The 129,474-nt window shown below is 50.1% G+C and overlaps 5 protein-coding genes and 1 non-coding gene across 9 annotated transcripts; 2 read left to right on the top strand and 4 right to left on the bottom strand.

Annotated features, from left to right (window-relative positions):
- The first annotated feature begins 42,379 nt into the window (after positions 1–42,379).
- On the top strand, positions 42,380–44,836 carry Ccdc188 (coiled-coil domain containing 188). Its single transcript, XM_051150659.1, has 8 exons — positions 42,380–42,913; positions 43,053–43,163; positions 43,428–43,484; positions 43,568–43,627; positions 43,732–43,796; positions 43,920–43,977; positions 44,257–44,306; positions 44,390–44,836. Exons 1-8 carry the CDS (start codon positions 42,380–42,382, stop codon positions 44,574–44,576), a joined length of 1,122 nt encoding a protein of 373 aa, XP_051006616.1. The 3' UTR covers positions 44,577–44,836.
- A 455-nt stretch (positions 44,837–45,291) lies between these two features.
- On the bottom strand, positions 45,292–59,260 carry Zdhhc8 (zinc finger DHHC-type palmitoyltransferase 8). Of its 2 annotated transcripts, none has more exons than XM_051150657.1 (11): positions 59,119–59,260; positions 53,213–53,334; positions 52,893–53,050; positions 52,637–52,809; positions 52,352–52,454; positions 51,932–52,023; positions 51,629–51,764; positions 51,198–51,318; positions 50,999–51,108; positions 48,794–49,791; positions 45,292–46,122 (listed from the first exon to the last, which is right to left on the bottom strand). In XM_051150657.1, exons 1-11 carry the CDS (start codon positions 59,220–59,222, stop codon positions 45,909–45,911), a joined length of 2,331 nt encoding a protein of 776 aa, XP_051006614.1. In that variant the 5' UTR covers positions 59,223–59,260; the 3' UTR covers positions 45,292–45,908. The 2 variants fall into 2 exon arrangements, with proteins under 2 accessions (XP_051006614.1, XP_051006615.1); XM_051150658.1 differs by lacking the exon at positions 45,292–46,122 and adding an exon at positions 46,516–47,869.
- A 4,448-nt stretch (positions 59,261–63,708) lies between these two features.
- Positions 63,709–72,932, bottom strand: Ranbp1 (RAN binding protein 1). Its single transcript, XM_051150663.1, has 6 exons — positions 72,768–72,932; positions 71,503–71,639; positions 68,258–68,415; positions 65,456–65,584; positions 64,626–64,691; positions 63,709–64,106 (listed from the first exon to the last, which is right to left on the bottom strand). Exons 1-6 carry the CDS (start codon positions 72,780–72,782, stop codon positions 64,000–64,002), a joined length of 612 nt encoding a protein of 203 aa, XP_051006620.1. The 5' UTR covers positions 72,783–72,932; the 3' UTR covers positions 63,709–63,999.
- On the bottom strand, positions 64,447–64,572 carry LOC127193497 (small nucleolar RNA SNORA77). The gene has a single exon (XR_007831139.1). It is a non-coding gene; the product is annotated as a small nucleolar RNA SNORA77 (small nucleolar RNA).
- A 288-nt stretch (positions 72,933–73,220) lies between the features above and the next one.
- On the top strand, positions 73,221–77,901 carry Trmt2a (tRNA methyltransferase 2 homolog A). Of its 3 annotated transcripts, none has more exons than XM_051150661.1 (12): positions 73,221–73,510; positions 73,708–74,252; positions 74,678–74,786; positions 75,118–75,299; positions 75,466–75,580; positions 75,667–75,782; positions 75,856–75,967; positions 76,433–76,555; positions 76,718–76,793; positions 76,986–77,102; positions 77,201–77,297; positions 77,402–77,901. In XM_051150661.1, the coding sequence occupies exons 1-12, from the start codon at positions 73,481–73,483 to the stop codon at positions 77,625–77,627; spliced, it is 1,848 nt and encodes a 615-aa protein (XP_051006618.1). In that variant the 5' UTR covers positions 73,221–73,480; the 3' UTR covers positions 77,628–77,901. The 3 variants fall into 3 exon arrangements, with proteins under 3 accessions (XP_051006618.1, XP_051006619.1, XP_051006617.1); XM_051150662.1 differs by having other exon boundaries at positions 73,221–73,468; XM_051150660.1 differs by having other exon boundaries at positions 73,221–73,463; positions 77,402–77,900.
- Positions 77,902–79,276: 1,375 nt separating this feature from the next.
- Dgcr8 (DGCR8 microprocessor complex subunit) lies at positions 79,277–120,291 on the bottom strand. The gene is made up of 15 exons (XM_051150664.1): positions 120,170–120,291; positions 114,404–115,403; positions 113,807–113,966; positions 102,160–102,302; positions 101,757–102,039; positions 100,313–100,510; positions 100,009–100,110; positions 99,094–99,192; positions 95,816–95,898; positions 84,578–84,678; positions 84,150–84,256; positions 82,955–83,082; positions 81,106–81,219; positions 79,950–80,034; positions 79,277–79,849 (listed from the first exon to the last, which is right to left on the bottom strand). Exons 2-14 carry the CDS (start codon positions 115,121–115,123, stop codon positions 79,951–79,953), a joined length of 2,322 nt encoding a protein of 773 aa, XP_051006621.1. The 5' UTR covers positions 115,124–115,403; positions 120,170–120,291; the 3' UTR covers positions 79,277–79,849; position 79,950.
- Positions 120,292–129,474: the final 9,183 nt, after the last annotated feature.

Consider the following 129,474-nt stretch of genomic DNA (forward strand, 5'->3'; position numbering starts at 1 on the left):
CCTGACTGGGAGCAGGATACCCCTAGGGCAATGACAAGTCCTGCCCCGGACCCCCTCCCAAACCCTGCTGGCACCCTGCCACTCCTCAGCTATTAAACCAATAATTCAGCGGAGACGTTTTGGAGCAAACTGCACGGGTCCCCGCTCCCTCCCCCCACCCCCGCCCCATGACAGCAATAGGCCTAGCAACAATTACAACTGCAGGAAAGGCTGCCCCAGAAGACAGTTCCTATTGCACAAGCTGACTTCCAAAGGGACAGGGGGATAAACAGGGACATACAGGGCAGGGGGGCTGTCTACTTGCCTTCAGCCATATCGGATAACTGTGGTGTAAGACCTGGTCACCCTGTTGAAAGAGGTAGCTCCAAGCACATCTTTCAAAACCACTGATGCTATATATAGGAGCCTGCATGAAGCCAAGAGAGGCCACCTGCATGCTAGGCCACCATGGTGGGACACTTACAAGGCCCCAGCAAGACATTTGCCTGCATGAAAACTAAAGACTTGAACAATCTGATGTCTTGACGTCAAGATTAGCTCCCCACTCCCACCCCCAGACCCACATAGCCAGGGAAGGGTTGATTGAGTGACTGAGTGACCTCACAGCCTTCTTCCAAACTCTACAGACTCTGGCCAGAAATGGAATAGATGATAAAGGTGGGGGTGGGGGGCGGGCAAAGTTACTAGACAGCAAGATCAGGGAGACTGGAGAAAGGCAGAGGGGAGCTAAGGCCTAGTCCTCTGAGGAGCTACGCCTATCCCTGCTTCAACTTTGGTAGGTTCAAGGCAAGGTCCGGACTCTGCTGTCGGCAGCAGCACAGCTGGGCTGACTCTCGGCCCCAGCCCCTTCCTGCCTCCCACTCTGCGAGCCTCCATAGGGCAAGGCCAGTGTCCCAGCAATCACTATTAACAAACTGATGAGCACGACTGGGGTGCAAGTATCATGTTAGTTGAGGCTGACCCCTTCCCCATTTGTAATCCAGGTACAGCTAGCTGCCCCTCCAGGACTTGCTCTTGCTGCCTTCCTGATTCAGGCACCCATGGCTGTCCCTGCTCTGCCTGGCTGCAGGGCATCCAGCTCTCCCAGACCCTGCTAGGAGCCTATGCCTTCCAACACCCACTCTGGGACTTTGGCTGCCCTACTGATGCACAAGCTCACCCTCTGTGAGCCTCTGCCACAACCTTGGGCCTCTACCTGTCCAGACTCCGTGGTGCAGAGAGCCGTGGTTTTCCTACTTCTAGGCCTCCGCCTCTGTTGGTGCACACCGTTACACAGTCGAGTCGGTACTGGTACCGAGCCAGTGTCCAAGCACATGGGAGATGCATAGGGCTGTGTCTTGGCCCTGCATTTCAGCTTTCGTCATGACAGACCAACTTAGAAGCACTGGGTTTGTGGCCAAGGACAAGGCTAGTCTGTCACTATGAGGGTCTGTGTTGTGGCACTTCTATGGAAGTTTCACTTGGTCCCCATCTGGGCCTGACTTGGAAAGGGCTCTGCAGTCTCCCTGAGAATGCTGGTTCGTCTGCCCCAGAACTTGAAGTCACCTGACTCTCACGGGATACTGCTTCCTGCATGCTGAAGGCCACTCCATCCCATCTCTACAAGCCCCTTCTCTGTTCCCTGCAAGGTTGGATGTGACAGGAAACACTGCCAGTAAGTCTGAGCTGCTGTAGGTGACGAGCTGTAGCCTGGAGTTTGTCTGAGGCTGTTAAGTTTCATGTCCTGATGCTGAAAACAAGAAACATCACTACCTTCTCACCTTTGGGGAACAAGAGGACAGGAAAGGCCTGTGCCGGCCTCGCAGAGCTGGCTCTGGGGAGAGCAGGTACCCCGTCCATTGACTTCACTCTTTCAACCCCAAAGACTTCAAAGCTGGGGAGGGGAAGGACAGCCTCAGCACAGTGCTGTGGGAGGTCTTAAACACGAGACCCCCTTGGAGAGCCCCCATGCACCCCCCAGAGGGTTTATGAAACTTGTTGAGGTGCCGCAGATGGGATCCAGAGCCTATGTCAAAAAGGACAGGAAGAAGACATTTCTGGAACATTCTAGGAAGATGGCTTGTACACCAAGTACTGCTCTAGACATGTCACACATATTTCGATGATGGATCATCCCCCTTTACCAATCACCCCAGATGGGTACACTCAGCCTCTCCCAAATGTGTAGACCTGGTGTCCTGTGAGGACTCTCCAGGCTGTAATCCAGAGATGGCAGTGGTTGCACAAAAAGGTAGTGCCTTGGACTGGGAACACAGACCAGTGTCAGAACACTTGCCTAGCATGTATAAGGCCCTGGCTCTAATCACTAGCAACACACACACACACACACACACACACACACACACACACACACACACACACACGAGACACAATGAGAGAAAGACAGAGAGACAGACACATACACACACACATGAACAGCCAAGGCCGTCTCTCAACAAGTCAGCAGATAGGAGGAGAGACTATTCAGGGGCATCGAGCCACAAGCAAAACTCTGGGGGTGGGACATCCAAAAGATACTACCAGATACTGTCTCTTTGTGTCCTGACACACTCTGTCACCGAAGCCTGGGCTAGTAAGTCTGGCTCTAGGCCTAAAACTCATCCAAATTAAGAGAAAACAGTGTAACATAACAAGAGAAATGCAAAGATGAATTTGCTTAAAGTTTTGGCCAAAATGGGGGTGACAGGAACTTTAACTCTGTTCCCACTTTACTCCTAGCTGCATCACAACACACAGGAAAGTAACACAGAAGCCAGGAGACAAAAGTGCCATCTCTGTCTTTATTCCAGAGTCAGATCTAGCCCTGGCCTTTCCTCCCTTCTCACACAGAGTTTCCTGGGGGGACCCTGACTCATTCTATCTGCCTCCCTCACCCCCACCCACTTTCTCCACCACCTGAAATTAAACTACTGAGAGATGGGAGACCTGTTGCAATTTTGCTGATAGATGCCTACACTACAGGCACAGAGAGTGGGCAATCACACTCCCCCTCTCTCCCTCTCCCTCCTCCTTCCCTCCCTCCCTCTCTCCCTCTTTCCTTCCCTCCCTCCCTCCTTCCAGGATCTCATGTATTCCAGGCTGTCCTTGAACTTGCTATATCATCAAGAATGGCCTTGAACTTCTGACCCTCCAGCTTGCAGCTCACAAATGCTGGGATTGCAAATGTGGGCCACCGTGCCTGGTTTATGGGCTATTGAAGAGTGAACCCAGAGCTCTGGGTGTGTGCTAGGCAAGCACTTTGCCAACTGAGCTAGCATCCTCTGGACATACATTTTTTGATGATGACATAGAGCTGACGACAGGGAAAATGGGGGTGGGGGGGCGTGGGGGTGAGAAAAGGGAGTGGTGAGGTAAGCTAGTAGTTCCAGAACATTCTCAGAATGATAGCTGATGTCGTGACTAGCGGTACTGTGACTGGTGTGCTGGAGGAAGTATATGTTGGCACCTTGTCCAGTGTTGAAGACCTGGGTGGGGAGTCCACAAGGGCTTGATCATGGGTCTCCCTCATCCACAGAGTAGCCACAGGTCTTGCTCATGGCCCTGTGGAAACAAAGGTAAAACCTCTGTAGTCACTGAGGAGGGCTGGGGCTGCCCATATGAATGTGCTTAAGCCCCAGGGGCTTGGACACACTTGGTAAGGGGAGAGGGATGGGGGGCAGGGAGGTGAGAACCCAGGGCGTCCTTCAGAGCAGAGTCTGGGGGGTCACTGTGTGGGCTGCAGGTAAAACAGAGATGACAGAAAAATAATTTTACCATTGAAAAGACCAACAAGTAAAAAAGGAAAATAGATACAGGATCCCAGTGGGATTATTTTTTGCAGAAAAAAGGCAAGATGAGTGCACTTTGTGTAAAAGCTAAATTCTCAGGTGGTGCCAAAGAAAACATCAAGGTAAAAGATGTGCAATGTGTCAGGTAAATGTTTTACACACACACACACACACACACACACACACACACACACACACACACACGCATGCACGGGTAACCAGCACACACAGTGAACACACAGCAACAGTCTGGCCTCTTTCATGCACTGCAGCCTCTCCTGTTCTGAGATTCCAGTCACCATGTAAACTGGTAGAGGTTACCATTCCCCCTCCAGCCTGGAACAGCCTTTACTGGACTCTGTGCTGACTGGGCATGCAAGCATGCGTACAGAGAGCCAGATCAGGGCGGGTGAGCTGCTGGGGCTTGCCTCAATGCTGGGGAAGCCAAAGCACGAAACAGCAGCTAAGAAACATCCTCGATAAAAGCTCTCATGAGATAAACGCAAAGGGTGGCCATTCTGGGAGAGGCATGAACTTGGAAGGGTATGCACAGGACAAGGCTGGGAGGATCAATAAACCACCATTAGCAATGAGGATTTCCATCCTCTGAAATATACACATGGCAGAACAGGAGAGAGATGGCTCAGCGGTTAAGAGCACTGGCTGCTCTTCCAGAACACCCAAGTTCAATTCCCAGCAACCACATGGCAGCTCACAACTGTTTGTAACTCCACTTCCAGGGAATCTGACACCCTCAGGCAGACACACATGCAGGCAAAACAGTGCACATAAAATAAAAATAAATCATTTAAAAAAATACATACATGGCATGTAGTCACAACAACTAGACTCTGGGGAGTTCCCTGGTGCTAGAATCTTCTACAGGGTAGAATATGCCACGTTGGCTCTGGCCATCTGGGACTAGAAGGACAACCCTGTTCTTGGGTGGGGGTGAGAAGCTCTACCTGGGAGGGTGGATGACCAGGTGGGTATGGACAGGAGGTGAGTGAGTGAGTGGGTGGGCAGACACACAAGCCCACAGGTAGGTGAACGGATGGAAGGGTGGGTGGATAACTGATAGGTGGATGACAGGTGAGAAGGTAGACAGATGGAAGGAGCAACAAACGGGAGACAAAGTGACAGCCAAGTAAATGGACAACTTGGTGACAGTGTGAATGCATGCACGCATGGACGGATGGATAGGTGGGCAGGTGAACGGACAAGTGGAGACGGATGGACAATGGGATGGCTTGAGAGATAGGTGAAAGCCTTGGGTGAGTGATGGTTAGCCACTGGTTCCTCCCCTTGCCTGTATCTTTCCCCTTCTATCTTCGGGGAGCTATGCTGGGCCCATTTCTCTCCACTTGCTTTCTTTGCTGCAGGCTCTGTTCAACATCCCTTGACCAGTGTCTCACCCCGCTGGGTCCCAGACAGCTCCCTTCCCCCGTTGTCCCTGTCCTTGGGCTGCTCAGTATGCTGGAGTACAAGCCCCACACAGCCGCCATAAATCCTCCACTTGTCCCACAGCCAATCAATCTCCAATCGGCTCCAAAGCCCCCTGAATGTCCGTAGTTCAGTCTGGCCATGGGAGCCGAAGCCACAGCTGGCTCTGAATGCTGCTGGCTACGTACATTGAACTTGAAGCATCGGATTACATGTTTGTTCAATAGCAATAAACTCCCAAAGTTTTATAGGGTCATAAAACTGCTGCCTGGGCTCCCACTTAGGTGGTGTGTAATGCACACAGACCGGTTTCCCTGCTAATGGGGCAGCGCAAGTGATTTGGGGGCTATTAGCTGGAAACAGTACATCTGCATTTGCCAAATTCTCATAAATAAAGTGGCCCCACCAGAGCAGAACACACCAGACCCAGTCTTGACATTCAAGGGCAGGAAGCAGGGCAGAGTGTGCCAGGGCCAGGAGAAATGATTGATTAGAGAAGAAAGAACCGGCGAGGGTGATGGGGGAGGGGAGACGGATGATGGTGGTGGGGGCAGGGCGCAGTGTACCACCATCCAGATAACACGCCTGCAGCTCATCACACTCCCTGAGGAAGTGTTGGGCGGCATCCTTGCCCTCTGGGGAGGATGGTTACAGATGGGAGGGGAGCTCAAAGGAAGGGGGAGAGCACGGAGAGGGGACAGGCAGACGGGGGCTGCTGGGTGAAGGCAAAAGCTCTAGGCAAACACAGGAGTGTATACAAAAAGCCCCAAGGGGCTGGAGAGATGTCCCAGAGGTTAAGAGCACTGACTGCTCTTCCAGAGATCCTGAGTCCAAGTCCCAGCAACCACAGGGTGGCTCACAACCATCTATAATGAGATCTGGTGCCCTCCTGTGGCCTGCAGGTGTACATGCAGGTAGAGCACTGGATACATAATAAATAAATCAATCTTTTTTTTTTTTAAGCCCCAAGGTAGAGGGATGGTAAGGGTAGTGTGGTCCTTACAGACTCCCAGCTGGGCTAGATCATGTGACAGTCAGAGGCTCTTGAGCAAGGAGATGCAACTGCCTCTTGGTATGTGCTTGGGGTACCAGTCTTCTGGGGACTTGGGGGGCCAGAGTGGAGAGCTGTCGGAGAAGGGGTGGGAGAGGTGTGGTCTCAAAGGACCAGGGGCCAACACATGGCCCCAAAGGCAGTTCTCTTATTAGGCTAATCTGACCTGGACCCAAAGCCACCAGATGAAAACCTATGGACGTCCTCATGCCTAGAAAGTAGCAAGAGGCAGAAGGGTAGCTGGGAGCCAAGTCCAGGCAGGCAGAAGAACATGTGCCCAGATAATGCCCATAAGCCCTGGAGTAGCATGTGCCAGCCCCTTTCTCTGCTGACCCCTGGCATCCTAGAGAGTGGCAGATCTCACTTTAGCCTATGCCTGGATCTTCCCTGACACTAGGGTTGGGCACGTGTATGACTTTGCCTTGATCCTTGTAACTTTGCTATCGACCCAGATCCTTGGAAACACATCGATTTGCCTGAATACATCAATATTTATTGTGGCTTCAAGGCCTGGGGCCTGAGGAGGGCCTGCAGGCTGATGAATGGAGACAGCACTCTATAGAATTTGTCCAGCAACTTTCTGTCTACACTCCAGGGCCTCCAAACTGCAGCCCCACCCAGGGCAAACTCTCCAGCCACAGCGTGCCAAATACAGACACAGAGCCAAGGTGGCACAGGGAAGGAGATAACCCCTGGCCTGCTTGGGTGATCTTACTCTTTGGCTTTGGACATGCTGTGGTCCTGCTTGAGACTTGTGCTTGAACTCACAGCGATCCACCTGCCTCTGCCTCCCCAGTGCTGGGATTAAAGGTGTGTGTCACAGCACCTGGCTGTGAAAGGTTTTTTTTTTGGGGGGGGGGGTTCAATTTGAGAGTCTAATCTATGGTGTTGAAAAGGTGTGGTGGCCGAGCGTGGTGGCACATGCCTTTAATCCCAGCACTCGGGAGGCAGAGGCAGGCAGATCTCTGTGAGTTCGAGGCCAGCCTGGTCTACAAAGAAAGTCCAGGACAGTCAAGGTTACACAGAGAGACCATGTCTCGAAAAACCAAAACAAAAATAAAAAAACATGTGGCAGCTGGAAGGTCAGGTGACTGGTCTGTGGCAGTCAGGAAGTAAAAGAACTGAGCACTGAGAGAACTGAGCACTAAGAGAACTGAGCACTGGTATTTGGTTTGTCTCCTCTCTCCCTCGCTCCAGTCCCCGCCACTCAGACTCACAGTGAATCTTTCCTGTTTGTCAGGCATCTCTCATAGACATGCCCAGAAGTGTTTCCTAGATGTTGACAGTGAAGACTGGCCACCACAGGTCTTCCCAACTCACTGTCCACTCAGGCACCTAGACAGACACTTGTCTGTTCAAGTTCTCTTCAGGGACTAGCTGTGAATGTTATCAGCAAGCATGTAGAGTGCACCCCACGAGCTCCCATGCCCTTCACCCCCGAGGCCCTGAGAGGGTGACATGGCGAGTGGCCAGTCTGGAAAGGTGCCTCCCCCAGCCATGAGGTGTTACAGGCCAACTTGGGTGTGGGCCAAAGTGCAAAAGCCATCGTGCTAAGGTGTCTATCCCAGCAAATTCTAGGGTTCTAACGAGAGTCACTGCTGGTCAGTTCTTACTCACTGGAGCTGGCTGCAGCGCATGGTGTCCTCCAGAAAAAAGGCTCTGTCACTGGTGCCGCCATCTAAAATGCCAGAGCCTGGGTCTTGGGCAAAAGACAAGAGAAGAGATCCTCAATAGGCCCGGAGGTAGTAGCACTTGGCAGCTAGCCCTGCCCAGGAAACTCATTTCAGAACCTTAGAGGAGGCTGAAGGTACAGGACACAGGAGTCCTTAGAAGAATTTTCAAGGCCAAGAACCCACTATGACCCTTGGCCCCACCCCAGCCTGCCTGCAGCACCTTTAGGGCCTCCCCCAGAGGACTCAAGAATTACAACTCCTTGTCAGACAGAGCTTCCAGGTGGAAGCAAGGAGTCAGATTTATTGTCTGGTGGCATCCATGACCTTCTGGAAAGGTCCCTGTATGTTGGGGTGGGAGGCAGATGGGCCGGCATCACAGCCAACTCCCAAGGTTCTGCCGCTGGGATCCAATTCCGTCATCCGTGCATCCTGAGCTTGGGGTTTCAGACCTGTAGCTGTCATTCATGACAGGTCCAGTCCCTAGGTTCACACAGCACAGAGCGGAACACCCAAGGCCTTGGGTGCCACAGTAACAGCAGTGGATCCAGTGCCATCATGGTCTCCTCAGCACCTATGAACAGAGAAGCAGCGATGACCACTCATAAGTCTTTGCCTGGGCATCAGTCCCTCTGTCCGAGGGAATGGACCGTACTGGGTCTGCCTCAGGGTGGAGAAGGCAGGCAAGCACGTGCCTCAACTCAAGTCCTCATATGGCCAAGCGACCAGAAAGGACTTAAAACCCAGGCTAAGCTGAGCGGTGGTAGCACACGCCTTTAATCCCAGCACTTGGGAGGCAGAGGCAGGAGGATCTCTGTGAGTTCGAGGCCAGCCTGGTCTACAAAGTGAGTCCAGGACAGCCAAGGCTACACAGAGAAACCCTGTCTTGAAAAACCAAAAGCCAAAAACCAAAAAACCAAAAAAACAAAACAAAACAAAAACAACAACAACAAAACCCCCAGGCTAGACTGGCGTTGCCATGGTGGTCCTGCTTGGCCAGTGTCAGCCTTGGCTGCACTGGAGGATCTTCATATACTCCCTCAACTTCTCCCTTCCTCCCTTCCTTCACACCATGCCCTACCACCGCCCCGCCCCCAGAGGCCCATGCTCTGCCCCACCCCGCCCCCAGAGGCCCATGCTCTGTCCCCCGCCCCCCGCCCCAGGCCCATGCTCTGCCCCACCCCGCCCCCGGAGGCCCATGCTCCGCCCCACCCAGCCCCCCGAGGCCCATGCTCCGCCCCGCCCCGCTCCCCGAGGCCCATGCTCCGCCCCACCCCGCCCCCCAGAGGCCTATGCACTGCCCCACCCCGCCTCCACCCGCCCACCTCACTGTTGTTTACTTGAGGGTTTTCCAATGGAGTTTTTTTTTTTTTTTTCACTTAAGTGATTGTATTTTGAAAAGAAATTCTACAGTAACACTGGAAATGGAAAATAAGCATCGGGGGTGGCAAATAGAAGGTGCCCACACAAACAGAATGAAAACAAAACGTGCGGTCAAATCCCGAGAGGCCCTGGCTACCCCAGGATGAAGCCCATGGCCAGCATGCCAGACCCACTCAGGCCAGTCACACCTCAGGCTCAGACCTCAGCCATGCTCTGTAGTGTTGGGCACGTGGATTCTGGGTCCTGATCACACTTTGATTCTAGGTGTGACCTGAGTCCCAGGCATACCTTGATTCTGGCTCCTAGCTATACCTTGATACTGGGGTCAGTCACACCTTTAATCCTGGGAGTTAGGGGTCCTGCTTGACTTTGGTTACTGGGTCTGTTTCTTACCTTGATCCTGGGTCCAGTCACAGTGATAATCCAAAATGATACTCAGGTCTGGGGCCTGAGTGCCGGTTAGACTTCATTTCTGGACTGACACCTGGATTTTGAGATGGCAGTTACACCTGGTTTCTGCGTCATGTGGTCATAACTGGTGTCTGGGTCTAGTCACACCTGGACTCTGGGTGCTTTTCACAAGTTGGTTCTGGGGGCCACTGGGTCATACCTGGATTTTTACTGTGACCACATGGCAGCGGAGGAGGATCTGCCTTAAAGGCTCGCTCACAAGGTCAGTGTCCCACACCGGGGCGAGAGCATCCTTCCTGTGCTTAGCACAGCACTGCTCTGTGTGGACATGAAATGACTGGGTCTTCATCACAGCTCCCATGTGTTGTGAAACCCCTTGAGGCCCTGGCTGCTGCAGGCTGAAGTTCATGGCCAGCAGCCTCAGATACACTGACACCAGGAGGAAACTGTAGGGCCCTAGCACGTCTGTCTTAGGCCCTAGCCACACTCCTGAGTGCTGGGCACACTGAATTCTGGGTTCAGTTCTGGGGACAGGGCTTTCCACTTCTGCTGTCTGCCCAGGCTCCAGAGTCCCAGGCAGCCCCTGCCTGTGGCACAACACAGAGGAAGGAGACAGTTTGGCATCTCTCCTACCCATGCTACCTGCCTGTCTTTTAGGCTTCCCTATATCTACATGCTCCAAGCACTGAAAAGCTGCTTCTCCCATAGACCAGGCTTGCCTGGAACTCACAGTGATCTGCCTGTCTCTGCCTCCCGAGTTCTGGGATTAAAGGTTTGAGTCTTTTTTTTACTCAGGCTTCCCTGGTGATCTCTTCTTCCAGATGAATCTGTAGGGATCTTCTGACCAGATGTCATCCGTCCACACGAGGGAGCATGCCTCCAAGTCTAGCTTTGGGTAAGCAGCAAGATGGCTCCCACTCAAATGGTAGCTGGTAGTCTTCCCAGTAATTCTCAGGAAAGCCATACCCAGCCTACCCACTGGCCTGAATAGGAGTGATGGCCCCCACAGCGTTCAGCCCTTAAACAGTGGGCTCCTTGCAGGCCCTATCCCCGCCTTGATTGGTGTCCCTCTGTCTCAAGCTCAGCAACCAGGTTGCTTAGTTCAAAGACAGACTTGTCTCTCCCAAACTGATTCTTAGACTTGGAAAAGGCTTTTCCTTAGTTCAAAGACAGACTTGTCTCTCCCAAACTAATTCTTAGGCCTGGTACATGTTGCTTAGAGATACACACATCTCCCAGGGGTCCGTGGGCATGGAACAACACTGAACGCAGCCAGCACGTGGTCATTCAGACCTTCAGACAGCTCTGACAAGCTATTGTTCCCTGGTTCTGCAGCTGGACCTGCCCAGGGGGTCCTGGGACCCACATATGGCTGTCCAGCAAGGCCCAGCCCATGTACTGCAGGCAGCAAAGGCCACACCCAGAAGCCAGATGTAAGGACAGCATGTGGGGGGGGGGGCCCCTCAGGGGGTGGCAGCTGTCTGCAGCTGAGAATGAGGGTCTAAGTGGAAAGAGGACAGGGGCATCTCAAAACCTGGCCAGCCTGTGGCAGCAACCCAGCGGGCCAAGAGGCAGAAGCTCCCAGAAGGCTGGAGGGAGACGCAGCCAGAGCGGAGGGCAAACAGGCTAAGGTTGTTGGAGCTGTGACAGAGACTGGTCGCCATACACGATGCTGCCTTGCCAGTGGTAGGTGGGGTGACCCTCGGCACCTCCCCCCAGCCTTTGCCCATGTGTGACAAGAATCAGTCTAGACTGCTGGCTGCTCTCCAGCTCAGCTGCTGGAAAGAGGCAGAGGCACGCTAGAAGGGTGCGGCCTATGTCCTCAGCCAGAGCCATGGCTACGTTGGATGCCCAGGATCCCTGGCTGGGGAATGTGCTCTGGAAAAAAAAGTCAGGGTTGACTTTCCCTCCCTACTCCTCCCACCCCAAGATCTGGAGGCCCCATGGGTGTGTCATTACTAAATGGTGCCAGTGCCCTCTCACTACCAGATGCCACTCAGTTGTCACCACCGTCACTTGATTGGCATCCTGTCACCATTTTCTCTCTCTCTCTCTCTCTCTCTCTCTCTCTCTCTCTCTCTCTCTCTCTCTCCTTTCTTTTCAAGAAGTATCAAGTCTCTATATAATCCTGTCCTGTCTGTCTTAAAAACTCACTATGCAGACCAGGTTTCCCTGAACTCTCCAAGATCCACCTGCCTCTGATGGCCGAGTGCTGTGATTAAAGGTGTGAGCCAGTACCTCCACCTTATGTGGCTGTCTGATACATTCTCAGGACCCAGAGTATGAGGGTGGTAGCTGGCTGTGTGGCCAAGGGGTGGTAGGTGCTGGAGAGACTGTGGGACTTATGAGGGGCCATAGAGGACTGTAAGGTTCCTGGTCCTGACATGGGGAAAGTCGGCTGGGGTGGGGGTGAACATTGCACAGAGACTTACCTGAAAGATCTGTAAACCCACTGACACCACCGAGAGTGAAAAGGGACCAGAGCCAACAACACAGGTACCCAGAATCCTCACACAAATACACACATGTCCCTAGCCTTCACATATGCACATAGCTTCCACATGTGTGGAACATACACACACACACACACACACACACACACACACACACACACACACCTGGCTCCTTCAAAGTTTCTGGCTCCTTTGAAGTTGCACAGGCCTTTTGTTTCACAGCCTGATGCTTATGAGCCCTGCTCCCATCCCGTTCCCCTTCAGCCAGCTTCAGCTGGTCCCTATGACAAAGGTCCTCAGATCATACATGCAATGGGCAAGCCCAGCCTTTCATCCCGCCTGTCCCACCAAGCAGCTGGAGAATGGCTTCCTCTTTGTCACTCTAGGCCTTCTGGGGAACCTTAGATCCCTTCCCCCGACTATGTCCCCAGGATAAGCCTGGGGACCCAACTCACAGTCACTAGGAGAGGCCCATACGCCAGCAGCCTGCACTGTCGACCTCCAGCAGACAAAGACACAGAGGCCCAGGAGTGGCAGAAGATGGTATTTGAACTCAGGGCTCAAGATCAGTTACCCCCGGACCTGTGAAAGCATCTGACACAAAGGCAGGAAGCTTTTGTGTGTCCCATATGGACACAGAGGACACTCCAGGCAAAGGCCAACTCGATAGGATGCCCTGGGGAGGCACGGAGTCAGAGCCCAACGTGATGATAGAGGATGTAGATGCAACAGAGTTTTGTGCCTCCTGGCTGCCACCACCAACGCTGTGGCACTGGAAAGACCCCACCAAGCCACAGGACCCAGAGAGGAAGACAGGGCACAAGTCTAGGGACAATGTCCCAGAGCCACAAGTTATGGTTCATCCTTGTGCCAGGATCTTGGGTGGTCCCTGAAACCATTTTAGGGTGGCTGTGGTGCTGCAAGAAACACATGGTTCAGTGACTACAGGGGCTGGTAGAGTGGCATGGAGTGTCCATGTGGGCTTAGTCTCCAGGGTTGTTAATTTTGTTTTGTTTTGTTTTTTTGTTTTCTGTGACAAAGTTTCTCTGTATAGCCTTGGCTGTTCTGGACTCACTCTGTAGACCAGGCTGGCCTTGAACTCACAGCGATCCACCTGCCTCTGCCTCCCAAGTGCTGGGATTAAAGGCATATGTCACCACACCTAACTTGGGTTGTTGTTTTTTGATGGATTGTTCTGAAGCCAGGCCTGGTGATTCCAATTTTCTGTGAGAATGTAGTTTGGTTCTTTTTGTTTGGTTTGGTTTGGTTTGGTTTTTGTTTGGTTTGGTTTTTCAAGATGGGGTTTCTCTGTGTAGCCTTGGCTGTCCTGGACTCACTTTGTAGACCAGGCTGGCCTCGAACTCACAGTGATCCGCCTGCCTCTGCTTCCCGAGTGCTGGGATTAAAGGCGTGCGCCACCACTGCCTGGAGTTTGTTTGTTTCTTTTTTTTATAACAATGAGAAAAGTACGGCTGGGTTGGATAAGGGGGTCCCCAGCATCCTGGGTCCTTCAGCAGACACAGGGGAAGGAGGACCAGACAGGGGCAGCCTATCTCTGCTCTCCAGGGCCTTGGCTCTCACCAAGCCAGAATACCATTTGCAGAAGCCTCATTCCCACGCAACTCAGGGTTGGCCCCACAGAGCTGAGACATATGTTGTACCAAGAGCCATCCATTCTCTCTGTAAACCTAGCACTGTGGCAGGCTTTGCCACTGGGGGGGTTCAAAATAACCTCCTGTGCCCCCTCACAATCCTGGAAGCCTCTGGAGTCCCCTGCGCAGAAAACCAGGCCCTGGCTGTAAATGCTGGACCATCTCTGGTCCTCTGAGGCACCCAGTGACCATACTTACCCCAACTTTGGGCCAGAGTCACTATCTAAGGGACTCTCAGGTCAGAGTCTGAACGGTCACGACCATCCTGATGAGAAGACACTGTGAGGCTTTGGACTGGAGGCCAGAGAAGGTGGACTTTTACAGACCATGTTTAGGGGCACATGTCCAGGACCAACAAGTCTGGCCCAGGTAGCTCGCACACATGCAAGGCACATGTTGCAGATAGGTAAACTGAGGTAAAGATGGGGCCAAGGTTCACAGGACAGAGCCCAGGTCAGTATGGGCGCAGCATCTGTGGAAAGAGGAGCAGGCTGAGGTGAAGGAGTGGCCAGGATGGGGTCAGTCACCTTTCTATCATGGAGGCACACCACCTGTGAGGAGGCCTGACCGCCCACACTGTCCCTCAATTTTCTCTTCATTGTCAACCTGACAGGATTTAGGATAACCTAAGAGGGGGCTGGAGAGATGGTTCTGTGGTTAAGACTACCTCTTGCAGAGGAGGACCCAGGTTCAATTATCAGCCTCCACATGGCAGCTCGCAATCACCTATAACTCTAGTTCCAGGGGATCTGATTACCTCTGAGGGAACAAGTACCCATATCTATGCGGGCACACACACATACACACACACACACACACACACACACACACACACACACACACACACACTAAATCTTTTTTTAAAAAGAGGACAGGAAATTGGGAGGCAAATATGGGGCAGGCTTTAGGAAAAGTTGGAGCGGGGAACAGATAGGAATATAATCAAATATAGTGTATGCGTGTATAAAATTCTCAAAGAATAAATTAAAAATGTATTTTAAAAAATAAAATAATGCAGGAGACAGCACTGTGGGAGTATCTGTACGTGCAGTTCCAGAGAGTTTAACTGGGGAGGGAAGACCAATCCTGAGGGTGGGCAGCCCCATCCTGCAGGCTTAGGCCCCCAGCTGGATACAACACGGGCAGGGAGAAGCCAAGGGTGGCAGCATTCGTTTTTCTCTGCTTCCTGACTGTAACCAGCTGCCTCCTCCAGTGTCTGCTGCCTCCACTTCCCTGCCGTGAAGGTTCTCACCCTCAAACAATGAGCCAAAATAAAAACCTTTCTCCTTTAATTTGCTTTTGTCAAGTGTTTCGGCATAGCGACTGGGAAAGCAATTCAGAAGCTACCATGTCTCCGGGAATCCAAGTTACCCCCGCCCCCACGCACAGGGAACACACAGACTTGCCTGTCTCCAGGTCCACTGTGTCCCATGAAGCCATCACTGCCCTGACAGAGAGAAGCAGCCTCCAGGGTCGCAGTGGGGCTCTTGCCACACATGTTTGTTCAGTCCCATGTGATGACCTGGGCAGAGTCAGGAAAGACTGTGTGTGGATGGCAGTTGGAAACTCTTTGTTCCTGGACTGATGCTATGAGGTGATCCAACTGTAACTCCCCAGTTGGGAGGTGCCTTCCCCACACTCAGAGCCACAGTCCAGGTACCACAGTGTGACAGTCCTCACGGGAAGCAGGGCCCAAAGTGTCCAGATTGCTAGAGCCAGGGAAGACAACTGTCAGGGAGGGTCACAGAGCCCCGTTTCCAGTTGAGTAGACAGGACGAGAGAGACAAATCTTGGCTGCCAAGGCCAGCCCTTGGACCACAAGTCCTAAGCCAGGAAGTCTGTCCTAGTACCCCAGATCTAAGTGTGTGACCCTGCCTGGGTTCCTCTAGGATCCTGCCTTATGCTACTTGGTACCCTCCAAGCCATGTCCCCTACCCTGAGAGGTTGTCTCCCATCCCTCTGGCACTGATGCACCCACCAGCTTTCCTAGTTTTACCATGTGCCTGTCACACGGCTCTACTCAGGCCCAGGAAGGCCCCAGACAGTCCACACTCCACACCTTCCTCTCAGACATAGATTCTTGCAAATATGGTGGCCACTGCCAGCAAGGAGCCCCGGGTAAGTCAGCTGATGCCAACAAACCTCCCTCTGGTACCTTAGGATCCCCAGTGTAGCATCACTTTTCCACATCAACTGGCCCACTAAGGCTGTGTTGCAGGGGGACAGAGCCCTCACCCATCGGATGCAGGTTCAGCCCACAGCTGGTAGCCCAGCCAGAGCTCAGCCCTCAGCAGCGCCTCTCAGCCCTTGCCTGGCTCCATTGCTGGAGCTGCAGTTCATTCAGCGTCATGGTCAGGGGTGGGATACTGGCAGGGCTTGCCACCCGCCAGGCTGACATTTCCAAATAGGCCTAGCAATGCTTTGTCAGCAGGCAGAACACGCACTGTCAGCAGCTCCCCAGATACCAAATGCCAGTGTGGCTACCCAGGCATGGCAGGATGAGGCCTGGGCTGAGCGTGGGTGCAAGGGCTGCAGACGGGAGTCCTGGGGCTACCCTGGGGAGAATAAACCTATCTTTGCCAGCCAGCCAGCTCCAGTCTTTTCTGGCCAAAAACCAAAGGCTCCCGCAGGTCTACTCTTCTCTGCCCCATGACAGGTGTCCACTGTAGTCCTGGATGAGCGGCACCACCCAGCACCTCTCATTGGAGTGTGCAGCCTGCCTCTCCAGGGGCCTGCGTGGCCTAGGAATCAAAGCCACAGCTACCCCAAGGGTCCTAATGTGGGCTTCAGAGAGTGTTTCCTACCACTCTGCTGGACAGCCAGCCAGGCAGGACTGGGACAGCAGACAACACTCTACAGGCCCAGGCAAGTCTGTTGAAAGATAAAGCTGTGGGTGGGGGGCCAAGCCCCGCCCATAGTTCCACAGTTCCCAGAGGGTCTCGCCCACCAGCAGCATTTGGCATTCAGGGTGGGGAAGCAAAGAAAGTGTGAATGACTCATGGGTGTCACAGCCACTCGGGCTCCTTGACTTTCAAGGAAGTTAGAATACACTGAAGTCAGTCCTAGACTGTGGTAATTGCTCATAGCAGTGTGGGCCAATTAGCATGTGACTGAGGAAATGAAAACAAGGCCTTTTTTTTTTTTTTTTTTTTTTTTTTTTTTTTTTTTGCTTTTTTTTCCCCCTCCCATTTGAAATGCTTCAATACAAAATGTAGGAGGCTCTGCTGCTAAATGGAGTCTGCCTGTGAGGACACCGTGCAGGAGACTCACTCGGGTCCCAGTACACGTGATCCCAGGAACGTGACCCCGGCAGTACATGACCCCAGGAGGATGTAGGCCTGGGAGGAAGTTGGCATTTACTCCAGCCCAGAGGTTAGCACCCATATTGTGCCCAGCAATATCATCCATGACCGAATTGTCATCGGCCACCCTCAGCCACAGCCAGTCTAGAAAAGCGAAGGGCTCAGAGGGACAGGCCCCAGCTCAGCAGCTCCAGGTCATCAAGGGACAGGGCCTCTGGGGCAGAGCTGGTCTACAGCGGCACTCAGAGTGACCAGGTTGGTGCAGGCCACAGAGTGGGCACCAGGACCTATCTGGAAGCAAGACCCTGCAGGAGAGGGTGGAGGGGAGGGCCCCTGCCGAGACCTTGAGCAACACACAGTGAGAGTTGTCTACGCTGTGTGAGATGCCCCTTAGCAGCAGTGGACATGGTAGGGGCTCGGGGCTCGGGGGATCTAGGTCAGCAGTAAGGGACAGTGGGGGAGGCCAGTCCTAACACACTCTCTCAGGATACCTGCCAGTCGGCAGCACAGGTGCCTTCCTCAGTGCCAGCTAAAAGCTGTGCGCAGAACAGTGGCTGACTGTGGCTGGCAGGAAGGAAAGCAGGCCCAGCCTACAGGTTTGGGTGGGAGAGCTTACATGCCAGCATTTTTCTGCCACTGTTTGTCCCTATGAGTGGCAGCTGGGGAGGTAAGATGGGCAGGTGGGTGGGGCAGGTGGGGTGGGGAGGGGAAGTGAGCAGGGGCAGGTGGGGCATATGCAGTGAGGTGGGGAAGTGAGATAGGCAGGGGCAGGTGGGGTAGAGGAGTGAGATGGGCAGGGGCAGCTGGGGCAGGTGGGGCGGGGCAGGTGGGGCAGGTAGGGTGGGGCAGGTGGGGTGGGGAGAAGAGAGGAGCAGGGGCAGCTGAGACAGGTATAGATGGTGGAGCTGCCAGTGACAAGCTAACACTTATGGACACAAACTTGTGGAGAGGAAACCTGGATCTGCAGTGCAGGTCCTGGGCCCTGTTCCTAGTGTGACTGGAGTGCAGCAAGGAAGAGGAAGGCATCTTTTTTCTTTTTTTTTTAATTTAAAGATTTATTTATTTGTTATTATGTATACAATGCTCTTCGTGCATGTGCACCTGCAGGCCAGAAGAGGGCACCAGATCTCGTTATAGATGGTTGTGAGCCACCATGTGGTTGCTGGGAATTGAACTCAGGACCTCTGGAAGAGCAGTCAGTGCTCTTAACCTCTGAGCCATCTCTCCAGCCCCGAGGAAGACATCTTGGTCCTTTGCTCAGAGAGAGTCCCCCCTTCCCCTGCACCTCCCAAGGACTCAGTAAGGCCTGGCTAAGCAAGAATTCTGTCAAAGGCTGTTCATGGCAGAGCCCCACACGTGGATTACCTCTCTGCTTAGCAGGGCCTCATCTCCCTCTGTGCCCACAGAGAGTCCCTGGGGCTCTGGTGGTATAATCCGCATGGCTGGTGGCCCCAGCGTTCCCTTTGACACTGGGGAGCGTTCCTTCTGCACCTGTCTCTCCCGTGACAACCCTGACCTGGCAGCAGACTGACAGAGGCTAGCCAGGGCCCTTCAGCATCCGGCACACACCCTCTATTCTGCAGCACCTTTGAGCTGGCTACCATCTGCATCCCTGGGGTCACACCTTCTGGAGTCAGCATACATATGGGAGGCCAAGCTACTGGTCCAGCAATTAGAAGACTGGACGGCCACCTCGCTACACAGCGGAACCCTGCCATAGGCACGTTTACTAGGGCAGGACCCTGCCCAGCCTACCTTATTTCCAAAGTCAGTTCTTCCTCTTGAAGGTCTTCTCGGGGCCTTGGACACCCCCACCTGCTAACAGGGCTGCCAGCCCTAACTCGGATGGGTTGGTGGCTGATTGATGGGTAATTGTTTTACCTCTGAACAGCCCAAGCCCCATAATTTGGAGGCATAAATCCCAGCCTGTCGGGCTTGGCTGACATGCAGTGACACCCAGAATTAAATGGAAGCATAACAATTAACAGCCCATAAAAGCGTTTCTAAGGGAGCACCACCAACAGGCCACTGCCTCCATCCCCGCGTGGGGCTCACACAGAGGCCAAGTCCAGGAGGGAAGCACTGTCCTCACCCCTACCTCCCTCTCCTAGGATAAAATGACCCCCTGGACCCAGCGCTGCCCAGACCCACATCCTGCTTAGGTGAGGCCCTGAATAGAGGTCCCTAACCCTTCCATCCCCTCAGTTCCTGGTATGGCAGGGACTGGGAGGTCACTAGTGAGCACTTGCAGCCATAGGCAGAGCTCTAGCCCACAGTGTCATACTGAGTCATCTCCACAGCACTCTGCTCCCCACCCTGACCTTTTCCCAGTGTCACCGTGCCCAAAAGAGCTTCCACACTCGGCCTCGTGCCAGTGTCATTTTGAAGCCACACGGAAAGGCTAGCAGCAGGCTCTTCTCACATCTTCACTATTAGGATCTCATGGGAGCCTATAGGGTCCAAGCCTCCTCCTACTCCTACCCTGTCCTCTCTGCCTCTCTGGCACCAACTCCTACCCTCATGGTTGCTAAACTCAGGGTCTCAGGCCTGGCCACCAGTGAGAACAAAGACTCTCCCCAGATCCCCACAAGGCCTCCAGCGTAGGAGCCACGCCTCTGAGAAGTGAGGTGAATACCTGACCCCAACAGCTCCTGTCTGTAGTCCCTGCCGTGTCCTTGGGTTCAGCCATTCCTATGCGCTGTGGACAGGGCGGAGCTGAGACTTTCATAGGTCCTACAGGTTAGTTGAGAGCTGTCTTTCCTCACAGCACTCTTGTCCCTGCAGCGGAGGGACCAAGGCTGACCAGGGCCCCTCATCACAGCCTTGCCCTCTCAGCAACCCTGCAGTATCTTTCAACAGATCACCCTCAGCTGCCTCAGCAAAGCCTGTGAGGGCAAAGGCACAGGAACTAGAGGAGCCTGGCTGGCCAGTGCCAAGGACATGTCGGTGGCACATAGGTGCCTACTGTCCCCTCCACACACAAACAGCAGAGCATCCTGGGTCCCATCTCCAGCCTGGAGGGTTCTGACAGTGTGGGAATGCAGACTCAGATCCACGGGTGCCACACTGCAGAAGCTCGCTGCCTTGGCATGGCACCCATGCTGAGGCTCAGCTCAGCAAACACCTCGTCCCAGTGTTGAGAGCAGCATGCGGCAGCTGCCTAGCTTTATCGGCACCAGGCTCTGTTGTGAAACTCTGGAATTGTGATCTTGCTTTTCTCCTAACAGTGTGGTGAGAAGCCTGTTCCAGAATATTCTCCGAGTCTTCTCAGGAGAAGTACAGGCACGGGATGCAAGGCAGACATAGGTCTCTCCAACACCTCTCTCCTAGGGAAGCTCAGGGAGTCCCTGAGGGCAGGCCACTGGAAAGAAGCAGATGGAAGGTGCTCTGGGTGAGGGACCATGTATGCAGGCACAGATGTTGAGGAAGAGTCACAGCACTGCCACTCAACAGGGGGACACATTGCAGATGAGTGGCAGGGATGTCCAGTGGCCCAGACAGACAGTGTCAAGGAAAGCCTCTGGGGAGAACCTACATGCTCAGAGAGATGCCCAGCATGGGGGTCTGGGTTGACTTTCAGGAGAATACACCTAGGGATGCCATGGGCCCTGTTCCAGCCTCTGGGCTCAGCTATCTCCCTAGGCACCCTGACAGGAGCAGAACCACATTGGGAATTCAGGGCAGGTCCGGCCTGTGCACTGTGTTGGAGAAATGCAACACAATTAATTAGCCCCTAAAAAAAGGGGGGGGCTTGAAGTGTTTATTGCAGGACGGCGCTCCTGGTTTTATAAGCAGATGGGGAAATAAAGCGGTGGGGATGACAAGCCAGGAACAGCTGCACAGGGACCCGGAACCTAATTCATAATTCAGCACGCTAATCAGAGAACATCTTCTGCAAGCACCGTAATGAAGGGACGTGCGGCTGCAACCGACGAGGCCTTCCCACAGTGCCTGCCACACCCTCTAGCCCTCCCCCTGCACAGCCAGACCCCAGGCAGCACCTGCCTCCTGCCCTGGGCCTGACCCAACCAACGGGATTCTCCGGGCCACAGAAACCTGGAGGATACCGAAGTATCCTCTTGTAACATTGCAAACATAAGCCTGTTTTTCAGGAGAAAGGTGAAGAACAGCAGGGCCGAGCCCCTGACAGCTCCTGGTGGGCACACAGACCCACAGGAAACTTTCTCTGGGGTCCCCCAGGTTAGACAGCAGCATCTCCCCTGTAACACCTTGTGGACGCAGAAGCCTCCTTCCCTAGAGGGAGGTCAGGAGGGAAGGAGAAAAGATCTCTTGGTTCAGGGCCTGTAAGGAGGGTGCGGTGGGGGGCTCTCCACTGAGCTCAGAGGGGGTCTAAACGGGCAGCGGCTGGGGACTAGGACGCCGGCAGGGCAGCTTTTGCGCCCTGAGCGGGAGACCTAGAATAATTGGACATAAAAATTCACATGCGTTTTATGAATCTTCCAGCTCCGACAGGAGCGCAGCATTCGCAGCAGTTGTGGACTGTAAAATGTGTGGGATGAAATATTTGCGACAGCCATAAAGTCCTTGTTTTCTCCTCAGCTGCTGTTGAAACAATGGGAGGGCAGAGGGTGGGCACTGAGGCTCCCCTAGCCTGCCAAGCCCCTGTCCTGCCTCCACGCGCTTGTCTGTGTCACCTGTGTGTACACAGCAAGACAGGGAGACTCTCTTGTAGCCTATTTCTCTCCAGGCCTGACAGACAGGTGACACCTTGTGCAATGTGCAAGCGACCACTCGCGCTGTGTGGTGAGGAGGACTTCAGGGGCTTTTATGGAAGCTGGGCTTAGAAACCCTTTGTGACTCACTAACGCTGGTTGGAGTCAGACTCAAGATAGAAATAGAGCCTTGAGTCAGTCCCTGCCCCAGCCTCTAACGTACTTCAGAACTGTCCAACAAGGGGCCTTTTTGCAGCCTCGGAGCCTCAGCACAGAGTTGGCTCCTCATGAGCTGAGAGGATGCAGGCAGGAAGAGGGAAGCAAGAGCTAATGAGGCAGCCCAGTGTGTCCTGGAGGCTGGAGCCCAGGAATGGCTAGAGAGGCAGTTCAGCTAGCCATGCTATCTGCAGGGCGCAAAGGACCCGGTGAGGGCATGTGGACTGTCTGTGCACAACCTTGGCCCTTCTGGCTACAGGGCCTCAGCAGCTCTTCTCCACATAGCCTCCCTCCTTCTGCCATGTGAGGCCGAGGACAAGTAGAAGGGGCAGGTGTTATGTTTGGGACACTGAAGATCAGTGCCATCTGAGGCCTTGGGTCCATGGAAGGCAAAGCTTTGCACCACAGACTCAGAAAATGTTTGTCTGCCTTCAGTGGCCCTGTGTCATCTACGTCAGGCTCAGCACAGTAAAGTGAAGGGATAAAAGGCAAAGCCATCCCACTACCAGCAAGGATCCCATAGGTGATAGCATCCCCCCCCGAGAAAGAAGACAATCAGCCACGTATCCCACAAGAACAATCCCTAGATCTTAGTTGAGGTCTGGCCTACCTGAGTGTTGGCAGGAGATGAATAAAAAACAAAACAAAAAACTGGGCGCTCACCACCTCCTCCCAAGAGGACAGGGTGTGAGGAGGGGCAAAAGACTCTCAGGGACATGTGGAGGGCCCCAGCTGAGGCAAGCAGAAGTGATTTGGAGCAAGTTGGCTGGGACAGCACTTTGTCACCATTCCTAGACACCTTCCCAGCCACCACTCAGCCTGCCAGCCCCTGCTCACCTTCAGACTGCAGGCCAACACACCCTTCGCTCCCCACCCCCACCCTCTGCTACAGAGGGAGCTCTGCCAGCCCAGGGTCCCCAAACTTGTGAATGGTGGTGGCATAATGACAGGAAGCTGATGTCTCCGCTCCGGGGTCATGTTCCTAGACACGCTCCCAGGGAAGGCCCAGGGTGTGTACACACTGCCGTCTACACTGTTGTCTGGACTGGCTGACCATGAGCCGGAGCACAGGCCCAGGAGGCAAGGAGGATGCCCGCCCCACCCCCATGCCCCAATAAGGCCCTGCCAAGACTGCTCGGCACTGGACACTCAGGAAGCACAGTGTGCCACCCGCCTGTGAAAGACAACTGCAGCAAGAGAACACATGAGACCTAAAGGACACAGCCCCAGGAAGGCAGAGCCCTGGGATAGCTGGAACCTGCCACCTTGGCCCTTGCCAAGTCACATCCATCCTGCCTGCGGCGGATGGGACTGTGGGCAGAGCTAACCGGAGGACCCTCCCTTACGCTCAGCCCTCCGTGCCATCTGGCGCTGGGGCTTCTGGCTCTGGCCCAGGAAGAGTCTCGTGCCCAGACCGAGTCTTTGTAACTGCAACTCCCGCACCATACCAGCTCCAAGGCAGTGGGCCCAGGCAGGGCTTTGGGGACGTAGTCTCCCCAGGGCAGGTGCAGTGGGCCCAGGCAGAGCTTTGGGGGTGTGATCTCCCCAGGGCAGGTGCAGTGGGCCCAGGTAGGGCTTTGGGGGTGTGGTCTCCCCAGGGCAGGTGCAGTGGGCCCAGGTAGGGCTTTCAGGGCATGGTCTCCCCAGGGCAGGTGCAGTGGGCCCAGGTAGGGCTTTCGGGGTGTGGTCTCCCCAGGGTAAGGGAGCAGCACATGTGAAGCCAAGCTGCACTCTGAAGCTTTTGGAGGTTCTGGAAGGGCCCATCACTTTCTCCTGAGACAGGTCTTAGCTTCCTGTGATTGGACAGGACACTGGGGTACAAGGGGCCAAGGTGGACATGCCCCAGTCCCAAAGATAGGGACATAAGCAAGCAGGAGTTACTAATGAAGCTTACCCACCCCGGGCCTGTGTCCATCCCAGCTTTGAGGTTCCAGGACACACAGGCTGAGCCTGGGCCCACAGCAAACACCATCCTGAAATGGCCTCTGGCTAGGGCTCTCCTGCTGGAGAGTGGGGAAGCCCCGTGTGGGAAGCCAAGGCAGGCAGGGGTCAAACACCCGCCTGAACCAAGAAAAGGCCCTCTCAGGTGGTCAGCCCTTGCCACCCCAAGGGACTGACTCAGGACTCTGGGTGACCAACACCTAGGACTACTTGGCAGAGATCCTAAGGGCCAGGAGGGGCAACCTAATCCCTGGGCACTCCCACGCCTAGTGGGACACAATGCCCTCTACCCCAGGCAACTCCCTGCATGTATTCCAACCCCGAGCTGCTGGCCGATGAGGGGTGAGGGGCTCTTCACTTTGGCCGCCCAAGGCCTTCCTCCCAGCCTCTATAGCAAGTGGAGGGCTACTTCCAGCCTCATGTACCCCAGCACGAGGCAGCTCCCTTCTGGACTGGAGCGCCTCACTTGCTTCTCTCTAAACTCTGCAATGTCCTGAAAGTGCCGTGGTTCCGCCCCTGCCCCCTTCCCCTCACCGGATCAGAATGAACAGCACTGGCAGGAGCTACCAGCTGGAGACCCAGGAGCCAAAGGGGCCTTGCAGTCTCAGTCCACAGCTCCTAGTCGGCTGAAGGGCCCCAGGTGGGCTCAGTGCCTTATGTAGCCACACTTGGCTGTGTCATCCCCTGGGTCCCTCCTTGGGGATGTGACAAACTGATTCTGCTGCTACTGCTGCTGCTGCTGTGATGGTTGCATTAACTTGTATCTAATGGGACATTCGGCTATTGGACACGGAGCAACTGCGGTTTAATTAGGCACTGGAAAGCAGTACATTAATTAAAATAGCAAGGCTCAGCCCGGCACAGACCTATCTGGAAGGAAAGCTGAGCTCAGGAGCAGAGGGGAGGCCCCTCCGGCATCACCAGTGTCGTCCTGGGTGTCCATGTGTCTGTCAGCGGTCACCGCAGAGGCCACCAACAGCTTCTGCAATGTCCAGGTGGGACAGAGCCCCCCTCGGTCCCTTTGCCTCTCCCTTCTTCCCAAAGAAAGCTGCTCTCAGGAAGCGCCAGGGTTCAGGGGCAGCTGGAGACTGCAGTGAAGGGCAAAGGCCACAGAAGACAAGACAGGGGCAAAGGTCACAGGAGATAAGACAAGGCCTCAAAGCCAGGGAGGTGCTAGCTCCTTCCCTGCTCTCACCTGTCCTCTGTTCCCAATTCTTCTTACCCCCACTGAGCCTTCTCTTTGTCACGATCAGGAGCAAAGCTCACGCAAGGTTTTAGTATTTGCTGCATTCAGGAGAGAGGCCTTATGTGATTTTTTTGTTTTTTTGTTTTTTGTTTTTCGAGACAGGGTTTCTCTGTGTAGCCTTGGCTGTCCTGGACTCACTTTGTAGACCAGGCTGGCCTCGAACTCACAGCGATCCGCCTGCCTCTGCCTCCCGAGTGCTGGGATTAAAGGCGTGCACCACTATGCCCGGCGCCTTATGTGATTTTTAAAAGCAGGTGCGTTGGCCCAGGACAGGCTCTGAGCTCTACCATTCCAGAACACACACTTCCTCCCAGAGGTGCCACCTCCCTCCCCCTGCTGAGCTGTAACTGAGGGAACTGAGGGAACTGACCCAGAGGCTACTTCATACACAGTGGTTACTGTTAAGTGGCCACTTACTGGGTCCACGAAATCCACATGGACGAAGAAGGCGACTACCACCCTCAGCCGTTTCCTCCTTCAGGAACTTACTGGAGGTTGATGGTATCCTAGAACTCTGGTAAGACTTGGGCTGGCAGGCATGGTCACCACTGCAGCCTCTAAAAGGGCCCAGGCACACAGCAACAGGGAGTCTCCATGGAGCCGACCTGACATTAGCCATCCTCAGACTCACATATGCCAACAGCTGGCCCTGGTGGGACATTCCTGCCATGCCTGCATGAGGATGCTGAGGCAGGAAGATCAGAAGTTCAAGGCCGTCTTCAGCTGCATGGTGAGTTCAAAACCAGCCAGGGCTATGAAGACCTGTCAAAAATAAGAAAGACCACCACCAAGCTTCCGGCACTTCCGGGCAGGGGTCCAGCCTTTTCTGCAAAGCCCCAGGTCTCGACTAGGAAGTAGAATTGCTCAAGGATGCTGGCCAGCCTTGAGATTTGTTGTATCTCCCACACTCCGTATGCTGGGGTGAACACTGGCTGCTGTGGTATGGGGATTTCCCACGAAGATGATATTTTCTCCATCAGTGGAGGCACCAATCGATGGTGTGTAATTTGAGATTGATTTTAATTAAGTCTTAGGAGTTTTGCAGCCCTGCCCTGTGGAGGACTCCTCTTGGCCAGCTACAAAGAGACAGTGAGAACTGAATTCTTCCCACCAAGGGTTCTCGGGACCGAATCCAGAACTCCCCTGTGGTCCCCAGGAGTGCCCATGCCCTCAGGTCCAATGAGACAGGAACCTACAGGCAGCAGTGGCTGAGTTGAGACAAGGCTTCCCCCACCATCCGTTTCTTGGAAGCATCTGGAACATTTCCACATTTGTTCCCTCCTGTCACTCTTGAGGCCACCAGGGACTTGCTGAAATCCCTCCTGCTGAACCTTGCATGCTAGCCTTTTCTGAACCTCCGCTCACCAGCACCATGGCCCCCAGCACAGTCCTGACCTCAGTTCTCACAGCTTACCAGCAACAGGTTAAGGAGACCCGTGGACTCCTTCCCAGACCTCAGTTGTCCTTATGGTCTCTTTTGCAGGCAGTTGCTCTGACCACCTACTCCTGCCTTCTCATGTTGCTCCCAGGAGCGTTGCTGGTCCCTGGTCTCATATGGGGGCCGGGGAATCCTGCCTCTTGCACAAGCGTCCATCTCCCACAGCTCGAGGGCCCGGTTAATGACAGGAGGAGAGAAGGTTGTTAGCGGAAATGTGTTCCTAATGAGGAGGTGTAACTGGGCAGGCCACTAGAGCAGTTAGCCTCACCCAGATCCCTGGGGACAAGTGTGGAGGAGGCATCAGGGCTTTGGAGGGACTGCCGGGATGCAGGCTGGGTCTGGGCACAGAGGCTCCACAAGCCTCAAACAGCAGTGGTGTGGTGGGGGGGGGGGTGGGGGGGGGGGAGGGCAGCCATCTGACTGGCTGGGTTCCAAGGACCCTAACTTCAGTACCCAGGACAGTGGCTCCTCTCAGCTTCAAACCACTTCACAGAGAAAGCAAAGCAGGTGTTATCAGTGCATGGCCCCAAGGGAGAGCAAGAACAAGGACCAGGTCTCTCCCCAAGCTTCTGGGCACAGGTCCCCTGCACGTGGCAGAGGCTCGCCTGGCCTGTGGGTTAAGGAAGGTGGAGAGTGGAGCCACTGTGCCACCCATGAGGTCAGGTACTCTATGAGGAGGACACTATGCATGTGGGAAAGCAGCTGGGGTGGGACCATCAAAGAAGCTTAATGAGCAATCAGGCTGCAAGGAGCCAGCATCCCTCTCCTCACCTCCTCCGAGCCCCATCCTGGAACTGAGCCACCGCTGAGGACGAGATCCTGGCTGAGGTGATCACTGCCAAGGATGCCAGCGCCTGGATTTGAGGCAGGAGGATCAGGAACCAAGCGGTAGACAGACCTAGGATTGGCCTTCTAAACCTTGGGTAGCTCTGACCCCTCCAGCCTGACTTACCCATCCACGTGTGACCTTATGTGTGGTGGAGGAGATGAGGGAACCTGTGGTGGATCCGGGCCAGGCTGGCCCATACTTTCTTGTCTGTGGGAACTGTCTTTCTTGAGTGATAGGACTGCCCCTTCCCACAGCATCAGCACCCCAGGCTCTGTGTCTTTTCTGTTTTGAAAAAATTGAACCCTCAAAAAGTAGCCCTGGAGGGTAGCCTGGCAACACCTTCTTCTGCATTGGTGTGCCCACCCCGTAGCTTCCATTGCTACAGCGACCGAGCTAGACAGGAGGTAGTTGTGGACAGGTCGCCTCTGCCACCAGAGGCTGTTTCCCAATTAACCTTACAGTAGGAGTGATGGCTGGAACAGAGACCTTAAGTGTCCTTCCTGATGCATGGAGACTCGGAGGGCTCCTTTCCCAGGGGACAGTCTCTTCCTCTTTGTAGTTGGAATCTTGTGGAACACTGAGCTTCTGGGTCTACCTCTTGATTTCTGTCCAAATTGTCATTTGTACTGTATTGGGACAGTGCCATGGTCTCTGGGACACCCACTCACACTTTAGTATTGACGGAGCCATCTTGGGCTAGATCCCAGGAGGACTGAGGAGCTGAGGCCACGGTGGTCCAGAAGCATTCCACTCACTCACCTTCTCTCCAAGGCATCATGGGTAAGCATCCAGTGTCACTAGAGTATAAAGTCTGGTTCCTTAATCCCCGTGTCCAGAGTTAGCTGCTCTATTCTGAACTCAGTGACAGCAGCTGCAGACAGTGGCTCTCAGCCCTCTTGGAAGTGTGGTGACTCCAAGGAAGGGGAGAGGATGCAAATGGGTGGACAGCACCGAGATATCTGAGCAGGCAGGCAGGAGAGACTGTCCTGCATGAGAGGCCCCAGGTCCCCAGATTGTGTCTTTGTGTGGGCTCCTGGGAGATGCTGAGCCATTATCCAGGCCTGGCAGATTCTGTAGACACAAAGCGCAGGGTGCAAGCCATCCCACTGGAATTCTCTCTCTCCCTCCCCTAGCAGGTGAAGACTTCCTGTGGATCAACACAGGCTACAAGCTCACAGGCCTTGGGCAACTGAGCAACTATCTGCATTGTGGCTCTTCTTCATTCCTGGGGTCGCTGGCCGCCAGTTCTCAGGAAAAGGGAGTAGAAGTGACAAACTGGAGATTCTGATGGCCTGCAAGGACAATGGATTGACTTCCAGGAACCACTTAAGCGAGCGAGCTAGCTCCACTTTATTCAAGGTGAACACAGGCTACATAGTCCTTGGGAAGTGGGTGGGGGCTCCCAGGATAGGTGTTTATAATTGGTTGATGCTAGGAATTCCAGGGATGCTTTTATTTGCATTTGGCTGCACGGTCCCATCATGTGAGCGGGAACACAGCACAGTACCTGATTATCCTATAGGCGCAGAAGGCGGAGCTCTAGCAGGGAACTGTGCCAAAGGCTATATAGGCTTGTAGCTAAAGACACTCTCCGGATGAGGTCAGGAAGAGGCTCTGCTGGGGCCATCTAGCGCTGAGCTTAGAAAGGCTATCTGCACCTGGAGGATGAGCAACCTCAAACCACAGGGTCCTCCAACACACATGTGAGTGAGACAAGGTGGGGCGGAATAGCCCTAGGCCGATCTCAGAGCTCGGCATGAACAAGAAGGGCTGATAGTAATGGGAGGGCCTTGAGATTCAAGATGCCCATAGGAGTGGGAAACCATTGGTCCTTCCTTCCCCATGGCCACAAACAGCCAAGAAAGACAAGGAGACAGGCGTCCCCATGTATCTATCTCAAAACTAACTTTCTGGGCGCAAGTGTGCTACCTCACCCTCCAGGTGTGAATCACAGCTACCCTGGCTTATGGCCTAGAAGCCAATGTGGCCAGAAAGCCTTCACCTGCTAGGGGAGGGAGAGGGCACCACTCTGCAGCACTGAGGCGCCCGCAATCCTCAGGGCATCAGCAACTTTGATAGGCATTCATTTAACTTTCTCTTTACTATAATTACTGGGAAAACTATTAAATGCCGTTGTTAATCATTGAGTAATTATTATCTGCTCTTGTATTAATTATCTGGCCACCGGGAATGTCACCAAGATTTAAGATTTTTAAAGGGAGCCCCTGCTCATGTCCACACGGCTGAGTTCCCACCACATCTTTGGCCCCAAGCAGGATTGTGGGGTAACTGAATCCTAGCGCCTGTCCCTTCCTCAAAGCCTGAAGTCCCCAACTCTCCAGAGCTTTGCTGTGCCCAGACACCACTGCCAATGCAGAGCAGACTGAGAGACAGCAAAATGCCTGCCACAGGAGAGGTGTCACCTAAGCCCTGCTGTCCCAGCTCAACCTGGGCTTCCTGGAGTTCCCAGTGTCCCCAACAGCACAGGCTTCCAAGGTGGCTCCTCTCTGTGTGCCCTGGCCATCACTGCAAAGATGGGGCATATTGTGGCAGTGGCTGATAGGCTGGCACCAAGAGGAGATGCTACATGGTAGCGTGGCCTGCTGCATGCTCACTTCCCGCTATCCTTCTTGAGATGACTCAGAAAGGACCTTATGATGACAGTTCACAGCATTCTTGGTGGCCACCCATGAGTGTCCTAGCCCTCTGGCCCCAGTGCCCTACTATCTGTGAGCACTGCTTTGCTCCATCTAACAGAAGAGCAAAGCTCAGAGGCAAAAAGAAAGCCAGCTCCGGGGCTCTGAATGACTTCCCATGTGAGCTCAACGCAGTGGAGCCACAAGGGATACCTGGGTCCCCCACCCCCAGGAGCCCATCCTTCTAGAGAGGCTGTGGAGGTGATAAACCCAGCTGAGGGGTGTAGGCAGACAGAGAGACCAGAGCACCTCTGCCAATTTCTCTACCCCACTGCTGCTTCTGGCCCAACCTGGTCAGTGACAGAAGCTAGGTGAGTGTTTTCCAGGCACATGTTTGTAATTCCAGCGCTCAGGAGTCTGAGGCAGGCCGGGTGTGGTGGCACATGCCTATAATCCCAGCACTCGGGAGGCAGGGGCAGGTGGATTCCTGCGGGTTCGAGGCCAGCCTGGTCTACAATGCAAGTCCAGGACAGCCAAGGCTACACAGAGAAACCCCTGCCTTGGGAAAGAACAACAACAACAAAAGAGTCTGAGGCAGGAGAATTGCTGCAAGTTTGAGGCCAACGTCGGCTACATAATAAATAGCTAAACTAGGCTACAGAGTGAGACTTGTTTCAAAAGAAGAGGGCCAGGCTTTGGTGGCGCACGCCTTTAATCCCAGCACTTGGGAGGCAGAGGCAGGTGGATCTCTGTGAGTTCGAGGCCAGCCTGGTCGACAAAGTGAGTCCAGGACAGCCAAGGGCTACACAGAGAAACCCTATCTCGAAAAACCAAAAAAGAAAGAAAGAAAGAAAGAAAGAAAGGAATAAGATGGTCACACAACTATGAGTCAGTTGTGGTAGAGGAGAGGAAATGGTGGCAGTGATGGTGGCAGTGAGATGGCAGTGGTGGCCATGATAGCTGTGATGAAAGTAGGGGGATGGTAGCGGTGGAGGAAATGGCAGTGACAGAGGTGGTGATATAATGGTGGCGATGACAGAGATGGTAGTTATAGTGGTGGCTTGTAGTGTACTGTATTATAGTGGTGATGAGAGTGGCGTGGTGGTGGTGGTGATGATAGCTTGTGGCATGGTGGTGAATGTGATGATGACGGTGGTAATTATGATGGTGATGTTGGTCATAGTGGTGGTGGTGAGAGCAATGATGGTGCTGATGGTAGGGGTGGTGACAGAGGTGGTGCTGATGGTAGGGGTGGTGACAGAGGTGGTTGCTGATGGTAGGGGTGGTGACAGAGGTGGTTGCTGATGGTAGGGGTGGTGACGACAGAGGAAGTGGTGGGGGTGGTGACAGAGGTGGTTGGTGATGGTAGGGGTGGTGACGACAGAGGAAGTGGTGATGGTGGCGATGACGCAGGCAGAGATCATGGTGGGAGTGATGATGATGGAGGTGATGACAGTGGGTGAAGTGATGGAGGTAGCATGGTAGTACAGGTAATTATATTCATGGCCACAGCAATGATGGTAAAGTTGTATTCACCAAAGACTCAACATCCCAGACGAGCATATCCCCTGCCTCTCAGAATGGCTCGGCTGCTCCCGGTGGTAGGAAAAGCAGAGCTCTGATGGATCAAGACAGGACAGTTAGTGGATCTTGAGCTTAGAAAGTACATTCAATCTTGGTTAAAAATAATTAAGTGCAATTATTAGAAGGGGGAGAAATAGGCTAGTTTTTACTGCAAGCAAACAGAAGGTAATTATTCTGGGGAGGTTCCCCTTCAGGACACTCAGAGCCATCCCTCTTCTCCTTCCTGTCAAGCTCCTGGAAACTGTTAGTCAAACTTTGCAGGGAGCCGGGCGGTGGTGGTGCACACCTTTAATCCCAGCACTTGGGAGGCAGAGGCACACTGATCTGCAGAGTGACTTTCAGGATAGCCAGGGCTACACAAAGACATCCTGTCTCAACAAACAAAAGAAAATCCATTTTCTTAGCACCCCTTACACCCTTCAGTGACGAGGCACATGCCAACAGTCTTGTCTGTAGTAACTCACTCTTGCTCATCTGCACTGTGACCCCCGATAAACTCTGGACCTCTCTGAGCCTGTGAACTGGTGTCCTGGGTTGGTAGGGTAGGGAGGGTCAGTGGTAGTGGCTGTATCCCTGTCTCTGTGTACAAGGACAGGCCTGTCTTCCTTCCCCAGACTGTGATCCAAGCCCAAGAGCCTCTCCCTGCTTACCTGGAGGTGGCTTCGTGTCCCCATGCCCCGTGACAGGATCTCAACCAAAGCCAAAAGCACCATCTAAAAGCAGGATGGAGAAGCAAGGCCAGCTCCTGTCAACCTGGCACAGGCTTGAGGGAGCTAGAGTCGGCAGCCTGGAGACCAAGTAGGAGGACCCAAAAGAGGCTGTGCCCAGCGCAGCATCAGCTGAAGACTCCAGGTCCCCCTGCAACATGTCCAGGGCTCTATGGTGGCTTCAACTGGATGAGGGGCCTTGGGTTCCCAGTGAGACCGAGCAGCCCCAAGCCTGGGGCCTCAAAAGTGTCTCCCCTGGTGTGTCCTGTTGAGCAATGTTTCATCTCTTCCCTGCGTACTCCTTGCTCTCGCCTCTCCCGACTGCACTGCCTCTGGAGCCGGCAGCAAGGTCATCAAGAGATTTGGGCTCCTGTAGATGACACAGCACTGACCCCCAGGTGGCAAAGGCCCAGCCTCAATGAGTGCCTGCCTACTGTGTGTGATGAGGGGCCTGGAGCGGCTGTTGTAATTAGCAGGAACGTGCCTCATTTGCCAGGGAGGAAAATCCCATCTTGGAAGCTCACGTCGGATGTAAGTTCAATTTCACCCAAGAGGCCATAAAGCCCCTTTTCCAATCACCTGGTACTATTGGCCGCCAGCATTGTTAATCCTAGAGATGTTATTTAGAGCCGAGACATCACTTAGAGGGGGAAAAAATCAGGTTCCAGCCCCTCCTTTTAGAGCCCCTGGTTGCTCCCGCAGAGGCCCCAGAAGACAGATGATTGAAGTTCTTCTGCAGAGGTGGGCTCACTGGCTGGTGGGGAGACTGAAAACCCAGATGGCTGCAGGGGCTGCCACACATGGGGTGGCTTGGCCTCACTTGCCTATAGACATTGTCCTATGTGGTCCCTAATCATTTGCCTGCTCCCTCCTCCCTCCAAGATCGGTACCATCTTCCAGCCTATCATTAAAAATCGTTTCCTTGATTACTGGGGTAACAATGAAAACACGTAATTGAATCTCCAAGAAATTACCATTTTTATAACTCATGCCTAGTTGCTGAGATAAATTAAACATCTCTCTCATATTGCAGGCAGCTTCTGGCACGTGAACATGGGACTGACACTGCCCTTTATCACTGGTGTGGGAGTTCAGTGAGAAGACGCCACTGCGTCCCAGGAGGCCTGGTGGCTTCTCCTGGCTAGCCTGAGTGGCGAGGCAGCCACTGGCTACAGAGTGGGTGGGTGATGGGATACCTGGCTGGTTGGGTGAAGTGGTAGGGGCAGGTAGCTGGAGGACCATTTTAGCCCATGCTCCCTCCAAAAACAAAAAACAAAAAAAAAAAAAAAGAAAAAACAAGGTTGAAGCCTCTGTCCCAGAAGCTTTCTGGGGAGTGTGGCCCAGGGAGCTGGAGAAAGCGAGGTTGGGGATCCAGGCAGAGGTGAGACCCACAGGTAGGAGGGCAGAGCATTGAGAAGGGCAGTGAACAGCATGTATATAAGCCATGCAGAATGGGACCAGAGAAGGGGAAACCAAGAAGGTGGGAGAGACACACAGCATAATGAAACCAGAATTTACCCTAATATTTTTCCTTTTGATTAAAGGCAGCCCAGGGCCCACCTGGTCCAAAGACATCTCAAAGTCAGGCAGCTGAGAGGTTGCTGCAGGCACTCCCACACCAAAGTGGCCAGGTGGACTAGGTGGGGGGGGGGGTGTGAGGCTACTGCAGGTGCTCCCACTCAGGAGTACCCAGGTGGACTAGGTGGAGGGGTGGTTAGGCTGCTGCAGGTGCTCCCACTCAGGAGTACCCAGGTGGACTAGGTGGAGGGGTGGTTAGGCTGCTGCAGGTGCTCCCACTCAGGAGTACCCAGGTGGACTAGGTGGAGGGGTGGTTAGGCTGCTGCAGGTGCTCCCACTCAGGAGTACCCAGGTGGACTAGGTGGGGGGGGGTGGTTAGGCTGCTGCAGGTGCTCCCACTCAGGAGTACCCAGGTGGACTAGGTGGGGGGGTGGTTAGGCTGCTGCAGATGCTCCCACTCAGGAGTACCCAGGTGGACTAGGTGGGGGGGTGGTTAGGCTGCTGCAGGTGCTCCCACTCAGGAGTACCCAGGTGGACTAGGTGGGGGGGGGGGGGTGGTTAGGCTGCTGCAGGTGCTCCCACTCAGGAGTACCCAGGTGGACTGGGTGGGGGGTGAGATTGCTGCAGGTGCTCCCACTCAGGAATGGCCAGGTGGACTAGGTTTGGGGGGGGGATGTGAGGCTGCTGCAGCTGCTCCCACTTAGTAGTGGCCAGGAGCACTGGATTGTGGGGGGGGGTGCGGAGTGGGTGCTTGGTGGATGGAAAAGTCTGTAGGATCGTGAGAGGGCTTGTAGCAGTGGTGGGCACTGTGCTGGCAGGTAAATTTGCATGGCTCTTGCTGGCTGAGGGAGGAGAGGCTATAGACTCCAGACTTGGGGACAGATTTTATGTACTTGCCAGCAGTGCGCAACAGAACCAACTTTAGTCAGGGGCCCATAGAGAGAAGTCCCGCCCTTCCACCCCCAGAGGCCAGAAAGGAGGAGAGGCCAGAGCACGGACAGATGATCTGCTCTCTAGATGGGAGAAAGGGTACTCAAAGAGCACCCATCTTGACCATCTAGACACACTGGCAAAGGCTGGAGTCACCAGACGCCTGGATCTCTGGCCAGGAAACCAGGACTTCCTCCTATATAGTGGCCAGGTGGCCTTTTCACAGCGCCCTCTGGTGGAACCGGTGGGGGAGTGCAACAGACCACACATTGAGGGGCTGGGTGTGCAACGCCAGCAAATATGTCGTTTCCCACCCCGCACCACTCCCCACCCCCCACCCACTACCTCCCTTCCCTACTCAGGTCTTCCTCATCCTGACAAAACTCTGTCACCCAAAGGCTCAACTGGAGGCTCTGAAGAAGTCTCATGGTCAGACAGCAGTGTGTAGCCTGTCTACTTCCTGCCACGTTCCGGAACCATGTGGAGCCACCACAGCACACAGCAAAGGGCACAAGCATGCTAGAGTCTACGGATGAAAGGGACATCCTACTTGGAGACAAAGCTGGCCTCCCCTCACAGCTCCACTCCACCCAGGAGGGCCGAACAGGGCAACTCCCAGACCTTTGGCTATGGATTGGGGCATCAGCCAAGGCTGAAAGCCCTGATAAAGGTCAACAAAATGACAGGGTAAGCTTTGGGCTCTACACCGAATCTCCTTCCCAGAGGCCTGTCCCAGCCCACAGACTCAGGCACTATGTGCTCACTGCAGGCCCAGACTCCAGGTTCTCCTTCCAAAACCCAGGGCACAGTTACAGCTCTGGTAGCCCATCACGCAGCAGGTGGTCCCCGCCCTCTTAAAGGGGAACAACCTAGAGCCCCTGGGCCACTCTCAGCCAAGGTGTCACAGCATTCACACATGCTGGCTGGATCATCCTGAGTTGCCCTGTTTCCATAGCTCCGGGACTACTCATCCTAAATGTGACTGCGCTGTGCAGTGATGGGTTTGGGGGAGGGGGGCGTGGAGGACCCCTGCACAGTGCTGGGAGAGCCTGGGGTAATTCACTTCAAAGTAAGCAACGGGGAACAGAACACTCTCACACCAGCGAGAGTTGTGACTACATGGCTACCCCTCAGAGAAACCACAGATCCAAGTCGGGTGTGGAAGCTTTGGCCCCGTTCTGCCCCTTCTACGGCAGAAGTGTCAGCCTGGTGACTTCCTCTACTTCCTAGTGGCAGTTGTCTGCCCTGGCCTCTGGGTCCCAAGCACCTGTGCCTGGTCTGCAGGGTTGAGGTGCCATCTGGTGGCAAGAATAAGAACTGCAGTCTACTCCTGCTCTGCCTGTCACTGGCATGGTGGGGGTGTTGGAGGTAGTCAGGCGCCAGCGTGGGGTGACCCCCTCATTTGTCAACAATCCCATGTTAACCTGAAGATCCTGATGTCAGGATGCAGAAACAGGCCTTGGGAGCTCATAGCCTATCCCTGTTGCCTGTATTGACAAGTAGACCCCAGAAGTAGGGTCAGGTAGGACAGAAAAGGAGAGACAAGAACCCAGATTGCGGTCTCAGTAAGGTGGACTCTGTGCCGACCACCAGGCAGTCCATTTACGCTGACCTTCTGGACACCACTGTCCAGCTGGAGGTAACAAGAGAAGGGGTGTGACCCCTAAGAAAGGAGAGAGGTCCTCAGCTTGGGCAGGGATGTCACGTTCCGCTCATGCCCAGCGACCTCCTGGAGCACAGGAGCATGGTGGCCAGCATGTTACCTCCTAACAAGAGGCCTCAGAGCCCTTAACATCCTGGAATGGCAGTAATCTATCGGAACAGTGTCATCCACAGGAGCGTTTTCTTTAGCATTCTTAAATTTTAAAATGTGAGCAGTGGTGTCCAGAGAGGGACCAAGAGGAGAGAGACAAATGGCCCGACGATGCACACATCCTGGGAGCACAAAGGCCATGGCAGGTGCCTGCCCACAGGTCTACCTCCACCCCTGCGCAGGCACCTCAGAGCTTTAACCTTTCAAAATTGGGACTTCTCAGCTGGGTGGTGGTGCTACACACCTTTAATCCCAGCACTCAGGAGGCAGAGGCAGGTGGATCGCTGTGAGTTCGAGGCCAGCCTGGTCTACAAAGGGAGTCCAAGGCAGTCAAGGCTACACAGAGAAACCCCGTCTCAAAAAACAAACAAACAGAGAATTGGGAATTCCCAGGACCTCAAGGATCCAGCCTACCTAGTGATTGCCCCTTTGAGACAGGATCTCACTGTGTATCTTAGGTCAGTCACAAACTCACGGTAACCTCCCTGCATTAGCCTTAAACAATCCAGGTACACATCAGCATGGATCAACCTGTCTAGTTCTAAGGCCTCCTTCTGCCCACACCATGGTCCCGTGACCCTACACCGTGGTCCCGTGACCCTACACCATGGTCCCGTGACCCTACGCCGTGGTCCCGTGACCCAGATCCCAGCTTGTTCTGCACATATACAAACACCCAAGACTGTAGAGGACAAAGAAGGCCACACAGCTCTCAGAAGCTCGTGCCTACCTTGCCAGGAGCAGCCCCTACCTCCTGGCTCTGAGGTGACTCGGTCACACAGATCACTTCTTCCCCTTATCTGTGCCTCTGGCTGAGTCTACGAGCACCTGGAAGGTCCAAGACCACGCACGACTCAGAGCCACGTGTCACCTTGCATCTCTAAAGGAGCAAAGGCAAGTTGATGCTTGGGCCACACCCTAGGTCCCAGGAAGAAGCTGAAAGGAGTGGCTGGAGTCCCAGTGAGAGAGGGCGATTCCCAGGCAAGACCACAGACACCTTTACTCAGGGTCTTCGAGGATTCTCTGGGCCTACCCAGGGTGCTTTGGGGCTGCAAGTCAAGATAACAGACCGGGTGGGTCTGGGACAGATGCTTGGGTTAAAACGCACAGAGGAACCTTTCAGTGGTGTGGCTGGCTCTATGACTCTGAGTTCTACCCAGGCCCTGAAAAGGGCTTGGGACATTTGTCAAGGCCACAGTGAGGAGAGTAAAATCAGCCCATGTGGCCCCTGTCTTCATCCCAGGCCAGCTGTAGGCAAGAAGCTCTAAACAGAACAGGCTTTTCTCCCCTCTTCTCTCCTCAGGAGCCCCTAGGCACCGGCCAAGGAGGGGTGAGTGTGTCTGGGTAGCTAGCCCCTTACTACCACTCCAGGCTCCTCAAGGCCATCTGGGTGTCATGGCAACATAGGCAGGAAGCGGCTGCCATGGCAACTGGTGTCCAGGGAAGTGTGCTGCCTAGCAACTGGGGCTAGGGCCACTCCAGCTCCTCACAACACATTCTAGTTTCCCACACTTTCTGTGTGGCTGAGTCTCTGCACCCATCCACAGCCTCCACCCAGTGCAGACTCAGTCCTTCTCCTGCATGGAGCCAGGGCTCCACACAGACCCTCAGCCCAACCCAACACAGTGATGAGCAGGGCAGGGCGCTGAACACGTGTTAGCACAGGTGATGCCCTGAGCAGGAGGCAGCTATGCTGCAGACCCAGGGTTCTGCTCTCCTTCTAGACTCGTCTCCCCCCCACCCCCACCTCGCAGCTCTGGAGCTCAAGACCGTACAAGGACCTTGGAGAGAAGGGAGACATCTTCAGGGCTGGCTCTGAGAGAAACCAACCTTCCAAATAGGGCACAACCCAAGCAAAGGTAAGGTGATCAGAGGATGTGGGGTTCCGGTTGAGGTAGGCACCTAGGGCCTCAGCGCCTACGAGCGTCTAGAGTGCCCTTGGTACTTCCACAGCTGCTCAACAACTGCAGCCCAATGTGAGCACCTGGATTGTGGCCTGAGGACCCTAGCCTACACCTGTTTGTGAGGTGCCCTGTAGTCACACAGGATGGGAGTCCCTGAGTATCTTGCTAGGCTTTTGTCAGGTTGGAGACACAGAGCACAGGATGGAGGACCCCACCACCAAACAGCTACTCAGGGTCTCTGCTGGGGGTCCTTTAGCCCTACCCACAGCCACCTCACAGCAAATAGCATCCAAGGGCCTTCCTGGGTCCACACCTTTGAGACCATCATATCCTAGTAACCACGAGACCCCAGACAGGAACGAACAGGCAGGGGGCCTGGAAGACCCTCCCGGGGCCTGAGCAGGAAGCTTCTGGGTAGTTTAGGACACACTGAGGCAACTCCCGGGCCCTTCTCATTGTGCGACTGCCAGCCTCCACCTGTGCTATGGGTATATAGATGTGTCCCATCCTGGAACAAAGCAGAACTCCTGCTACTGTGGCCAGGTGGGCCCAGACTGAGCTGTCACTGTGGCTCACACGGTTTCCTCTGCCACAGGTCTCAGTGGCCCCTGATGGGTATACATTTCAGGTCTGCAAGACACCAGGGGGCAGGCCATCGATCTGTAAAGGGACTTCAGTAGACTGAAAACTTTCTTGACAAACTCCCTAGGTCTAGTCTTAATCCAGACATCAGAGCTGGGATAGGGAGGTGTGTGGCAAGAGGCCTTCCTTCTGAGACATGGACCATCCCTATAGTTTCACTGAAAGCATACCTAATAGCTTTCTCAACTCCTCCATAAACAGAGACAGAAAAGAAAAGCCAGATGGGTTTTTATTAGGATAATGTCTGCTGGGAAGTCTCAAAGCCAAATAAAAAGGAAAACAGAACCAAAGAACTGTAAGAGGGGAAGAGGAAACATAGGCAGCAAAAGATCTCTTCTCCTCCCCCCCACCCCCCAACCACTGCATCCTGAAAAGAGAACAGGATACTTTGAAAAAAAGAAGAGGCATCCAGGGACCAGTAGTAACACCTCAGCAACCAAAACTATGGCCACTGAAACGCAAAGTTAAAAAAGGAAAGACCATCATGTGCTACATAACACTTTGGTCAACTACAGGCCACAAGTGGTCCTATCGCTGTGGGTTCAAGGCCAGCCTGGTCTACAAAAGTGAGTCCAGGACAGCCAAGGCCCTGTCTCAGAAAACAACAACAACAACAAAAAAGTGTCTAATAGCAGCTGGGCACAGTGGTGCAAGCCTGTAACCCCGGCACTTGGGAGGCAGAGGCATGTAGATCTCTGTGAGCTGAAGGCCAGCCTGGTCTACAAAGAGAGTCCAGAATATCCAAGGTTACACAGAGAAACCCTGTCTTGAAAAATTAAAAATTAAAAAAGTGTGTAATAATAGCAAGGCCTGAAAATGTGACCCAATGGTAGGTGTTTGCTTATCATGTGCGAAGCCCTGGGTTCCATTCCCATCACGGCTAAAAAAAATTTTTTTTTCGTTTGTTTGTTTTGGTGTTAATGAAAAACTCACATCAACTATGGAACTGTGTCATAGCATATCCCTCTTGCTCGTAGTGGAAATGGCAGAAACAGAGCTGAATAAAGTGCAGTACATACAAGGCACAGAGCCCAACACTGCAAAATGACAATAAATGACTATGTTGATCCCTTACGCATTTACCATGTGAGACTTTTTGTTATCTTAGTGTGTTTTTTTAATTACTGTAAAATGCGGCTGAGTGACAGTTATCTCACATCTTGCCCTGGTTTCTCCCCCCACCCACCCACTCCCCGTCCCCCTCACCCACAAGGGCACCCTACTCTGCACTTCAGTCTCACACTGCTCCACACAGCAACCAAGGAGCAGTGGGTCCTTCACAGGCAGGTTCCACATGGCCCAGGTATGCAGAAAACTGCGCCATGTAGGCTTACATATGTACGCTTTAGAATGCCAAGATACCTACTGGCAATGTCTTCAGAATGCACCCCATCATGTGACACAAGGCTGTGTGTAGATGAGAGAGAAGGGCTAAGAGAGGCCCGTCAGTGACAAAGTGCTTGCCACTGAAGCCCAGGGACCCCAGGCCGATCCCCAGAAGCTCTGTAGGAAGGCACATGTGGTGGCTCATAGTTGTAATCCCAGGGCAGTGGGGCTGAAGGTCCAGCCAGCCTGGTTTAATCAGAGGGCTCCAGGGCCCAGGGAGAGCGCCAAACAAAACAACAAAAAAACACACCTGATACTCTCTCTGGCTCTGTGGACACAAGGCATGCAAGCAGACAAAACACACATACACATAAAATGCAAGTAAATAAATTACATACACACAAAACAATTTGTTTTAAGGTAAGAGAGAGTTGGGACTTAAAGGAATTGACATACAAATACCAAAGACACAGAGAAGAGACCCAGCATCTGCCTGGGAGTTCCAAACAAGTGGAAAAAGCAGAAATTTTATCAATGAAATGTTGCAACCAAGAGGGAACATCCATTGGGGTAGGGGTGGGGGCGGTGTGCAGAGATGGCTTAGCAGTTAAAACCAGTTGCTGCTCTTGAAGAGGAACAGAGTTCAGTTCCCAGTACCCTCGCAGGTGGCTCAAAATCACCTCTAACTCGTTTCGTGGGAACCAGCGCTATCTTCTGGACCCTGTATGCATTTGCACACATGTGCATGCACATGAGCGTGCACACACACACAAAGAGGAATACAGAGAGAGAGAGAGAAAGAGAGAGAGAGAGAGAGAGAGAGAGAGAGAGAGAGAGAGAGAGAGAGAGAAATACATTAACAATTGAAAATGAAAAATAAAAAATAAAAACAAAAGTCGGGCATGATGGTGCACGCCTGTAATCCCAGAGCTCTGGGAGGCAGAAGCAGGCAGATTGCTGTGAGTTCAAGGCCAGCCTGATCTACAAAGTGAGTCCAGAACAGCTAAGGCTACACTGAGAAACCCTGTCTAAAAAAAAAAAAGAAAAGAAAAAAAAAATGAACCCAGCTAGCCAGCTTAGGCTGGGAGGAGCCCAGGGATGAAATGTTTGCCTTGTGCGCAGAAGATCCCACGCGTCCCCAGCATGCTAACAACTTGGCCACTGCACTGAGTATGGGCAGAAAGACGTCTGTCGGCATAGAATGCCAGGGCCTCTGGGGTCACAGAGGGCCCTCGGGGGTCAGGGCTGTGTTGAAGCTTATGGAGCAGACATTCCCAGACCCTCTAGACCCATGTGGTGCCCTGTCAGCTATTCCCACTCTCAAACTAAGACACAGCACGGCTTGTGACTTCACCCTGGGCTGAGAAGCAGGTCATGGGCAATTTGACCAGCCCAGAGGGCATAATCAAAGGGGTGTGGCCTTGATGACCTTGCCCACCCACCTTTATTCAGCTGGACCCTGACCTGGACACATAGCAGAAGGGCTTGAACCTGGGGTGGGGGCAGCTGCCATTTCTGCCACACTTGATTTCTTCCAGGGCTCAGCTTTTTTTTTTTTTTTTTTTCCCCCAGAGCACCATGAACATTCTTCCTCACACAGAGAAAAGACACAGTCGCAGGGGTTCCAGGGGCACTGAGAGCAGGGCTGGGGCGCTCTAGCCTCCCTTCTGCCCCAGCCCTGGGCCCAGCCCATTGTGACCTCCCTGGCTGTACCCCAGGCCTTTGTGACTGTCACCCTGGATAGACTTGTGAACCGGAGTGACATCTAAAGTGCCCTCAAAGAGAGTGGCAGGTCAGCCAGGCCAGAGCCCGGACCTGGGGTCAGGAAGGGGTCACAGGGAGGAATGGAGGGGCCCAAACCCCTGGGACCCTGCGGACACTCTCACACCACCCAGTGTCCCCCAGCCCCAGTTTCGAGCAGCCATGGAGGATGCCTGGATCAGCCCTGTCAGGGATTTGTAAGGTGGCCCTGTCTGGCCCCCCTTCAGTCCACTCAGTCATTAGAGTCTTCCAGACCTTTCCCAGCTCCAGGGACAGGGGGTGGAGGATCCAGAGTGGGACGAGAGGCCCCTGGTATGTTTCTGTCAAGTGAAGAAGGAGAGATGCCGCGACAGAGAGCTCGAGAGCCAGCAGGGTCCAGACAAGAAGTGGAGGCTGAAGTAGAGTGGGGCTGGCCCCCGCACTCAAGGCATGAGCAGGGGCCACCCAGGCAGACAGGACCCCCCACCTCAGGACCCAGACCCTGCCCATGCCCAACCCTGCCTCCCAGGGGAGGGGCCATAGCCTCATCCAGGACAGCTTCCACACAGCTGCAGAGCGGGATGCTGAGGTCGGCGGAGCAATCCTGCCTGCAGCTGGAGCAGGAGAACCACAGCCTGGTGAGTGCATCCCACGGGCCAATGTACACGGTAGGGGCGGGGCAGGCAGCGCAATGGGGGGACTTTGGCTTTCTGCCTGAGAAGCAACCAGTACACGTGGCTCCCATCTTTTTGCACCCCCTCTGCCCTCCCCATGCAGAAAAGGCTGAACCAGGACCTCCGGGAGCAGCTGGGAGCCCTCCTGGGGACTGGGCAGCAGCAGTTCCTGCCTCTGTGTACGGAGCACTCAAGCTGCACAGCCCTGGCCTGGGTAAGCAGGAACACACAGTCCCGGACCATGCAGCAGCACCTCCAGCTATCCACAGCCTTGGGCATGCATAACCCCAGGGCTCTCCCACAGGCCCGAGGCAGCCAGTACCTGGCCCCTGGAAGTCACGGCACCTGTGCAGCTCTGCCGTGGGGGTGGGGGTGGGGGTAGGGAGTCTTTTGTGCAGCAATCCCAGGTGGACCCTGGGGAGAGGGGCTTGGGCCTGGGGAGCGGATTCCTGTGCCCACACTGCTGCTCCCCACCCAGAATGAGCTGCAACAGATCAGACTGTCCTTTGAGCGGAAGAAGATGGCCATTACTGAGGTGCCTGCTTGGCCTGTGGTGGGAGGGAGGCCCTGCTTTATCCTGCTCCTTGAGTGAGGCAGACCTCAATTCCCTGCTCCCAGGTGTGGGACGGTGTGGCTGAAGTGCACATGGCTCTGAACAACCAGGCCACCGGACTCCTGGTAGGTCATCATAGGGCCATGGTAGGGGTGACAGCCATGAGAGGCAGTGGGTAGAGCACAGTGGCGGGACAGAGAGGACTGGCTTCACTTCCTCTGCCTCCTAGAACCTCAAGAAGGACATCCGGGGTGTGTTAGATCAGATGGAAGACATTCAGCTGGAGATTCTGGGGTGATTCGGGGGACCCTGGGCTGAGCCAGGTCGGGATGGGGTGGCCTCTTCTCTGATCTCCAGTCCCACAGCAGGGGTGGTGTCAGGCTGGGGGAGAGGATCCTGACAGTGTGACTCCTTCAGGGAGAGGGCCCATTGCCGCACTCAGGCCAGGAAACAGCAGCAGGCGTCATGCTTGGAGGTACGTCCCCACCCCATCCCTCCCTGATTCCTGAGTCCCCCCCCCCCCCGGGGAACTGCTAGAGAGATTCTGAGAAATGGACCACAGGGACCAGGTCTCAGGGCTAGAGAGAGCACAGCGGCTGCAAGAGATTACCCCTGGGAAGGGAAGCGGGCACAGCTGGGTTGACCCACAGTGGAGTCCGAGTTTATTGTAAGCAACTCAGGGCTAGGGATCTGTCCTCCCCCAGGGTCCCCAAGGTACTGAGGACAGGTTCTGACTCAACCCCCTCCCTGACAGAAAGGCAGGCCACAGCTGGGATGTTCCGAGGGCCTAAAGGGCCAGCTCTGGTAGGTCACCCTCTGGGCAGAGCCCAGTCCCCCAGAATCACCCCTGTGGGCATTCCCTACCCCTTAACTGCCACCGCTTGCAGGCTGCTGGCCTTGAGGCTGCTGCTGGGTGCTCTGCTGGCTTGCACAGCTGCCTACGTGTATGTGGTGGACCCCGCGCCCTTCGAGGGGCTGGTGCCACCCCTGCTGAGCAGAGCTGCCGTCTGGAAACTCAGGGCCCTCCTGAGCCCCTTCTTGCGCCTTGAAGTGGACGACTTCCTGCCTTTCTAGACCGGAAATCCGGCAGCTCCAGCAAGAAGGCCAGGTGGCTGGTGCTGCCCCGGGTGTCCGGTGGCCTTATTGACCCCTGCCTACAGCTCCTCTGCACACAATCCCTATCAGGAGCTGCAGAGAAAGATGGAGGAGGGACTAGTCCTGAGGGCTGGGCCTGCAGCTGGATATACAGTCATGACACACTTTGCATGTAAGCTTGTTTCCATGGAAACTGGGGCTTTTGGGGCCAGAGGTTTAGAGACTTTCTGAGTTGGTCTAGTGGTAGTAGGGGTTTGGTGGTGGGGGCCCTGCTTCAGATGAGTGTTGGCTCCTACCTGCTCCAAAGGGTATTTCTCCACAAACGGCCCAGGAGCTTGAAGGTGTGGCAGGATGGTCTTTCCTAAAAGGCTACAGCTGGGGAGTTACTAGGGTCCTTCCTGCTCTCCTGGACCAGGCCCTCCTAAGGACCTTAGAAGTCAGAGCCCCAAATCTGCTGACCCACCCTCATCTTGTCAGCTCTGCAAGGGGCTATCGACCCCTCAATCCATGGCCTCTAATTCAGCCTCCTGGCACTGTCCTAGGCTAAAATAGGGGCATTCACATTGCTGGATAGTGCCATGGAGGTAAGCAAAGAAAAATTTATTAAGGAAGTTGAGGGAGGGTAATCCTGTAGAACACAAAATGCTTTGTGGCATTTGTACCCCCGGATGGGAGAAAGGACTGCTGCCTGGACATGACCCCAGGACAGGGCCTTTGTGTGAAAGTTGGCAAAGGTTCTGTTCTGCCCTCCTCCTACGGGCATCTAGGCCCCCCACAGGCTTGGGTATTCTCAGAGGTATCACCCCTGGATGCAGATGACCTGGGTGGGGTCAGAGCAGGCAAGAGGCAGAGATGGATGGACCAAATCCATGGTCCACCAGGCTGGCTGGCAGCTCCAGGACTTTAAGGCATCTGTTCATGTGCTTGGAGTGGAGTGGAGGGGTGCAGTAACCTGCGGTGACCTGAGACCCCCACCCCAGCTCAACCCACAGAGGCCTGGGCTCCCTGGAAGAAGTGGCTTAAAGTGCTTGGAAGGGCTAGGGAAGTTGGGGTGAAGGTCATGCTGGTTCCCAGTTCTGAGGCTACCCCCAGTAGGGCACGGAACTCCTGCAGCAAGTGGGGGTACTTCCTGAGGTCACCTGGACACAGGGCCATGGGCCTAGCAGCCTGCTCAGTCAAGATGTGGCTGGTTGACAGGGAACGGACAGGCATCCCAGGCTACATCCAGCCCCACTCCAAGCTTTGCAGCAGCCTGGTCTTCTGGGTCCCCAGCAGGTTGTCCATGCCCTAGAGCCACCTACTGGTGTCTTGCTAGGGACCTGAGAGGCTGGGGAAAAGGCTGGATGCAGCGGAATGTAGCCGACAAATGGTCCCACGGGGGGCCGCCCCAGCGGCCACGCTCCAGGGGGCCCGCAGCGGTGGCGGGTGATCCTCAGGATGGCCAAGGTGGCACAGGTGCAGGCCAGGAGTCCCCCTAGGCGGACCACGCCACCCCCATCCACGGCTACAGGTGCCAATTCGCCCCCTGTGGGCCGATGTCCGTGAGAGAGAAGCAGAAAGGTGGAGGTCAGCAGGGGTACAGCTATGCGCCCCCACCCCCGGCCACAGGCTCTGGACACCTCCCCGCTGGAAATCCCTCCCCGAAACACTAGACCTTGCCCAGCCCTCTTCCAGCTCTGCTCTGAGCCCCAGCTCAGGAAAACGTGGCTTTCTGGTACTCCCTTGCCCTTCCCTTGGCAGATGGCATGGAAGAGTGCATTCTAGAAAGTACTTTCTGTAGGGTTTCTCAACAGGTGTTGGCCCTGTGTGCACTCTCCATTACACCTGCTCCAAGCCCTTTGGTGCCTTGGATTCCCAGGAGGCAGCTATGGTCCTAGCCTTTCACCAAACACCCTGCTGTCTGACATGACACATGACAGAGACTGGGATAAGAGGCCTTTGCACTTACCAGCAGAAGGTCCGTTACCAACTAGGCCTGACCTGGCATGTCAGCAGAAATGATCAAGAGGAATGTGCCACCCTGTGCCAGCTGGCCAACCCCTTTCCTGACACCCACCCTGCACCCACAGCCATAGCCTTGCCCAAGGAAAGGATCAAAATGATTTTCCTTTTTTTAATAAAATTATAGATATATAGATGTAAATATAAAAACATAAGACAGACACAATGCAAGCGGACGCTGCCATGTGCTTACTCGGGTCCCTGATGCCAGGGGGAGAAATGACCCCTTCCTGATGTGCTTTCCAGCGGCGCTGGCCGAGCCAGTGCTGGGAACTCTGTATGCTTTGGGGTGAGGACTCTCCAGTTTGGAAGGGAAGGCCTGAGAGGGAGGGAAGGGGCTCTAGGCCCCACTAGTCCCTGGGGCAGCATCTGGTCCCCTCTCTTCTCTGGCCAACCCCCACCCCACACCCCCGTCACCTCCCACAAGAGCATAAAAGCAGAAGTTAAGGCTTTGATGAACAGTGGTAGCCGAGCACTAACACATGAGACGTGGTACGGCAGCACAGCATACAGACACAGGGACATAAACCCACCAGCCAGGCAAGACAGGAACAGAGGGAGCTGGGACCCCTGCTACAGCTGGATTATCCATCCATCCATCCATCCATCCATCCATCCATCCATCCATCCCAGCCCAGAGCAGGCCAAAGTTACACTCCCTGCAAAGCATAGGCCTTGCCAAGCAACAAGCTACCAGCTAGTCAGTGAAAGGCCATGTATCAGGAGCAGCTGGGAAAACAGGGCTGCAGCAACCCATCCACACAGGAGTGGGTAGGCCCATGGGATGACTGTTGGGGACTGGCCTCGGGGAATGAGGGCAACAGGGTGCAGGGCTGAGCTTGGCTGATGGAGGCGGCAGTCCAGGTCGCCATCACAGCCCACAGCCTTGGCTCCACCTGCCCTGTGAGTAGATAAGTGGATGAACAGACAGAGGCCGGAGCACAAGCTTGTGGCAGCAGGGCTTGCTTTCCTGTAGATGTGTCCACACCAGGCTTGGGTAGCCTCCTCTCCCTGGGGCAGAGAACTTGATGGGGTTGGGGAGCTACTGTGGGGGGTCCTGGTCCCCGTGGAATCACAGCAGATGAGTGGTGGTCAGTTCTCACACCGAGATTTCGTACGTAGTCCCACCCACGCCGGACACCTTCTTAACCAGCGTGTGCCGGGCAGGGCTGGCGTTGGGCCCCATGGGGCTGGCGGCAGGCCCCAGACGGGCCATGCCTGGGGACTGCCCGTTAAGCTTACTTGGGGGGGTCTTCAGCTGAGGGTGATCCCTGCATCAAAACAAGCACATACACACACGTGCACACACAGTGAACACAGGACAGTGGGCGCTAGGACACATGCAGATGTGGACTCGAGCGCTGTGTCCTGGACCCAGGGCAGTCCTTGCCCTTAGGATTATGCTGTCACAGGACAGACAGACACTGCCAGAACTGCTATCATCCTCACGGGTACCCTGATCTCTCCTAGTTGGATCAGGCAAAGAGCAGCTAAGGCTGAGTTTCTGGGCCCTACCCTGCCCACTGGGCTTGAAGTTGGGAAGCCCACTAGTGGACACACAGCTCTCTCCCAGCCTCTCTGGGAAATGAGAGGATCACGCCTATCCTCTGGTCTATTCAGAGCTACTACTGTTCCCCTGAGGGGACACTAGCTGGTCTCCCCATCTCATCATTCCTGAGAAAAGTTGGGGATGCCCCATGGACCCTCTGTAGCCCCATATCCTAAACAGGGGTCTCCTCTCAGGCCTCACCTGAGACCAAAACAATGAAAACGATACTCAGGTTCCTGGGGTCCTTCCTGTCCTTGCCTGTCTTTAAGCATGGAGGCCCTGCTGTCTGGGGCTGCATGCTCAGTCCATACCAGTTGTGGCGAGGCAATGTCCCTCAATCTCAGCATGCCGAGCATGCATTAAAACCTGGGAAGCTGGAAGTCCAGAGGCTCATGTAAAGCTCGCTCCAGGGCGGGCTCTCAGCCAAGTCTGTGCTGGCTCAGTACGCAAATGTGTGTTCCCACACTCATAGTGTACCCAGGGCCAGACCTTCCCAAACGAGTAACTAGAAGCCTTGAAGGCAAGCTAAGGCCCACCCACCTTGCCCTGTTCCTACAGACAACCATGGGTCTGTAGGATGCGCTGGGAGAACCAGGTCATGAGGGGTCCTGAATGAGGCAACCCATCTATACTTCTGGATACCCACCTCTGCATAGCCAGTGAGGGTGGTCGGTCCGGGAGGTCCGTGTGGATGAAGGCGACAGCCTTGGAGCCCGCGTAGGAGGGTGATCGGGGCGTGCCTGGTGGGGAAGGCAGGCCCTGACGGGCAGGTGACCTGTGTGAACCACTGCCAGGCCGGGGTCCCGGGGCATTGTTGTTGGCCTGGTCAGCCTGTAGGGAGGAGGAAGATGTCCGAGGTGCCCGACTCATGGAGCTGGACAGTGAGGACAACGACGTCTGCAGGGCAGGATTGCGGGCACCACCAAAGCCAGGCCCAGCCACGAGGTCATCCCTGGAGCCATACCGCAGCACAGAGCCACGGGGACCTTCCGTTAACACACTGGCCTGTTGCAGGCTGTAGGAGCTGGGTGTGTCATAGACACCAGAATCGCCAAAGAGTGAGTCAGTCTGAGAGCGCAGCAGCCGTTCGCGTTCTTCCCTGTCCTTGCGCTCCTGGATAGAGGCCATGATGGTCCGAGACAGGTTGTCATAGCGCACAGGAGAGGGCTCTCTAGGCCGGGGACCCAGCACAGGGCTGAAGCTGCGGGGTGGGGGCCGTGGTGGGTCTGATGGCCCAGGGTGCAGGTAAGGTGAATGGTAGCCGGCCATGCCGACGGAGGGGTGCGTGGGGCATGCGTGGCTTCCGGGAGAGCCAGGGTTAAGTAGGCTGTCATAGGACAGGCTGCCATTTCGGTTGGGCAGGGCATGGGGAGGGAAGAGACCACGGTGAGGGGTGGGGGGCCCACCTTCAGAGCGCAGTGGCTGTAGGGTCATGTGGTCCCCACCCCGCCGGCTGGCAGCCTTGAGACTCAGGGAGCGTAAGGCACCTGAGAAGGCATCCGTGGCATTGAGGGGCGGGGAAGGGGTATAGGTAGGATGCAGACCACCAGGCCCGTGGTCCGGGAGATCCAGGCTGGGCTCAGACACGAAGTCTAGACTGTGGGTGCTGTCATCTGCCAGAGTAAGGGAGTCAGGGCCTGGGACCTGTAGGAGGACAGGGTACTCTCATACTGCCCCCCACCCCCACTCACCTGACCTTATAGCACCAAGAACTCTTGAGGCTGCCTTTCAGTACACCAGCCACAGAAGTAAGGGCAGCTGACACAATCTAGAGCAAGAGGTTCCCATCCCTAGCCCACACCCCTCTCGTGCCTACTATGGATAAAATTTACAACAGCAGAGTCAGCTCCGAGTTCCCAGGAAAGGTAGTGTGGGGCCTGCCTCCACCCACAATCACTAAGAGAGGCTGCGTGGACCCTTCTTAAGCGACCAATGGTGGATCTCCGTGGTGGAAGGCCAGGCCGGGCTTTCCCAGACACTAGGTCTATGAGTCTTTCCAACCCAGAGTGGCCACAGCCATGGGTAACTAGAAGCCTTGAAGGGGTAGAGGGGCTTTTTTTTTTTTTTTTTTTTTTGTCTGACTAGAACCGAGCCACAGGCCTCTCAAATTCCAAAGCCTGTAAGAGTAACTGTTGTCCTGGTGTACTCAGGCGCCTTATGGAGTCCTTCATGGGGTGCAGTCAGTCACAGGGAGGCGATGGCCCAACCTCCCAGCCTGCACTGCTCTACTGCCCCCAGGATGGCCCCTTGCCCATAGGGGCTCAGGCTCACTCTCACCCAATGGCCCAGACAGGTAAGGAGGCCCCCAGGGGAGAGCTGGTCTAGATGTGTGGAGCTAGTCTCGGGATGGCAGCCTTGGGAACACTCAGAGTTCTGGATCATTCCACAAACTGCTGTCCCACAGCGACAGACAAAGAAGTACTTAACTCAGGAAAATAAATGTGCTTTTTCAAACAAACCTTCAATTCTTCTGAGGGCTTCCCGTGGGCCTTACAAAATGACTAATGGTGGAATTCCAGCCATCCTAACTGCTAGAGGGGGAAGCTTCCCGCCTGGTGTATGGGCAATGCCAGTAGAGAAAACAGAGATGCCAGGCCAGGATGCTCCCCTCCATGGGACCTCAGCTCAGTATGCCCACAGCATGGAGAGCTGCCAGCGCGCACATGACAACTCTCTGACAGTATGGCCTTGTTAGAAACACAGAATGGGAACAGGACACCGTGACCAAACAAGGCTCTCCCCAGGGGCAGACCTTTCCCAGCAGCAGGTCCCTCTCAGGGACGGGACTTTCCCAGAGGGGGAGCTGTCTTCAGGGTTGGGGGCCCTTCTCAGAAGCAGAGTCTGGCCTTACCTGCTCACTAGGTCCACAAAAGGGTGTCTTGGGACCAGTGGAGAAGGCTGGCCGGAACTTATACATGGCAGGTGTTGGAGGGCTGGTCCTCTGTACTGACAGGGCACTCTCTGGGAAGAGGGACAACAGTCATGGGGGAGGGGGGAGAATCACACAAAGCTCACTTCATGTCCCTTTCCTCATCTGCCCTCCACCTCACCAGCACTGCCAGGTCTTGGGGTCTTCAGATCTCTTCCAAAGGTGCCAGGCTCTATCTTGGGGGGCAGTGGAGGTCCAAGGTCCAGAGGTTTCTCATCCAGCTGGTCTAGACTGCCCTTGGACTAGAGAAAAGGCAGCAGCTGTGAGTGAAGCTTGGGGGGCGGGGTGTTGTTTTCGAGACGAGGTTTCTCTGTATTGCCCTGGCTGCCCTAGAACTTGCTCTGAAGACCAGACTGGCCTCAGAGATCCACCTGCCTCTGCCTCCCAAGTGCTGAGATTAAAGCCATGTGCCCCCATTGTGCCCAGCTCAAGTTTGGTGTCTTCCTGTGACTCTGGATACACGCACAAAACTTGCCTCTCCTTTCCTGTCCCCACCTCTACACCCCACAACCCCGTTCTCACCCCCGTTACCATTCCAGTCCAGACCCCCACCTTGCTGCGGCCAGCTTTCAGCCCATTGTCGCTAAGTTTGACCTTGAGGGGCACAGCTCTCTCCAGGAGCTCAGGCCTCAGGAAGGGTGGCTTTAGGTGCACTGAGAGCGGCATCCTGGGGGGCTCCACCACATACCTGTGCCAGGGCAGAAGGGTCAGTGGCCAGACAAGCAGGCCAGAACAGACCAGGGCAGGGCCAGCCCCACCTGGCCAGAGCAGAAAGGAACTAGGCTGAGGGTCCGAGGCTGCCCACCCCACACCCAGAACAGGCCTCCTTGTCCCCCTGCCCAGGCCGGGCCTCACCGGGGCGCCAGGGGACTGCATAACACGTGCTCCACGTTCCCATAGCAGCCTCGGGTGAAGGGATTCACACCCCCGCGGAACTTCCCAGTCACCTGTGGACATGGGACCCCTCAGCCAGCCTGGCCATCCAGGACAGCGGGGGATACAGGCAAAGGTAGGCGGGGGTCCTTAGAAGTGGTCTTGGGAGGCAGTATGGGCAAAGTGGGCCCAGCAACGCCCTATACCCAGGCTACCCTTGCCTGCCCTTGCAGGACACTATTAGCATTTCTAGGCCTGGAGTAGTTGGTGGTTACAATGTCCATGGGTGGCAAGTGTGCAGGGGATGGGCAGCCATGGCCCCACACCCTGAGCCCCTCCTCCCACAGCTGCCTAAGCAACCTCACATGAGGGTTCCTGAGGCCCAGCCCACAGGGTTTGCACCTGCTCATTGGTGGTGCGGCCCCGGGTGACCAGTACCACGTGGAAGCCAGTGAGGCCGACGACAGGAATGAAGAAAAGGCCAGCTACACACATGACAGCCATGCTGGCCTGTTAAGGCCAAGAGCTGAGGCAGGAACATGGGGACACCTCCCCACCACATACTGCATCGACAGTTTTGTGGCCGCCCTCTCATCTAAGCACAGCAATGCTTTCTGGAATACCCATGTACCCACTGACCCCCCAGAACATGCTGCCTTGGGCTGGACCCCATGAGGATAAGGATACGTGATGGTGGTGTGGGCGGCTCCTAGCCCTTCTGAGTGGTTGAGCACGTAGAGCAGACCGAAGGCCACCACCCCCACCATGTGTGCGCTGAGTGACAGCAGGAACAGGAAGAAGTAGCGGTAGTTGCGGCGTCCGATGCAGTTGTTGACCCAGGGGCAGTGGTGGTCAAAGTCCTGGCAGGGGCAGCATGTCAGAATGCATGAAGGGCAGGAACTGGGCGCAGGGCCTGGTGGGGGCAGGGGCGGGGGGCGGTCACCTCCACACAGTTGTCACAGACGCTGCAGTGCGAGCAGCGCGGTGGACGGTAGAAGTGGCATGTCGCACACCACTTCATGCGGACCTGGATGCCCCGCACGTCCACATTCTTGTACAGTGGGGCCCGGAAGTCATCCTCCTTGTCCTCGTCCTCGTCCGCTGAACGTCAGGAGCCCAGTAGGGTGGCAAGAGTACAGGAAGGTGAGCTTCCTAGCAGGAGAGGACCTCTCTAATCTCTGCCCAGCCCACCTACCGGGAAACCCAAGTCAGCCACTTACATTCTAGCGAAAAGGGGATGAGCTGCCCCATGCAGGGCCCTACCTCGGGGGAAGACTCCAGGGTCCATGAAGGTGGCCATACTGAAGTTGGCCAGGACAAAGAGGAAGAGGATGCCATTGTAGACAGGAATAGCTGGAGACACAGCTCTTGTCAACCATGGGCACCTGCAATGGACAACGATGGGCAGAGAGAGCTGGGGCTGTGAAGGAGGCAAGGTCACTGGTGTGCATCTGGGCCCACCAGGCCACCAGCAGGGGTGCTGGCAGGCACACAAGCAGTTCTTAGCTACCACTGCTCCTTGACTGTGTTCCTCATGCCCAGAGTAAGCTCCTTGGGCTAGCTCCAACCCTGGCAACCCCAGGGCCACTGTCTGGAACACAAGTCACAGCTGAGGACACCTCTCAGAGATGCCCATCAGCTTAGGGTCACAGTACTGGAGGTGGCCATAGAGCTAAGACAGCCCGGCTGCAATTTGTGCAGGGACCCAGACAGGAGTGAGAAAGAACTCAGAGGCCAGTGAACTATCCAGCAGCTTGAGTCAGGCCGTGCCAGACCTGTGCCCCCTCAGTACGGGCACTGCTTCAGCCACTAATGGGGGACACCCTCCCCCCCCTTTTCTTCAGGGTCACAGCCCTGGTCCTGGCAGACCCTTCTTTTGGGTCGGCACAGAAGACCTCAAACACTGAGAAAGCACACACCCTACCCTTCTGACCTCTCACCATCTCACAGGACTTGGGAGCCAAGGTTGCCCCCCACCCCACTTTCCCAAGAAGCCTTCCAGAAGGCATCTCTCTCTGTAGCTTCTCAGCAAGGACTTTGCACACCTGCCTCAGCCCTGACCAGAATCCCCCACAGAGACACGCTAAGCCTTGAAACCCCAATCCTGACCTTGCGGTGGCTACTGAGTCCACCCACTGGGTTCTAGAAGCTCCCCTGGCTCAGGAAGCCGGGTTTCCTGTGTTCCTGGCTGCGGAGGCAGGTGGTGGGGTACACACAGGAGTTTACTTTCCTGCCCGTGTTTGGTCCTTTGCGGAGCCAGGCATGTGGAGTTTCCCTCCCGGCTGCTCTGACCGCAAGATGGAGTAATGGTGGCAGCCTGCAGGGCCCGCAGCTACCCGCCACTCGAGTGCACAGTCCACACTGTGTGCCCACGCCTGCCTTGGCCAGGAGCCAGGTCCGCCGCCCCAGCAACCACCTCCATGGCAGCAGAACTATTTTTAGTGGGAAGCAAGAGGCTATTTAAAGCTCCTGCTTCCCACGGCAGCACCCTCTATGGGGCCACCAGCCATGATACCCCATCCTCTTCCCTGGGCCAGGATGGACACACAGCATAACAGCACAGGCCACAGCCACGAGGGTCCAGCAGATCACACCCACCCTGTCAGCCTGGAGTGTTCACATGCCACACACTATCTTCTCAATCTCTGACTGACACACAGATGGCACTGAAAACATGTCTGTGGCCTCCCCTCCCCCTTGCCGTCCATGCTGTCCAGCAAAGCAACAGTGGCACCCCACAGTATGGCCAGCCCAGCAGTAGGTAGTGGGGAGACACCTGAGAGAAGCAGCCAAGCCTTCCTAGGTCGGGGTCCCCTCCAGCCTGACTTTGGTAGAACACACTAGTTCCCTGTGGTGTCTGATGGGGGTGGGGGCGCTGATTCCACACTGGTACAAAGTGAAAAATCAGAGCCCATGTTAGAAAGTCAAAAGCATAGTGTCAAACCCTAGCGCCCCCTACAGAAATGGTGAGGGGTCCCAGGGCAGCTGTAAAGGGGAGACAGGTGTGGAGGAAGCAGGTCAGGGTATACATGGGGACCTTGTCCTACATGAAGCACCTTGCCCTTGGCTTTCCTGGCCACGAAGTGGAGACAACTGCTGTCCTCCCTCTGCATCAACAAGAAGCTGAAGACCTCAGGCCTCCTGGCTTTCACTTGGGCTAGCCTCGGCAGTGCAGAGGGTCTAGCTCCCAGGGCTGGAGTGCTCCTCCGGCCCCCAGCCTGGCAAGTCTGTACTTTGCATTGCCTCTCCAGCTCCTCAGCAGACCGCATGGGCCAGACGGTTGCCCTGAGTGAGCTGCCTGAGGAGCAAGGGCCATCTTTGGCAGTTGGCACTGGTGGGTGCCATTGAGGTGCAGGGTAGCCTCTGTCCAGCACAAGCACCACTCGCATAAACGCACAGTAGGGCCAGTGAGGCCCCAGCTAGGTGTCAAAGGGCCTCCTGACACACTTTGAGCTGGAACCTAAGACACTGTCCTTGCATCGTCTCTAGGCCCCTAAAGCTTGACCTAGGTTCAGGACCAGGCGCCTGTCCTCTCTAGATGTTTCTGGTGGCCTCCCGGCCAGGGTCTGGAAAGAGTCCAGACTCAGAAAGCCTATGCACTGAGCAGGGACAGGGTTATATGGGGAGCACAACACATACTGGCACACGCAGAAACATGGACACAAGCACATGTACACACAAGCATGCCCCAAAGCACACACAAAAGCACAAATTTACAGCTCACAGATAAGTGAAAGCACAGACAACCATTCCACATGTGTGAACAGCTGCAGACACAGGTATAGGCAGGATGACTTGCATGTGGACACACACACCATGTAGCCATAACTGCACATGTGCTCATGTCCAGGGACCCAGGGACACGTGGACACTGCCATGTGACATACCCTTCTTCTTCCACTGCCTCCCCTCAGGCTTGTCTCACCTAGGTCAGTGCCCACTACCCTGGGACTCAGGCAAACTCTCTGCCTCTCTGGGCTTCCCACTGGCCCCAAGTCAGGGCAAGAACGAGCACCCATAAGGACCACCGAAGACTGAAAGGAGGTGTGAGGACACAGAGGACACAGGAGAATACTTGAGGCCATGCCAGCGTTCCCAAAGGATATGGCATGTAGGAGCACTAGGTACTTGTTTGCTTAGCCCTCTGCTCGAGACAGTTACAGTGCTTGCCTGTGAAATGCACCCTACTCCAGCCTGGGCCTACCAGACACACTAGGCTGGCCCCACCCTGCCTGGCTCCAGGAGGGCCGAGCTGGAGCCAGTGCACACATCCCTGAAAGCACCACTTTGAGTCCTGAGCATGCAGGAGGGTTAGAAAAAGTCAGGCAGAAGAGAGGCTCCATCTGCAGGTGGAGCATCTGGTCTTCAGTGAGCAGGAAGGCACTACCTGCTACATTCCTAAAGACCCTCTCCTGGCTGGCCCAACCCCTGCTATGGACTAGGTATGTGTGTGGCATGTGTGTGTGTGTGTGTGTGTGTGTGTGTGTGTTGTGTTCCTAGCTCTGGGGGCTCCAAGCACCCTAGGTCTAAGATGCCTCCTGAGCAACAGTAACTCAGGCAAGAACACAAGCCATCACTATGTGCCCCACCCAGGTGGAGGTCCAGAGCCCCGCCTAGGCCAGCCGAGAGTCACCGCCCAGAAAGGGGGTGCCTTCTGCCAAAGCTAAATGTGGAATGGAAATTTTTTACTCAGACATTTTCTTTTAATCAAGTTCTTCATTAACACCGTCTGAAAGCATCACTGGCCTTGGGTGCCTGGGGCCCGCACAGAACAACGGACACTCACCCTGGACATGCATGAAGCAGCTACACCCACCTGCCCAATCCCTAGACATTCGGACAGACAGAAGCAGGCTCAGAAGAGCAGTAATTTCTGTCAAAAGCAGGACGCCCTGGCAGGGGAATCCATGAGGTTTTCAAACTATGCCACAGTTGTTGCCTTCTACCTACGTCCCTCATGGCTTCTAGGGAACAGGCCGGACTGTCCGCTGTCCCAGGGTAGGTTTCTAACAATGCAGAGAGCTCAGGACCCCCTGAACCAGCTCTACCAACCAAGGTGCCCAAATGGTTGTAACACAGCAGTCTCCACACCCTCTGGCATGCATTAGCCATGTCCTTTTGAAAAGCGGATCTGGGGGGCTGAGGAGGCCTTTGGACCCATCCCAACACCAGTCCTAGCTTGGCACTGTACCACAGAGACAGACACCCCAGCAAGAGCCCAGAAGGCTTCCGGGGAAAGGGGTTTAGAAGCCACCTTCCTCTCCCACCCCACCTCCAGGGAGACTATCCCATCCCCCACACCCTGCCAACTCCCCCCATCCCCACGCCTATTCTAGAAAGAAGTTGATTTGGGAGGGAGTCCCTGGTCCTTCAGTCCTCAGGCTCCCCTTCTTGGCATGTAAGTAAATTGTGCCCTGAGAGGAGCTGTTCACGCTCAGTAGTGCAAAGAGAAGACACGAGGGTCGGTCACCTCCAGATAAAGTTCCGGGCCCCAACGTGGGCCCCAAGGGTAGGCTGGGGACCCCACTCCCTTTTCTTGGTGTCTGAGGTGTCAGAGGGCTGTGCCAGAAACAGGGTGGGTGGGAGGGAGGCACTAAGAGGAGCATGAATCCTATCCTGAGAGAGACACCTACCCCAGGCTGGCCACCACACGTGCCCTGACCCTGGCACAGCCCAAATCAGCACAGCTGTCTGGTAGAGCCACCTGGAGTGCCCCAGCAGAGCCAGGTGGGGGCAGGTAAGGTCAGGGCCAGCCATAGCCACATCTCAGGGATTCACCCGAAGGGCAGATGAGGGTACACACAGACTGAGCAGGGCAGGGCCTAAGTCAAACCATAGTCTCCCAACTGCAAAGCCAGGCGAAGTTAGAGAGGGTTGCTCCTTAAAGAGAATCCCACCCCTCACGAGCACCCGAACTTCAGGTTCAAGAACAGCAGGGAAGGCACTGCCCAGGGGAACAGTAGTAACCTCAGGACCAGAGCTTGGGGCTCAGTCAAGTTCCCAGGAACCACCACATAAGGACCTTTCTGGAACGATGGAAGTCCTCCGAGGAAAGAAAAGTACGGGGTGGAGGATTTAAATTTCTCTTACAACTTTTATTTCCATATTTCATGTCTTAATTTTAAAAGTCATGTTAAAAGACATTGATCTGTCCCTGAGACAGATCAATCTGTACCTTCCTGCACTGAGGCAGAACCCGACTCCAACCTCTAGTGGACTGGATTTTCCAGGCTGTGTCCCCTTTGGTCTCAGTTCCCTAAGCCCACCAACCACCACCCCTCCCTTAACCCAACAGTCCACAATATCTGAGTGACAAGAACACACAGGCTCTTCAGAGCCAGAAATAAGCCCGTCCACACAGGCCTTTTTTAAACTTGCTCTTTGCAGCCGGTGGCACCCACCCAACCCCAGCCTCCAGGTAAGGACTCTCCTCCTCCAACAGGCACAGAATGCAGACTCCCACAAACGCGGCTACACCAATTCTACAAAGTGTAAAGGGTGGCTCAGGTCCACCCTAGGCTCACCTACATCTGGGATTGTCCCACCCGGAAACAAACGGCCATCCCTTTGGTCACCTGAGCTGTGTCAAGGCTTTGGTATTGTAGAAAGAAATGAGTGGTTAGGGGCCATCATGACTGACCCCATGATCTGTGAGCCAGTCTATCAAAAAAATTAAGGCTGCAGCTGCTGGGTGCCAGGCTGGCAAGACTGCTCCCTCCCCACGCCTGGCCTCTGAGGTCTGTTTATCCCCCAGAACTAGAAGTGTAGGTGCTGGGGCCTGGGCATAACTTGGTCTGCATCCTCTCACAGTGTTGTGCTCAGGGAGGGCAGAGGGCCCTAAGTCAATCGCGTCTGTGTGGCAGGCCACACCTACGCGGGAATCACAGGAATAACTTGATTTTACACTCTGGCTGCGACGTGAGGGCCTCACAGCTCCCACCCGCCTCTAGGAGGGTAGGTGACTCTGGGTGACACGCGTCCCATTCCAAAGCCCCGGGGGAAAGAAGGGCTGCAGCCACACCCAGGGCCTGCTAGAACGCTCACCTGTCCGCGCGCCCTGAACACAGACCCTAGCCCTCGCCTCCCCCTGCGGATTCGCTCAGCCCGCTGCCTTCTCCGTGGGGCTCATGAACCCACTCTGCCCCCCGCTGGACCCGGCGCCGACTCACGTGAATACGAAGAAGAGGGTGCTGGAGCCAACCAGCAGCGCGGCGGCCGTGGCCACCGGGATGTACTTGGCGGGTTTGAGGCGCGTCCCGGGGCTGCGGGGCATCCTGGGCGCCGCGCCGCCGCATCCCTCCCCGGGCCGGGCGGGCGGGGCCGGCCGGGTCGGGCCGGGGTCGGGCGCGCGGGCTGGACGCGGCGCAGGATCCGCGGCAGCGGCAGCGGAGGAAATCCCACCCCACGGGCGGCGGCGGCGCGCTGATGTCAGCGCGCCCCTTAAGGTGGACCCGGCGGCAGGGCCGCTGCGGGGGCGGGCCGAGGGCGGAGCGCCGGGCGGCCGTCTTCTCTTTTGCAGGCTAGCACGCCACTCCACGCACACGCCACGACCTTCTGGACCGGCAGGGCTGTGGGAAGCCCGGATTTTTTGCTTGCAGCCGCAGGCCCTAACCTGGGACCCCTTTTGGGCCTACATGCTCCCCAAGCACAGTCCCGGAGCAGGCTGAAGGTCCCCTGGCAATCACTAGGGTGTGGGCGAGATTGCTGTGACAAGGTAGGGACATCGTGTTATCAAAACCTTACCCAACTCGCAGCCCTCCAGACACCAGGAGTTGAGCCACCGAGTCCCTCAACGGCCTGGTTCAGGCTACAGGCTTGACTGAGGGCATGTGTAGGTAAGAGACTGAGAAACGCCTTTACAAGGCTGGTGCAGTAGGAAAAGTGCCAGTATCCTGCTCAGGCCTTGAATAGAGAGAAGGTGCGCATGCTCCCACCCGCGGGAAATCCCACCTGCCAGCGCCAGGACACTGCTGCTTAAGGTGGACCGGCCCTCCAAGAATACCGGATAGGCAGGTTAAGGCGTCTGCATTGGCTTTCTCTGGCAGATCAGCCTTCGTGTGTTTTGAGTAAGGCCGAGGTCAAACTCCATGGCTAGCCTTGGCCACAACAACACAGCCTATTCAGGCCCTGGGCAGCATCCTGGCTGGCGATTCCGCAGGGTCATCCCAGTCTGGGAGGCCTCTTCATATCCCACCCTTCCACAGATGGAGATACTGGGACACCCCTCCCCATCCCCTGCCCCCCCCCCCCCACCCCTCATCCTGTTCTCTTGGCTGCTGTTCTGTGCTTCTGTATAGCCAAAACCCAGAGGCCTGCAGCCACCTCCTCCCTGCAACACTGCCACAGGCTTGGGGCTCCTTGGCCTGGAGGCCCACAGCTCAGGGCTGGATGCCTTGATACAGAACCAACTTTCCAACAGCAAGAACACATTTCTGTTCTGTTGATCAGTCCATGTGCCAGAAGATGCCGCACAGGGTCACCAAGAGTTCTTCCAGTATTGGTAAGATTGGCAGTGATGTGGCCCTTGGGCACAGTGGCGAGCAGAGTGGATACACACTCCTTTCTGCTCTTAGGTGGTATCCAGCTGGCCCTCTGCATTAGGCAAAGCTAAATGTGCCCCACTGGAACCCGGACTTCTGTAGCCCATAATACAGAAAGCTCAGAACCTCCAGGGCCCTTTCAGGAGGCTCCGCCACAGCTCCCTCACTCCGGAGTTCCTTTGGGGCTGGTTCTACTCATGTTGTGTGTTGGGTACCAAGCAGCCACACTGCTCCACTGCCACAGCCATGCAGGAACACAGCCAACACTGGTCATGGAAGACTGCTTGCCTGGTTTGTGAGAGCCTTTCGTTTAATGTAGAATTCGACAGAGGTGTCCTGGGCAGGCAAGGCCCCCATGTGATGATAGTACCTTTCCTCCTGAATGGGGCTGGCAAGACAGCGCGGAGCTTGGGCACTGTGAGGCCCAGGCAGATCTTTACCAGAGTAGCCATGGAACCCACAGCCCAGGGCAGGGGAAAAGGGAATGAAACGGAAGTGGAAAATGGCAGTCAGCCCAGTGGAGGGACCTGAGATGGAGGTATAAAGCAGCATTCCTGATGTTTTCGCTACCCACAGTCCAAAATTGTTAACGTTCAATAATAATTCAGATTTGTGTACAGTTAGCTGGGTGTGTTAACTCGTGTAATATCAGCTCTTGAAAGACAGGCGGGTAGGCTGCTTCACAGTTCAAGTCTGGCCAGCCTTGGCTACACAGTGAAACCCATCTCAAAAACCGAACAAGCTGAATGTGATGGCTCATGCCTTTAATCCCAGCACCAGGGAGGCAGAGACAGGTTGATCTCAAAATTGAGGCCAGCCTGGACTACATAGTGAGTTCCAGGCTAGCCAAGCTACATAAAAACAAAAGGGTCAGGATGTAGCTCAGTTGGTAGAATGCCAGCCTACTAAAGCAGAGGTACATGATACCAGCATTTAGGAGGATCTTAAATTCAAGGTTATCCTCAGCTACATAGCCAGTTCTGGGCCAGCCTAGGCTATATGAGACTACCTCAACCCAACCAACAAATTAGTAACAGTACCATCATGCTTGTCTCTGCTTTGGATTTTAACTCCTTCAGCTAACCAACTTCCTACTCATTTGATACTTGGTAGCCTAACTATGTCTCAGTATCCCTAAAGTGCAACAGTGTTGATGCCAGAGGCCCTGTGAAACAAAGAAGTGTTCTTTCTACTTAATTAGAAACAAACCTATGCTGAGGCTGCTAAGACCTACATAAGCTATTTACACTATATCCACTTGATGCCATTGTAGTGTGTCTCCCTTCATTACTGTAGATCTCCCACTGTGCCTACCTTATAAAGGTACCACAGGTACATATACAAAGTAACAAACATCATACACAGAGGGCTTGGTACGCTCCCCTATGGATAAGAGGGTGCTAGTGTATTTCTTACAGCCTAACACCTATTAAGACCTGGTCCCACTTTGCACAGCCTCTGCCTACCATGCCAGGCTGGATAGCTTCAATAACTTGTTGATGTCCTCCAAACTGTTGTCAACAGCGCATTCAGACTGGTACCAATGTATGTCTTCCTTTCAGCTATGCCTTCTAGAAGTGTGAACAAGCCACTTCCTTGAATGTACACCAGAACACAACCTGAGCATAGGACAGGTGTCCCCTAGCCAGTCTGGAAGGGCCCTTCTGTATTCACAGAATGGAAGGAGCGCTTCTGGGTCTGACTCCAGATTTATGATGTGCATGGGGGCCACCACAGCCATCTTCCTCCACTGCCAGATACATGGGGTGGGGGTGGGGGTGGGGGATGCCAAATTCTGGACGTGGGAAGAAACTTCCTACTTAACGAGGTCCTACACACACACACACACACACCCCTCTGGCAACATCTCTCCCACCCAAAAGGTTCATGTGTCTGTTACTACAACTCAAGACAGAGGTTATTTTGCAGGTGTACCTGGGTGTCTGTCTACGGCTTACCCTGAGCAAGGTCAAGTCCATGGACAGTCCATTTAAAACACGGAAGGCCACCTGTGGTCAGTTTCACAGTTCTAGTGCATCAGGTCTCACTACACGTACAAATCTCTTCCTAGGATGGAGAAAACCAAGAGGCAGCCTGGTTTTTAAAGACCATCTGGGGTTATGAGAAGGGACTTCTGGAGCAGGTGGTATGGGCATGGATAGAATCTATCCATATGGACATGTCACAGTGAAAACTTCCTTTGAAAGACTGCCAGGACTACACAAACTGTCTCGTTTGGGTTTGTTTTTTCAGACAGGGTTTCTATGTGTAGCCTTAGCTGTCATGGACTTTGTAGACCAGGCTGGCCTCAAATAGATCTGCCTTCTCTGCCTCCTGAGTACTGGGATTAAAGGCATGTACCATGATGCCTGGTGAGAAACCCTGTCTTGAAAAACCAACTAAATAAGTACATAAATAAAGCTCTATTTGTAAGCACACTCTGCAAAGGACAGGTCAGACATAACAGGGTCAATCTACGAAGATACAAACCAACAGATGGAGACCGAACAGCAACTCTAAAGCACCTCTGCTAGGTGTTAATGGCATTTAGCTAGAGTGACCACTTCCTGTTATCATTGCACAATCAAGTCCCCGCATGGCTTGGCTTGTACCCTGTGAAAGGCAGGGCTGGTGAAGCTCCGGAAGGCCACCTCAGCCCACAACACATCAGATCAGGCCTTCCTTGTGTGTATGTCACTTGCACACACTACCTGAGCAGGTGGAGAGGTTGTCGAGTTCCCTGGAGCTTAATTATGGTCAGCCTGATATGGGTGCTTAGAACTGAACTCAGACCCACGGCAAGAGGAACAAGTGTTTGTAACTGATGAGCTGTTTCTCCAACCCCACACATGATAGATTTTATTCAGCTAGGTCCATAATCCTAACAGTACTGAGTTTAGGTCTCAAGGTCCAAACTCCTAGAGTGTCATTTGAAGATATACTAGGGCATCTGAAGGTTTCCAACAGAAAGGTGTGGGGCTAGCCATAGCCACACTGACACAGTACTTCATGGTGGCCTTTCCTTCACTGAGCCAACCAAATAAATTTTTCCTACAGCCAGATCTGTTTAGCTGCTTTATTACACACACACAGCCACCCACACAACAGCACAAAGCAACAGTTCCAGCAGCAGGGAAGCAGCGCACCTTGGACGGAATGCTGCCACCCCACACGCCGTGTGCAGACATCCTCACCAACCCACACAACCTTGCCAGCTGATCCAGGTTTTCAAAGGCATTTTTTATTCACTATTTTTGATGACTATAAATAAGTGTTTCCACTATGGAAAAGAAAGTTAGCACAGTACATTTTCATGACTGGGGAATGGATTTCTGAAGTCATGTTCGATGGTGTCAAAACTGGGAAAGAAAAAAATAAAAATAAAAAACAACCTGAAGGTTGGAATTCAGTTCTTTATAAAATCCCTTGTAAAAACAAAACAGAATAAAAACAAGCCTTAAAAGGTGGGGCAAATTTTTAAAAAGGAAAAGAAAGGAAAAGGACAGTGATTCATTGCTTCTCCTCAGACTTCTCTTCAGCCTCATCTCTGGCCTCCTTCACAGAAAGGGCTTCCAGCTTCTCAGCCACGTTTTCAGCATTATCATTTTTGCCTGGTCCTGCAGTAGGACAACAGAGAACTGGCTGTTAACTGCACTGCCCTCGCCGTCCACCCACTGCAGGCTCAACCTTAGTATCACCCACAGCTCTTCCCCAGATGGGCCCAAGAAGCCCCAGCAAGCTGCTGGTGGTACCTAAGTTGCTCAGTGATGTGTCACTTACTAACCCAGGCCCCATCTGCTTCAGAGGGAACAGGAAACAGAATTCTTTGAAAAAGCGAGGAATATCTTAAAAGCCCTTTCACCCCTGGTGAGTTCCAAAGAGCTGTGACTTAGCTCTGTACCTGAAACTGACCACAAACGCTGAGGCCAACATGAGGTCAAAGCCTCCAAGGAGTCAGGCTGTGTCCCCAGGCAGCTGCATTGCCTCTGACAGGCAGAGGCAGCCACAGCACCCCGGAATGTTTCTTTGGCAGATGGAAAAAGCACCAGACTGGGGTTGCAGGCAGGTGCAGAGTGAATCTGCAAGGAAGCTACACCACCCACCCACCCTCCACATCCCGGGGGGCTCCATGTCACCTTTCTTTTCTCTCTCTTCAATCTCTTTCCTGCATTCTTCAAACTTTGTTTTGAACTTTTGTGCATCTGTAGAAAGAGAAGAAACTGTGTCTGAAAGTTCTCAGAGTAGAGTGACTAGATCCTGAAGTCTGAAGAGCCAACTCTCAGGCCCCAACGGCAACTTCTTCCTTTTTTAGACAGGTTTGCCCTACACACCCCTGGCTGTCCTGGAACTCACGAGATCCACCCGCCTCTGCCTCCCACGTGCTGGGATTAAAAGGCGTGTGCCACCAAGCCTAGCCCCAACAGCAGCCTCTGACTATCTAACACCTGCAGTGAGACCAGCAACTGTGTTCAGAAAAATCAAGGCCCTTCTTGCTACAGCTCTACTCATGTTGGAAGGGCTACCAGATACACGCTATACTCCTGGATCAAGGGCACCAGCCACTAGGGCATTTGCCATGGTACCTGCTTACTCTCCATGATCCCCAGGACACAGCTTTGTGGCAATTCAGACTAGAAAGATTCCCCCATGGAAGAGAGATTAGCCAGGGCTTGCAGATCTCTGCAGTCTTTGCTGGTACAGGTGCCTAAGCGTCTGTAGGGTACACCAGTGTCCCAGTCTTGAGGAACCAGAAACCAAGAAGCAGCAGCAGCAGCAGCAGGAGGAGGAAACTCTAGGGCGTGCCTCTGGTTCCACACGCCTGATGGGAGTCAACTGGATGCAACAACTGTTTATACAGACCCCTAGAATTTCACATAGCAGGCTCTGCATGGTTTGGGTCAATGTCAATTCCCCCAAAGCAGCAGCTACTCAGGAGGTGACCCACAGCTGGGCAAGTTCTGCTTACTCTCAGCATTTAGGAAGCGGATGGCAAGCAGCTCAGGCTTGGGGCACTCATCAGCAAAGTCGGCGTGGGTATTCCAGACCCAGGCGCGGTCACTGCCAGCATTTGGCTTCAGCTCCATCATCGGTGTGACTAGGGGACAGAAGAAGTCTGTGAGGAGAGCAGGACCCTGGGGCAAACCACCCAGAGCAACCTGTTCACCAAGTAAGGGACCCACAAGAGTCAACATGGAGTCTTGGATCCAAGATCCAGGCTGTTGTACCTGATTATGAGCCAAGCAAGGGGAGTTCAACTATGCCTACTTGCAAATGATCCCAGCCGGGCTTGACTGTTAATAACCCCTCAAAGTCAGAGATCCTGAGTATCAAACTACTTCCTACCACTGGTCCTGTGCAACTCTGTCCTAATCACATGTGCCCTCCTCCAGGGCTGGCTAGACTATTAGGCTCAGAAAGACTAGGGGAGAGGGGCTCTACCTATGGAGAGGAGAAGCCATCATCCCTGGTAGGGCAACATTTTCCAGGTACAGGTGTGTTAAAAACCTCTCACCTTTGCCTTTTAAGAAAGACTAATAAACTCACTGGTTCCCAGAGCAAACTTTGTTGGCATCACACCCTGATTTCTCATTGGGACCTTAGGAGAAATGTAGACATTGCTTATGTCTGCCACCAGGAAGGAATTTAAAATACAGGCCACACAACTCTATACACTGACGCAAACCACATCTGCTTAAAATCAGGGCCCTGAAGCACAGGCTCTGCCTCCTGCTGTGTTACGGGTAGCCGCTCAGACCCAAAGCTTCCTAAGGGTGACCAACATATAGCTGCAAACACACGCCCATGCCAGCATGAAACTGACCGACTGTAAATTGGAAACACAGCGGCAAAGGAGCCTGAAAACTTGGCCCACTACTTTACCCTTAGGAAGACCTTAGAACGCAGCAGTGGATACCAGAATCCCATGACAGATGCTAGCATGTCATGGAAGATAACTCAAAACAAACATGTTTATTCTGAATCCCTCAGATCCTACAAAACCAAGAGGGAACTGACAGATAGCTGTCCCACTGAAAGCCTGCTCATCTAGAAAACCACTCACTGCTGTCTATGCCCAGCCACTAGTCCCTGCACCCTTGGCAGTACCTCCAGGATTCCAATGAGAACCATGAACCAATCTGAACACACATGACAGCTGGAGCTCAGAGATCTGAGCCACAGCATCCCAATAGTGGTCTCAGGAAATCTGCACAGGACTCACACACTCACTTTCCCTGTACCTCAACTGAAGCCTATGGTGGTTTAAATGAGAATGCCCCTCACTTGCACGCTTGGTTCTCAGTTCAACTATTTGAAAGGGTTAGGAGGTGGAGCCCTGCCGGAGCGGGTGCGGCTTTGTTGAAGGAGGCATGTCACTGGGGTGTGCTCTGAGGTTTCAAAAGTTAATGCCAGGCCCAGTGTCTGGCTGCTGCTCTCTCTCCCTCAGCAACTGCTCTAGGGCCATGCCTGTCTGCTTCCTAATGTGATAGTGGGTGAACCCTCTGAAACATAAGCAAGCTCCCAATGAAATGCCTTCTGAGGGGCACCATATGACTAAGACAATGCCCAACCCTGACCCACAACCACTAGGGCTTGTGAGGCACAGGGGACAAGGAACTCCACCCAGGTGGGGAGGTTTGCAGAGGCCACTCAGGAGCGTAGCCAGGCTTTGGAAGCAGCTTGAGCCTCCCAACGAAATGCTCCAAACAGGGACTGAGGCAGCTGTGGGGTAGGGAAGGTTCAGGCCTTTCTTAGGCCCTGGTAAGCCCCACCACCCTGGCCTTACCTGCAGTCTGCCTACACACCCAGGACAGAAGCTGCTGACCGCTACAGAAGTAGACACAGGGCTGCAGCTGTCTCAGTACAGGTTCTTGCCTGCAGCCCCAGAACCACAGGGGAGAACCAGTTCCTACAAGCTGTCCTTTTTAACTGCCACAGCCATGGCACATGTGCACCCACAGGAAAGACAAAAATGCATTCAGTAGATAAAAGTGCTAGCTACACAAGCCCAGAGATTCCAGTTTGATTCCAGAATTCATGTAAAGGTGCTAAGGAAAGAACAGATTCCACAAAGTTGTTCTTTGCACACCCCCAACCCCCACCCCAAGTCCTCAACTTTATAAAATGCAGACTTTTGCACTAGGGGGCTCCACCGGATAAAGAGCAGCCCAAGATGGATGGACCTAAATAGCCTGAGACAAACAGGAGGGAAGGGGGGCTTGTTGAGACTCTCTAGACACCCTGGGCCACATGTGGCCAAGAGCCCCACTTACTCACCTTCTTCCCGGCCCCCTTCCCTTCCTGCATCACCCCAGGGAACACTCAGAGGGGGCAGAACATATCAGAAAGCGGGAAGCCAGCAGCTTTGCCACCGGACACCTCCAACTTGCCCAGATAACAAACACACACCAGCCACACCACTGTCCAAGTCTAGCCTGAAGGTCCATATTGGCTCTAGGCCTATCCTGCCCACAGCCTACATTCTGTAAGCCTCACTGTCACAGTTCAGAGGCTTGTTTGACCCTTTCTTGTTTGTTTTGGAGACAGGGTTTCTCTGTGTGGCCCTGGCTGTTCTGGAACTTACTCTGTAGACCAGGCTGGCCTGGATACACCTGCCTCTCCCTCCTGGGTGTTGGGATTAAAGGCGTGCACCACCACACCAAGCCTTGAAAAATACTCCTAAGTTCTCTAAGCATCACAAACACACCCCCCTAACCTGGTAACCAGCTCCTAAAAACCGTTGGGCATAAAGAGCTGTAAGACCACCTACTGTAGTGGTTGGCGCATATCTTCAAGGTCTTGTCCCTCCTCATGAGAAGGCGGATGGTCCCTTTCTCCTTATGCTTCAGGAGCTTGACATCTCCAGTGCCTCGCTCCTTCCACTCTGGCAGGTCATTTTCTGAAGCAAACCGGAATAGCTTTGCTCGCCTGTGAGAAAAGCCAAAAAGGGAACATTTAGACACAGAACTCACACCTGGACCAATTACCCCAAAAGAACACCTGTTCTCTGAGCACTGAATATAAGGGTATGTTGAACACTGTGTCCTCACCAACAATCTTCTTCTAAGACCTTTGGGTGCTGGAATTACTAAGCAAATTATAACCCAGGGGAGCACAAAAATCCAACAAATTCCAGATTCACAGCAAATGATCTTCCCAGGAGATCCACGGCCCAGAGTAGGTAAAGAAGCTCCAGAGGGCAGGGTAACCCAGTCACACCACATGGGTGCCCTATAACCACACAAAGCTTTAGGGATACCATCCTCAACAGGCTTAAGCACCAACTTCCTGTCAGGAGAAACCTTTCATAGTCTCCAGGGCCCTTCCTCTGCTCCCCTCCAAACTCAGTCTTGTCAAGGGAGAGAGAATGTCTTCACTTAATTCCTTAAGAGAAGGCCCAAAGGCCCTGATATAAAGGCACAAGATCAGGAGTACTTTCAGGGTCAGGTGAACAAAATCAAGCACACATAACTCAGGGGGATACTACTCCCCCCCCCCAGGCTGTGGAATAGAGCTACAGTGCTGCGCCGCCCCCCCCTTCTAGGGAGGTACAAAGGTACTTATGGCTCTCCTTGGCAGGCCTCTCTCTCCCACTTCAGAGCAGATGAACCTTTATCTGACTTCTTAGGCATACCTGAAAGGAGGGATACCAGAGAACACAGGACAACCTTTGCTAGGATGTACCTGAACCTACTGCCCAGCTATTCTAAGCATAGACAACAACACACCAGTATCTGCTGTGAGGTAAAACCAGATACAAGGTAGCCTGTGCTCTGCTGTCTTGGCTTACAGATTAAAGACCAAGTGTGTAAAAATTAAAGGGGAAGAAAAAGAGGTTGGAGAAACAGCTTAGTGGTATAGTACCTGCCTAGCTTCCAATCAGCAGGACAGTAAAACAAAACAGCAAAACCGAAATTTACTCAACTACTGCTGCAGTTCCTTACTGAAGACACCAACTGGCGAACACACAGCAATTTCTTAAAAAGCAACTTTGGTAACTAAGCCACTTCCACTGGCATTTTGTGCAATTCAGAGCATGAGGCATGCGCAGGCTTTCTGCTGTGGTTTGATTGTGTCTAGTTCTTGTATACCAAATTCACGTTAACAGTATTTGAAAATGTGTCCTTTAGAAGGTAAAGAGGATTAGATAGCCATGAGGACGGAGGCCAAACAATGGCACTAACATGTATATAACAAAGATTGACATTAGCAAGTTCCCTTGATTTTATTACACGGTACAGTGCCACATTAAAGAGACTAGGGTCCATCAGATATGCTAGCACGATGCTCTCAGACCTCAGACTTGAGCTGGAGGCTAGAGAGAAGGATCAGTTAAGAACACTGCTGTTCTTCCAGAGGACCAAATAGCAACTCACAACTGTCTGTAACTCTAGTCCCCAGGGATCCACTGTTTTCTTCTGGCCTCCTTGGGCACCAGGCTGCACGTTGTATAGACATCCATATAGGCAAAACACCCACACACATAAACAAACTTCAATCTCTAAGGATACTCAATTAAGATAACAGAAAACAAAGTGTGGGGGAAAGACTACCTGTTCAACAAAGGGAGGCCCCACCCACTATGTAGTCCTGGCTGACCTAGAACCCACAAAAATCTACACGCCAAGTGCTGGGATTAAAGGTGCGAGCCACCACAGCCTGGTAGAACTGCTAATTTTTGGAGGAAAGGTGAAGTCCACTGTGGAGACACCCAGGTGACAGAACACATTGCATATGATTGACCAACAAGGCAGCAGGGGCCACAGGCAAAGGTTTGGCAGACCAAAACTAAAGATGTTGAATTTTCAATGTAAGACTAGTCACCACAAAACTGCAGGCCTTTCTTCAAACAACCTTTAGCACCCGGTGTGATGGTACATCCCTATAATCCCAGCACTTGGGGGACAGATCTGTGAGTTCGACCAAGGCCAGCCTGGTCTACAAAGCCAGGACAGCCAAGGTTGTTACAGAGAAACCCTGTCTCAAAAAAAACCAAACAAAAGCAAAAAAAAAAAAAAAAAAAAAAAAAAAAGCCTTTATCAAGCTTTGCCAAGTGCAGAGGAATTTTAATCCAGAATGGCCACACTGGGATATAGACACACCTTTAATCCCAAGCAGACCTCTAACTTCAAGGCCAGCCTGGAACATGCCAAGTTTTAGGTAAAGAAAAGCTTAGGCCCAGGCGTGGTGGTACACGCCTTTAATCCCTGCACTCAAGAGACAGAAGCATGCAGATCTGAGTGCTGCTCAGGCAGTTTGGCTGAGAGTGAGCTGAGAGGCAGCGCAGGAGAGCTGAGTTTGTAATAGTTCACTTTGTGAAATTCAGAGGCATTGGAGAGAGAACAAGCTAGACACAGGGAAAGACAGACTAGGACAGAGAATGAGGAGCCAGATTGCTAGAGATAGTTTGAAGCCAAGCAAAGCAGCTTCGTCAGAGGCTGAGAGAGAAGTCAGATTGAATCAGCCAACTAGAAGCGTGTGAGCCAGAACAGCTGAGTTAAACCAGCCATCTAGAGCTCAGGAAAAACTAGAAAGGCACTAGAGTTTACTTAGCAGTAAGAATCAGAGGCTCAAAACATTCTAGGCCTAGATTAGACTATATGAAGGCTAGGAACTTCCAGGACTAGGCCTAAGTTAGCAAACAAGAGGACAATTAAATCAGGAGAATCAAAGTTAGTTTTACAGCCAACCCACCAAACTCACAGATATCAAAATGTGCCCAGCCAACATATAATTCTGTGCAAGTCAAGATAGAAATCACAAAGAGGTTATGCCATTAATTATCACTAGGGCTTAAACCCGAGCACAAGAGAAACAGTACAGGGGACAAGGTTCCTAGCTTGAATGGCTCCTCCAGAAAGCAAAGAGGAAAACATAAGCGGTCCAACTGTGGTTGTTGGGTATTGCAAATTTTGAAAGAAATGCCCCATGGAGACCTGCTTCTTATTGGGTCTGTCTTTCTGTCTCAGTTACCCTATCTAAAGGTACTTCCCTGGGTCACCAGAGCAGACTTACATCTTAAAAAGTTCCTCTTCATCTTCCTCCAGTGTTTTAATTTCTTGCTCAGGAAGAGAAACTATAGGCTCAAACTGGGGGTCATGGTTGGACTCATCTGCATTCTCTGTGGAGGTATCATGGTCCTCATGACTGTCCTGTGCAGAAAGGGGGAGAAGCGATGCTGTTAGCTGGTGGACTTGGCCCACGATGGGCACCACCAATCTCAAATGGCACCTGGAAAGCGAAGACAGGCCTCAGCAGCCTCCCCCTAAACTGGAAATTAAGTCGTCAGTCTTTCACATCATCAGATTGCACTTACAACCAGCACTGCAAAAATCACAGGCTAGCATGCAACAAGACAATGGATTTTGACACCACACACCAGTTACATATGCCCAGCAAAGTCCTTGGCAAAGTAGCTTGGGAGAAATTCCTCCTCTGTAAAGTGAAATGATGTCCACGATGTAAAGAATATGATAAACTTAAAAAGAAGAGTGGACGTACCAGTTTCTATTGAAGATTACCCAAGCACTTGTTAGTTTACTAGGAAGAGAAATTGCTTTGGGACTACTAGCATTTACACGAATTTACAACCCCTCCAGCAACTTTACCCAAGCTTTAACATTTAAATGTTAAGATCTAAGATTCTGGCCCAACCTGGAGAATTACAAAAGAATGCGGGTTTAAATCAGACACGATCACGTGCGTTGGTAATACAGAAAAACCCTACTACACTCACTACCTAACTCAACAGAAGCCCTACGCTCGGTTTCTCAGCACTGCGGCTAAGCTGCGGCCGACACGCGAGCCACCAACAAAGCCGCCCCCGCCCTGACTCCGCGCGTCTACTGTCTGTAACCCGCGCTGGAACGCGAGCTTCCGCCACCGACAGCCGTAATGACCGAATGAATGAAGGGGTCTGGGGGCATCTCTTAGACGTGTTAACCAAAGCTAGTGGAAAGATCACAGGGGGACCAAGAAGAAGGAAGCCGGCCGCCTGCCAAGTCCCCAGGTGAAGCCGGGAGCCCGGTGTGACGATGGCTGCTCTTCCGCACACCACAAGGTCACGCGCCGCCCCGCAGCCCCTGAGACCCGAGTCTTGGCCCGCAGTTCTCACTCCCAGATCCCCCAAAGACCTCGAGCCCCCCCAGGTCCAGCGCCTCGCCATGCCAGGAAGCCGTGGGCCGGCGAGGGTTGGCGGCCCAGGCGCGGGCCGCCCACGTGGCCGCCCATAGCGGCCCTTGCCTCCCGGCCTTCCCTGCCCCACCCGGGCCTCGCCGTACCTTGGCGGCCGCCATGGGGGCGCGGCGACGGCGGCTCGACTGGCTCAGGCGTCGCGGGCTTGGCGGCCTCTGGGCGGCTAGTCGCAGCTCCTTTCCTCCGCGTCTGGCGCCGGCGTCTCCCGCCCGTCCGCTCTTCCCTCCGCCCCCCGACCCGAACCCTGACCCCTGACCTTAGCGGCGGGAAACGCGCAGTGATTCAAAACCAGTGCAGCTTTATTGGCTCTTACGGCGGACATTCATTGTCCGGCCCGCCCCGCGCTTCCCGCCAAAACGCCCGCGGCGCATGCCCGGCCGCGTCTCAGCCCAGTGAACGCGCTCTCCCGGCGACCCACGCGCGCACTTCCGTCTGCAAGCTGTGAGTGCCTTTGACGCCAGCGTGAGGCGGGTGTGTGTGTGTGTGTCTGTGTGTGTGTGTGTGTGTGCGCAAGGATCAGTCTGGACTCGGCGCGTGGCGGTGACGTCACCGGAAGCCAGGCCCTCAGAGAAATGAGGCGCGGCTAGTGTGCACGAGCCGACTAGGGACGGGCGAGGCGTGTGGTCTCAGCTCCGAGTCTCCTGCATTACGGTGGAGTACTCTCACGGCGTCGCCCCGAACTCCCGAGCACCTTGTGTGTGAGGCCTAGGTGGTGGTCCTCGTGAACTCCAGGGTCCAGACAACAGATGAGCCAGGCGATGAGTGAGAAGCTGGATACGGAAGTAAAGCAAAGGGAGCCATGCAGGAGATGTGGACGGGGTGGGCAGAGGTGGGGTTGGGCTCATTACTGTTGAATCAAAGATAGGATGAAGGAGAATTTGGTCTCAAAAGTAGAAAGGCGTTTGGGCAAGGCTGGGTGTGGTGTGCACTAGTGGGCATTTGGCAGCGGCTGGGCGAGCAGGGCCGAGGCAGTCGTGCAGCCTCGGGCAGTAGAGCCTTCAGCCTGGCCCGTCGGTCCCCACACAGGTTCGGGAGCACATGGAGGACTGCGGCCCGGATGCCAGTGCAGTACACAGCCCTGCTGCCCCAGAACGGCAAGAGGAGGAGGGGCCTGGACCAGCTGCAGGGCCTGGACCTCAGCCTGGCCTCTACAGCTACATAAGGGATGATTTGTTCACCTCAGAGATCTTTAAACTGGAGCTGCAAAATGTGCCTCGCCACGCCAGCTTCAGTGACGTGCGGCGTTTTTTGGGTCGTTTTGGCCTACAGTCGCACAAAATCAAACTCTTTGGACAACCACCATGTGCCTTTGTAACGTTTCGCAGCGGGGCTGAACGAGACAAGGCTTTGCGGGTACTGCACGGTGCTCTCTGGAAAGGCCGCCCACTCAGCGTTCGCCTGGCCCGACCTAAGGCTGATCCCATGGCTAGGAAGAGGCGGCAGGAAGGTGATAGCGAGCCACCTGCAATGCAGATTGCTGATGTGGTAACCCCTCTTTGGACAGTGCCCTACACTGAGCAGCTGGAGCAGAAGCGACAGGAGTGTGAGCGGGTGCTACAGAAACTGGCCAAGTGAGTGTGGCACTGACATCCGGAGCAGAGTAGGTGTTTGCTCTTGGCCTGCTCCACCAAGAAGCCCTGTAGGCTATTGAGGACACACAGGGTTTAAGTCAGGCTTTCAACCTGTGATCACCGATTCTCTAGGTTACCTAAGGCCAGCTGAGGATACATTTACATTAGGATTCATAACACTAGCAAAGCTACACTTGCAAGATAGCAATGGCAGTAATTTTATGGTTGGGTTTCACCACATCATCATTAACTATTAAAGGGTCACAAACTACATCAGTAAGTTCAGGACCACTAGCCTAAAATGGTCAACCAAGGCTCTGGTTATTAAGGCCTCTATGATACCTGCAGGATAGTGAGGCCTCAAGGGAATTGCCCAGTGTGGTGGGGACATGATAAGTCCAACCAAGATGTGCTTTGTCCTGCAGGGAAATTGGGAACACTAACCGCGCCCTGCTACCCTGGCTGCTCACACAGAGACAACAGCACAATAAGGCTTGTTGCCCACTGGAGGGGGTCAAGCCATCGCCCCAGCAGGTCAGGCTGGCTAAGTGACATTCTGTATGTAAGGAGGGGGAGGATGTCCTTGTTTGACTTTGTCATCTGGTGCTGGGGTAAAGCCTGGGGCCTCATATATTAGGCATATACACTGGGCCAGTCCTTCATCCTGTTTTCTAGCTTTCCTTTGTTCTTTGACATTTTTCTTGCTTTTCATTTCTTCCTGATGCTTGATAAACCAGCAGTAAAGCCTTGTTTTGCCTGCCACCCTTGGGCAAACCTGGGTCTCTTGTTCACTGTGGTATTTCTTCCAGTACTGGGCAGTCAAGGTTGAGAGCTGGCTGCCTCTTTGCCATCTTGTCTCTTGCAGACTGAATATCGTAATAAATGTGAGTTTCTGGTTGGAGTTGGGGTTGATGGAGAGAACAACACTGTTGGCTGCCGGCTTGGCAAGTATAAGGGTGGTACATGCGCTGTTGCAGCCCCCTTTGATACTGTGCACATTCCAGAAGCCACGAAGCAGGTGGTGAAGGCCTTCCAGGAATTCATCCGGTGGGGACCTGGCCTGGGGCTGGGCTGCTAGGAAGTCCCCCAATCCATCTGAGATTAGAGGGTGTGGGTTCTGCTCTGGCAGTGGGGGGGGGGGGGGGGCAGGGGGAAGGGTGCCATAGGATAGACAGGCACTTATTGGGTGCTCAGACACCTGTGGTTTCTTCAGGTCCACACCGTACTTGGCATATGACCCTGAGACATACACAGGCCACTGGAAGCAACTGACTGTTCGTACCAGCCGCCGAGGACAGGCCATGGCCATTGCCTACTTCCATCCCCAGGTCACAGGTGGTGGTTCTGTTGGGGCAAGTGTCTACTGTAGGTGGCTTTTACATAGCCTGATGTGCTTGCATATCCTTTACTATAGAAACTGAGCTCTGAGGATATGGCAGGATTAAAGGCATCCCTGGTGAACCACTTCATGGAGGGGCCAGGCAAGACCAGTGGGGTGACCTCCCTCTACTTTGTGGAGGAAGGACAGAGGTAAGGAGCCTAGGTGGGGGCAGGAGGGGCCAGATAGGCCAGTGACCCTGACAGATCTGCTTCCTCTCCTTAGAAAGACTCCCAGCCAAGAAGGCCTTCCCCTGGAGCATATGGCTGGTGATCAGTGCATCCAGGAGGACCTGCTAGGGTTGACCTTCCGCATCTCTCCTCATGCATTTTTCCAGGTAACATACCCCTTGTGAACACAAAGACACACAGAGAAAAGGGAAGGCAGCAAGTAATTAGGCTTAAAGAGATTTATAGAGAACATTCAGGTACTAGGGGCCCCAGAATGAAGTAGAAGATAGGAAAGGGATATTTGCCACTGATCGATATATGTGGTGGTCTTACTACCATCTCCTTGGCATTTGAGCTGTTCTTACTGTGGAAAACCTCATGGGGATGGGTGGGGAGAAAGATTCCAAGGTCTCTAGCATAAAGTATGCAATCACTCAGCTGGCCTGAAGGAAGTAAAGTCAGGGGAAAAGCTCCCCATTGATGGGGGGTGGGGGGTGGTTTCTTCTGTTGTAAGGATTTGGTTTTTAAAAGCCAAGAGTGGACAAGGCTGTTGGCATATATCTCAAGTAGGGATCCAAGCAAGGTGGGGTGCTAGCCTATGCTGGAGTACACTATGGCTAACTAACCTCCAGGTAAACACACCTGCAGCTGAGGTGCTCTACACAGTCATCCAAGAATGGGCCCAGCTGGATGGGGGCAGTACTGTGCTCGATGTGTGCTGTGGCACTGGCACCATAGGCCTGGCCCTGGCCCCGGTAAGCCTCCTAGTCCTAGGTAAGGACATCTCCCTCTGTGACTGCTATCATGAACCTAAAAGCTGAGGCTGGCTACTACCCTGTCCCAGATACAGCCAGTTGTGCTGCTGCTTCTTTCCCAGGCAAGCAGGGCAGTGGGGCTTATCTACCTCTCCATTTTAGAAGGTGAAGAGAGTAGTTGGGATAGAGCTGTGCCAGGAGGCTGTGGAGGATGCCCGTGTGAACGCCCTCAACAACGGTGAGACCTTCTGCAGGCAGGTGGTCAGGAACAGCAGTAAGCTCTGCTGTGTGCTTTAATTATTGCACTTGAGGTTGTGAGGGCCTTTCTGGGGGTGCTGAGGGGTCCTCAGGCTGGAGAAGGAAGCTTTTTTGGCCTGTGTGCTCCTAGTGCCAAGCCCAGCGCCTTCTGACAACTATGAACTGTCTTTAGAGCTGAGCAACGTTGAGTTCCATTGTGGCAGGGCTGAGGATCTGGTGCCAGGCTTGGTGAGCAGACTATCTTCCCAGCAACTTATAGCTGTTCTAGACCCACCGCGAGCTGGCCTACGTGAGTGGTTTCCACTTTGGGAGGTAGTAATAATAGAGAAAAAAGCTATACTGGGTAGTCAACCATTTGGAGAAACTAGCCCCTCTGTGCCTTGTTAGATTCCAAGGTAATTCTGGCCATCCGGAGAGCTGAGAACATCAAGCGGCTCTTGTATGTTTCCTGTAATCCCCGGGCAGCCATGGGCAACTTTGTGGAGTAAGTGCTGGGGGTGGGGAGGAAGATACAAACAGATGGATACTTAATCTGCTACCTACAGGAACTTTTGTGGGGCTAATATTGCTACCTCCTTTCCACCACAGCCTCTGCAGGGCCCCATCAAACCGAGTGAAAGGCCTCTCATTCCATCCTGTCAAGGCTGTGGCTGTGGACCTGTTCCCACAGACTCCACACTGTGAGATGCTTATCCTATTTGAGAGGATGGAACAACACCCCAATGGCATAGGAGCCCTGGAGAATCAAGACCTTCAAACCCCAAGAAATCCTGATACCAATCCACAGGAAACAGAAACCTCCCTCTCATCTTAAATCCTGGGAAGAAGCACAGGACAAAAGCTGGGGAGTTCCTTAGAGTTCCCTAGTAAGCAGAGGATGACCAAGCAAACAGTGGTGGGGCATGATACCTACCTAAGATGGTTCAAGGAGTGTAAACACTGTGTTGTCCCATAATGGGATAAGATAAGCAAACTCTAGAATAAACAATTGCTGATGTTTCTGTATTGACAGCCAGAGCCTTGACTCATTCCTACTGCCACCTACTAAGGTATATCAGAGTAGGACATCAGAATACATCAGTCTGCCTAGGCCTGGTCAACCCTTTCTGAAAGGCAGGAAGGACTCTCAGATTTAATAGAGCTTTCATATTCAACTCCTGTGTGCTAGCTCCTGTGCTTCCTTGTTTTAAGATGGCATCTCTGCTGGGCAGGTAGATTGCTGAGTTCAAGGCCAACCTGGTCTACAAATTGAGTCCAGGACAGCCAAGGCTACATAGAGACTCTGTCTCGAGAAAAAAAAACAAAAACAAAAGTACCTCTATGCAGATCAGAAGTGTGTGCTTCTATGCCTGTTTCACCTTATGCTTAATGGAATGCCAGGGCTTGCTTAAATTTAGTCCAGAGCCAGATTTTAGGACCAGGTACTAACAAGTATTCCAGGGGAGCATTGAGGATGGTTGAACACATCTATGCTGAGTTCACATGGGGTTAGGTGTGTCCACCAAGGCACTTAAAAACACCATTGACTCCACGACAGTCCTGGCACTCACTCCCATCAGAAGAAAGAATCCAGCCATTCCCTTTTGGACAGTTTTATGTGTTCAGACCATCAGAGTGCACCCTACAGCCATGGCTAGTACACAGAAGCAGCATCAACACAGGCTCCCAGCCTTGTAGCACGGCTGTACATATAGGACTCACCCACCTGTAAGAGACAGGGAGGGCAGTGGAGACCAGAAGAATGTGACAGCACCTGTTATTGATAGTGCCTGTGTCTGTGACCATGTGCTCAAGGCTTTCTCAATGGCAAATCTGTTAGGGCCATGGCCAGTCAAAAGACTGGAGGCAAAAAAGAATCAAGTGTCCAATTCTAGCAACTTGATTGACGATCTTTTTGCCAAGATTAACAGAGAAGTTAAATGCTGTAACACAGGTGATTGGGGAGGAGGAATGTGCTGTTGGGAAGCTCTCAAAGGCCATCTTGTCTGACAACACATGCCATCCATGTATCTTCATGTATAGGTGAGAGACACACAGAACATAAGAGCAGCTACTCTTGAGATCCAGAGAACCCATAACTACTTGTCATGTACAATGCCAGCTCTTGATTAGTGATGGATTACACTGAAGTCCATCTGTTGAAATGCATGATTCTAAATCTTTCATTCTTTCCAAATTCTAAAACATCATAAAAGCTTTAAAAATTGATGAATAGATGGGCTTGACTGTGCAAAAATTTTTGTAAAAAACTTGCTAGAGTTTATCTAAGGTGGAAGCTTCAGTGTCCAGAAGACAACTATAAGAGCATTAAGACTTCATCAAAGCCCAGCACTCAGGAGGCAGAGGCAAGTGGATCTCTGTGAGTTTGAAGCCAGCCTGGTCTACAAAGTGAGTCAAGGACAGCCAAGGCTACACAGAGAAACCCTGTCTCCAATCCCATCCCCCCTCCAAAAAAAAAAAAGGCTTCATCAAAAAAGTAGACTGTAACCCCAAGGGTCAACCAGATTAACAATCAGTATCTTGACAGTTCAGTATCTTCACTGTGCAATCTCTGAAGAGTAGTTCTGGTGCTGAAATCCTGTTTTATTTTAAGCCAAAATAGCCTGAATTATTCCTTTGTTATAACCTTTTCAGAGGAAAATGGGAAACACACAAGGCAGGTAATACTACAGGACAGGATACCTGCACCTTCTGGCCAGGTCTTAGTGGCTCCACAAAGGAACCATGAGCAAAGGGGCTACCTGGCATCACAGGCTAGCCAAAGCTATAAAACCTGGGCATCTCATCTATTAACGAAGTATAACTTCTTGTCAGTGCATATAGTGTACTAAAATTAATGAAAACCTTCATAAAAACAGTTCGCAGCAGATACGTACAAGCAGGAACTACAGCTGTCTATCAGCTTCCACTTGTGCAGTTACTTTAGCTGATCGTTGTATATCCAGTCACATTGAGAGCAGCTTTTCCAGAACTGCTTCTTTTCATGTGTACTATGTGGTCACAGCTGTCTCCATGTGAAGAGCCAGAGCCTAGACACTGCCACAGGGAAGAAACTTAGGTTGGAGGCCTGGTGCTGCAGAGTGATGATGTGTGGCTGAGGGTCTCCTGGGTAGCACTGTTGGCTGATGCTGCCTACCTCATACATCCACTGTACACAAAGGCTCACCACCAGGCTGGGCAGATGCTACAATTGACATCTTGGGCTTCTTCCGAGTCTCCTCCTAAAGAATAGAGGTCAATGATGGTAGAGGTAGGATCAGCAAAGAGGTTCACAGGGGTGTAAAGGTGGAAGGCCCTCAATTCCAAGAGCACAAATGCTTGTGATACCTTGCTAGGAGGGAAGGTAGAGGGAGTGGGCTGGGTTGGGCCAGGCCAGAGGGTCTCCTCAGAATGCCAGGGTATACTCCCATGTGCTGATGCTTCCCTGGCAATCTAGAGATACCCAGAATGGAAGAATTTACAACAAGCTGGGATCCCCTCCATGGTGAATATAATCCTAGCCTTGCTTTCTTGTCCAGAAGCCCAGTAAATTTCCCTACAAATAGAACTATGTCTTGGGCTTATTGCCTTGACACACTAATTGCCCACAACTAATTTTCCAGGACAGTCAAACTAGCAAGTTCTGCTTACTCCATCAGACAAGGCTCATTCTCATCTGAAAACAGTAGAAAGGCAACTAGCAACAGACACTTTGTCCTCAGAGTTTGTGTGCATACCTGGGCCATGCCACCAGAGGCAGAAAGGCTCCCAACCTAGAAGGTCTAGGGGTGTGAATGACAATAAGATATTTCCTGAGGCCAGGTAACAGTGTCAGTAACAGAGCCCCTTGGGATAAGGCACCTATGGTAGTTTTAGGAAGCTTCATCAAAACTAAGTTCTACCCAGGTTTATGATTGTTTTTGAGTTACTGAGTGCAAAGCCAGTGCACAATCCTTGCCTTCAAATACTTGACCCCAAATAGGAACCTTTAGCCACTAAAAGGCTGCTTGTCTGCTCTCTATCCAGACTAATAATAAGGTCATTCTAGGAAAGCACCATCGACGCTAAAGCCTTAAGAAAGCCAACCTCATCTGGAAGGAGGATTGAGTATCTCCAGAGTCAAAGGTCAGAAATGGGCTCCTAGGATCCAACTACAAGGAAGGAGCTGGCCCAGCAATCTCAATGACCCAAGAACTGTAAGATGGGCAGAAACAGCGCAGGGGACTGAAGGGGGGTGGGTGGGGAGAGATGGTAAGTTTAGGGGGTAGGGAGTTAGGAAGCCTGGGAAAGGGGTGGGGAAGGGAGATAATCACCCGCTCTGCCGCCAGCCTCTTCATCTCCTCTTGCAGCTTGCTCAGGATGTGAAGGTTGGGCCTGTTCTTCTTGGCATACTGCTGTAGCTCTATCACACTCTTGTCAGAAGTCTCCTAGGAACCCAAAGCAGGAGCATAAGGGCCTAGTGGGGCACAGAAGTGCACAACAGTGGCCCCCCTGTGATAAGCATTGGCTGCTGACAGATACATGGTACAAGCATAGTCCTGGGCTCTGGCTTGTCCCAGATACTCTGTCCCTTCCTCCATGATCACACCTCTGTGTGTTTAGTGTCTTGAGTATAAAGTCAAGCACTCACTATGCTAGGAACCCTCACAGTGCCAAGGACACGGCTAAAGCCAGCTGCAACATAGCACAGCCAAACAGCCTGCCCAGATATTCTTTGGTTTTCCTCCTTTCTTGCCTTGGAGGCCACAGGCAAGGATGCTCACTGTATCTTAAAATTCCACAGTTCCTGTGCCAGACAAGGGTCATTCACTCTATAGCTGAAGGAAGCTTCTGCCCATGGTTGCAGCAATGTTTTCTGTCTCAGGCCCAGACTATGTACAGCAAACACTGTACCTACATTTCAACTCATAGAAAATGGTTCTATTCAGGCTGGGGATGCAACTCAGTGGTACAGACAGTCCTTGCCTAGGCTGTACAGGGATGATCCCCAGCAGTAGGGAAGCAATCAGGAAAAGGAGGAGCCTTATATTGTTTATACTCTCCATGTGCCTCCTTAACTCCTGCCTTGCTAGCCAGAGCAAGGACAGGACCAGGCCTGAGTCTTGGGGAGCCTGAAGGAATACTGTATTGCTCCAGACTATTGGCTCAGCTCAAGGCAGGGTGGCTCAAAGGTCCACAGCATGGTCTTCAGGGTCTCCACCTATACTCCTCTAAATGATGGAATCCTGATGATCAGGGTAGTTTCTGCATCTATTAAGGAAAATATATAAATGTTGGTGGGCTGAAGAGATGGCTCAGAGGTTAAGAGCAGTGTCTGTTCTTCCAAAGGTCCTGAGTGCAATTCTTAGCAACCACATGGTGGCTCACAACCATCTATACTGAGATCTGGTGTGCAGGCACACATGCAGGCACAATACTGTATAAATAATAAACCTATCTTTTTTTTTTCCCCCTTTGGTTTTTTGAGACAGGGTTTCTCTGTGTAGCCTTGGCTGTCCTGGACTCACTTTGTAGACCAGGCTGGCCTCGAACTCACAGCGATCCGCCTGCCTCTGCCTCCCAAGTGCTAGGATTAAAGGCCTGTGCCATCACACTTGACATAAATAAATCTTAAAAAAAAAAAAAAAAGTTTGTGATGTAGCTCAGTGTAAAGCATTTGTCTAGTGTGGGCAAGGCTCTCACTAGCATGTCAAAAAGAAGACAGAGCCAACACCTACTTCCCAATACTCCTCAGGTTTGGGGACTAATTTAAATTTTGAAATCTACGTAAAAGCTACAGAAACAAAACAGGTAATAATATCCTTTAAGTCACTGAGAATCTTCAACTCTAGAGGATATAGACTTGGGGACTACCAAACAACTGGCTCCTGAGGCTTCACACAATTCAAATGCCTGCATCTACTGTCTGGGGGGTGACAGGCCTGGTGGTCTAGGAATGTCACCTAATGGCTCATACTTAACTTCTTGGCAGATGTAAGACGAAGCCATGGCTCAGGTGTTCCCACCCTTGGCCTGCACAATCACTGACACAGCACCGTAGAGACAGTCATAACTAAAAGCAGTATTGCCAAGACCAACCTTGACAGCAAGCCCTGAGACATGAGCTCCAAAGGAAGAAAAAGGAAGCAGAGCAGCTTCCAGAAGACCTGCAAGTCTGTTTACCTGCTTGACCATTTTGCTGCTTTCACGGCCATACATGCGCAGTAAGGACCCCCAGTTCTTGACATGTGGGTGCAGCAGCTGAAGGATTTTCTGAGAGGCTAACTGTTTCCCAACTCGTTTATTCTTACCTGTGAGAGGAAAAACAAAGGTGAAGAGAAGACAGGAGAACCTCTCCTGGGAACCTAGGGAGCCATGCAGGGCATTTCACAGGGAGACAGGCAGTGCTTGGTCATTGAGCTGGACACCAGGACCCAGTTCTGAGACCTGGATCCAGGTACTACCCTGTTGAGCAGCTTTCAGGAGATACAAGTTAGGACTTGTGGGGAAACTATTAGCTAAGACAATGAAGCTTTCTTTTCTTCACTGGCCCACTCCACCTCACTTTGCTGTAGTATAGCTCCTGAGGGTGTATGTCTGAATGAATCCTCCATATGAAAGATGCCCTGAGCCAGGAGCGTTCTCCAGGCTAAGAGATCACTGGACTGCTCACATTTGCTCAGCCTTCTTAGTTGCCTACCTCTGTGGGGACTGGAGTTTGTAGGGTGCAGCAATAGTCATAGGTAACTGGGAATATCCAGGTCTGAATGTAAGCCTGCAATTTCTCAAGGGGTGGGTGTGTGCGCGCGCGCATGCATTTATGTATAATTCTTACTTATAGTGGTTACAGTGTTTTTTGTTTTTTTTTTTAGAAGCAAGGTCTCACTATGTTGTTCAGTTAATATTTAACTCACATCCTCACATGATTCTCCTGCCCAGTCTCTTTCCTAAGAAGCTACAAGCAATAGCATTCTCTACCATGCTTGCTTTATGTTGGCTATTACTAATTAGCCATGTAAAAGCAGAGTAAGGTGTACCCTGAGACCAGAATATAGGTGTGCAGACAGACAGCCATCAGGAGGCACCTCAGTTGGTTTCCCAGGAAACCACTCCTCTCATCCTACCAGAGACTAGCTGGTTAGAAGTAAGAGAAACAAGAGTGGGACAGGAGGAAGAACACAGGCAGGACGGCCACCAGTCTAGCTTCAGATGAAGGTAGAATGGCCAACAGACAAAGCTGGTGCTTAGGATGATTGCCAGACTAGTAGTAGCAGACCAAGCCGCACACCTCCATATTAGAAACTGCTTGTCACACCCCAACAGTCCTATGAAAACATGCCAGTCTATGAGGGGAGCAGGGCAGGAGACAGGTTCTTACACCACCCGCGCACTGTGTGTTTGCCGCATGCCATGACATATTCACTCTTCTGGTTTTTCCCAGGAACCACTTCAAACTTGATGGATGTGTCACCCATTCCATGATTTCTTTTAGGAGAAAACAAAGATGACAAGACATTAGTGGAAGATACATAGTGTCTTCTGGGAAAGGCTACTATATAACCAAGTCTATTAATAGCTCTCCAAAGAAAACCCGAGCTCCTCATGGGAGGCGCTGACCATGGGAGATTCTCCACATACTCATTTTAGTTACCCAGGGATCATCTATCAGCCAGAGCCAAGGGGCTCTTCTACACCCAGACAAACAGATAATGACTCTACCTTGAGACAAACAGCCAAATGAAGTTTTGAGGTGCTCCTGAGGAGCTTCCGTGCCCTGACTCTTGAGGGAGGTGCTGCCTATCCTACCTTTTAAGGCACTCATGGAGGATCTGATACGGAGACAACAGCCCGGCCTTGCTTGTCAGCTCGTAGACTCGTGAATCCTCAATACTGATGTGGTTAAAATACTAAAACGCAAAGCACATAGTTGTGAATTCTGACCAGGCCCACACCTTTAGAGTTGTACTACATTGTTTTTCTCACACGTTGAACATCTCCTCTTAACCTGTTAGACCCCGCCATACCCAAGGTGTGCTAGCTAATGGAACTGTTTGGGAAGGATTAGGAGGCGTCACTGGAGGTGGGTTTTAAAGGTTTCAAAAGATTCATCATTATGCCCCACCTCCACCCCGCTTCCTGCTTGTGGATGACATTTGAGCTCTTAGCTACTTCTCGAGTACCATGACTGCCTCCCTGCCACCAAGCTTCTCATCATGATGGTCATAGACTAACCCTCTGAAAACTGTAAGCCCCAACAGGTGTTTTGTCAGAGCAACAGAAAAATAATGAAGACATATGGGGAGAGAAATTTAGTATAGCAAGGCTAAGGTTCAGGGTAGGAGGAGCAGCCATGAAATGCGTGGGACAAAGGATAGAGGCTTAGAAATGCAGTTAACAGAACTTTCCCTGCCCTGCCAGAGGACTGGCCCTGCACTCAGTGAACAAAAGACTGCCAGACGGCTCAGCTCATTCTATAGCACACACTATCTCTGGGACAGGCTGCAGGAACTGAGTAGTCATGCACTGATAAATCTACCTGTTGATGGTAGATCACATACACAGGGATAGTCCCATAGGATTTTATAGCCTAGCAACATTAGAGTTCATGTAGGCACTCTTTAGGGTTTACATAAGTAAGTCTTCTGAGCAATACACAACTGTACCACAAACTGGGCGACTTTAAGCAACTGTAGTGTATCCTTTCACAACTCTAAAGGCAAAAAGTAAAAATTCAAGGCAGTCAGTAAAGCTCTACTCCCCCTGCAGAGACTACATGGGAAGATCCAGCTTCTGGTAGCCCAGCTCCTTGGCTTATGGCAGCACCAAGCCAACCTTTACTCAAGTGTCTTTTCTTTGTTTTTCCACTCTGGGAATTATTCAACCACATGCCAATAATTATACCTGTAACAAGCTGGTCTCCAAAGTAAGACCACATTTTGAGGCCCTAGAGATTAGCCCTTCAGTGGAACCTTTTCAGGAATACAATACAACCCAGACCACAATATACCAGGAGACATAAGAGCAAGGATTAATGTTTCAGTTGACAATCAAATAGGCACCAAGAACTTGAAACAAACATGAAACAATGGTGTCCTCCAGCTAGAGGATCCGCTCAGCCCTAGGGCTCAGACCTTGGGTCACATGAAAAAGCTAAGTCAAGACCTCTCTAGAATAGCACACAGATGGTTTTCTTCTGTGCTGTACTGCTCCAGTAACAACAGTGTAGAGGAAACTTGTACATTAATTGTCCAGCCAAGACTGGTAAGCATGAACTCCATCTCCTGTGGTTTGGCTATTGTCTTCAAACAGGAATCAAAAGATGCCTCTTCCTTCGAATATAGGAGTTAGACCCTGAAACTAACCACAAGAACCAGTAAGGAAGCCAACTAATTAGCAACATCTATGCTCATGCTATATAACCCCGGTCTACCCAGCATGTGGGGCCTGAGCATCAGGGCACAGTAAGCACATGGCCAACTTATCCTCAACCACAAACTATTCCCTGAAAGAACCTGACCAGCATACTCACTGAGGAACACACACTCAGAAACATAAAGCCACCTGTGTCTGGTTTAACACTGAGCATAAAGCCCACAGTAAGCATCTCTGTGGAGCATCTCTGAAGTGCAATCCAATGGCAAAGTAACCTACATATAGCACTGGTATTCCTGACAGACAACCTGGGAGACTCAAATGCCCAGGGCTCATAGATGACAAAGAAGCACAGGTAGCTCATGGACAGGCCATGAAAAACTATAATCTAAGCTGGGCAGTGGTGGTGTAAGCCTTTAATCCCAGCACATGGAAGACAGAGGCAGGCAGATCTCAGAGTTCAAGGCTAGCCTGGTCTACAAACTTCCAGAACAGCCAGCTAGGGCTACACAGGGAAACCCTGTCTCAACACCGCCCCCACCAAAAACAAAACAAACAAATCCACCCCACCCCCCAACACACACAACCTTATAATCTATATACTGAGGAACAGCATCTTGAAAATTAGAGTTCTAAAATAGCTGTCAGCAATATCCACAAGATAGCCAAATTGGTGTTTATAAATTATCCCACTAAGAAAATTTCAGGTCCAGATGACTTCGCTGGTAATGACCACTCCACATTTAAGGAGGAAAAAATAATAATTCTACATAAACTCAAAGATACGTCACAGCTTAGTTTATAATGCTATTCATACCATATCAACACCAGGAAAAAAGTATAAAAACAAACCAAACAAAACTACACAATAGTAACTCTAACAAACAGATGGAAAAATTCTGAAGAGTACCAGCTGGTATGGATAGTACTGAGTACCTATGTGGCCATCATTCAGTTAGATAAGGCAGGAGAATCCTGAGTTCTATGTACCAAGACCCTGTCACAAACAAGTAACACTGATCTTGGTGGAATATACTTCTAATCCCAGCACAGAGGCTGGTAGACCTCTGTGAGCTCATGGTCAGCCTTGGTCTACAAAGTGAGTTTGAGGCCAGCCTGGTCTGCATAGCAAGTTACAAACTTGCTAGTACTATATAGTGAGTCCCTATCTCAAACAAACAAGAGGCAGGCAAGATGGCAACAAGCCTGGCAATCTGAAATCAATCCCTAGAACCCACATAAAGGTAAAAGAAGATATGGTGTCAAAAAAAAAAAAAAAAAAAAAGATACGTTGTCTTCTGATTTTTTCCACATATGTGTTGTGGCACCTGTGTGCATGCATATATGCGCGCACATACACACGTGTACACACACACACAGAGAATAAATGGAAATTACCAATACACAGAAAGGAATATATATCATGCCAGGTAGGACTCTATTTCAGGATTACATGCGTTAAAAGAATCAATATAATTAATTATACAAAAAATATCATACCATAAATAAGATCATGGTCATGGTACAAAAGGCATCTGACAGAAATCTATCAGCTTTTCAGGTTAAAAATGCTCAACAGTGACCACATCCCCTGGATGGGGAGGCCTGATGGCACTCAGAGGAAGGAGAGCAGGCTACCAAGAAGAGACTTGATACCCTATGAGCATATACGGGGGGAGTTAATCCCCCTCAGGAACAATCATAGGGGAGGGGAGTAGGGGGAAAGCTGGAGGGAGGGAGGAATGGGAGGATACAAGGGATGGAATAACAATTTAGATGTAATATGAATAAATTAATAAAATATATTTTTTAAATGCTCAATAGGGGGGCTAGAGAGATGGCTCAGAGGTTAAGAGCACTGTTGCTCTTTCAAAGGTCCTAAGTTCAATTCCCAGCAAGCACATGGTGGCTCACAACCATCCATAGTGAGGCCTAGTGCCCTCTTATGGCCTGCAAGCAGAATACTGTATATATAATAAATAAATAAATCTTTAGGATTACTGTGAGAAGTCCACAGAAAACACCACACTCAGTAATAAGAACTGGATGCTTCCCCTTGAGATGAGGAACAAAAATCTTCACTCTCACCATTTCTATTCAACAGCTAGGACAATTAGGTTAAGACATCCAGACTGGCAAGGTAAGAGATCAGCCAGCACAATCCTATACATGATGAATCAGTTACTTTTCTGTTGCTATGTTAAAATACAATGACTAAAAGCAAGTTATAGAATAAAGAATCTATTGGGATTTACAATTCCAGAGGAGTAAGAGTCTAATGACAGGGAGACATGGTAGTAGGTAGCAAGAATGGTGGCAGGAACAGGAAAGCTGAAATACTACATCTCAAACGCGAACATCAAGCAGTAGGCCAAGGCTATAAACTCAAAGTTCATGCCTAGTTATGTACTTCCTCTATCAAGGTTACACCTCTTCAGTCTCTCCAAACAGCACTACCAACTGAAGAGTAAATACCTGAGCCTCCTGAGGACATTTCTTATTAGCCAAGCCCAAAAGATGATCCAACAAATTTACAGAAAAACTATGAGAACTAATACATGAATTCAGCAAAGGGAAAGATACAAAGTCAATTCACAAACAATAAGTTGTACTTACATGCCAGTATAGAACTAAAACCAAAGGATTACTCACCACAGTGGGACAATCTAAGAATCAATAAAAGGTAAGCAGGATCTGTGTTTATAAAAAGCACCAACTACTAACAAAAGCAAAGGCTGAGAGACGTACTAGTACAGGAAAATCACTGTCCAATGATCAGCTCATCTAAATGAACTGACTTAGCAGACATGTTACAAAAATACAGATAGATAAGATTCAAGAATACAGGTAACACTTTCCAATTACCATCTGGAAAAATATTTTATAAATTGAACTATAAACTGTCTGCTCCAAATACACAAGTTGAAGTCTTAACCCTTAGAACCTCAGAGCATGGGTAAATGGACCCTATGGAGCACTTAGCCTCTCCCTATAAGCAGAGGAAATTCAGAGGAAAACATACCTTCAAGAAAAAGCATAAACATGAAAATAACCATCCCAGAACCCAGAAAGCCTCTGCTCAGTGTCTAGAAGAAACTAGTGCCGGACACTATTTTGGATTTCTAACTTCCAGAAATATAGCAACTAAATTTCTGTGGTTTAATCGGGCCAGTTTTTGATACTTTGTTATAGTAGCACCAATAAACAAACAGTAACAGCAATAACTAACTTTGGTTGTGGTGCTATGTGTGTTCTATTTCCATAGTGGCCAAACATTTTAAATGTCTACTTCTTAACAAAAAGTGAGACATGCAAACTGTTAAGTACAGACGGCCCCATATGGGGGAAGAGCATGAAATACAAACTATTACCGAGGGTGGTGGGCTTAAAAAAGACTTCAAATTACCCAGAATAAAAAGCACAGGCTTAAGCCGGGCGTGGTAGCGTATGCCTTTAATCCCAGCACTCGGGAGGCAGAGGCAGGCGGATTGCTGTGAGGTCGAGGCCAGCCTGGTCTACAAAGTGAGTCCAGGATGGCCAAGGCTACACAAACAAACCCTGTCTCGAAAAACAAAAAAAAAAAAAAAAAAAAGCACAGGCTTGCCAGCTTTGTGGTAGCGTATGCACTACCGGGGCAGAAGTAAGCGGATGACTGTGAGTTTAGGGACAACCTGGTCTATAAACAAAGCAAGTTCCAGGGCAGCCAGGACAGAGAAACACTGTCTCAGAAAGAAAGAAAGAAAGAAAGAAAGAAAGAAAGAAAGAAAGAAAGAAAGAAAGAAAGAAAGAAAGAATAAATAAATAAAAGCAGGCTTGGGCTGCTGAAGATAGTTCAGTTGGTAAAATAATAGCCATGAAAGCATGAAGACTAAATTTGATCCCTACAACCCTCATTAAAAAAAAGCTAGGCACTCTAGCATTTGCCTGCAATATGAGCACCAGGGAGATGAAGACAAGCAAATCTCTAGAGCTTACCAGCGGGTCATTCTAGTCTAATTAGCAAGTTCCAAGCCAAACAAGAGATCCTATCTCAATAAACAAGATGGAGAGTTATTTGAGAAATGACACTCAAGGATGGCCTGTAATCTATACAGACATACAGCACAAAATTAAAGAAAAGCCTAAAGGCTGGAGAGATGGCTTAACAATTAAGAGGGCTTATTGCTCTTCCAGGGGACCCAAATTTGGCTCCCAGCACCCATGTTGGGTAGCTCATAAATGCCTGTAACTAAAGCTCCAAGAGGATCCAACATTCCCTGTGGCTTCTGTAGGCACCCCTACACACACACACACACACACACACACACACACACACACACACACACACACACACACACCACTATACTCACACAGTCACATATGTACTGGTAAATATAATAAAAGTAGGGATTGGAGAGAGTTGGCTCTGCAGTTAATAGGACAGTGCCAAAGCACATGCCTAGCTTGTGTAAGGCCATGGGTTAATCGCTGGCATCACAAAATAAATGTAATCAATGAATCTATCAGCCAGTTTAAAGGTAATAGGGAATACTAAACAGGAAAAAAGAAATAAAAGGTTATTCTGCAACCATCTCCGCAGGTATCACTGTCAGCTTCCTCTGAGGCAAAAATATGGCAATGATCAATAATAAGGGATAGAGGGTGTTAGGATAGCTCAGTGGGTCAAGGTACGTAGTGTCAAGTTGACAACCTGAGTTCAATCCCTGGGATCCATATGGTGGTCTTCTGAACTCCACATGTGTAAAGTGACATGTATGTATACACACAATACACACATACAACTGGAGAGATGCCTCAGCAGTTATGAATGCTTACAGCTCTTTCAGAGGACATCAGTTTATTTCCCACCATCCATATTATACAGCTCAGAGCTGCCTGTGACTCCAGCTCCAGGGGATCTGATGCCCTTTTCTGGCATCCCTGGGCACCTGCATTCACATAGCAGGCAGGCAGGCAGGCAGACACACACATACACAAATAAAATCCATCTTAAAAACAAAATAAAATAAATATAAAAAAACCTGTATGTTTTGTTTTGAATTTGAAATGAGACCAGTTTTAAGGGCTACAATGGACCATCTCCAAGCTGCCATTAAATCATTTTAAGAGCTGCCCTTCTATACCAGCACAGGTGTTTGAGTGACAAAGATCCACGCTGTTTATAATAAACTGCAAAGTTAAAGATGAACCAGTAACAGGATTTTAAAATGCCCCAAAGGAAGTGCCAGCAAGATGGCTTAGTAGTAAAAGTGCTTGTCACATAAACCTAGTGATTTGAGTTTGATCCCTGGAACCAAAGTAAAGTTAGGAGGGAACCAATCTCATGAAACTGTCCTCTGGCCTCCACATGTGCATCGACACACAACTTGGGCATAAGCCTGCATTGCACATGCATGCGCATACACAAAAGAACTAGAAAATAAACTGATAACAACAAATCAGTAAGTCATTTATTACCCTCTTTGATACATACTGAATATAGTGAGTTCCAGAGCAACCAAGACAGCTACAAAAAGAAGGTAGAAGAACTGAAAGACTGACAGGCAGACACACACAGACCCAAGGAGAAACAAAGGCCCACAGCACCAGATCCCTTTCTTTCTTTTCTCTTGTTCTGTTCTTTATTCATCTCCTTCCTACTCTGCTTGCCTGCCCCACTCTTTTCTCTGTAATGCCAATAAAACTGTCCTTGAGTTACCTTCTCAGTTTGTTTTTTAAACTCTCAGAAAAAAGTTATTTATATGTACAGGTGTTTTGACTGCATGAATGTCTGTGTGCCACATAAGTATAGACCATGAAACCCAGAGCATCAGATCTGGAACTGAGGGGGGAGAAAGGGTGCTGGGGGAAAGGGACAGAGAACCAAATCCAGGGTAGCAAGCATTCATCAATCTCCCTGGCCTCTTTTCTTATTTCATTTAATTTTATTTATTTTTATCATTTTAAACTATGTTTATATGTGTATGTGAGTGAATGTGCCCAATAAAGCCAAAAGTATTGGATCCCCTGGAACTGGAGTTACCAGTGGCTGTGAGCCACCCAAAGTTAGGTCCAAACTCTGGTCCTTTGCAAGAATAGTAAAGTGGTCTTAACTACTGATGGCATACTTTTAATCCCAGCACTAGGAGACAGAGGAAGGCAGGTCTCTGGGAGGTTGAGGTCAACGTGGTCTTCCTGGGCAGCCAAGTTACATAGTGAGACATTGTCACAGACACACAGGGAATGAGGCTGAAGATACGGCTCAGAGTTCTTATCTGGCATGTCTAAGGCCCTAGATCCCATTCCTAACAAGAGGAAGGGCAGAGTGGACCTATTCACTAGGTGTTTCCCTGTAGAGTCAAACAGCAAAAGAAATATAAGCAAACATGAATGTAGTAGGAACAAAAACATAAAAATAAGACAGTGGAAGAAACTTTTAGAATAAATTAAAATTACCACCAACTATAAAAATTTGTAGCCAAGTGGTACCTGCCTTTAATCTCAGTTTTGGATCCTGGTAAGTTTGAGGCCAGCCTAGTCTATAGAGCAAGTTCCAGGAGAGCCAAGGCTGCAGAGTGAGACCTGGTAGTGGTAGTGGTTGTGGGGGATTATAGTAGCCATGTAGTGGCTCCTAGTTTTAATCCCAGCGCTCAGGAGACAATGTTTGTTTTGTCCCCCACAACTCCGGGCTAGAAATCAAACCCAGGGCCTTAAATATATTAGTAAAGTGTTCTGCCATCAAGCCATACCCCAGTCTTTGTTGTTCTGTTTTTTGAAACAAATTTTACTGCCTACTGTGGGTCTCCCTACCCACGCATCGCCAATCGTGGCCACTGGTCCTGAGGACAAAGGGAGCAGAGACTCGAAGGTCTGTGAGCAAGAAAGAAAATTAGGGTTTAAAAAAAAAAAAAAAAAATCCATAATCAAGCACTTCCTAGCTTGCTTTTGTGTCATGGAGGGGAGTCACCTCAGGAGAGGTCTCATATACCACTAAACTGGGCAGAGAAGACCCTGAATTTTCATGTCTCCAAACTCCAAAGGCTTGCTCCTCTCCACTGGCTAAGCAAGTGACTACCCCAAGAATGTGTTAGGGTGGGAGGGAGAAGAAATGATGTAGTAATATTTTAATTAAAGGGGGGGAAAAAAGAATGAGTGTTCGGGAACCTAAGAAACTGGATATAACTCAGGTTAGACAGATATATTTCAGCGGTACATGGCAACTGCGTCAGAATGAAACCCAGGGAAAGCAGATAAGGAAGCTGCAAACCAAATGCCAGTAAGAGAAAACTAGCTGTGTGAATCCAAGTGGGGAACAGGAAAGAACTGAGGCTAAGAACTTCTTAGCTAGACAGTGCAGACTGCTTGACTGCTTTGTATAGTCTCAGAGGGAGGAGAAAACCAACTGCTATTGGGCAGAACTTCCCACCCTAGGAACTGGGAAGACAGCAAAGTTCTTTCTACATAAGCGTGAAGACCCGGGTTCAACCCCCAGAAATTAATTCCAAGCATAGTGGTGAACTAGGCAAGAAAAGACACTTAGCTTGCCAAGCAGCCTAATTTACTGGGTCTTCCAGGTCAGAAAAATTCTCTCAAAAACGTGGATGAGACCTGAGGTACAACATCTGAGGTTGTTCTGTGTGTTTGTACATACACACACAAAAGAACTGCCTGCCACTAACCACCAGGCAAAGGACAGAAAGTGTCCTTTAGCTGGGCTAGCAGAAGCAGTGTGAGAGACACTCTCTCACTCCCAGCATAGCCAGGCCTACATACAGGACTTCAACCCAACAACGCAGCTTGAGAAAACCCCTTTTCTTTCTCTGACTTGTTTTGGACTTTGCTCACCTATAAAAACAAGCCTACGGGGGCTGGAGTGGTTAAGAGCACTGGCTGTTCTTCCAAAGGACCCAGGTTCAATTCCCAGCACACACATGGCAGCTCACAACTGTTAACTCCAGCTTAAAAAAAAAAAAGATCCATCCTTTCTTTTGTCCTCAGCAAGAAAGACAGAGTGAGGCTGCTTTGTTGGTTCCCTTCTCTGGCCTTTCCTTTAGATTATTGTCTTTCTTAACTTTTCTGTGAACTCCTTTGTGATTACTTCTTTTTCTCTTCCTTTTTTTTACTCTTTTTATTTATTTTTTTGGTTTTTCAAGACAGGGTTTCTTTGTGTAACCTTGGCTGTCCTGGACTCACTTTGTAGACCACGCTGGCCTCAGAACTCACAGTGATCCACCTGCCTCTGCCTCCTGAGTGCTGGGATTAAAGGCGAGCGCCACCACGCCCAGCTCTTTTACTTTTGGTTTGAGATGGGGCCTCATTAGTTCAAACTGACTTTGAACATCCACATAACAAGACTGTTCTTGTTCTGACCCTCCTGCCTCTACTTCCCAGGCATGCACTACGACACCACACCAAGCCATGGCTTTTTTTTATACCTTCACCCCAGACATCCTTTTTCTTATTCTTACCTTACTATCTTTCTCCTCTCCTCAGAGCTAAATGTAAGTCAAGGGCCACAGGATGGCACAATGGCAAAAGCATTTGTCACATAAGCTTGAGGGCCCAAATTTCAGTCAGAGAACGCACATGGTGGAGGGAAAGAATCTACTCCTTTGGGTTGTTCTTCTATCTCCACACTTGTAAAAATCATGCACACACACAACACACAAAATAAATAATAAACAAATGTAATATAAACATGGAATTGTTGTTCCTAGAGACTGCTTTCTCTCCTAGTGCAAATGCCAAACATGACTCCAAGAAGCCTAATAAGATGTCATGAACAGGGCCCCCATAAATTTTAAAAATTTATTAAAAAAACAAAACGCAGAAAAACTTTTTGAGCAGTGTGTGGAGGCCCACACCTGTAATCCGAGCACTTGGGAGGCAGAGGCAGGCGGATCACTTTGAGTTTGAGGCCAGCCTGGTCTACAAAGCAAGTCCAGGACAGCCAAGGCCACACAGAGAAACCCTGTCTTGAAGAAAAAACAAAAACAAAACCACCCAACAACAAACAGACAAACCCCAACTTTTTTTTTTTTTGAAAAGGGCCTCACCATGTAGTCATTGGCTAGCCTACAATTAATTATGTAGACCAGGTTGGCCTCAAACTAATAAAGATGTGTCTGCCTCTGCTTCCCATTTAAATAAAAATGTAAAAACCTGAAAAGTGATACCTATCCCAAGAGATATACATGACACAATGTAGAAACACAAGAATCTGACAAGACAACACAATTCCTAAAAATATTCAGGACTCCTTCCTGAATCCAAAGTGACAAAGGCATCCAAAGGTCAAAGAGCTCAAAAATCTCAATTAAAAATGACCAAGACCACAAGAAAATTAAAACAGACAAGCAAAGAAATCAATTTAAAACCAAGATGAAAGCCCTTTGTTATGAATAGGTATAGAACCATATTTATCTAAAAGGTTTACAAAGGACAGGTTTTTAGACAGTTCTAACATAAAAAACAATCTCAATCATAGTACCAGACTCGTTTCTATCGTAGATCGGTGTGTATAACATACACTCGACTAAAGGGTAAAATTCTCTGCCTTCACAAAGATAAGCAAGTTCCTCTTACAAGTTAACGACTATATCCTTGGCATGGTGCACAGCCCTGGTTGAGGCAATGGGGGCAGTGGCTGTATGGCAGTTGTAGCTCCCAGAAGAACAAGATCACCACACTCACCTCCAGTTCCTCACTGTCTTTGGGCTTCTCCTCAGAGGTCTGTTTAACAAAGTCAGGGATGAGAATTTCCAGTGTGGCTCGAGCTACAAAAAGAAAAAGTCTGAGGTGAGGGCTTGAGCCCAAACAGAAAACCAGGCATCCTGCCCAGCCAGCAGTGAGCTATATGCTGGCTCCCACAAAAGCAGCAACAGCACTTTAAAAGGTCGAATTTCCAGGAGATAAAAACAAGTGAATCCTGAAGAAGGGACAGTGAGATGATAGAAACTCTGCAAGCCAATTTTACCAAGGGAGGAATTCACATCTGTATGTTTTTAGAGCAATCAAGATGTAGTACATGAAAAACATGGCTTGGCAAAACCTGGACCCAAAGAGCCTGACAGCAGGCTGCTATAGACTACAGTACATGGACAGCAGCTACTCTGAACAGGTAGCTAAATGAGCATATCTGAGGAACTCTGGAAGAAGCATGTGGAAGGCACCAACACGAATAGGCCACACTATCTGTCACAATGGGGAAGAACACACGCAATAGCCCATGGACTAATGGCTGTCTGGACCAGCACAGCACTGTCGGTAAGACACTCCAGAAAAATAGGTTCATAATAAGACCTGGCAGTGCAGAATGAGTAGGAAACCTTGGAAAGGCTTAGGACAAGCCTGAGGAAGTTCCCACTTGTCTGCCAGGTCCTATCTAAAAGCTACCTGCTCAAAGTCTTGACAATGGACAACTGAAGCTAGATTAGCTCAGTGGTAGAGAGCTTTGCATGTGAGGACCTGCCTCAATCCCTGGCTCTACATAGTAAGTAGGAAAACAGAGATGAGGGTATCCTGGAGACTGAGACAGAATATGTAAGCGAAAGGGCAGCTGAACAGAGAACAGGCAGCAACATGAAGCAAAAAGACTTACTGTCCTCAGCCTTGGTCACTAAAGAAAATAGCAGAGAGGAACTGATTTCTTAGAAGTAGAAAATCCTCCACCTGCCCTCAAGACCCAATGAGACTTAGAAAATTGGGATGTCCCCTGTTATGTACAGAAAAGAGTGCTGACAGACAACAATCCAATGGGACAAAGTTCAAGAATGGCCCTCTATGTGCCAGGGCCAGAAGTACATCTAACACTAATCTACAATGCCCTGCACTGTTCAGAAGAACCAAAATAACCCCAAACAGCTTGGTGCAAAAATGCTGCCTATCTCTGTAAGGAGACAGAAGGCAAAGATACAGTGGGTCTAAAAGAAAACACTAGTTTTCTTGGGATGAACCTGAAATGGTCAAGGAATAGTCTATATAAATATCAAAAAAACCCTCAAGATAGTGATAGCATGACAATCTGCCTTTTCTCTCATGGCATCCCCACATTTTGTCTTTAAAAACAAACTCATGGGGCTGGAGAGATGGCTCAGCAGTTAAGAGCACTGACTGCTTATCCAGAGGTCCTGAGTTCAATTCCCAGCAAAGACATGGTGGATCACAACCATCTATAATGTGATCTGATGTATACTGTATACATAATAAATAAATCTTTAAAGGAAATTAAAAAAATGAAAACAAACTTGCATGCCAGGCGTGGTGGTGAATGCTTTAATCCCACTATTCAGAGAAATACTGTTTTAAAACAACAAAAAATAAAAATAAAAACAAATTGGCATGTTCCCACATGGCCCAGTTAGCTCCAGGCATACCTAAATCTGCATTTGGCTGGAACAAGAAGAGAAAACACTTGCCCTGCTGTCATTTAGTAGTAAAGAGACCCTCTAGGGTTAAAAAACAAACAAACATTGTTTTTGAAACATAGCCCTTGCTGTCCTAGAATTCATTCCACTAGACCAGGCTGGCCTCAAACTCAGAGAGATCTCCCTGTCTCTGCCTCCCGAATGCTGGGATTAAATGTGTTACCACGACAAGCTAGAATCTTATTTTAATTATGTGTATATGTATGTGCAGAAGCCAGAGGAATTAATTCTCCCTGGAGCTGGAGTTACCAGTATCTGTAAGCTGCCCCATGTGGGTTCTAGGAATTATGGTGACTTGAATGAGAACGGCTGCCCTAGTCTCCTGAGTTTTGAATGCTTAGTCCCTAGGCGGTGGAACACTTTGAAAAGGAATAGGAGGCACAGCCTTATTAGAGGATATATCATGAAGGTGAGGTTTAAGGTTTCAAAATCCCACACCATTTTCTCTCTCCCCCTCATGTTTGTGGATCAGATATAAATTCTCAGCTACTGCTCCAATGCCATGCCTGCCTGCTGCTATGTCCCCTGCCATGATGGTCATGGACTCACTCTCTGAAAGCACAAGCCCCAATTAAATGTTTTATTCTAAAGTTGCCTGGGTCATGGTCCTTTGTCACAGGAGTAAATAAGTAACTAAGACAGGAGCCAAATTTGGTTCTACTAAAAGAACACTACATGCTCTTAGCTATTGAGGGATCATTCTAACTCATCAAGTCTATTCTTAGTTTACATGATTTACAATAAGCACATAATTGTTGTATTTCATCTTCGATGGTGCAAGAGATCAGACCTACTCTAAAGCTGAGCTATACCCCCAGTCCTTAGTTTTAAGATGGATTACGGTCATTTATTGATACTCTGACGTTTTAAAAATCATAGTAGAGGGCAGAAGAGATGGCTCTTGTGGCTCTGAGTTTAGGTCTCAGCTCCCATTACCAAGTGATTCACAATTTCCTTTAATTCTAATGCCGTCTCCTGGCCTCTGAGGGCAATAGCAAACAAGTAGTGCACACACATACAGACATACAGGGATGTAAACATATGCGTGCGCGCACACACACACACACACACAAGTACACACAAACCAAAATTAAACCTTTTAAAAAAGCACATTTAAAAATAGATTACATGAGTAAATGTCTAACGCATACCCCTAAAAACCTACAGGCATTATTACTTAGCAACTTGCTAACCAGAGATGCAGATCCAGCAGGCAGTGTGTCTCTGGAATACCAAACATGATGGTATATTTGTGGAATATGTGCTTACGGTTAACTGAGGTGAGAAAGCCCATTTCATGGTAAGTGGTACTATTCCATGGGGCAAGGTCCTGGGCTAAACAAAAAGGGGAAGAGAAGTTGAGCACTGGCCAACTTCTGATTGCAGATGCCATGTTAGAAGCACCCTCAAGCTCCTGCACCATGCCTTTCCCACCCTGATAAATGGATGAGCCAAAACAAACCCTTCCTTTCTAAGCTGCTTTTGTGAGGGCATCTTATCATAGGAACAGGAAAAGTAGCTGATATACCAAGTAAACCACATTACCAGCTTTATTCTTCGCAAGTTTTTTGCTGCTTGCAGTTCCAGATCCGTAAGTCACACCGTCAATGGTCACGGAGGCACCAAAAGGCTCACTTGGATTCTCTTAAAATTAAAATTATTGGTTTCAAAACACACTTGGTAAGACATTAAAAACATACGAACACAAAGTCTGCCAGCCCTGACAAGATACCCCTGAATAGATCATGTGTACGTTTGTCTGAGCTATGGAGACAAGGCTGGGAACCACAGACAGCAAAGGGTACAGATGGGAAAACTGAAGAGTATGGGGTACTATGGGAAATTATCCAAAGGGGAAACAGGAGCTGGAGGCAGAGCTTCCCAGTACAGGGATGAGGCCTCTGAAAGACAAACAGGACTGTCAATAGCAAAGCACAGAATCAAGGACATCTGAGAAAAAGCATCCCCCGCCCCAAATGAGTGCTCCCAGGTCTCAGCTCCCAAGGGCAACCACACTGGCATTCACAAACTGCAGAGGAAACCTCAGAAGACAGAGCTGGCAGGAAGTGTGGTGAGATCAAGGATCCTTCATCATTGGAGGGTGGGGAGTGGTGGACACAGGGCAGAATACCAGGAAATAACTCAGGCACAGGAGAAAGGTCTTTATTGCAGACTACTCTTAACAACAGTCAGGAGCCACTAAGGCAGACTAGAGAAGACAAAAAAAATAGGGAAGGGGGAAATGGGACAAACTCAAAAGGGTTTGAAAAGCTGAGCCATCCCTTCTCGGACAAGGGTCATCACATGAAAATAAGACCCCTATCTATCTACACCACACTTCTCTTTGTCCTTGCCTTGCACGACTATCTAATCCAGCAGGTCCAATGTACTCACTCCCACCTCCAGCCACACCAAAATGATGTGTAAGACTCTTCAGGACTGAAATGGGTTTGAACTTACCACATTCAAAGAAATTATAAACAGGGCGGACCTTGAGGACACGCTGCATATATTCGTGCAGGATGCAGACTTCAGACTTCCCATTGGGATTGATGACAAACTCTGTGACAAAAACAACTCTCTCAGGTAACACTCAGGAATCTGTCCCATCACATTATGGAGTCATTCACTATCACCATGAACATGGTAGCCTGTGCACTACAGGAATTCCACAGCTTTGGGGTAAGAGCAACTCTTAAACAGACTAAGCACATCAGAATGACAATAGCATGCTCTATCTGCTGACAGTACAAGCCAGGTTCACCTTTCTTTGTGGGTGCATCTTGTACAGATAAAGTGATGAGCTTCTGGTTAGCTGGCAGGATGGGCCTCTCTGACTCAGCCTGCTTCCGCTTCATCTCCCGGTTGAACTGACGCCGCTCAGCCCAAGTCCTGAATTTTTTCACAGTTACTTGCTCAAAGTCAAAACGCTTCTCCAGGTAATTACGAAACTCCTCCAGATCTGTCCAAGATATACCAGAGAACTACACATCAGACTTCAAAAGCCAAGAATCATGTTTTCCTCAGCCAGGACACATGATACCCATTTCCCTTCCCCATCCCTTTCAAAAGCAAGGGAAAAAAATTAGGTCTTTTCACAGTTACTTCAAATTACTGCAGCAAGTGCCTTATGGACAGAATTCTGGGCATGCCATTACTTCATCTGGACTAAGAAAAACAACACAAAAAATGATATGGGGTGATTAAAATAAATAAAACAAAGTAAACAACAACAAAATCCCCACTAGTCTTTAGGTCCTTAATGCAAAATGAGTATTAGGGCTGGAAGACACTATATATACACATTAAAAAATACCAAGTACCTGACTGCAAAGAGCAGGTGTCTACCACACTCTCTGACCATCTCACTTTTACCTCTGGCTCTCCAAACTTAGGAACAGACCCTATCCACGTGGCTCTCTACCCCCTGGGGGATTGTTCACTGATGCACCTCTTCACCACCCCCTCAGTAGCAGCTTCTTCTCTCAGGCTGTTCTTACACACAAGCCTAACCCTGAAAGCTGCATGACCTCTTTAGAAGAGACTCAGCAGGTGGATTGATAAAGCTCTGATACCACCAGGGATCTAAGGGACAGAACTATGCTAAACGCACAAGAAAGAGTGAGAAATACAAGCATATAACCAGACAAATGCAGTATAACAAGTATGTGAAAGTCAAAAAGCAGAACCATGTATCAAAAGAAAGAATGGGAGTTCCTTGGTGCTGACTTTATGCCTGCAGGCTCATTCTCATCTCACCAGATAAATTTAAACAATGTTACAGGAGCACACTGTACTGAAGAGCAAGACTTCAGAGGTGGTATAAAACCAGAAAGGCTAGGTAACATTGCCATATCATCTCTATTGAAGCTTTTGGGAGTCAGATGCTGCAAAGCTCTGGCACTGACAGAGCCTGCCTGGCGTGTGAGCTGTACAGGAAAAGGTCCCCTCTCAGATACAAATAAAAACTGGATGCACAGCATATGGTAGGAGTGAAAATCCAGGTAGCACTGGGAGGTGGTGGCGCACGCCTTTAATCCCAGCACTTGGGAGGCAGAGGCAGGCGGATCGCTGTGAGCTTGAGGCCAGCCTGGTCTACAAAGTAAGTCCAGGACAGCCAAGGCTAGACAGAGAACCCTGTCTCGAAAAAAAACGAGCGGGGGTGGGGGGGGGGTGGAGCGGCGCACTGAGAGACTGAGAATACTTACCAACTGATTCATCTTTGCACACCTCTACTTTGGCCTTCACTTGTCCCAGGGCTCCAGGGGCTGCCTCAGCCCCTAGTGGGTCCTTTTCATCTAAGGACCCTGAGTCTCCACCAATTGAGTCAGGCTCTTCCAGAGGGAAATCTAACTCTGCAGATCGACCCAGTGGCTTGACAGGTGACACCTCCCCACTGGGGGTGAGATCACAGCTTTGCTCCCGTTCCTCGTTGTCCTTCATTTTCTTATAATGCAGACAGGGGATACTGCTTAGAGGAGGATCGTGTTTCTGTGGATAGTGAAATTGAAACCAGGGTTATCAGGATAACTCTGAGTCTGTTTTACTGTACACATGCAGACAAGCACTGAAAACAGACATGCCTAAATACATGACAGACTATTCCCCTACCCGTATGCTTCCTGTTCCCAAAAAGTAGGGTCTGGACCAGGTGACCACTCGAGACTCTCTGTGCAGGTATACAGGGACTCCAGAGTTATGGAAAGTCATGATCCATCCATCAGGTAATGGCTCTGTAGGTGGACGGCCACGGCCTACACAGAACACAGAAACTTTCTGCAATCCCTTTACAAACAAAAGATAATTAGACAATGCCTCTTAAACAGTTTTTGTACTTTGTGGGTCTTGCTAAGTTTCTACCTGACTAATGAAACCAACTGCACCCCTAGGATAGAATGTGGAGTGAGGTAAGGACTTCTACATGAATAAACAATGCCCAAGAAGCCTCAAATAGTTCAAGAAAGTCCCAACTCTAGCTTCTGCCTCCACAGTTGGAGAACACAGACACTGGATTTCCCCTACCTGTTCAGTCATGGTAACAGGTGCTGGAGGAATGAGTAGGCTTTGCTAATACACTGCAAATATATCATCTACTGTTCCTCGTGACCGGGTGCACAGCAGTAAATAACACTACCTTATTACCAAATGCCAAATCCTGGATTGGATCCCACAGCACCATTTTAAAAAAACAAAGGGGGCTGGGGGTGGTGGTGGTGGCGGAGGCGGTGGCGGTACACGCCTTTAATCCTAGCACTTGGGAGGCAGAGGCAGGTGGATCTTTGTGAGTTCGAGGCCAGCCTGGTCTACAAAGTGAGTCCAGGACAGCCAAGGCTACAGAGAAACCCTGTCTCAAAAACAAACAAATAAAACAAAAAACAAAGGGGGCTGGAGAGATGGCTCAGCAGTTAGGAACACTCACTGTGTTTTGTTTTTGTTTTTTTTTGAGACAGGGTTCTCTACGTAGGCCTGGACTGGCTGTCCTGGAACTCGTTCTGTAAGACAGGCTGACTTCAAACTCAGAGATCCACCTGTTTTTGCCTCCTGAGTGCTGGAATTAAAGGTGTGCTGCACCACCACTACCACCACCACCACCACCACCACCACCCAGCATTCTACATTGCCTTTAAGATACTGCTTCCAACCTTTTCTTTGCCTTACTGGCAGTTTTAAGTACCAGACTTGTTTTAAACTTACCTCTCTTCAATGATAAAACTAATATGAGGAAAAAGAATCAAAGAATTAACTAAAAACAAATGTTCTTACAGGTATTAGGAACAATATGATTATCTAGAAATTAATGAAAATATAAATGAAACCTAGACATGATTTAATAAAAAGGCTACTGACTATCTGAGAAGGCTCAACATCAGCCACCACGATAGTATAGACCCAAAAGTACAGAAGTACACCTATGGGTACAACTTCCAGAAACTTGACCAAAGGGGAACCGCTTCACACAAACTCTGGTCTAATTCAGGGGAAGCAGCAAACAGAACGTGGGCCCGAGCACAATATAGACAAGTTTACCCTAGACTCCTATCTGTGACAGCAGGCCGACAAAGGCCACCAAGCTATCTGAAGACTTCCAAGTATCACGTTCCTGCTTCAACTCCTCATAGGTATGTAAATAAGCCAGGGACACTGCTGCCGTGTGGGACTCCTGAAACCGTGGAAAGACCATGAAGATAACCTTCCAGGAACACCAAGATGAAGAACATCTTACCTATCTATTGCAGGATATCTGATCACACTGTGCGGGCCCCCCCCCCCCCCCCCGCCATGATTTTGAAGGGTTGTTTGATAAAGCATGGGAAAGGAGGCATTATCTCTGAGAGGTCATCGGACTGAGGAGGGAAGCCAGCTGGGTGATTTCTCTGCCTCTCAGAACTAGTAGACTTTCACCCCAGCATCTGGCTCTCAAATTGTTATTGATCATTTTTGAGGGTTTTGTTTTTTTGGTTTTTTTTTTTTTTTTTTTGGGTTGTTTGAGACAGGGTTTCTCTGTGCAGCTCTGGCTGTTGTGGAACTCCTTCTGTAGACCAGGCTGGCACCAAACTCACAAAGATCCATCTGCCTCTGCCTTCCAAGTACTGAGATTAAAGGTATGCACCACCATCACCTGGCAATTGAGAATTTGTAAAAAAAAAAAAAAAGAAAGAAAGAAAGAAAGAAAGAAAGAAAGAAAGAAAGAAAAAACGGCACTCCAACTCATGGCACAACCATACATTCCAGCCGTGAACAAACTGAGAAACCATCAGATTTGGTAAGACACCTGGAAAGTCCTCCAGGAGAGAAGAAGAAAAATCTTTCCCACATTAGGGTTAGGAAACATAATGCTGGATATCAGGACCCTGTATGGTGCTACTTTAGATGGCTTGAAAATACAAGTAGAAAATGAAAAAATACATGACTTAACTGAGACATAATACCAATTTTAATTACTATCAGTCTGTTAACTCATATTTTATCCTTAAGAGCCATAGTAGTTCTTTGTGCCAATTATGAAAAGTAGATCAATTAAAAGCCTTAGAAAGATTTGTAAATGACAATAAGGAAAAGACTCAGACACAGACAGAGGAATTTAGACAAAGATCTATCATGCCACTGCATGATTAAGCTGAAGGAGGGCAGCCCAAGCTTGCTAGGAAAATCAACCTCAGTTTATTCAGTTACTGTACAAGAACTACCAGCAGATAACAGGTATCCCCCCCAAAGTTTTGAAGAAGTTAGATGGAATCCTATAGACATATTAGATTTGAGGAGATTTAAGGAATTGGACATATCATATGGTATGTATTCACCTTGTAAAGCAGATATTAAATTGATGAGAAAATCAGGAAAAATTATTCCCCAAGACTGGAAAGATTTGGTAACAGCAATATTGGAGGCTGGACCTCAGTTACAATGGTGAGCATGGTGAAAAGAGGAAGTTAAAACAATAGAACAACAAATTAGGCATTACTATTTCCCAAGATCAGTTGCTAGGTGAAGATCAATATGCTGATTTACAAATGCAGCTTGAACTTGATCATTCTTTGGCACTATGTCATTTAGCAGCTTTAAATGCCTGGGACAAGGTTAAAGAATCAGGAAAGAGGTCTGAGTCATTTATTAAAATTATACAAAGCCCAAAAGAAGCCTTCAATGATTTTTTGCAAAGATTGACTTCAGCTGTCAACAGAATAGTATCGAAGTCAGATATCAGACAAATACATATTAATCCAATCTTTGGCTTTTGAAAATGGTAACCAGAATGCAAAAGGTTGATTAGGCCTTAAAAAGGTAAGATCAGCACCAACAGGCAAATGGAATATGACTGATATTGGATTTCACATTTACGATGGTGCTCTGATATAGGTAATTTCTAAAAGTTTTAAGAAAAATCAAAATGTCCTATGTTTTAATTGTGATAAGCAAGTTCATTTGAAAAGGTACTATAGGCAAGGTATTCCTTGAAACAATGTTTTTTCTAAAAATAATCCAAAAAGAAGTACAAATCAGGATTAAACTTTTAATGATTTTCAAAAAAAACTGCCTGGAGATATTAACTGGCTACAGGCTACAACTGGATTAACTACTCAAGAGCTAAGTAATTCATTTCAAACCTTACAAGGTGATAAGAACTTAAATAGTTCAAGAAAATTATAAGCTGAGGCTCAGAGAGAATTGGCTCTGGTAGAAAAGAGATTACAGGATGCACACGTGAACTTCTTGGATCCAAAACTTAATTGTATTTTATTTTGCCTTCTACCAATTCTCCCACAAAAATTCTTATGCAGAGAGAATATCTTAAAATGGGTATTTTTAGCACACTAACAGAATTTTTAAAAAATCAAAGATCTCTTTAGAAAAGGTTTCTGAATTGATTGTGAAAAGAAAAAAGAGACTTCGTCAACTAGCAGAACAGACCCAGAAGAAACTGTAGTACCTTTTACCAATGCTGAAATTGCCTCATTACGGGCAGAATATGAACACTGGCAAAGAGCTTCCAGTAATTTCTTTTGGATAGAGTAACAACATATATCCCTAAAACAAGAGACTTTAGTTCATAAAAAGAACTAAATGGATTCTTCTTCATATAGTATCAGTTTCCGGAGCCACTACACTCCATACTGATGCAAATAAATCAAGGCAGGCTGTAAATCAGGAAAAATAAGTAACATGGTGCAAAGCCCTTATGATTCAGTTCAATTAACAAGAGCTGTATGCCATTCATATAGATACTGATTCTCAACATGAGAAAAGGGTCGTTTTACATATAGAAACTGCAGAACTTGTTATGGATGATTCAGAATTAACTTCATTATTTATTCAACTACAACAAGCAACTAGAAATAGGTATCAACCATTGTATATCGCTGGAGGTTGGTCTGGTCTGCCCAAATGATCAGACTCACATAACCCAAAATGTTTATAACCTTGCCTAAAACTTTGTTCCTGTTTGATTAATTAAAAGGCCAACACACCTGGGCAGGGCAAATGGGATAGGCATGGCTAAGATTCTTGGGCTTTTGGGAGAGAGACCAAAAGAGACGAGAGGAGAGACAAGAGGAGAAAGAAGGAGCCAACATGGATGGAAATTTGGCCCAGATGATGACAATTAAGCAAGTATTTGGGGCAGGGTATGGGATACCTGCCCCACTATGTGAGGTAGTTTAGGGGATTAATATCTGCCCTGCCCCAGGTTAACTAAGGCTATTTTAAAATATAACAAGTGTTTGTGTCTTCATTGATTGCTAGTGGGTTAGAAAATACTGTTGTAATAATAATTATAGGGCTAATAATAAAAATGAATAAGTCATACTGTTAAATTAACCACAACAGTCTGTAACACATCAGATCCCATAGAGGTCTACCAGGTCCTCTAGCACAAAGCAATGATGAAACTGATCAGCTGCTAATAGCAAATGTGCTAGAAGCCTCAGAATTTCATAGGAAACACCATGTTAACCAGCAAAGGTTTGAAGCAAAGATTTTTCTATCACTTGGCAACAAGCCAAGGAAATTATAAGGCACTGTCCTACTTTTTCTTTCTATAACCAAGCTCCATTACCTTTAGGAAGTAACCCAAAAGGTACCCAAAGTAATGAAATTTGGCAATTGGATGTGTTTCAATTTATAGAGCTGGAAAATTAAAATAGGTGCACCATATCATATGTACATATTCAAGATTTCAATAGGCCATTGCTTTAAGTTCTGATAAGGCTGATTCTATAATTACACATTTATTAGAAGTTATGGCTATTATAGGGATACCTGTACAAATTAAAACTGACAATGTGCCGAGAGTGGTGGCACACATCTTTAATCCCAGAACTTGGGGAGGCAGAGGCTGCCAGATCGCTATGAGTTAGTTCAAGGCCAGCCTGGTCTACAAAGTGAGTCCAGGACAGCCAAGGCTACACAGAGAAACCCTGTCTCAGGGAAAGGAAAGGGAAAAAAAAAAAAAAGACCTCGCCCCCCAGAGTTTTAACTTTAAAAATTTTAAATGCTAATGAGAAAGAAACAACAGCTGTGGAGAGACACTGGATAGTAGGGGAAAAAACAAACTGCTGAATTAAGTCAGGCATATATTTTAAAGATGTGCTGACCTCAGAATGAAAACAGGGATATGTGTTATGTTGGAGAAGAAAAGCTGTGGGCACTATCAAAATTGATAGATTAGATCAGAACAGGAGACCTCTTGAATAAGGAGAGATGACCTCTTGGTCATTCAATCCAAACTAACTTATAAAGACTAACAATTGTCTTTCATTTATTGAGGCATGAAAAAATAAAAATAATTATTTTCGAATGATAATTTACCAAAGGCACATTTGCCTTACTGGCATGAAATGAAAAACGGTTTTTCTTGAAACACGTGTCTTTCTTAATTACATGTTAGAATATTAGATTGTACATTGCCATCTGGCCCACATCATCTTGGACATCAGCTTTTGAGTTTTCTTTTTTTTTTTTTTTTGGTTTTTCGAGACAGGGTTTCTCTGTGTAGCCTTGGCCATCATGGACTCGCTTTGTAGACCAGGCTGGCCTCGAACTCACAGCGATCCGCCTGCCTCTGCCTCCCGAGTGCTGGGATTAAAGGCGTGCGCCACCACGCCCGGCTTGAGTTTTCTTCTTAAATAAAAAGTTTTTGTTTTTGGAATTAAAAACAGTTAAGAGGCAATATTTTACGTAAATTCAAAGGTTTACTATAGTCCAAACTTGTTTTCTAAATCTTTAATAAGAGTTGGAGAGATCTAGAGCTAAGATAAAATGTTTGAGCAGGATGGTGGTAGCCCATGCCTTTAATCCCAAAGACATGCATATCTCTGTAAACTAGTTGTTTTCTAAACTCTAGAGTTACAGCAAACAAAGTAGTGGTGGCGCACACCTTTGATCCCACCATCCAGGGCAAAAACTCAGATATAGCTAATTGTCATGTTTGCAACACTAGAGAAATCACATACCATATTTACATATTATTATAAAAACCCTCTACAGGCTTACTAGAAAGACAGTTGATTTCCAATGGAGACAGGAGCAAAGAGCAGCTTTTGCAACTGCAGGCAGGCTCATCTCCATGCATGCACCCCTGACCAATGCTGAACCAGGTGATACCTTAATTATGGATTTCATACTTACTGGTGGATTGGCAATGAGGGACTGTTCATAAAGTAAAAAGGAGTCCACAAAAAACTGCCTGTTAGCTTCTATTGCAAACACTTTTCATATACAGAAAATATTCTTTCTTTGAGAAACAAGGACATTTTACGAGGCATGGAGAACATTATATACTCAGTCATTGCCAACCACCTGATGGTTAAAGGCCGCCCCTAACAATGGATTAGAGCCATTCAAAAACAGTCCTTCCCGCCAGGCGGTGGTGGTGCACACCTTTAATGCTAGCACTCGGGAGGCAGAGGAAGGCAGACTGCTGTGAGTCCGAGGCCAGCCTGGTCTACAAGGTGAGTCCAGGACAGCCAAGGCTACACAGAGAAACTCTTGTTTCAAAAAACCAAAAAAAGCAAAAACAAAAAGTCCTTCCCAGGCTTAAGGTATTACAGTGAACTGGTACTTATCTGAATAACTTTGTGACCAGGATGTGGTAGTAAAGGGGTTCATGCCTTCCTGCAGTGAGGAAATAGCTCAGTTGCTTAAGCTGCTCACCCTACCCCAAGACAGGCACCTACTGAACTATGGAGACTTACAGAATGGTCACAACATTTAGCTAAAGCGTTGTTCCATCAAAACTAATGGAAAGCAACCGCCTACAGACCAGGAACTAGAATGGCTAATACTGTGGAAGGAAGCACAAAATCAGTGTAGCACTACCGTCTATAAGGCAAACAGCTAGGAAAGCAAAAGGAAAATCTCTCCAATGCGTGGTACGTGTGCATTGGTATAGCTTAATGGTCATCAAAATGGAAAACCACAACTGGCAGATAGATAAAGGGCAAAACTATCTGGTCATGGGAGGCATATATGATAAGGATGAAACCTAGCAAAAGTTAGCAAAGACATCAAATTTTATGCAGCTCATGCAGGCAAGGCAGACAAAATGTCTGAAAACAATAAAACTGTGAACAAATTAGTATCATGTTTAATTAGGACTAGAATACTGGGCTGGAGAGATGGTGCAGTGGTTAAGAGCACTAACTGCTCTTCCAGAGGTTCTGAGTTCAATTCCTGACAACCACGTGGTGGCTCACAACCATCTATGAGATCTGATGCCCTCTTCTGGCATGTAGGTGTACATTCAAACAGAGTACTCATATAGATAAAAAACAAACAAATAAATAAATCTTTTAAAAAATTAGACTAGAATACTAAAATTTGACAGGGAACAACTTCAGAATAAATCAGCAACTGATGGATTAAACATTCAAAAAACCTTGGGGCTGGAGAGATGGCTCAGTGGTTAAGAGCTACCTGCTCTTCCAGAGGTCCTGAGTTCAATTCCCAGCAACCACATGGTGGCTCACAACCATCTATAATGTGATCTGATGCCTTCTTTGGCAGAAAAAGCACTGATATACAATAAATAAAATAAATAAATATTTTTTAAAAATTCAAAAAAAACCAACATTAAAAAGTAAGGGGAAATGGGAAACCAAGACAACCTATGAGAATAACCATTTTAAGGAATCCATAGCCAGGTGGTGGTTCACACCTTTAATCCCAACATTTGAGAGGCAGAGACGGGTACTTAAGAATTACAGTGATGGGCCTGGAGAGATGGCTCAGAGGTTAAGAGCACTGTCTGTTCTTCCAGAGGTCCTGAGTTCAGTTCCCAGCAACCACATGATGGCTAACAACTGTCTATAGTGTGATCTGATGCCCTCTTCCGGCCTGCAGGTGTACATGCAGGCAGAGTACTGTATACATAATAAATAAATAAAACTTATTTTTGGAAAAAAAAAAAAAAAAAAAGAATTACAGTGATTTAAGTTTAAAAGCTACTTGCAAAAGGCAGGCTGAAATCAAAAGTTAATGTCCTTTGCAATCTAAAAATAAACACACTTAAACCTTAAATTTACATATAAAGAGAAAGGGGACCATAGGTATACTTATCCACACATACTAAGGTATATTTAGTTTCAAGGTTTCAAAAGAAATTTTTTAAAATTTCAACTGAAAAACAATACTTTTTCTGATGTCAAAAAAACAAAAAACAAAAAACCCAAAAACAAAACAAAAATTCTGCCCAAAAAAGGAAGATACCAGAATTAGGGTTGGGGCAGGGTTTTGCTCTTATCTTTCCAGGAGAATAAAAGCAGACAACCAACCAATCAGGAGAGCACTGAACAAGTGAAACATCTTAGGGAAAAGATGAATCATCAAGAAAAATATCCCAAGAAAAAGACTAAACAGGCCACCTCCCGCTGACTGGTCTGAAATCCCAGCTCAGAGCCCCAGACTAGTGCCAGCACCCATGCCACCATGGGCCCTTCCTGCCTGAAACCCACCCAATGTGGGCTAGGGGTGGGGCAGCCCAGGTGGGTGCTCCCTTCTTTCTTCCTGCCAGGCAGCAGGCCCAATCACATCAGATTCCCAAATGCTTTTCTCTGCGGCTCCCTGTAGACATAAGTGGCAAATGGTTATGTGGTCCCAGCTCAACTAAAAATTAAAGGTAGCTTTTGGGTTGCAGCGTGGCTTTCTCGGTCTCTAAACCCACATACAGTTGTTAAAGGAAAACCTAAAATCTCTGTCTGATATCAGAAGAGCTACATGTATGGGATAGAGGAAAACAAAAAATATTGTCACTAATCTCATAATCTTTTAGTCTTCATTTGACTTTCTAAAACTTTTCTTTTTTTTTTTTTTTTTTTTTGGTTTTTCGAGACAGGGTTTCTCTGTGTAGCCTTGGCCATCATGGACTCGCTTTGTAGACCAGGCTGGCCTCGAACTCACAGCGATCCGCCTGCCTCTGCCTCCCGAGTGCTGGGATTAAAGGCGTGCGCCACCACGCCCGGCTCTAAAACTTTTCTTAAGGTACATATATCACAAAATCTATCAGATTATGCATATATATAAACTTTTTGTCATGATACTAGGAGTCATACGGCTTCCTGTGTTTTCAGGTTTGAGTCTGAAGCAGGTAACTTAGGAACAAAGTTTATGTACCTTGGATGTACTTAATAGATTGTGATCCTCTAATTGGATATCTGTTGAATATGGCATTTAAAACGTTTTATAGCATTCCTAAGAGTAACTTTTGAGTCTCCAAGAAGATGATGAGGTCCTGCAACAATGAATCCACCTGGATTGCCCCATGCCTCTTCTCCCACCAGGTTCTGCACAAACAGTGGACACCTTTGGGTTGACTGCTGTATTCTACCTAAACAGGATTGCCACTAAGCTGACAAACACTTCCCAAAGATCAGCTTTGGACAACAAACTATTTGGGACATTCAAACTGCTGAGTTCAAAAGAGACTGGCATGAACACTTTATAGAACTTTGAACTTAAAAATACTTAATTCTAAGACTACCAAATACAACCCAGTTGGTCATTTTGGAAAGCTTGGCAGAAATAGCTTCATTATTGTAAATAGTTTTACTCTGTTAAAAACCTTTCCTTTTACTTAGACAAAAAGGGGGGAAATGTTGCAGGATATTTGGACACACTGTGGATCCCCTCCCCAAGATTGTGCTATTTATTGGGAAAAAAATCTGGTTTTAGTTGTGGTGTGGCTCAGCCTTAGCACACACCTTTAATCCAAGAGCCTTCTTCTTGAATACTGTAAATAAAGTCAACCATAGGTCAAGAGGCAGAACAAGCAACCTGCTGACAGGAAGTGAATTATTAAGAAAAAAAAGTATATATATAGTTAAGAGGACATTAGGAACCGGGTATGGTGGCACATACCCTTAATCCTAGCACTTGGGAGGCAAAGGCAGGTGGAATGCTGTGAGTTCAAGGCCAGCCTGGTCTACAAAGTGAGTCCAGGGCAGCCAAGATAACATAGAAAAAACCCCACCTCGGATGGAAAAAGAAAAGACATCAGGAAGACAGAGAGACACACAGGAAGTAGAAGGGAGAGGCAATCAGTTTGAGGGGTTGTTTGAGACAGCACGGGAGAGGGGCCATTCTTTCTGGGAAGTCAGCTATGAAGGAAGGTCAGCTGGATGCTTTCTCTGCTTCTCTGAGCTGGCAGGCATTCACACCAGCTCCCAAATCTTTATTGGTAAAATGGAATGACTGAGATTTAAAAAACAAAAACAAGGGTTGGAGAGATAGCTCAAAGGTTAAGAGTCTGCCCTTCAAAAGGTCCTGAGTTCAATTCCAATAACCACATGGTGGCTAACAACCATCTATGAGATCTAGTGCCCTCTTCTGGTGTGCAGGTGTACTTGCAAGCAGAACGCTACATACTAAATAAATAAATAAATTCTTAAAAACAAAAACAAAAACAAAAACCCATCCTTCCACAGAAGCTGTAGGCCAAGGCTCACCTGGTCTGAAATTACCTATCATGACCATCTCCACAGCTCAGCTACTAACATGTACAGCAATATCTAGCACTTAGCTTTACAGACCCTCCCTTCTCAGCAGCTCAAGGAGGGCAACCTCTCCACCCTTAGCATAGCCTAGGGTCTCTTATATACCTAAGTCCCATGTGTCTTTTAATGGCCACCTACTGCCAACTGATCCTAGTATCCTTACCATAATATTAGGCGCCACTAAGTCAAATCCACACAGAAGCTTGTGTGACTTGTCCTACACTTTCCCTGCACTGGGATCAGAGCCTGATAATACAACCATGGGTGTTCATCAGCTGCAGGTATTAAGTGCCACTTTGCACATCTCCCAAACACTTCTACTTCTATTCACACAGAGCTTCCATCCTGCTCCACACTGCAGCCCAGAATCTAACTAACGTCAGCCTGCTTCTGGTACTTTCCTGATTCACTTGCAACAGAACCAAAACTTGGATGGTAACTATCACCTGCCAAAGCACCAAAAACCTACCTCTGGCCTTGGCCTCCATGTGTGTAGGATACTGATCCTGGCACACACCCATGTGCCCCATTCAGGGATCCTCTATAGCCTCTCTGTGGCTTCCACGGAAATTTGTCAAGATCTAAAGCTGGGTTGTGTATGTGAGTACTTGTGCACAATTTGTTTTCTCTTCACTTCACATGACTATTATATACTCCAATCTGTGTTTCTACCCAGACCCATGCCTGGCACCTGAGAACTCCCAAAATGTTCTTGAGAAGAAAACTCTTCCGAGGCTCTGAAGCATACCAGATTTGTTAAGAGACTCACTTACTTTTGAGCACTGTTTTAATCTTGGTCATCATTGGCTGCACACTTGTCTCTCCATCAGATGGATGATCACTGTCTCCACCATACTTTTCCTCTATTCGCCTCTTCTTGGGAGCACAGAGACCTTCTTCTAGTAAAGCATCCACATCATTGTCAAAGTCATCCTGCAAAATAAGGTGTTCAGATCCTACAGCCCTCCATGTTTTTGTAGCAAGAACAAGTTTCACATGTGTGAGGAAATACAGAGACCCTCAATGGGGATTGGGTATGCCCTGATGGCATTTGATCATCTGAAAAACAAACAGGATAAAATGACAAGTGAAACCAACACGCCCACTCCAGGAGCACACCCAGCCAAAGAGGCTTTTCAGCAGCACCTACTGACTCAGGTTGGAAAGAGATAAGGCTCCGAGTTAGCCAAACTTCCCACTAAGAAACTCTAGAAATATTAACTCCTTACATCTTTCTCTTCTCCACATTAATGTTTTTGACCTCATATAGGCTTTAGCTTTGACTTCCCCACTTTCAAAAGATAAAGCCACTTCCAAACCTCTCTTTGGGTTTTGCTCAGTGCCCTCCAGAGAACAAGTCACCAACATACCTCATAGGAGAAATTCAAGGCCTCTTCATCCACTCTGTCTCTTTGAACGATTGCTTTAGCCGTGAACCCGCCTGTTCCTTCTTCATCTAGCTCCAAATTGTCAGTAAAATCTTCTAACTCATCGAGCACTGCATACTCCACTCTCTTTTCCTGATCCAGCTCATTTTCCTCATCCTTCTTATCTGCACTCTCACCCCCTAGACCTACCCCATTACCAACACTCCCGCCAAAGGGACAAGCATGCAAGTCCCCGCTGACAGGACTAAGGAGGTGGTTACATTCGGCCCGAGTGCTGCGTTCTACTCCTGTGTACAGGACCTTCCTGTCCTTACTCCTGCAGCTCTCAGTAAAGCTCACACTAATCTTTACATCCTTAAGCAACTTAAGGTCAGGGGAGAACTTCCGGACCGCAGGTGCGTGCCGGGCAGTGCGCGGGCTGTGGCCACTACAGTTCGGGTCTATGAGGAGGTGGCCCTTAGAGAAGGATCCTTTGGAGAGAAGAGAAGCTCCGTAGAAGTTGAATGGGTCCTCGGCAGGAGGTTCGGACTGTCCATCACCACCAGAGCCAACGTCCATTACCTCTGCATCACTGGACGTTTGCAGGGGAGGTGGTGGAGACTGTTCATGGGGCAGCACTTGGAAGGGACAAGCTCGGTTCTCCATCATCGCTTCTCCTGCGGGCTCACGCGGGAGAGGAGAGGGACTCTCATATGTCTCCATATTATGAGCAGTTAAGACTACTTTAAAACACCAGAGTTTTAAACCACCTTACATAAATCTATACTGCTAACATGCACAAGTCCGTCGAGACCCGGTGCCGTCCTGCCCGCGTTGCACACACTGGAGACTTAGTCAAGCTGGCCACATTGCTCTTTTCATTAATGTAGACAGCTTTTAGAACCACTGCCTCAATTATTGGAAATCACAATGCACTCAGCTTAAAAGATTGACGTCTAAGTGAGTCTATCTTCATGCCAAAGTGACACCTTTCTTCTTCCACCTGCAAAGAAATTTAAAAATATTGTCACAAAATGACAGAAGCCTTTTACTTCTCTGGTAACAAGTTAAAAATCAAATTCTATCAATGGTATAGTAAAGAGCTAAGATAACACTGCCTTTAAGCAAGCTTTTCAGACATCAGAAAAAAACTAACCTTACTAGTTTTTTTCAGAATCTAAACTTTAAGTCCTAAATTATGTATTTTACCAACTATTCATTCTAATCCCTATTTCAGAGGCACAAAAATAGTCTTAGAACTCAAAAAGGATTAAGACTAAAATAAAAAGCTAAACTTTCCCACAGCATTCCCATAACTCAGCCTAGTAGATGAGCAAGCATGCAGCAGGAGATCACCAGTTCAGGAACACTTGTAGAGTGCATGGCCTCCTCCTGGCCATCAATCTACTCACCTGTAAAGGCTGGGTCAGTCAGAGGGCAAGCGAGACCCTCAGTTCAACTCTGTGGCAATAGGGACCTCAGAGATATAGTCAGGCACTCTGCTACCCAGCGACCCCCTCTCCTGGGCCCACAACGTGGCACGTGGACAGGACAGTGATGCAGCGTGCTGAGGTCACCAGGAGTGGCAGCATAAATCCATTCCCAGTAGAGGGAGGGTGTCTGTTGGGAAGGGAGCCTGCTAGTATTGGGGATGGGGGGGGCGGTAAGTGGGACAACATAGGAGAAAACTAGAGCCAAGGGAAAAAGGGTCCTAGGTGCCACCCGGAGCCTAGCTCCAGGCTGAGGATAGGGAGCTACCAAGAGGGAAGTGACTCTCCTTATAAGAGTCATGGCTATACCAGGTATATAGGTGATTGCACCAGGTGTTGGGACAGTTCTCCAAAACAAAGATGTAGAAGCAGCTCTGGAGACAACAAGAAATTGTCTATGCTTGCAGACCCTATGGGGGTGGAAAGCAGAAAACAAGGAGGTGAAGAAAAAAAGTTTCTCTGCAGATACACTCTAATACCTAGGCGGAAGTCTAGAGAAGAATAGAGGGATGCTGCAGGCAGTCCTGTCTCACAAGTACTCAGGCAACACAACTCTGGAGCCCTGAAGAGGTCTGGTGGAGGAGATCACATGAACTGGGAGGAAAGCACCAAAACCATAAGAGGGAAATAGCAGAGAGGGAAGGATACAATCCTAGGAAGCTCTGCCACAGAGGATGCTTGCAAAGAGGGATGACACAACACAGAAGGCAGATCAGCAAAAGGCTTGCCACAAAACCAAAGACCCACAGGAAGGCTACTGGTAGACACACACACACACACTTTCTCTCTCATGCACACTCCTGCATCATGCACAGAAACATGCACATGCCATGCACACTGGTACAGGTGCAGACATACACACAGGACCATGCCCATGGGTGACAGTCTGGCTGCATCTACAAGAACTCGTATTCTTAAGACCCCAGAGAGGACGAGACACATAAAACATCAACTATATAAGCAGCTTACAGTGAAAGGAATGAGTGGGGTGGCTATGCCTTGTTGAAGGTACAACATAAAAGCCAGAGGCTTATTTAGGTCAAACCATTTAAATACTCACAGTGTACTGAGAAGTGCTACCACAAACAAGAGAGCATGACCCCATAGTGTGCCTGGACATAGCTGAAAGGTCAAACTATACTATCATTTTATTTCCTATAACCTAAAAGATAGCCTAGCAGGTTCTGTTGCTGTGTTTTGTTTTGTTTCTTTCCAGTTTTTCCAGACAGAGTTTCTCTGTGTAGCCTTAGCTGTCCCGGGACTCACTTTGTAGAATAGGCTGGCCTCGAACTCACAGAGATACACCTGCCTCTGGCCTAACAAGTTTTTAATTCAACGGGAATTTAACAAAACACCTCTGTAAAGGTGTTCCCATCAAAGGTGCTTAGGAATGACTGAGAAGTGCAGCAATCACTAAGGAGCCAGGAGAGACCAAAGGGACAAAGCCAGTTTCCTGGCAACCAAGGACCACAGCAGAGGACAGACAGGTCAGCATGTTTAGTTCTAACAACCTCAAATAAGAATAGGACAGGGCCTGTTAGGTGTGCAGAGACCACAGGAAGTCAAATCTGTGATTTCTGAGATAAAATATACTAATAGAAGAATACCCAAGTATTGGTCGAAGACCAAGTATTAGACGGGGAACCCATACTGCACGTTAAGAGCAGTGGGCCAGTGTAGAACCACAAAAAGACAATAAATGAAGATATTAATAAGTGTTAAACAGGGTAGGCTTTATTTAAAGAGATACACACCATAGGTGGGACCTGTGGCCCCGGAAAAGTAAAGTTCACATCTTGCAGGCACAAGATAATTGTCTAGCTCCTGGGCTCAGCAGCAGGCAGGCCTAGGTAAGTTTCTTACTTTCCCTCTGAAAGCTTACTCAATTTATTAATCAACTATTTGCTGAATGCCTTCCATCAGGCACACACATTTATATGTGTTAGTACAGGTACAAGGCAGACAAAACACTTGCCCCACAGAGCTTTCATATTAGTGGGGGAGATGGATAATAACAGAGAAGTATCTATGATGCTAATGCTGACAAACACTGCAGCTAAAACAAAGCAAGAAAAAAAAAAAAAAAAAAAAAAGCTGAGAAACAGGAAACAGCTTCCAAAAGATCATACAAGGTTCTGAAGCCAGTGCCCACCTAAAGATGACACAGGTGGAGCTAAGTGGGTTGCAAGGGTAAAAGGAGGGTCAAGAGTAAAAGCAAAGACCCATCCGGGAATGGTGGCCCACACCTTTAATCCCAGCACTCAGGAGGCAGAGGCAGGTGGATCTGAGTTCGAGGTCAGCCTGGTCTACAGAGAGAGTCCAGGACAGCCAGGGCTCTGTGTAGTAGAGAAACCTTGTCTCAAAAAACAACAAAAAAGCAAAGACCCTACATCAGAGACATGAACGGTGTGGCCAAGCTGAGGGAAAGCAGCAGCAGGCCAGGTCAGTGAATCCTGGGGCTTCTCCCCCCCCCCCCACCTTTTTTATCTTTAGCAACAGGATACTGCACAGAAGGGGTCAAAACAGTGGTATCATCAACCCATAGATAGGAATGGCAGCCAACCCTCACACAGGACCCACTCTAAGGATTTTATGCAACTCACTCAGGACAGTGACAGAAAGGTTAAAAAATTTGCTCAAGGTCACAAAGCCATGAAATGGTACAGCTGCTCTGCCACCCAAACAACAGGACCGAGTCTGTATTACCTCAGTTTTATAACATCTTGCAATTTAACGAGTCACTCTGTGTTCAGAAAAACTACTAAGAGGGTGAAAGTGGGGATCAAATTAGAGGGAAGAAGAATTTAAAAGCTCACCAGGTAGTTTGTACCAGGACTTTAAGCTGCAGTTTCTGAGACATGGTCTGCTGTTGGAAACAGGTAGCAAGGTTTCCTGAGAGATGTATGAAGGCCTAAGGGAGGCACCAAGGTAACTTCAGACAGGCATTAAGGATTGTTCTGGCAAGGGCTGTGACTGGAGCTTCGCTTAGATCAAACTATTTGGTATCAAAGTAATCTATGCCAAGTGAAAAGAACAACTAGAAGCAGGAGGTTGGAGATCAGAAGGGAGGGCAGGGTTGGAGATGGAATCACGAAGATGTCAAGGCACGTTGATGTGAAGACTAGCTGTGGTCACATGGGAGGGGGATGATGACAACAAAAGGCCAAAACTGGGCATACCAGTCAAAATCATGTTCCTCACAAGATAAAACTGAGACACCACAGTGAAGCGCCTGCTCCACAGCATGCCTGGCCATGCCGAGCTCAAAGAACAGGCCTTCAGCTTCACTATTCTTCAGCTTTTGACCCTGTGGATGCAGATCTTGCTTTGCCAATTGGACTGTGAGCAAGCCAGACCCGTAGCTAGCTACCCTGGACCCTAGCACAGCGCTTTACCCAACAATTTCTACTTGCTGGACAGGCATGGAGATCTAACTGTGGGGGACAGTGCGACAGCGTCCTGCTCAACCCAAAGGCAGTATGACCATATCAATTCCTTTGTCACCGTGAAAATCCTCCTCTTCTGAACTTACAGGCCACACTCACTTGACCGGTCACTCACTCCCTTTGGTTAGCGATGGCTTGCAGTGAGGACTGAGCCACTTTCAGCACTGGGAGTCCAGTTTGAGCCAGAAGATAGTGGCCACCTCCCAGCGATTGGCTTACAAGAGTCTACAACCCCAGATAGGACATGTCTGTATCCCGCAACGAGGTACATGCACACATGCAAGATGGCAAATCAAACTCCTACCCAAAGCAACCCAAGTCCCCTGGATGCTACTACTTGACAGGTATCACTGTCAACAGGTTGCCGCCTCCCGTTTATATCTACCACGTTCATTGTTGCTGTAAAACCACATCCTGATAAGCTACACGACACTTCATGACGGGTAATTAGGGGGCGACTTGGGCGGCTACTCGGCTCTTCCAAACACCCGAAACAGGCACAGTTCAGGGCGAGAGCTGTCCCTGCCCACATCTCTCCCGCCAGAAGGCGAGGCGATGGCTTCGGGCCCACAGGCCAAGGGGCTTCGTTACCAGACCGACAGCACCCTAAGTCCACGATGCCTGGGCTCCGGGGCCCGGCCGCCACCGCACAAAGGCCGCCGCGACTCCGCGTGGCCCAGCCCGCCTCGCGCGCCGTGCCCCGCCCCGAGCCCCGGCCTGAGGCCTCGCCCGGGAAGGGAGGGGGGGGTTGGTGGGTGAGGAAGGGAAGGGCGCAGCCTCTCCAGGCCGCAGCGCCCGCCGCCCGCGGGGCGCCCCTCGCGCCCCGCACCTACCTGTGGCGCCCGCGACCTGCCCGAGCCGCCCGCAGCCCGACCACAGCCGGCCGACCCTCACCGCCCCGGCGCCGCCGCAACCCGCGAAGGCCCTCGCAAAAGCTCTCGGCTCTGGAGACTCGCTGCCGCGCGGGCGAGCGGAGGGCGGGCCTTGACGGTGAGCAACCAATCCCGGCGCACGGCCGCGCGCATTGGGGGGGAAGCCCGGAGCGGGCTGAGGAAGCCGCCAATCGGCGGAGCGAGGCGCGCGCGGCCCAATGGCGAGGCGCTATGGCGGCCGCGGGGGCGGGACTAAGGGCAAGCCCTGCAGAGCTAACGGCCGTCGCCGCCGGGAGGGGCTGGGCGCGCCGAGGGCTGGAGCCGCTTGGTGAGCTGGGAGAGTGGCGCGCAGGGGCTGCCGGGAGCCCGGGAGCGCGGGAGTGCGAGGAACGCTGGGAGCAGTTCTCTGAGCCGTCCTCTATTGAGCTCAGTAGTCACTTTTACTTTTGGCGGATGGCAAGGGAGCTCCGACTCTGGGTCGTCCCAAGGACTAAACTGGAGGACCACCCAGCCCAGAACAAGATGCGCAATGCTGAGGACAGGAGTTTTACGGGGAAGGACAAAGGTCTGATTACTAAAAATCTTTCGTAGTGTTTACAGCATCCTCCGTGCTGGAAGGGAAACAGAGGACTGTTTGGGGATTCTGTTAAAAGTGGTCCGAATCCTTTTGGTTTGGCATGGACCTTAGACCAGCCTTGCAGAGCTGTGTCGGTGCCAAAGACCGTTAAGCTGTTCATTCATTCATCAAGTCTGTTCCAATACCCAAGGTAGCAGTATGTAAGACTTAGGAACCCTGCAAATCCCTACCGTAAAGCCATTTCTCCATTGCTATGGGCCAGAGACGAAGGTGGGGCTAAGTTACATTAATACCATCCAGAACTTCGAAAATAAGATAAACGGAAAAAAAGACCTTTAGGTTCTCATTCCGGTCAATAAATGTAAGAGAAGTGATAGAAGACGATCTTTTGTTGATCAAATACTAAAGTTATTGGTGCTGGACATGAAAAATCAAAGGTGCTTAAAAAAAAAAAAAAAACGGCTAAAAAGTAACAAGATGGAACCCAAGATCTCAAGTTAGGCTAAAAGCACTGAGCTATATCCCTACTGTTTTAGAAGACTGTACAGTAGGAAAATTTCTCCCCAAAGTCTTTTGGGGTCTTTTGTGTGTTTTTTTTTCTTTTTTTCTGTTTTTATTTTTTGGGGGGGGGGGTTGGTTTTTTGAGATAGAGTTTCTGTGTATCCTTGGCTGCCCTGGACTCACTTTGTAGACCAGGCTGGCCTCAAACTCACAGTGATCTGCCTGCCTCTGCCTCCCGAGAGTTGGGATTAAAGGCATGTGCCACCACACCCGGCCCCAAAATTCTTAATAATTGCAAATGGCGAACACCTTTACCATGGAAAAACTCTAAAAGACTCCACTTTAAGAAAGGCCACCAGGGGTTGGAGAGATGGCTCTGGTTAGGAGTGCCACCTGCACTTCCAAAGGTCCTGAGTTCAATTCGCAGCAACCACATGGTGGCTCACAACTACTTAATGTAATCTCATGCCCTCTTCTGGTGTGCAGGTGTACATGCAGACAGAACACTGTATATCTAATAAATAAATAAATAAATAAATCTTTAAAAGAAAGAAAAAAGCCACCAGACCAAAAATAAATAAATAAATGAACAAAAAACAAAGCGAGGCATGGTGCCACAAGCCTGTAATCCCAACATTCAGGGAGATAGAAGCAGGTGGATCGTGGAGTTCGAGGCCAGTCTGGTCTACAAAGAGCTACACAGAGAAACCCTGTCTCCAAAGAAAAGAAAAGAAAGGCCAACAGCTGTAGGAGACACAGGTTTATGTGTGCACAGAGAAGCACGAGGGGATCCTGGAAGGTGTGGGTACCACTCTGACATCAGTCCTTACGTCTGATGGAGACATAGCTCCCCAACCAGCATAAAAAAGCTTTAGATTTCAGGAGTGGGAAATGGGTCCAAGGAAGGAGGAAATGTTTGAAAAAAAGCTACCATTTGTTTTTAGGTGTATGAATGTTTGCCTACAAATATATGTGTGTACTAGATACCCACAGAGGTATGAAGAGGTCATCGAGTTCCCTGGAACTGGAGTTACGGTGGTTGCAATCCACCATTGGGGTGCTGGGAACAGAATGTGAGCCCTCTGTAAGAACATGAGCTAAGCCATTTCCCTAGCCCCACAGTTGGTTTTATGTTTGACAATTAAGGTGATGCAAATTGCAAATGTTTGTAAATAGGAAGCAATCTAACTAAAAATATTTTGGCTTTATATTTCCCTCCATAAGGATCATTAAATATTACTGATTTTTTCCTGCATGCTAATCTAGAAGTCCAAGCAGTAAAACTAAAGATAATAAGTGAACAGTCAACTTTAAGTGGAACTTAAATGCACTGAAGAGAAGAAATAAGCCAGATATGGTACACGTCTTTAATCCCAGCACTCGGGAGGCCGAGACAGGCAGATCTCTGTCAATCTGAGGCCAGCCTGGTCTACAGAGTGAGTTCCAGGACAGCCAAGGCTACATAGAGAAACCATGTCTGGAACAAACAAACAAAAACTTAAAGTGTGTCTAAAAATAGAAAAAAACAGCATCTTTTTAATGTGCATAGATGTTTTGTCTGCCTGTGTGTTTGTGTAAGGTTGCCAAATTCCCTGAACTGGAGTTCCAGACAGCTGTGGGTGCTGGAAACCAAACCTGGGTCCTCTGGAAGAGCAGCCAGTGAGTGCTCTCAACCACTTAGCCGTCTCTCCAGCACATGAAGATTTTCAAAATGTGTTTCAGTTTCTAGCCTACATGTTGTTGTGAGCACCAGGTGCTTGCCTAGTACCTGTGAGGGTGAGTACAGGGCATCCGGTTCCTGAAACTGGAGCTACACTAGCGATAAGCCACCATGAGATGCTGGAGACTAAAGCTGGGTCCTCTGCAAGAGCAGCTAGTGTTCTTACGTGCTGAGCCATCTCTAGCTCGTGATGCTATTTCTTTTTCATTTTCATTTTTATTTTATTGTTATGTGTATGGATTTTTGCCTGTGTGTATGTCTATGTACTGTGTGCATGCCTGGTGCGTCTGGAGACCGGAAGAGGATGTTGGATCCCATCTATAACTGGAGTCCTCCGGAAGAGCTTGTGCTCTTAACCTTAACCTCTGAGCCATCTCTCCAGCCCCCAATCACCCCAAGATACTGTTTTTAAAATAAAAAACACCACTGGTCCTAACACTTGGACTCATGTACAGCAGGCATACTGGATAAAAGTCTTCTGTGGGACCTCCAGGAAAAGTAACTATTTGATAGCTTTCCCACTTTTTGGGAGGACTACAAAACTACAACTATGGTGTCAACATACGCATATTTTCCCTCCTGCTTTTTCCTACTAAGATAGGTTCATTGTCAAAGGTATTTTGCTATCTTGCTAAAATATAACATCTGAAAAGGGCATGTTTATACTTTTTTGGTATGCTTATGTATGTTTGTGGGTGCATGTGTCCAATGACACATGTGGAGGTCAGAGGACAATTTTGTGGAATCAGTTCTCTGTTTCCACCATGTGGGTTCTGGGACTTCAACTCAAGTAGTTACACTTGGCAGCCGGTGCCTTTTCCTGCTGAGCCATCCAGTCAGCCCGAAAGAGTCTTTTTGTTGAAGTGCACGTGTGTGTGCGTGCGTGCGTGCGTGCGTGCATGTGTGTGTGTGTGTGTGTGTGTGTGTGTGTGGGTAACATTCAATTCAGAAGACAACTTTATTGAGTTGGTTCTCTTTTTTACCATGTGGTTCCCAGAGACTGAACACAGGTTATCAGGCTTGGCTACAGGTTAACATTATGTTGATGGCTAACTTTATGCTTAACAAGTTCAAAGTCTCTGCTGAAGAGAACTAAAAAACAACATAAGACCTCCAAATGTGTTTTTTTGTTTTGTTTTTGGTTTTTCGAGACAGGGTTTCGCTGTGTAGCCTTGGCCATCCTGGACTCACCTTGTAGACCAGGCTGGCCTCGAACTCACAACGATTCGCCTGCCTCTGCCTCCGAGTACTGGGATTAAAGGCGTGCGCCACCACGCCCGGCCTAAGACCTCCAAATGTTAAGGGCTGCTAAGGTTAATTTTTTTTTTTTTAACTGCCATTTCTGCTTCTGTAAACAAGCTTGCTTTGCATAGAGGACCTGCTGCTTGCGACTTTGCGCTCTTTGCCTTCATAAGCCCCTGACTGAATGGCCAGGTGCTGCCTTCAGGAATCCTGAGTCCTGGGTGTAGTAGACCTGGTACCAGTATCTGAATAAAAGCCCCTCCCTCCTTTGTTAAAATTTATTTTTTTTAACAGAATTAATTCACTTTATTTTTCTTGTAAAAACCCGTATGTGGTAGCCACAGCTGGAGCCTGAGTCCTCTGAAAAGACACTCTGGTGTGTTAAATTTTATTAATGGTCAAACTGGTGAATTTCTAAATGAGCCCAGACATACAACCAAGCCCTGTCAGGGATTCCTCTAAACCCCAAAATTTAGACTTTAAAATAATCCAAGCAAAAGCTGGCAGAGGTAGTGCATGCCTTTAATCCCAGCACTCGGGAAGGAGAGGCAGGTGGATCGCTGTGAGTTTGAGGCCAGCCTGGGTCTACAAAGCAAGTCCAAGATAGTCAAGGCTATACAGAGAAACCCGGTCTCAAAAAAACAAAAAACAAAAAAACCAAAAAAACAAAACCCAACCAACCAAACAAAAAAATCCAAGCAGCAGCTAGGCATGGTGGCGCACACCTTTAATCCCAGCATTTTAGAAGGCAGAAGCAGGCGGGTGTCTATGAACTCCAGGCCAGTCAGGCTGCATAACGAGACCTTGTCTTTTTTAATCTATATATAATTTATTTATTTATTCACTTTACATCCTGTCATAGCTCCTCCGTCTTCTCCTCCCAGTCCCACCCTCCCTTTCTTTCTTTCTTTCTTTCTTTTTTTTTTTTTTTTTTTTTTTTTGAGACAGGGTTTCTCTGTGTAGCCTTGGCTGTCCTAGACTTGCTTTGTAGACCAGGCTGGCCTCGAACTCACAGTGATCCGCCTGCCTCTGCCTCCCGAGTGCTGGGATTAAAGGCGTGCACCAGCACGCCCGGCCTCACCCTCCCTTTCTTACCCCCTTCCCCTCTCCCCTCTTCCTGAGAAAAGGGGACCCCCACCCACCCACCCCAGGTCATTAAGTCTCATCCTCTTCCCCTGTGGCCTGGTGAGGCAGCCCCACCAGAGGGGATTGATAAAAAAATTAAAAGCAGGTAACTGAGTCCATGTCAGAGACAGACCCCACTCCCCTTACTAGGGAGCCCACAAGAAGCCTGAGATGCTCGTCTGCTACATTTGTGCAGTGGGCCTAGGTCTAGTCCATCTGTGATCCTTGGTTGGTACTTCGGTCTCTGCACGCCCCTCTGGGCTCAGGCTACTTGGCTCTGTTGGTCTTCTTGTGGAGCTCCTTTCATCTCCAAGTTGTTCTATCCTTCCCCCCTACTTTTTCACAAGACTCCCCACGCTTCACCCAATGTTTGGCTGTGAGTCTCCGAATCTGTTTATATCTTCTGCTGTGTAGGCTCTCAGAGAACAGTTATGCTAGGCTCCTGTCTGTGAGCAGAGCAGAGTATTGTTAATAGTGTCAGGGTTGGCTGTCTCCCATGGAGTGGTCTCAAGTTGGGCCAGGCATCCCTGCACATCTTGTAGGCAGGGTAAATTTTGGGGAGAAGTTTTTGTGGGTGGGTTGGTGTCCCCCTCCTTCAACTAGGAGTCCTGTCTAGTTAGAGGGTGTCCTCTTCGGTCTCCATGACCCCTGGTACTAGGAGTCTCAGCTAGAGTCACCCCCACATCTTCCCAGAAGCCTACCCTGCCTCCAGCTTGTCACAGAGATGCCTCCACCAGTGGTTTTCCTTCTTTCTGCAGGCCCTCTGCCCTCCCTTCCCCAATCTCCACCTTTATTTCTGTGTTCCCTCTCCTACCTTGATCCCTCTCTTCAACCACTTCTGCTGTCTAGTCTGTGTCCCTTTCTGAGTGGGATTTAAGCATCCTCCCTTGGGTCCTCCTTGTTACTTCTTTGGGTCTGTGAATTTTAGTATGTTTATCCTGTACTATATAGCTAAGATCCATTTATAAATGAGTATATACCATGCGTGTTTCTCTAGATCTGAGTCATGTCAATCAGGATGGTCTTTTCTAGTTCCATCCATTTGCCTGCAAATTTCATGGCTTTATTGTTTTTAATAGCTGAGTAGTATTCTATTGTGTAAATGTACCAGTTTCTTTATCCATTCATTGGTTGAGGGACATCTGGGTTGTTTCCAGTTTCTGACTATTATGAATAAAGCTGCTATGAATATAGCAGAATCTCTAAGTGACCCCAGACCCATAACAACTGAGTCCTCTAAGGGATCCCCCTAGACCCAGAAATTAGACTTAAAAAAAAAAAAAAAATCAAAGCAGCAGCCAGGCATGGTGGTACATGTCTTTATTCCCAGCATTTTAGAAGGCAGAAGCAGGTGGGTCTCTATGAGCTCCAGGCCAGCCAGGCTGCATAACGAGACCTTGTCTTTAAACAGACATTAATCATCATCATCATCATCATCATCCCAGCAGGTATCAAGTCTGCCTACAACAGCCTTATAGTTTAACATTGCATACCTAGGTTATCTGAAATTGTTACCTGTCATGAATGTAATTTGGATTCTGCTGTAAGTTGATACATTTATTTATATGTTGCTTTGTCTCCTTTTGTTTTCTTGCTGCCACCACCCCGCTTTGTCTCATGATAGAAAAGACTTTCCTATGATAAAACAAGATTCTGGCCGGGTGTGGTGGCGCACACCTTTAATCCCTGCACTCGGAAGGCAGAGGCAGGTGGATCACTGTGAGTTCGAGGCCAGCCTGGTCTACAAAGTGAGTCCAGGACAGCCAAGGCTACACAGAGAGACCCTGTCTTGAAAACAAACAAAAACAATCACCACCACCAACAGCAACAAACCAAGATTCTGTCCTAAAGGATCTTTAAGGTAGGAAATGAAGGGTGAAGACAACCAGCACTGAGCTGCACGCCTTGTTAGAGGGCTCAGGGTCTTGTTTGTTTTTGAAGATTCTTTATTATGTAAACAATGCTCTGCCTGCATGTACACCTGCAGGCCAGAAGAGGGCATCAGTGTAGATGGTTGTGAGCCACCATGGCTGGGAATTGAACTCAGGACTTCTATAAGAGCAGTCAGTGCTCTTAACCTCTCCAGCCCCCAGGGTCTTGTTTTCTGAGGGTCTTGGTTTAGTCTTTTTGTTTGTGATATACAGTCTCTCTGTGTAGCTCTGATTGTCTGGGAACTTTTGTTTGTTTGTTTAGGTTTTTCTAGACAGGGTTTCTCTGTGTAGCCTTGGCTGTCCTGGACTCACTTTGTAGACCAGGCTGGTCTTGAACTTGGAGATCCTCCTGCCCCTGCCTCACAAGTGGTGGAATTAAAGGTGTGCACCACTACACCAGGCGGGAACTTGTTTTGTACATCAGGCTGGCCTCTAATGTATTCTGCCTGCTGTTAAAGTCCTGTGCCACCACACCAGGCTAACTTTAATCTCTCTCTCTCTCTTTGTGTGTGTGTATGTGTGTGTGTGTGTGTGTGTGTGTGTGTGTGTGAGAGAGAGAGAGAGAGAGAGAGAGAGAGAGAGAGAGAGAGAGAGAGAGAGAGAGCGCACGCAAGGCATGTGTGCCACAGCGTGCATGGGACAGAAAACAACTCAGGAGTTGACTCTCTCCTAATGTGGGTTTCAGGGACTGAACTAGAGTTGTTAGCAAGGACTTCTACCTCCATATCTCACTGTTCGGAGAGCTCAACTTTTAACAGATGTTAACCAAGTCATGGCTGGTAAAAGAGGGCTTCACTTACCTTGCAGGCATGAGGACCTAAGCTTAGTTCTCAGAACCCTTGTGAAAAAGGACTGGGTGGAGTGGCATGTGTTTGTAATTCTAGTACTCAGGCAGAGGGGTGAATTCCTGGAGTTCACTGGCCCACAAACCTAGCTTACTTGGCACATTCCAGGCCAGGGAGGGAGGGAGGAAGGCACCTGAGGAATGATGCCCTACATTGTCTCTGACTTCCATATGCATACACACCCTAGCATCTAAAGACAGGGAGAGAGAAAGAGGGGCAGTGGATATAAAGGTCCTGGTGGGAGGGACCTGGGGCCAGTGAGGTGAAGGCAGGGTGTCAGGCACGTGAGACCTCCATAGAAAGCGGCTTGCTGCTGCGGTGGCTCTTGACACTACCTTGTCTTTTCCTGGTCTCTGCTTTCTTACCTGTGTGGTAACTAAGGGACCATAGAGCTCTTTGCACACCATATATCTTACAAGTAAAGCTGTTTGCTACCACAGCTATCACAGTGGTATGAACAAATATCAGAAGAATATTTGTTTTGAGGCTTGGTTTTGACTAGGGTTTTAGTTATATGAGATAGGGTCTCACTAAGTAGTACAGGCTGATCTCAAACTTTTTTTTTTGGGGGGGGGGATGGGTTCAAGACAAGGTTTCACTTATTCTATAGACCAGGCTGGCTTCAAACTCTATCTGCTTCCTGAGTGCTGGGATTAAAGGTCTTCACCACCACACAGCCAGAAAGTCTCAGACTCAGTCTCTAGAGTGCTGGGACCACAGGCATCCATCATTATATTTGGCTTTTCTTTTGGGCATTTGGCTGAAGATTGAATTTGGAGTGTCAGGGCTGCTAGACAAGCACTGGGCTAGATGCCCACCAAATACAGATGCTTTTCCTCCAAGACAGGTTTTCTCTGTGTATAGCCTTGGTGGTTCTGGACTTGCTTTGTAGACCAGGCTGGCCTCAAACTCACAGCAATCTGCCTGCCTCTGCCTCCCGAGTGCTGGGATTAAAGGCGTGTGCCACCACCGCCCAGCATAGGCACTTCTTTTAGAGTGTTCGAGGCTGGATGTCTGGATGGAGGCGGCATCAAGGTTGCACTCCCTCTGCAAGCTCAGGTGCACCTTAGCTGGCGCAGAACTCCAGCATGCATGCACTCTTGTCTGCCGTGCCAGTAATCTCAGCATCCAGGAGGCAGAGACATGTGGATCTATGAGAGTTCAAGGCCAGCTTCGTATATGGAGTGAGTTCCAGGACAACTAAGGCTAAACAGAGAAACCCTGTGAGAAAAAAAAAAAAAAAGTCACACTGGATTTGGATGCCAAAGCTGACTCCATGTTATCTGCATTACCTCTGCAAAGACAATCTCCAAACAGCTTCTGAA

This window comes from Acomys russatus, chromosome 8 (genome assembly GCF_903995435.1).
Source record: "Acomys russatus chromosome 8, mAcoRus1.1, whole genome shotgun sequence".
In the NCBI taxonomy this organism is placed as follows: domain Eukaryota; kingdom Metazoa; phylum Chordata; class Mammalia; order Rodentia; family Muridae; genus Acomys; species Acomys russatus.

What these genes read in the sequence shown, in the direction of transcription:
- Ccdc188 (XM_051150659.1), top strand. Translation starts at nt 42,380, where the DNA reads ATGGAGGGGCCCAAACCCCTGGGACCCTGCGGACACTCTCACACCACC. An exon ending in GCTGCACAGCCCTGGCCTGG is followed by an intron (nt 43,164 to 43,427) that starts GTAAGCAGGAAC and finishes CTCCCCACCCAG; the next exon opens with AATGAGCTGCAACAGATCAG. An exon ending in ATTCAGCTGGAGATTCTGGG is followed by an intron (nt 43,797 to 43,919) that starts GTGATTCGGGGG and finishes TGACTCCTTCAG; the next exon opens with GGAGAGGGCCCATTGCCGCA.
- Trmt2a (XM_051150660.1), top strand. Translation starts at nt 73,428, where the DNA reads ATGAGCCAGGCGATGAGTGAGAAGCTGGATACGGAA. An exon ending in GTGCTACAGAAACTGGCCAA is followed by an intron (nt 74,253 to 74,677) that starts GTGAGTGTGGCA and finishes TTTGTCCTGCAG; the next exon opens with GGAAATTGGGAACACTAACC. An exon ending in TGTGAACGCCCTCAACAACG is followed by an intron (nt 76,794 to 76,985) that starts GTGAGACCTTCT and finishes AACTGTCTTTAG; the next exon opens with AGCTGAGCAACGTTGAGTTC.
- Zdhhc8 (XM_051150657.1), bottom strand. Translation starts at nt 59,222, where the DNA reads ATGCCCCGCAGCCCCGGGACGCGCCTCAAACCCGCCAAGTACATCCCG. An exon ending in TGAAAGCTGGCCGCAGCAAG is followed by an intron (nt 51,319 to 51,628) that starts GTGGGGGTCTGG and finishes CCTTTTCTCTAG; the next exon opens with TCCAAGGGCAGTCTAGACCA. An exon ending in CCCAAGACCTGGCAGTGCTG is followed by an intron (nt 51,109 to 51,197) that starts GTGAGGTGGAGG and finishes CCCTCTTCCCAG; the next exon opens with AGAGTGCCCTGTCAGTACAG.
- Ranbp1 (XM_051150663.1), bottom strand. An exon ending in GATATGCGCCAACCACTACA is followed by an intron (nt 65,585 to 68,257) that starts GTAGGTGGTCTT and finishes TCTGTCCCCTAG; the next exon opens with TCACACCGATGATGGAGCTG. An exon ending in TGAAGAGAGAGAAAAGAAAG is followed by an intron (nt 64,107 to 64,625) that starts GTGACATGGAGC and finishes GTCCTACTGCAG; the next exon opens with GACCAGGCAAAAATGATAAT.
- Dgcr8 (XM_051150664.1), bottom strand. Translation starts at nt 115,123, where the DNA reads ATGGAGACATATGAGAGTCCCTCTCCTCTCCCGCGTGAGCCCGCAGGA. An exon ending in AGATGCACCCACAAAGAAAG is followed by an intron (nt 100,111 to 100,312) that starts GTGAACCTGGCT and finishes TTTTTGTCACAG; the next exon opens with AGTTTGTCATCAATCCCAAT. An exon ending in CTCCATGAGTGCCTTAAAAG is followed by an intron (nt 84,257 to 84,577) that starts GTAGGATAGGCA and finishes TTCTCCTAAAAG; the next exon opens with AAATCATGGAATGGGTGACA.